Source organism: Peromyscus maniculatus, chromosome 13, assembly GCF_049852395.1.
Source record: "Peromyscus maniculatus bairdii isolate BWxNUB_F1_BW_parent chromosome 13, HU_Pman_BW_mat_3.1, whole genome shotgun sequence".
Classification (NCBI taxonomy): Eukaryota; Metazoa; Chordata; class Mammalia; order Rodentia; family Cricetidae; genus Peromyscus; species Peromyscus maniculatus.
Window position 1 is genome coordinate 3,510,027 of NC_134864.1, and position 121,896 is coordinate 3,631,922.

General features: G+C 43.5%; 1 protein-coding gene and 1 long non-coding RNA gene across 8 annotated transcripts; one reads left to right on the top strand and one right to left on the bottom strand.

Moving 5' to 3' along the window:
* Positions 1–28,322: 28,322 nt before the first annotated feature.
* On the bottom strand, positions 28,323–29,501 carry LOC143268343 (uncharacterized). Its single transcript, XR_013044197.1, has 2 exons — positions 28,656–29,501; positions 28,323–28,577 (listed from the first exon to the last, which is right to left on the bottom strand). It is a non-coding gene; the product is annotated as an uncharacterized LOC143268343 (long non-coding RNA).
* A 2,457-nt stretch (positions 29,502–31,958) lies between these two features.
* On the top strand, positions 31,959–113,090 carry Cab39 (calcium binding protein 39). Of its 7 annotated transcripts, XM_076549483.1 has the most exons (12): positions 32,505–32,521; positions 37,590–37,683; positions 38,329–38,374; positions 38,655–38,708; positions 72,623–72,779; positions 93,833–93,997; positions 95,776–95,894; positions 101,413–101,581; positions 105,325–105,384; positions 107,761–107,826; positions 111,632–111,775; positions 112,390–113,090. In XM_076549483.1, exons 5-12 carry the CDS (start codon positions 72,666–72,668, stop codon positions 112,576–112,578), a joined length of 1,026 nt encoding a protein of 341 aa, XP_076405598.1. In that variant the 5' UTR covers positions 32,505–32,521; positions 37,590–37,683; positions 38,329–38,374; positions 38,655–38,708; positions 72,623–72,665; the 3' UTR covers positions 112,579–113,090. The 7 variants fall into 7 exon arrangements, with proteins under 7 accessions (XP_076405597.1, XP_076405601.1, XP_076405600.1 ...); XM_076549481.1 differs by lacking the exon at positions 38,655–38,708 and having other exon boundaries at positions 32,468–32,521; XM_076549486.1 differs by lacking the exons at positions 32,505–32,521; positions 37,590–37,683; positions 38,329–38,374; positions 38,655–38,708 and adding exons at positions 31,984–32,090; positions 77,671–77,763.
* The last annotated feature ends 8,806 nt before the right edge of the window (positions 113,091–121,896 follow it).

Consider the following 121,896-nt stretch of genomic DNA (forward strand, 5'->3'; position numbering starts at 1 on the left):
TTCTTACCAGACACTGCAGGACTGGGGATCCCCCCACCCCCGATGGGAGCCCACATCCCTGCTGGGATCTGCATGCCCTGCCAGCCAGTCCCGGGTAGTCTGCTCTGCCTGGGCAAAGCATACCATGCCTGCATGAACTTGCTATTTCTGAAACCAGAGAAGGCAAAAGGAGTGAGGGGGAGTCCCACCCAGCCTGGGCCAGCTGGTTGGGCTAATTATAAATTTTTCCCAGTCCAAACAAAGCCCATTAAGCTCCTCTGTCCCAGAAAATGAGTGTGTGTTTGGATCAGTGGGTGCCTCGTTCATGGTGTTCTCCACTTCAGTCCCCTCGAAGTGCCCCCTCTGTCTAATTTCTGTCTCCCTTTCACCTCCCTCTCTCCCCTAGCTGCTACCTCACAAAGATCCTGGGTTTGGAAGTCACAGTGAAGCCCTGTGTCCCCAGCCCTGGCACAGTGCTAGGACCAAAAATAAGTACGCAGTGAGCCTGGGTGGAATTAATGAATGGGCACTTTAATACATACTGCCATGAAATACTACTGCAGGGTAAGGCTAAAGTTAGCAAGTACTGTAAGGTTAAAAGAGCCCAGGCTTTAAATCACCCTAGAACTCCGTCAGGAAGACAGCTCACTGGCCCCCAGCCCTGCTCTCTCACTCCCAGCAGCCCTCTGCCTCAGATTCAGCACTGCAATCGCTTGCTCAAGTAGTCTTGATGTTCATGCCTTGTGTCCCCTAAAGAACCCACATCGAGAACTTTTTTTAATTGAATTTTTCTTTTATTTATTTTCCTTTTATTGAAAATAGATTCTTTTCTTACAGAATATATTCTGATTGTGATTTTTCCCTCCCTCTACTCCCAGTTCCTCCCCCCCACCACCTCCCATCTGAATCTGCTCCTTTTATGTCTCTCATTAGAAAAGAACAGACTTCTAAGAGAGAATATTAAAATATAAGATAAAATTTAAAAAAATCACACTCAACTTGGGCAGGACAAGACAAAGAAGAAAAGAATCAGAGACCCACTTGTTTCCACACTCGGCTGTCCCATAAAAACACTAAACTGGAAGCCATACTACAAACTCAGAGAACCTAGTGCAGATCTGCACAGACATATCCATGCTGCTTCAGTCTCTGTGAGTTCTCATGAGCTTCTCTTTTAGAGGGCTGCCGGTGGCCATGTCAGAGGGGCAGCAGGTGGCACTTGAATTCAGGAGTTGCGTCCACCAGAACGCAAGGCACTGATGGGTGAATCTCAGACAGGCAAGGCCCCGAGGGCTTCGGCTCCAGAATGCCTCTTGATGCTGCTGTGCCTTTTTTTTTTAATTTATGTATTTATTTGCATATATATAAAACAATAACAATTAAAAATAAGAGACTAGCCAGGCGGTGGTGGCGCACGCCTTTAATCCCAGCACTTGGGAGGCAGAGGCAGGTGGATCTCTGTGAGTTCGAGGCCAGCCTGGGCTACCAAGTGAGTCCCAGGAAAGGCGCAAAGCTACACAGAGAAACCCTGTCTCAAAAACCCCCCCCCAAAAAAAAAAAAAATAAAAGACTACATTTTTGAACCTGATGGAGAAGGGAAGGAAAGTGAGGGATTGGTGTGAAGAGAATTTATGTAATTTTATTTAAAAAAAAATTATTTCTGATCCCCCAAGAGCCTCCATTATGTACAGTAGTTTATTCCATGTGTGTTTAAATTCCAAGACTTCCCATATTGTAATTTTTTTCCATGAAAAAATATTCACCTTTATGGTTTGTTTGCTTGTGGGTTTTGTTTTTGTTTTTATATTTTTATTTTATAATTTAATTTTACGTATCAGCCACAGATTCCCCTGTCCTCCCTCCTCCCAGTCCCCAGCCTCTCCCCCAATTCACCCCCCATTCTCACCTCCTCCAAGACAAGGTCTCCCCTGGGGATTCGCTGCTGAGCCTTTGCATGTTTGCTGCTGCCATTTTTCTCTGGTATCTGGCATGGTGTGAATGGGTGTGGGGGATCCCCACTGCAGTGTGATTTAATGTAGTGTGATTATCTCATGGAAATACCCTGTTCTACTGGGCATTTTTACCTGTGGATTATTGTGAAGCTGATTTCCTTTTAAGCTGTAGTGTTTAAAGTGTTGTTTCTGCCCCTGATAATGCAAGGGCTACAGAGGATAGAAAATAAGAACAAGGAAGTGTTACACAGCTAAGACTTAGGAGTTTCTCTTGAGGAGCCATATAGACTATGGTTTAGGTTAATGACTAAGGAGAACAGTTGAGTCTCAGGAGTTAGTTCAAGTTCTTTCTGATATTGGGAAATGTGTTCACAGGTTTCTGTGTGCATCATAGCTAAAACAAAGCTTTAAACAATTGACTTCATGTAACTAGAAAACAAATGTGATGGTTAGTTAAGATAATTGGACAAGACTGAAATATGAAAAGTGAAACTAGTGACCTGTTTTTCTGGTGATTATAAAAACCACTGCCTGTGTAGACGGTTATGGCTGAAAGGCTCCTGGTCCATGAGAGAAGTCCTGTTTTCACCTGTAATATGTAAAATGTCCAGTCCTGTAAGGGATGAAAGGCGTGTTGTTTTTCACTTGTATTCATTGTAATCATTCACTAAACAAAATGTAGCCGGGTGGCGGTGCTGCACGTCTTTCATCCCAGCACTCGAGAGGCAGAGGCAGGCGGATCTCTGTGAGTTCGAGGCCAGCCTGGTCTACAGAGGGAGACCCAGACAGCCAGGAATGTTACACAGAGAAATCCTGTCTCGAAAAAACAAAACAAAAACAAAAAAAATGTAACCACATTGTAACTTTTACATTGCTTGAAAGATTCTGCTGTAAGGGAAGAAATAAAAGAGAAGGAAATGCCAGGGAAGATGTAGAAGGATGTGAAAGGAAGACATCAGGAAGCCATGCAGAAGGACGTCATGGGGAGAGCAGAGGAAGGGAAACCTCAGGGCAGAACAAGAAGAGAGTAGAACAGGGACAAGCAGAGCACCTTCCTGTACCAAAGACTCTAGGAGGCAGGGTGAAGGCTCTGTGTAGACGCCAGCACGACTTCTCCATGTTCAACGAGTTATGTAGGTGCTGTCTTCAGCAATGGGGCCTTGCTGTCACTTTGTGCAGAGCAACTTCTAGTCTCGGCAATAGCCTGGGTTGTTTGGGAGTTCCCATGGAACCCCTTTGGCCAACAACTGAAATAGATTTAACCAGATCCTGGGACTTGAGGCTTCATTTGTTGACAAGAGATGGCCAGTTGGGATTCTGCCCATCCCCCATTATTTGGTGATTTCATTGAGAGCATCTCATAAACGTATATATTTCAGGAAGTTTCTACTGCACTAGGTGTCCATACTACCCCTCCAATGACCCTTAGTTTTAGCTGACTCTCCCCATATCCTCCCGTTCCAGCCCCATCTATCCATCCACAACTATCCTATTTTTCTTTCCTAACAAGATCTGTTCCCTCACATTACAGTTTGGTTATCATTGATTTAACAGTTAATATCCACATGTACTCTAATATATACCGTATTTTTCTTTCTCGGTCTAGGATACCTCACACGGGATGGGTTTTCTGTTGTTGTTGGTTTGTTTTTGTTTTTTCTAGTTCCATCCATTTACTTGCAATTTAATAATGCCATTTTTAACAGCTGAGTTATAAATGTATAACTATACATCTATAAATGTACCACATTTTCTTTATTCATTCTTCTATTGAGCTACATCTAGGTTGTTTTCAATTTCTGGCTGTTCTGAATAGAGCAGCAATGAACATAATTGAACAAACAAGTGTTTTTGTGATAGGATGAAGTGTCTTTTGGGTATATGCCCAAGAGTGGTATAGCTGGATCTTCCTGAGGAAATGCCACACTGATTTTCGTAGTGGCTGTACAAGTTTGCACTCATCAGCAATGAATGAGTGTTCCTCTTGCTCCACATCCTCACCAGCATACACTGTCGCTTGTTTTGTTCATCTTAACCATTCTGACACACACCTGGAGACCAGATGAGGCTTTGCACTGCCATCCTCCTTCAGGGGCCGTCCCTCTGCTTCCATAGCAGCTAGGGCAGGGTTAAGCAGAGCCTCAGATAATCTAAAGAATGAAATCAGCCGGGCAGTGGTGGTATACGCCTTTAATCCCAGCATTTGGGAGGCAGAGGCAGGTGGATCTTTGTGAGTTCGAGGCCAGCCTGTTCTACAGAGCGAGATCCAGGAAAGGCACAAAGCTATGTAGAGAAACCCTGTCTCAAAACAAACAAACAAACAAACAAACAAACAAACAAAAAGAATGAAACCAGGCCAGATGCTGGTGCACGCCTTTAGTCCCAGCACTCCGGAAGCAGAGGTAGGCATTCTGTGAGTTTGAGGCCAGCCTGGTCTACAAATCGAGTTCCAGGACAGCCAGGGCTACACAGAAAAACCTATCACACACACACACACACACACACACACAGAGAGAGAGAGAGAGAGAGAGAGAGAGAGAGAGAGAGAGAGAGAGAGAGAGAGAATGAAACCAGAGGCAGAGAGGGGGAACCCCCAAGACAGAGAATAGAAACGGAGCCTTGAGGATGTGGCTGTAACGCTTCAGTGTTGAAGAGCATGAAAGTGTGAAGAGCCATGAAAGCATACAGTGAAAAGAACCTCTCGGGGTCCCGGCAAGAGAGGGGGTACCCAAAGCTAAAGCCATAAAGGACCAACCAGAGTCAAGCGAGGTGGCACAGGCCTGTGAGCCAGCAGCTTGGGAAGCAGAGGCAGGAGATCAGCGGCTGACGTCGTTCTGTTGGCCGTGAGGAGTCTCTTTTCCTCATTTTCCCTCTCCAGCTCAGTCAGTTTCCCTGCCTCTTATTTACCAATTTCCAAACAGAAGAAGGAAGTGGACACTAAGGGACCCCAGATGCTCATGAGCCCCCCATCTCTGCTCAGCAACCATCTGTCTTGGCTACCTTCCCTCTTGAGCTGTGTTTGAGGATTTGGAGGGTGAGCTGGAGACACTGGGACATGTCAGCCCCAAACTTTTCAGCTGCCTCTTCGAAGAATCGTGCGCTCCTACATAACCACAGAGTCACAGATTCAGTCGTGGATATTTGAATAAAAAAAAAAACCTTCTAAGTAGTATTTCTTCTAAATAAAGAAGCTTTGCATGACTAGAAAAATAAAGGAGGGTCAGGGATGAGAGCTAACCCAGACCAACCCAAACCCAGATCTTCTCTGAAAAATGTCTAAATTGGGTTCTCATCAGAAGAAAACAAGTGAGCTTTCAGCTCTGCCGAGCATCTCCCCAGGAAGCTTCTAGAATGATACATATTAAACGGCAAGGCTCCCAGGCACATATTTATGTTTCCCACAGTGGCACCTTGTGTTACTAGATCTTTTCCATAGTAGGTGCTTACCAAACCCAAATATGAACCTAGCCTTTGTGGCAGCAGGAAGTCCCAAAGCCCACACTATCCTGTAGCAGGAATCTTAAAAGTACTTATTGATTAATCAAACCCGAGGCCGTTTATTGGGGTGAGTACTGGAAGGTCAGAGAGACAGAACAAGCCACAGCTATCTCACCTCGCCGGATCCTCAGTTGGTCTTGTCTCCTCAAACTGGAAGCCTCTGAGTCCTCATCCAGAATGAATCTCAGCTGAACTGTGTTGCTCCAAAGCCTGAAAGCTTATCCAGCCAAAATCTTCTAGTTTCTGGTCCTCAGCCTTATATATCTTTCTGCTTTCTACCACCACTCCCTGAGATTAAAGGCTGGCTTTCTGGGATTAAAGGTGTGTGTCACCATGCTTGGCTATTTCCAATGTGGCCTTGAACTCACAGAGATCCAGAGGGATTTCTATCTCTGGAATGCCAGGATTAAAGGTGTGAGTGCCACCATTTTCTAGCCTTTGTATTTAGTGGCTGTCTGTTCTCTGACCCCAGATAAATTTATTAGAGTACACAATATTTTGGGGAACACAATACCACCACACTATGCTATCTGGGCCTGCTCAAGGCTAGCTCATTCTGAATAAACCCAAACTGAGCCTCCAAAAGATGGCTTTACTTACCCACAAGACATGTCCTCTAGTCCATCAGGACCCTAGCTCTACAGCAGGATGGTGGTGGCAGAGGCGGCACATGCCTTTAAGCCCAGCACTCAGAAGGCAGAGGCAGGTGGATCTCTGTGAGTTTGAGGCGGGCCTGGTCTACAGAGTGAGTTCTAGGGCTACACAGAGAAACCCTGTTTTAAAAAAAAAAAAAAAAAAAAAAAAAAAAAAAATCCTTAATTTAGCTGCTCTGAGAAGAATTTCCTGGCCAATCTTCCCTTCTTATATCCACCCCTAATTTATTTGTCCCTTGTACATTAGTCCTTTTTCTGTTACAAAAACAAAATACCAGAGGCTGGGTGTTGTCTAAACAAAAGAAGTTCATGTAGCATTGGAGTCTGAGAGCTTGCCTCTCATGAGTGTCTTCTGGCTCCATCATGGCGCTGTAGGCGGCATCAGGGTGGGAGTACATGCTGGGGCCGGAAGCCGTGGAAGGCAGGGAGCAAGAGGGCCTGAGCGGCTGGACTTGCGTCTTCTATAACAACCCCCTCCCACAAGAACTTACCCGAGTTCCATGAGAACAACATCAATCCACACAAGAGTGACCTAAACACCTCTCCTGGGCTTCCAACCAACTCCAGCATTATTGCCAAACCCAGGACAGCAAGGCTAGCCCATATCCAAACCACAGCAACGGTATCACAGCTCAGCCCCAGCTTGGCCCACATTTTCTCTGTGGGCTCCTCTTACCTCCCCAAACACAGCCTAAGTGCTCTTCTTCCCTCCCTGCCACAGAGCGTACAGGCAGAATCTGCTGGTGGGCTCCAGGCTTCGAAAGGTCAGAATTATCCTAGAAGCCCGATTTCTTGGAGTGGTGGGTATTCATGAAACCTCGAAATTCATACAAATTTGATTCCTAGTTTACAGATGGGGGTACTGGGACTCCTAGAGATGACCAGAGATGACCAGAGATGAGCTTGGAAGTAGCGGGGACGTTCAGCAGTTCCCGGTTGTGTCCCCTTTAGAGATGGGCAGCAGGGGAAAAGGACCTGCGCAGGTTACTAAGCAAATGAGGGCATATGGAGGTCAGGGAGACTATGGTGCAGGGTGGAGTGCACAGAGCCAGCTGTGGTGGCACTGAACTCTACCCCCACCCCACCCCCCACCTCCCACAGACAGTCCCTCAGAGCAGAGGACTGGATTTTCTCTCCAGCCTTCTCCTCGGATTTCACATAGCAGGTGCCCCCTAAGCACTCGGGGACCCGGGCAGGTAGACACAAGTGTGATTTACATCCCCACTGTGCAGATGTCCAGATGGTGGAGCCCAGGAATGTGCAGCCCAGCCGTTGGCATCCTGTTGACCTTTCTGCGGCCCTCTGAGAACAACTGTGAGGAAGGAGTCTTGCTCTGGGCTGCCCAGGTTGTGTCCTGAGACCCTGGCATTGTCTCCAGGGGGATATCTTTTCTTTTTTTCCACAACAGATGACCAGAGGAAGATACTTCACATTCTTCCATAATATGTAAGACAGCTGTGTGGGTTCCAGAGGGGAGCCAGAAATGGTATGCATGGGGTTGCTGGAGCTTCAGAAAAGAGGGGAAACGAAGGCCTGACTTCTCTGAAGTGTTTGTGATTCAGGAAATAGGAAGAAGAAACAAAGAAAGCTTGGTTCTTCTTCTCAAAGGGTCAGAGAAAAGTTTTTGTTTTCTTGCAAAAACTCTGTGTGTGTTTGGGAAGGATGAATAAGTAGGAAAATTTACTTGTTTTGAGACAAGATCTCATGTAGTCCAGGCTGGCCCTTAACTTGCTATGTAGCCAGGGTTGATCTTCCTTAGATCCCCCCTCCACCTTAGAAGTGATAGGGTTACAGGCATGCATTTGATGCATGCATTTGATGCATGCATTGCTGGGGCTCAAACGCAGGGTGTTATGATTGCTAGGCATGTACTCTGTCAACAAAGCAACATTCCCAGCCCCATGGGTTTGAAAAATATTAATGAAACCTTGTTGCTCTGCCTTGAGCCTCTGTTCCATTTGCTTGGAGACACTTTTAAGATGTGTTTAAAAAGTTGAATTAAGAAACAAAAATTAGTGGGGCACAGGGGCACAAGCCCTTAGTCCCAGTATTTGGGAGGCAGGGACAGATGGATCTCTGTGAGATCTAAGCCAGCCTGGTCTACATAGCAAGTTCAAGGACAACCAGACCTACATAGTGAGACCCTGCCTTGAAAACAAATAAACAAAAGAAACAAACAAAAATTCAGCTTCTGTCTTGGAAAGGAAAAGGCTTATTTCACTCACAGTTCCACATAATCATCAAAAGCAGTGAGGGCAGGAACTCAAGCAGGGCAGGAACCTGGAGGCAGGAGCTGATGTAGAGGCCACAGAGGGGTGCTGCTTACTGGCTTGCGCCTCATGGCTTACTCAGCCTGCTTTCTTATAGAACCCAGGACCACCAGCCCAGGTTTGGGCCCTCGCCTATCAATCACTAATTAAGAAAATGCCTTACAGCTGGATCCTACAGAGGTATTTTCTCAATTGAAGTTAGCCTCCATTCAGATAACTCTAGCTTGTGTCAAGTTCACTAACCAGCCAGCATGGGCCTCTGAAGGCAACTTACCTCCCTGCCACGGCAGGATCCCTGAGGACAGGCTCCCAGGCTTGGGTGGAGGTCCAACACTAGGGCTTGGAATTCAGGGCTTAGTTTGTGGGCAGACACAGTTCTCTGGGAATGGCCTCCAGAGCCCACAGCAGCTGGGGGTGAGGTGGGGGTGGAGGTTGTAAACTGAGCGCTCACACCTCAACAGGCCAAGGGTGGGGTGCCTGGGCTAAAAGCAGAACAGGCAGGCAGCGTCCCAGCAGGGAACAAGCGGCCCTTCTTCCACTCAGAACCCCTTCTAAGCAGCAGCTCCCAGCAGCAGCAGGGGCCAGAGTGCAGGAAAACAGACTGGAGTGAGTCCACCTGAAGGCCCCATTCACTCACTGACCTGCCAAGACGTGGACCATGTCTCATCTTCTGGAGCGCTTCTCACCAGGTCCTAGCCCTGGCAGTCCCTAGGCTGACCCCACTCCTAAGCCTCTCTCCTATTACAGAACAAGTCCCCAAATGCCAGCTAGGCTCTGTGGCCAGTCTGATGGGCTACAGAGTGATTCAGCCTCCCAATTTAAAAAGACCAGCACCATAAGCCACCATCTCCGTCTCACTTCTTCACTAAGACCTCCTCGTACCCTCCCCTGCCCTAGTCCCTGTCCATTCCAGCTCCATCCACATTCCCAAGCCTTTCTACACTGAGGGTACCCCTCCAGCACCAGCAGCCTGGTCCTGTCTTCTAAGCACATACCTACATTGCCTTCTCTCTTCTGCATCTCCTGACCAATGCTTGCTTCCTGAACGCGGGCATCCCAGCTTCAGAAAAACTATCTGAATCTCTAGTGAGGACCAAACTCCAACGCCCTGCACTGACCTTGATCCTGGTGTTTCATTCGTTCATTCAGTCAGTCAATGAACACTTAGTGCCTGCTAGGTACCAAGAGTACAGCAGGGAACAAGAGACAAACAACATCCCTGTCCCCGGGGAGTTTCCATTCTAGAGCACACGGGAGGGACAGTGATAGTAATACAAGGTCAGCCTCAAGTTCACTGAAGACAGAGGAGACAGAAGAATGGATGGGGAACCGGGTACCTGATAGCTACAGGTGCCAGGAGACAACACGTTCTGAATGTTTCTCTTTGGGCCTCCTGACCAGGGCAGGTTCCCCACTGTAGGCTCCCCAGAGGGGGGGACATGTGTGACCACTTGCCCCACAAGAGCCCAGGGATTCCTTGGGTGTCTGCACCATCTCTCCAGAGAGCTCCCTACCAGTCACCCAGAAGTGAGGGTTCAATAGGTCAAACCTTAAAGACAGGTCTGAGGGACAAGCCAATGACATGCATACAGTTTTGAGCCCCCAAAAAGGGTCCTGAAGACAAAGGAGCAATGGACACAGAAACGCAACACTAATGACAGGTGGCTGGAGACGCCCCTTCCTGGGTAGCTATATAGGCATGTACCACTATACCTGCAAACCTTCTCTGCTCTACTTATTACTTAATCTATTCAGGGATCTGTCTCTTAAATTCAAGGTACAGGGTCAGCTTTAATGCTACTTTCAGAGGAGTTATTTTCATATCCCTCCTCTTTTTTGAGACAGAGTGTCATGTATCCCAGACTGGCCTTGAACTTCCTATGCAACTGAGAATGGCCTTGAACTTCTGACCTTCCTACCTCCATTGCCCAAGTTTGTGCAGTGCTGGGAACTGAACCCAGGAAACTCCACCAACTGGAATACAGCTGCAGCCCCCATTTTCCATATTCATTCATTCGTTTGTTTGTTTGTTGGGATTGTTTTGTTGTTGTTGTTGTTGTTTTGAGGTAGGACATTGTGTAGTACAAGCTGCCTCAAGCCTGTATGTAGCCAAAGATGACTTCAAATTTCTGATCTCCCTGCTTCTATCTCTCAAGTACTGGGAGTGTGCCAGCCTTTTCATATTCCTCTGTGTGTGTGTGTGTGTGTGTGTGTGTGTGTGTGTGTGTGTGTGTGTGTGTGTGTACTCGAGTAGGCCAGATAAGGACCTCAAGTGTCATTTCCTCTTCGGTGCCATCCACCTTGTTTTCTGAGACAGATCTGTCACAATCTAGGGTCCTTGGCTCCATGGTCTCTCACTCGGTTAAATTCAAGCTGGGACCAGGGTCTCACCTAAAGGCTCCACTGGGAAGGGTCCACTCCCAGGCTCATACGCTCACTTCCAGACTAGCAAGCGGACCTGAGGTTTCCATTCCTCATCATGTGGACCTCTATCATCTACTTCACAACAAATGAATGAAAAGAGCCATGAGGGGGTGCAAAAAAGATGGCAGACAGCCTTTCCTAGTATATCTTGGTCTGTGTTCTGATGCTATGACAAGAAGGTCTGAGGAAATATAAAAACACTCTGTTGGGATTCTGCTGCACTCCAGCTGCATGACTGCACATGTGCAGTTCAGGAGCTAGGCAAGGGGTCTTGCATCATAAGCAATCTGCGCATGGGTGGCATAGCTCCATAAGCCCACCTGTGCCTTAAAGAGCCGGACACAGACCCCACCCTCTCTCTCTGTTCTGTTCTTTCTGCCCCCAATCTCTATCTCTCTCCCTCTCTCTGCTCTCTGCATGTGCTTTCCCCCCCAGGCTTGGTTCTTTGTCCCTCCCTCTTCCTCCTAATAAAGCTCTGATACTGATACTGGGTTCTGTGTTGGCTCGTGACCTTTCCTCGTGGTAACCAGTGCCAGTAACCAGCACTGTGTATCATTTTTAAAACCATCTCACACACACACACACACACACACACACACACACACACCCTAAAGCCACCATTCCTTATCTAGATGCAACCCCCAGTTGACTTGGAGCCCAAATATCAAGAGAAAGCACTCATTCTAGTCTGGGTGGTGGTGGTGCACACCTTTAATCCCAGCACTCAGGAGGCAGAGGCAGGTGGATCTCTATGAGTTCGAGGCCAGCCTGGTCTACAGAGCGAGATCCAGGACAGGCACCAAAACTATATAGAGGAACCCTGTCTCAAAAAAAAAACAAAAAAAGAGCTCAGTTTATTGTAGCAAGCACAGTATCAGCTTGGGTATAGAGTGTTGGGAGAATAACGAGGTGTGCTTGCCCAGTGAGTATCTGTTCAACAAAGTTTTGTTTTTAAATCACCTATACGTGTATGGAATTGATCTAAGTGCTGAGAATGCACAGTGAGGATTTAATGTACTTGACAAATGGTTGTTTTTCACCTGTTCTGTCCTAAGAGCACTTCAGGGCTCTCAAACTTACTCACTACTTGACTGAAACAGACCAAATTGGCATTGGATATTGTCCTGGCTAGTTTTATGTCAATTTGGCACAAACTAAAGTTATCTGAAGGGAGGGAATCTCAGCTGAGAAAAATGTCTCCATAAAGTCCAGCTGTAGGGCATTTTCTTAATTAGTGATTGATGGGGGAGGGCCCAGCCCATTGTGGGTGGTGCCATCCCTGGGCTAGTGGTCCTGGGTTCTATAGGAAGGCAGGCTGAGCAAGCCATGGAGAGCAAGTCAGTAAGCAGCACCCCTCCTTGGCCTTTGCAGCAGCTCCTGCCTCCAGGATCCTGCTGTTTGAGTTCCTGTCCTGACTTCCTTTGATGAAGAACAGTGATGTGGAAGTGTAAGCCAAATAAACCCTTTCCTCCCCAAGTTGATTTGGTCATGGTATTTTATCGCAGCAATAATAACCCTAACTAAGACAGAAATGTAGGTCTATTAATGGGGTTGGAGATGTAGATTTATGGTAGAATGCTTGCCGAGCATGTCCAAGACCCTGGGTTAAATCTCTACAGAAGACAAACAGACAGACAGACACACACACACACACACACACACACAGAGAGAGAGAGAGAGAGAGAGAGAGAGAGAGAGAGAGAGAGAGAGAGAGAGAGCATGTAACGTACACTTATAATGTCAGCACTTGAAAACTTGAGAGACTGATATAGAAGGATTGTCCTGAGTTCAAGGCCATCTTGGCCTTCCTAAGTTCCAGGCCAGCACGCAACTTAAAAAAAAAAAAAAAAATGTGCCAAAATAAATAGTACTAACAAAACGCATACATGAATTATTTGATATTCTGTAAATTGACACAGTAGTTATCCCACTTAGATCTCAAAAGACAGAAGATACCAGTAGCACGATAACTGGGGAGCTGAAAACCAGGACGCAGCTTTCGCCCAGGCCCTAGAGGCCACAGTGAGTCAGAGGCATGGGAACATGGTCTTCTCTTCCTTCCCCAAGTGGTCCTGGCTTTGAGTGTTCACTAGAGCCGCCCAAGGCTCTTAGGAAAATGCTCAGTGCAGGGCCTGGATATCGGGGCTTCTAACAAAAAGACTCCTGGGAACCTGAACTTCTAGAAAGCACCAGCTGATGCTGCAGAAGGTCCCCAGAACTCTATTTGGAGTGCTTCACAAGCCCTTGTACCAGCCCAGAGAACTTGGTCCAGGCTTCCAAGCCTCTCACCTGAGACCTACAGACTCAACACAACCCGACAACATTCATTTATTCAGATAAAGCTTTATTTTAAAAGCTGGGGACAGAAAGACAGGATGCCAACATGGAGGAGGAGAACCCAAATCATATTATAATAATGACCAGCTCTGTTTTGTTCAAGCACACAAGTTAAATGGACTAGTTAGTTGTGAAGTAGTCTACCCATAACTGGCTAGACAGAGATGCACCATGCCACAGGGACAGTTGTTGTCCTCTCTGAATTCACAGAGGTAGTTCTTGTCCTCTCTGCTTCAGGCACTGTGCTGGGGATGCAAGATATCCAGACAGGGTCCCAGGGTCCTTAACCTCAAGGACAGTCCCAAAGAGAGAGAAATGTGACAGATGCCCTTGAGATCTGTGTTGTGATAAATACCGAGCCTGAGCTCACACTCTGCCTGAGGCCACCAAACAGGGAGAGCTCCTGTGAGGAGCAATGCCTGAGGTGGCATCTGAGCATGAGTGAGAGAGATTGCAGAGGGAAAAGGAGTGGGGGGACATTCCACTGCTTGCATCAGAACTCAGAGGGGTGAGACCTTGGGTCCTAAGTGACTAGACTGGGAGTGGACATGGAGAAAAGGCAGGATCCAGCCCTGAGGTGCACACATCCTCTTGAGGAGCTTGGTGGTCTGCCACAGGACACACTGTTCACGGGACAGCTGGAGATGGAGTGCATGGGTTTCAGGGTTGTTGCGTTTTGTTTTTTCATTGTGTGTGTGTGTGTGTGTGTGTGTGTGTGTGTGTGTGTGTGTATGTGCGCTAATTGAGATTGAATCTAGGGCTTCACACACGCTAGGCAAGCACTGTACTCCTGAGCTTTATCTCTAATCCCTTCTTTACCAATTCGGAAATGGACTTTGTTTCTCATGCTAACGTTGCGTAGATGGGGGAGGGGGAAGCAATGCAAGCAGTAGCCAGACAGTGGTGGTGCACGCCTTTAATCCTAGCACTCGGGAGGCAAAGGCAGAAGGATCTTTGTGAGTTTGAGCTAGCTTGGTCTACAGAATGAGTTCCAAGACAGCCAGAGCTACAGAGAGAAACCCTGTCTCAAAAAACTTAAAAAAAAAAAAAATGCAAGTAGTGGCAGGTTACAGTATCATCCACAGGGCTTTCCCCCTTTAAGGTTAAGCAATAAAGAATCTTACAGCCAAGTGTCTGGATTCCATTAAATACAGCATTTCCTTTTGTTTTAGGACCAGAAATAATACAAACAAAGGCGCGCTTCGCATCAGACGTGCACACTGTGGCTTATCAAGATCTATATCTTGAATTCCTAATCTTTGAATCTAGAAATTAAAGATTTAAAAGCACAATCCTCAGGGAGAGCAAATGGCTCAACTATTAGGAACACTTCCTGCTCTTGCAGAGGACCTGGGTTTCATTCCCAGGACCCATATTGGGCATCTCACAACCACCTGTCACTCTAGCTCCAGGGTACCCAATGACTTCTTCTGATCTACTCAGGCACCCTCATACAGGGTCACAAACCCACATATAAACCCAGACACATGCACTTAAATAAATAATAAAGTAAATAAATATAATTCTTTAAAGAAATTTTGAGTTGTTAGATGTCTACTCTCAGAGTGTACAATTGTCCTTCTAGGCCTCAGAGGTATCCTTGTAATAGCTATTATGAATTATTACATGTGGTAGGGAGGGGGGCACCCTCAAGGGTATCCCGCATGTGCAGGAAAACACGCTGGGGCAGATGCACACCATTAGAGCATGGTGGTGGTGGTGGTGGCCAGTAATTCACAGCTCAGACACTGCACCCACATGGAGAGTTTAATAGACAGGTGAAGAGAAAGATAGGAAAGAAAGAGAGAGAAAGAGAGAAGAGAGAGAGAGGTCAAGGGTGCACACCTGGTGGGAAGAAAGGCAGAAGAAAGAGGGAGAGGAAGGGGAGTTTTTCCTTAGAATAAGGCTTCTACATCAGGATGCAGGGCAGGTCAGAATATTAACAGTAGCTAAGTGTGCTGGCTTGGTAGGTGGGGTTGGAAAACAGGCTACAAAATATGAGCCTGGAGACAGAAAAACAGAGAGGGGGAACTTGATAAGACAGAGACTCATAGAAGACACCCAGAAACAGAAGACAGTAAAGGTGGGCGTTAACCTGTCTCCTTGTTGGAACTTTGATTGAGAGGAGAGGTCAGAGATGCTAGTTCCAAGTCTGGGGAAGCATAGGTGAGTCTGAATGAGGCTCATGGATGCCTCCACCCCCCAAGAGTGAAGGAGAGCATCCAGAAGAAGTATCCTTAGCCACAGAGGGTTGGGGATATGAAAGAATTGTTAAACCATGAATTCTCATCATTGTAGAGTTGAAAGCCAGGTGTCAAAGTCCCTTTCTTTATGTTTTAATTTGGAAAGCTGGAGGCTATTGCTTAGTTCAAAACTAAAAGAGAAAAGAAATATTATCGTTAAGATTCAAACTACAGCTGTGGTGGTGCAGGCCTTTAATCCCAGCACTCGGGAGGCAGAGCCAGGCAGATCTCTGTAAGTTCGAGGCCAGCCTGGGCTACAGAGTGAGATCATGACACAGAGACTTATTATTAATTATGAAAGTTTGGCCTTAGTTTAGGCTTGTTTCTAACTAGCTCTTAAAACTTAAATTAGCCCATTTCTATTCATCTATGTGCTGCCACATGGCTTGTGGCTTTTCCCTCTCTTCCTGCATGTCTTGTTTCCCCTGCATTCGGCTGGTGACTCCTCCTTTCTTCTTCTTTGAGACCTCTCTGTCCCCAGAAGTCCCGCCTAACCTCTTCCTGTCTAGCTATTGGCCGTTCAGCTCTTTATTAAACCAATCACAGTGACACATCTTCACACAGTGTAAAAGGATATTCCGCAACATATGTGTTACCTTTATGACAGGGTAAATCAAATGTGAAATTGCTTGGTTTTTTATACAGTTCCACATATGATTCTATGAATTAGTGAATGAAGGTAACCATAGGGAGATAGAGGCAGGAGGATCAGGAATTCAGTCATCCTCATCAACAAAGCAAGTTCAAGGCCAGCTTGAGCTACATAAGATCTCATTTCAAAGAACAAAGCAAAAGATAGCTCTGCAATTACTCACAGGTTTATAAATATCTATGATGTAATTTGTCCTTTAATTCAATCAAGATTCCTGTAGAGAAGAATTTTGTTGAAGCAATCGGTAATGGAACTTAATTTGAAATGCTGCGTTCAAAACTGAGTTCTTTTAGTGTACTGTTAATTGGAAACATTCCATGCTATTAGGGTTAATTTGGTTGGTAGTTTTAAATGGGACACACAATGCTTATTGGTGAATTCATTGGGATTTTATGTTTTTTTTTTTTTTTTGGTTTTTCGAGACAGGGTTTCTTTGTGCAGCTTTGCGCCTTTCCTGGGACTCACTTGGTAGTCCAGGCTGGCCTCGAACTCACATAGATCCGCCTGCCTCTGCCTCCCGAGTGCTGGGATTAAAGGCGTGCGCCACCACCGCCCGGCGATTTTATGTTTTTTTTTAAGTGTGTCATCTATTTACAATTTTGCTTTGCATTCTGGGGTTATTTGTGGTATAATCATCATAAAATAAGCCTGGGTCAATGCACACCAGTGATCAACTCAGATATAAAAACAGACTATAACTTTAATGAAGATGTTACATTGTTAGTATTTTATATCTCATGAAAGTAATTTTTACCTCTTTTAATCTGTAGCTCATTTATTGAATAGTCACTCTGTCTCTAGGCTGACTTCAGAAATGGCTGGGGATTTATTGTAACGATCCCAGGGATTGTGTAATACGTGTCGTAGGTGTAGGGCTCCCCAGCCTGAATGAATCAAGCTTTATTTTCAAGGGTTTGTTCTGGGCCACCTCCAGCATACTTCATGTACCTTGCATACTGTAACGTACTGTCCCCTCAGACACCATGACAATACAAATAACATCTTCCACATCAAGCCTAAAATAGCTGGAGACATCGCTGTTCCTTCTTATCCCCTGCTGGCAAGGAGAGGTTAATGCCATGTCCATCAGCTGCGTCCTCACTGCACTGGTCCAGGCCTGAGTCATTACATGCTGTCTGCCCAGACCATGCCTGGACTAGACAGAGCCTTGCCTGCACCTCCAGGTAGGTCTGAACAATCTTTTCTGGAAGTATCAGGGCTAAATCACAGTAGCTGGCAGCTTCCCCGGGCTCTTTTCCACTGTAGCTTAATCATGAGATGGCTGAACGCCAAGCCGCAGCTGCTGTTTGAGCATCATGGCATGACATCTCCATCCCATTCTCTGCAGGGCTCTGATCCCTGGGCTACCTTCTTCTAGAAGGTGAGTCACTACACATGCTGGCAGAGGCCCCTGGTCACCAGGTGAGCCTGCACTGGGACTTATCCCACCTGGAAGACTCAACTCAATGCCTCTCATGTTTTTTCTCAGTGGGGAATAAACTGAATGGAAGATGCAGGCTAATGAGGTTTTACCTCCCTTTCCTTTCCTGACTAGCCCAGCAGGCACTGTTTGGCATAGGCTAGTGAGCTTTCTGTCTACATGCTGTGGGCTTCATCTTGCTGCACCTCTGTCATACGTCATCCTGCTCTCTGTCACATACTCACCTGTATGCGTTCCCCCAGAACACATCCTCACCAAATGGGCAAACTACCTGTATCACCAAGGTTCTCCAGTGGAACAGAACTAATAGAGTTATTATGTACTATAAAAGGGTATGTGTGTCTGTCTGTGTCTGTAGTGTACATGAACAGAAGAAGCTAGAGGTTGATGGTGGGTGTCCTCCTCTATCCCTCTCTATCTTGATGTTTTTTTGAGACAGGCTCTCTCACCAGATCTGGAGCTCACTGATGATGTTAAATTGGGCAGTCAGCAAGACCCTGGCACCCTCCTGTTTCTGCTTTGCAGCACTAGAATTACAGGCATGCACCACTGTGTCCAACTTAAGAGCAGGTTTAAGAGATCGGCTTACACAATGGGAACTAGGAAGACAACAGTAGCTGTCTGTACACTGGAGAGACAGAGAACCCAGCAGCTTCTCACACTATGAGGCTAGATGCCTCAGCAGCCCGAATCCTGCCTGATGCCCCCTGAAGAGCAGCTGGCAATGAATCCGCACAGGAAGGCTGAAGAAGCTGGCATCTGATAGCAGCCGAGGAGAGCAGCAGCAGCAGCAGCCGGGATAAGCGCATGCGCTCCAGAAGCTGTAAAGACGGATGCTTGCTGCTTTTTCCTTGGGTCTCTTTAGCTTCCTACTTTGAGAGCTGATCTCCCCTTCAGCCAAGCCCAGAGATGTGTGTTCTGGTAATTCTAAATTCCTTCAAGTTGACAATCTAGACCAACCACTGCTGTGACGAAATACTTGAGAAAAATCAATGTAAAAAGAGGAAAGAGCCTGTCGGCAGTGGCGCACACCTTTAATCCCAGCACACGGAAGGCAGAGGCAGGCGGATCTCTGTGAGTTCGAGGCTACAGTGAGTTCCAGGAAAAGCACAAAACTACACAGAGAAACTGTCTCAGAAAAAAAAAAGGTAAAAAGAGGAAAAGACATCAGTACCTGCTGGGCATGGCCTTTTGGGGTCCTGATCTCAATGACCTAATTTTCTTCCACTAGGCCCCCTTTCTAAAGGTTCCACCACCTTCTAATAGCATCACAGGCTGATGACCAAGCCTTTCAAATATGGACCTCTGAGAGACATTTAAGATCAAAGCCATAACATTGGGAAAACTATCCAAATGGGCCAGCATCTAAGAGGACCGTGATATATTGTTCTGCTTAATAGTAATCAAAACTCACCCCTGATACCCAGAGCAGAGCAGAAAAGACCCAGTTATCTGTGGAGCTATAATCTTTGTGTTGGGGGATTTCTGAGCACTGTGTCCCACTAGATAGCCAATAGATAGCACAGTTGAATCCCCGTGATTCCTGTGTGACACTGAGATGCCTCACTGCCACCAAGAGGGTACCACGGATTTCCAGACTGCCACCTGTATCTCCTGATGAACATCTCACCGCTGCTGGTGTTGCCTAAGCTTCAGACGCTCTTGGTAGCACCCTTACTTATGGATATGAAGCATCATCTGACTTCTTGCAGTCTACATCATCTGAGGAGGTGTGCTCTATCCTGATCATACCAGGATAGATAAAACAGCCATATATTGGTGAAATTATTAAGGCAACTCCATGTAGTTAAAAGGGAGGTTTATTTTGTGGGGTCACTCGCAAGTGAAGGGATAGGTTACAGGGTCTGGGAAAGGTGTAGCACAGTCGGGCTGTGTTCTCTGGAGAACTCTGCTCGGTCTACCTCAGCGTCCAGGATCCAGGAACCAAGAGAGCTGGAGCATCCGGATCTCGGGTCTTCAGGGTCCTCTCTCGGCCCCGCCTTGTAGGCGTGACAGTTACCGAAGTCTCACTGGGGCTTGGAACTTCCAGATCAAAGCTGGAATGGTTACCCACTACAGTCGTATCCATCTTTTGAAGTTCAGATCTTCCATCCAAGGCAATTGGGAAAAAACTTACTAGAGGAATTAGCTAGCATGTGACCATGCCCAGCAGGTACTGATGTCTTTGTAAAGAAAGAAAACAGAAAACTTCATCTAAATCTTAACTGCCTAGAATCAGAGAAGGGGCACTCCAAGATAAGAGAAGTCCATTTGGAAGGGAAATTGGGGGCCTGATATATTGCACACTCATCAAACCCCAGGTAGATACTTAGATCCAGCACTCAGGAGGCAGATGTAGGGGAATCTGTATGAGTTCAAAGCCAGCTTGATCTACATAGTGAGTTCCAGGCCAGCTGGCTGTTTTAAAACAGCTTATTGTCTCAAGAACAACAAAAACAACAACAACAACAACAACAGGGGGCTGGAGAGATGGCTCAGTGGTTAAAGCACTGGCTGTTCTTCCAGAGGACTTGGGTTCAATTCCCAGCACCTACATGGCAGCTCACAACTGTCTGTAACTCCAGTTCCAGGGAATCCGACACCCTCACACAGACATATATACAGGCAAAACACTAGTGCACATGAAATAAATAAACAAGTAAATAATAATAATAATAATAATAGTAATAATAATAACAACAACAACTCAGAACCATCATCTTTCTCCCCATTCCCCAAACCTTGTCTGCTGCCCTAATCATGCCCATCACAGTAAGAGACTGTCACTCACTGGTGAAATTTTTCAATTCGTAGCATCAGCACAGACGATGCGGTCCATTAATAAAACTGAACTTCTGAGGGCAGATAGCTCAGGTGAGGGCCTGTCGGCCAGTGAAGAAAACCTTCCAGACACACTTGGGCCAAACATTTTGAAATGCTGTGGGACACCTCCTGTAGCTCATTTTCGGCCACTGTGTCCTCATCTGTCAAGGGGGTGTTCTAAGTCATCAACTCTCCAGTGGCCTTGGTTAGCACTCCAATTCTAGAGTCGTGGACCATGTGTACTAATCTGTATACTAGTGATGTGTGCTAATCTGCCTCTTTTTTTTGGCGGTGGCGGGGGGGGGGGGGGGGGGGGGGGGAATAAGGGGGGGGGGTAGGTGGGCTTCCGAGACAGGGTTTCTCTGTGTAGTTTTGGTGCCTGTCCTGGATCTCGCTCTTTAGACCAGGCTGGCCTCGAACTCACAGAGATCCTCCTGGCTCTGCCTCCCAAGTGCTGGGATTAAAGCCGTGTGCTGCCGCCACCACCACCACCCAGCTAATCTGCCTTTTTAATCTCTGTTTTGTCAAAATATTAAGTGACCCAGGTTCCTAAGAGTGTCCACCATTGCCAGATACTGCTCCTCTTCAGCCAGAATTCACTCTGCTCGGCTGTTGTCTGCATCACCCTAGTTATTAACTTTTGAAAAAATATTTTCAATATCACCCCTGGCAACACACAATCAGCATGACCCATTTCCCTGGCCGCCTCTGTCCAGTCTTCCTGCTTTGTCATTCTTTTAAGGTTCAGAAAACACTTTCCACAGTGAGCTCAGATTCTCTATCGCCATGAAATCCTTGCTACCAGCACTGGTCTAGGCCTGAGAAGACACGGCATAGGCTCCCCAAGGATACTCACGGTTCTCAAGGGTTCTCTGGTGATCAGCTGGTCCTGGGGACCCAGCTCCAGATATTCTAATTTGACCACGAGGAGACAGATCCCAGTACAGTTGAGGTGGTGCACCCTCCACTCACCACCTCCCAACATTCCTGACTGCACACATTCTGTCCCACAGGGCCTTCTTTGCCAACTCTTACTACCCTGCCAAGAAAAACAAGGAGGTGGAGTCAGGTTAAAGTCATACATGTCTTTTTATTTATATTATTTGGCCCTTTATGGCCTCTCCACCTCCAGTTTTTAGAGCCTGCTCAAGGCTCACCCTTGTTCTTCATGATGGTCACTAAGCCACCCTACTCTTGCATAGCTCACGTCAGCCTGCCTTCTGCCCAGTGCCTGACAGGCCAGACTTCAGAGGCCTGGATATTACTTCCTCCTTCTTTTTTTTTTTTTTTTTTTTTTTTTTTGGTTTTTCGAGACAGGGTTTCTCTGTGTAGCTTTGCGCCTTTCCTGGGACTCACTTGGTAGTCCAGGCTGGCCTCGAACTCACAGAGATCCACCTGGCTCTGCCTCCCGAGTGCTGGGATTAAAGGCGTGCGCCACCACCACCCGGCTACTTCCTCCTTCTAATAGAAGTATTGCTACATGTTCTAACATCATTTCAGGTCAGAGGCATCTCAGACCCCAACAGAATATAGAGATTCCTTTTTCTCTTTTTTTGTATGGTGTTTGTATACATACAGATTCTTTTGTGTGGACATGTATGAGATGTACAGTCACATGTGTGCACAATTGTGTTAAGGCCAGACATCAACATAGTCTTCCTCTGCTTTGTTTTGGAAAGGTATGGTGGTTTGAATAAAAAAATGGCCCACATAGGCTCATAAGGAGTGGCACTATCAGGAGGTGTGGCCTTGTTGGAGGAAGTGTTTGTGTGTGTGTGTGTGTGTGTGTGTGTGTGTGTGTGTGTGTGTGTGTGTGGTCAGGCCCAGTGTCCCTTTCTGTTGCCCGTATCTCCCAAGTGCTTGGATGTAGAACTCTCAGCTTCTTCTCCAGCACCAAGTCCGTCTGCATACCATCATGTTGCACCATGACAATAATGAACTAAACCTCTGAAGTATAAGCCAGAACCCAGTTAAATGCTTTCCTTTATAAGAGTTGCCGTGGTCATGGTGTCTCTTCAGTAATAGAACACTGACTGAGACACAGGGTCTCATGTAGCTACAACTAAACTCAAACTTGCTCTATAGTCAAGGGTAACCTTGAGCTGCTGATCCTCTCGCCTCCACCTCCCAGATTACAGACTGCACCTATACATAAAGTATTATGTAGTATTAGGTCTCAAACCCAGTGTTTCATATATGCCAAGCAAGCATTCTAACAACTGAGCTGCATTTCCAGAACTCTTCCGCTTTATTTTTTTGTTACAGGGTCTCTCACTGAACCTGGACCTCATCAGTTTAGCATGACTGACTTGGCCAGCAAGCTTCAGGAATCCTCCTGTCTCAGCCTCTCCTGCACTAGCACTATGATTACAGGTGTGCATCAACATGCTCAGCTTTTTATGTGGATGCCGAGGATCCAAAGCCAGCTCCTCAAACTTGAACAGCCAGAGCTTTGCCCGCTGAGCCATATCTGTAGTGCCAGCACCAACTTTCTGTAATCTGTTTGACCCTGGTATGGTGAAGGGACTGTAGTCCCCAGGGTTAAACCACAGGGTGATTGAAAAAGAGCTTCAGGGCACAGAAGGTCGTCACTCCAGCAAGGCAGCCGGGATGACTATTGGCTGCCGTTAAAAGCAGTCCTCCACGGTGCTGTAATAGACAAAATCCAGCTGATAATTAAGGAGGTGATTTTATTCAGGCTAGGATGATCAGATACCATTCTTTATTGAGGAGTACCTCAAAGAGAGCCCAGGGTTTGTAGAGGCATCATCCCTCAGGCTATAGAAGTCACGAGGAAGGATGGGAATGGGCTTTCTGACTAGAATTGTGGGTTCTATTCAGTCCTTGTAGTCGGATAGTTCATCATTTCTGAAATATACAAGTGCAGAGGCATTTCTTAACCATGACGGCTGAAATTGCTTAAGACTCCTATAACGTACAACACTGACAGGCAAAACCACTGTTCAAGGTGAGAGTCTTCCATCAGTGAACACCTCCAGTGGACATAAACCTCCTGAGTGTGTTCAAGGACTGAGTAGGCCTAAGAAACAATCTCTCTGTGAGTTTGCGTGTCTAACTTCGGTTCTGAAGCCTGAGTTCAGGATTTCATACATGCTCAGAAAGCACTCTACCTCTGAACTACATCCCTGGTCCTTGGAACTTGCAATCCTCCTGCCTCATCCTCCCCAGTCCTGACATTGCAAGAATGTACCCCCATACCCAGCGCTCTTTCTTGTTGGTATGTCTCCTTTAAAGACCAGTTGAACCATCTATTGAGAAGTGACTTGTTTTAAGGTTTTAGAGGTGGGTGCCTGTCTGGGAGTGAGGACTCTTACTATAATCCCAGTATTTGGGACACTGAGGCAGGAGAATCATTATGAGTTTAACACCAGCCTGGGCAAGACACAGTCTCAAAATAAACACATAATAAAATAAATGAAAGAGAGATGCCTGAGATAGAGAAATAATAATGCAAAAGGTCGCTTACCAAGCTGGAAAGATGGCTCTGAGGATAAAAGTACTTGCTATGCACTCCTGACTGCCTGGGTTCAATTCCTGGGACCCACAGTAGGAAAAGAGAACTGACACCCAAAAATTGTCCTCTAACCTTCCCACATGCACTGTGGCGTATAAGCACAGGCAGACAGACAGACAGACAGACAGACAGACAGACAGACACACACACACACACACACATACACACACACACACACACGTACACAATTACAGTAATAAATAATTTTTTTTCTCTTTTGGTTTTTCGAGACAGGGTTTCTCTGTATAGTTTTGTGCCTTTCCTGGAACTCACTCTGTAGCCCAGGCTGGCCTTGAAACTCACAGAGATCTGACTGGCTCTGCCTCCCAAGTGCTGGAATTAAAGGCGTGTGCCACCGCCGCCTGGCATAAATAATTTTAAAAGAGGTACTTTATAACAAAACCCAGTAGTTGGACCCTGGGAATTAGTAGTAATTAGAGAATCAGCAGAAGAAAAAATATCCCAATAGCATTCCTTGAGTTTGAGATGTGCCGTCCTTGACAATGTCCCTGGTCATGCTTCTTCTCATTTGAGGCATTCCTGACCTGAGATTTTGGTTGGACTCCTTAGCGGTCCAGACAGTGACTTGTTCAGGGAGAATTCTTGCCTGCCATTCATGGTCTGCTGAGGTGTTTCCTCTGTTAAGGTTAACACCAGGCCAGTTTCCATTGGCACGACCTCCATAGGTTCTGGGAGACGTGCCAGCTGCAAGGCAACCTAACTCCGGCTAGGGGTCTGGGTTTGAATCCTGATGAGGCCAGGCCAGGCCAGTGAGAGGAAAAGTAAAACACTGGGTTAGGGGATGGGAGTGAAATATGAAAGAAAACCGGAGAAATAGGAAATTTGGTGCAGGTGGACAATTTGAGCAAGGAAACTGGATACAGTCCAGTTTCAAGAGAAAAAAACAAACAGGTTTTTCCTTGAGGAGTGGGGGAAGGGTTCAATTAAATCTCATCAGGCAAGACAGTCCATCATCAACTACTGTAGTGTGTGAAGAGAAAGAGGAGACTCCGAGATGCATAAGCAGCACCGGTGTCCATGACTGTGCATTGAAACACAGATTCTCTTTGCTTTTGATAAAGGCCATCTGAAAGATTCTTCTCCATCACAAACTAAGGCCTTTCTCCTTAGTTTGGGTCACTGTTTCCCAGAAACAGGAAGCACAGAGATTTATCATATAGTCTTAAGCCTGGCAACCTCAATAAACAGTCTCAAACTATACTTTCTTATTTGGGTTTTTTAAGTCTCATGAGGCCTAGGCTGGCCTCAAGCTCTTTATGTAGTAGTTGAGGATGAAGTCAAACTCCTAATCTTCCTGTCTCTGAAGAAGCCTGCCACGGCCATACAGTTTGTAAGCAATATAAGTCTCTGTGTGTTTACTCGGTTGGGTCTAAGTGGCTGCAGGACTGGCGGGTGAGAGAGATTTGTCCTGACCATGGGCCAGGCAGGACTAGAGAAAAACTCTAGCTACAGGTCTACATAGTGAGTTACAGTCAGAGCTACATAGTGAGACCTTGTCTCAAAAAAAAAAAAAAAAAAAAAAACCAGTTTGGAAAATGTAAAGCACCAGAAATTACCAGGTGACATGGACTCTTGAGCCATCACCATCACCAGTTACTGTAAACCAATACTTGACTATTTCAAGTCAGGATACAATATTTTTAAATAAATGTGGGGGATAACATGATGAAGAGTCCCAATTTTTCCTGAGATGATTTTTGGTTACTCTTTTTTTTTTTTTTTTTTTTTTTTTTAATTCTTAGGCTGGCCTCGAACTCGTGATCCTCCTGCCTCCGCCTCCTTCAGCAAATCCTACTGGCATGCACCACCACAACCAGCTTGGTTACTCTTAAGCAACCAAGAAAACCACAAAGTTAGTCAAAACCAACAAATATCATTTGGATAAAACATAGGATTTTTGTCTTTTAGGCAAACTGCACAGAAAAAAAAAAGCCTTTCAGAAACTCACTCCTGTTCATTTCCTTTTGCTCATGTACCAAATCACTAGGTATCTCCAGGCTTCAACAACACACACTCACTACATGAGTGATTGGACCAGATGAGCAACTGAGCCAACATGGAGCAAGCCTCAGGACACACTCCTGCAGGCTTGAGAAGAGAACCCTACCTCAAGGTCCTTAACATCTCCAGAGTTTCTTTTTACTATATAAGGTATCTTCAGATTCCAGAGTTGAGGGCTTGGACATCTGTGGGTGTACGACCACAGTTAAGCAGAACCAATATGTTCTCATTTTAACAGACATCCAAATTCTAGCTTTGCATCAGCAGATGTGAGACTAAAGTTCATTTTACGTTTTTATTTTATTTTATGTGTATGTATTTTATGTGTATGTGTATGAATGTTTTGCCTGCACGTATGTATGTGAACCATGTGTGTGCCTGGTGCCACACACGGAGGTCAGAAGAGGGCAATTGGATCCCTTGGAACTGGAGTTGTGATGGTTATGAGCCACCTTGGGAATTAAACCCAGGTCCTCTGTGAATGGAAAAAAAGAAATAAAAACGGAGGACATGATTGCTCCTAGGTATAGTGGAGGAACATGACCCTGAGTTGGACCATGTGAGGAGAGCAGGGAAGGGACAGGGAAGAGACAGGAGACCAGAAGACCAAGAAGCCAGGAGGGTAAAGGGTAGAGAAAAGGGTCTGGTGTCCAAAATGTCTAGATTATATAGAGAAGTGCCAGCCACGCCCTATAACAGGTAGGGACTGGGATCGGGAGGGCGGGGAAAGCTGGGAGAACCAGGAGGCCAGATCCTTTTTGATATGTTAAATGGCAACTCAGCGATTAGTTCCAGGTTTAAGACCTAACACTCTGAAAGAGCAGCAAGTGCTGAGCCATCTATCCAACCCCTCCAGCTCCTTTTAAGTCTCATAAATAAAGCCAGAGAGAGGGCTCAGCACCTGCCACCAAGCCTGAGGATCTAAGCTGCACCAGGACTGTCACGATGGAAGGAGAGAACTGACCAATGCACACTGTCTCCACATGTGCATCATAGAGAGCGTATACATATGTGCACTCATGCGTGGGCGCGCGCACGCGCACACGCGCACACACACACACACACACACACACACAAGCATACTGAATAAAAATAAATAAAACATTTTGTGTCTCTAAAAAATAAGCATATTAAAACCTTAGCCAGAACTGACCATGACAAAAATTTCCTTTCCCAGAATCTTCTACACGTTATGTCCTATGTCCTCTGGAAGAACTAGTCATCCACATCAGGACAACAGTACCGCTCTTTCCCCCAGGTCCCAGGCCCTTCCCTTTGCTCCACACAGCCCCCTCGTGTTGAACTTCATTCTCTTTATCTCTGCTATTGCAGCCCCCTCCTTCCTTGGAGAATCTGTGAGCCTCCGCCATTCCGAGGGCTCCTCTGTCTTCCAAAACATTCTTAGCAAACGTCCTCTCCATCTGTGCTCCACAACTTTTCTGCCATGGACATCCTCTGTTGTTTCTGTCACATCTCCCGTCACATCAGTTGTTCTTCACTCAGGACTCTACCCTGAAGCTGCGGCTGCCCCAGCAGGTTCTCCTCAGGCCTTCGAGCTCTTCCCCTTCTAGAAGCTTTAGATTGCTTTGCATGAGTCACGCCTGAGTGACACAATGCTTTCCTGGTTTTCGTCCTGGCTTCTGATTGCTCCCAGATAAAGCCCGTTTAAGTAAATAGCCGAATTATCCAAACAGTCTTCCAGAGCAAAACCCATTTTCTTCCCGGAGTCTCGGTCCTTCTTATCTTCATCGAACCATCATCTACTACCCTTTAAAAATAGCCGGCCTAGCTCAGACCTCCACTACCTCTTGCCCGAATGAGAGAGAGTAGCTGCCTCCTGGCCTCACCATCTGTAATCTGGCCCTCCTGTCCTTCTGTGTATGTCTGATTAGAGAGGCGTTTGGAATTCCAAAGTGCACGTCTGAAAGAGGTTTGGGGATATAGCTCAGTGGTGCTGTATACACTGCTTGCTCAGCATGAACAATGCCTTGGACTTCACCCCAAATACTGCACTGAGGGCAAAAACGAACAAACAAACCCCAAACAAACAATCCCCCCCAAAACCCCACATCTGAACATGGCATTCAATGGCATAAAGTTTCAGTGTATACCTCCCCACCCTCCCAGTACATCTACACTAAAGTCCAGGTCCCTTAGCATGGGGGACATGGCTCTTCATGACACAATTGCTTCTTTCCAATCTTATCCATTCCTATCCTTCCCCGTCCCCAACTCCAAGCTCTGTGTACACAACTAGCTGTACGCCAGCAGTCCTCAAACTTGCTGTGCGTTTAGAGCTACTTCCATGTTTTGCCTTGAACATAACATTAACCCCATCATTCACCTTACTAGATCCCTTACAGACTTTGTGTCTCCCTCCCCTATAATTGCCATTTGCCCCAAGTGTCTTTGCTGGACGCTGAGTGGAACTATGTATCAGATGCCAATGCTTCGTTCCCGTCATTGGAGGTTATTATTTACTCTCAAGAACCATTATGTCAAATAAACAAATTCTAATGAGATTTAGAGCAGGTTTGGTGAGTCTGAGGGTGTGGACAGGTGGGCGGATGAGAAGGGAAGCAAACAGGAGTGCTGTAGAGTTCAAACTTCAAGAGCAGAGCCATTCTGGAAACTGCAGTGTCAGGGCGGGGCTGCTGAAGTGGAGTGGAAGTGAAGGTCATCCGGACTGCATGTGAGGGACCGTGTCCAATAAGATGAGTCGCGGTGACAGCCAGGTGAGTGAAGGCCCTGGGTGGGGTGGGAGGGAAGCTATGAGTCAGGCTCCAAAGTCCTTTCCTAGATGGTCTAATTAAGGCAGGGAAGTACCTCCATCCTGTAGCCCAGCCTCAGAGAGGAAGAGGAAGAGATGGGGCGATGGAAGGTTTGCACAGGATCATCGTTGACTCTGGGGAGACAACGGCAACAACTCAGCCTTCTGACCCTGGTGCTCTGTGGACCCAGCACAGGAAAGTGAAGGGCCTGAGAGAGTGAGCATGTACAGAGAAATAGTCTAGTAAAAGCTTTCCAGAGACCCCCACAACGGAATACGGAAATTATCTTTCCAGTGTAAATTCAAGTGGCCAGAATTTTTTAACAATGCCTGTTCTGGAAAGTTCTGCTGTCTTGATGGTATAATTCTCAGCTGTTGTAGGTTTCTCCGAGCTAAGAAGTTAATAAAGAATGCTAGTCTGACCTGCCAAGCAAAGGACTCACAACTCTGCACACGGAATTACCCACCCTATGCATTCTTTTGTTCTGTGGGAATTGGGTCTTGGCATGTTTTTATGGAGACAACTGAGATGAAAAATGACTCTTATCTTAAAGAGAGTCGGGCCAGGCAGTGGTGGCGCATGCCTATAATCCCAGCACTTAGGAGGCAGAGGCAGGCAGATCTCTGTGAGTTTGAGTCCAGCCTAGGCTACAGGGTGACCAGGGTAGTCAGGGCTACATAGAGAAACCTTGTCTCAAACAAAACAAAACAACAACAACAAACCAACCAACCAAAACAGAAGAGAGTTGAGTAGGATGGTGCACTTTGTGATTCCCAGCACTGTGAGTTCAAGGCCAGCCTAGTCTATATAGTAAATTTCAGACCAGCTAGGGCTATGAAATAAGACCTTGTCTCAACAAACAAACAAAACCAACCAAACACTATTGACAAAAGCCTTATAAACAAACACCAGCAACGACAAACCCAGAACCATGTGGGAGGCAAAGTCTTTGGTGAACTGAGTTTCAGACTTAGGTAATTTGCTCTCCCTTGGATTTCACTTGCAAAGGGTCAGAGGCTGTACCCAATTCCACCCCTCAACAGTTACAGAGAGGAGGCTGGTCAGCTGCCTCCCTGAAACTTGGAGGCCTCTGGGAGAATCTAGCTAATTTTCCCAGGAAGCTTTCAGGGTGTTTGAGATGAACTATGCTTGGTTGAATGGATTTTAAGTGTTAACATGCTGATTTTTGTTTGTTTGTTTTTTGAGACATGGCCACCCTGCAACACCAAGAATAACCTCAATTCTTCATCCCTCCCGCCACTGTTAAGTGCTGGGATTATAGGTGTGCATACTATACCTTGCTTACACATACACACACACACACACACAAAATTGGGGGGTGATGTGAGACAAGATCTTGCTATGTGGTCTTGGAACCCTGGAACTCACTATGTAGATCATGCTGGCCTCAGATTTGCAGCCTCTGCCTCCTTAGAACTGGGATTATAGTAAAACAGGTCCCCAGACCTAGCATAACTGACACCATGATGGAAGTAGTATTCAGGCCTGAAACCCAGGACATAGGCAGCAACATCTGCCGAAATAAGAACCAAGACCTAATCCATCAAAGTCCATAGTTGTGGGAGAGTCCATAAATGCACTAGATGGTTTCTGTAGTTCTACTTCTAGCTTGTTAACCTAGGTGTGTCAATCCAGGAGAGGATTTCTGTTCTTAAAAGCTGATCCTGAGAAAGGCTTGGGACTGCACTTGGGTCCTGGACACCCAATGTTGCCACCAGCTCCTTATAAAGACTTTCTACTGGCTTGAACCCAGGTCCAGGTGGTGATCTCTGGTGGATGCATCACAGCAGGCATGTGTCACCCCCTTAGCCTCCCGCGTGGCGGTCTCAGCTCTCTGAACCTACCACATATTAGATGAGACAAGCACTCAACACTTGAGCTACACCCCAGCCCTACTAGAGGGCTTCCACGGCTTCTAACTACTGTCCCTGTGGAATTCCTCAGGCTCTTCCCTCTGGTCTTCATACCACAGTCACAGTGATCAAAAAACCCTTTAAAGATGTCAAAGCCCTCACAGGAGGCTCATATCACCTTCCTTTCTTTGGGGAGCCACTGGAAATAGCAACATCCACCACTTTTCCTCCTCATCCTGTGCTTTAAACTGTTCATTAAGCTAGGCAGTGGTGGTGAACGCCTTTAATCCCAGCACTCGGGAGGCAGAGCCAGGTGGATCTCTGTGAGTTTCTAGGCCAGCCTGGGCTACCAAGTGAGTTCCAGGAAAGGCACAAAGCTACACAGAGAAGCCCTGTCTTGAAAAACCAAAATAAACAAACAAACTGTTCATTAGTACATATTATTGCTTTGTTTATTTTTACTTTCTCACAGGAGCAAGGACTGCTTAAGGTCCAACCCTCCTCCGCCACCTAGATTAGTCCCTAGCACACTGTGGCTGTTCAACCATCCTGTTAAATTACAAATCTACAGCAAAGACGCACGTGTGGCACTTTGTATACCAGACTCTGACATCAGACCTTGGTAAAGTATTATTTCATTCCTGGGTATACTCACGGCAGTTACTACTGTATTATTGCATCTGTATTTTTATTTAGTTGTATTTTTGAGACAGGATTTCACACAGCCCAGGCTGGCCTGGACCTTTGTAGCATAGGATGACCTTGAACTCCTAGTCCTTCTGAATTCACTTCCAAGTGCTGGGATTACCACCATGCACCTCTGCACTCCTCTCTGGAAGCAGGATTTGTGCTCTGGTTGAATCCTGTTTCTTTGGAATATTCTATCACTTTTTTTTCCTGTCAGGAGATGCAAACATGAAGTTGCAGGCTCTTCCCAAGCATGAAAGAATCCGTTTGAACACTTTTGAGCCCTCCACTGAAATAAAGTTTTAAGACTTGAGGAGTCGGGCGTGTGTTCCTCCAGGAAAAGGGCTCAGCCGCCCAGGAGGGACTGCGTACCAACCAGCAAGCGGGAGCAGCTTGGCTTCTGCCTCTTTCTGCGCCGCCAGCTCCCCTCCAGCCTGAGATTCAGGCGCCCCGAGTCCTCCCGGCCGCCCGGGGGCGCCTGAGGCTGCAGAGGGCGTTGCGGCGCCGCCCGACGTCGCACCTTCGGCGGCTGCGCAGTGCGCACGTCAAAGCCGGGCTCGAGCCGGAGCTGGGCGCGGGGCGCCAGGAGCCGCGCGGCCTGAGAGAGTCCGGGGCTTCGGTAGCCGCGCGAAGGCTGAGGGGACCTCCGAGGCGAAGGCGGTGCCGGGCCTCAAAGCCACAGCCGCAGCCGGATCGAGCGCAGCAGCGCGGCGGCCACCGCGGGAACCCCCTGGGCCACCGTCCGCCCGCGCAGCCGCCGCCGCCGCCGCGGGAGCCCGTCGCCCGGAGCAGCTGCGGGCGGAGGACAACGGAGGGCCGGAGCGCCCGAGCCGCGCCGCGGGGACCGAGCGAGCAGCCCGAGGCGGCGGCGGCCGAGGAAGGGGACGGCGACGACGCGGAGAGGGAGCTCCCTGGCCCGGCCCAGCCCCGTGAGTGACCCCCCGGCCCGGCCCTGCTCGCGACGCGGACGCCCGCCGGCTTCCGCCCGGCCCGCCTCCATTTTCCCGGGTGGCGGCGGCGGCAGCGGCGGGAGCGGCCCGGGTCAGCCGGAGTCCTGGGCACCGCCCCTGTCCCCGCCGGGACTCGGCTCCCGGGGCCTGCCGGCGGGGGCTGCAGCTGACCGGGGGAGAGCCCGTCCGGCCAGCTGTCACTCCCGCCGCGCCGCGGACTTGGAGCACCCAGCTCCCGAGCCCCGCGCAGCCTCCCTGTGAGCAGGACGCAGACACTGTCTTTTAAAGGGAACCTTTCAGGAAAATGCCTAACTGATTTCTGGCTAGGAATTGTGCGGTCGGCGCGTTCCCGGCTTCGGTTGGAGCAATCCAAAGCGCCGACTGCGTACTGGTGCCGTAGCGACTCCGAGGTGAACCTGGCCGGGAGGTGGCCTCCCCCGGGGAGCTTTAACGTTGTGATGTGAGAGATAAGACGAGTACACAAATAACCACGATACCAGGCAGGAGGGGATAGATAAGTCCTGTTTAGGAACTACCAATTGCTGGAAAGGTGCTCGGGAAAGACCAGACCTGTCGATCGTTTGTTTCCGCCTTCCCACGAATCTGGGAGGTTTCCTGGGCGAGGCGGTGCTAAACTGGGTCTAGAAGGCTCGATTGGATTTGGGAGGAGAAGGAGGTTGCAGAGAAGGGCGTGGAGGGGCAACCAAGCTGTAGAGGACAAAGGTACAAAGAGCATGGGAATGTTGCTAGTTCCATCATCGAGTGCCGCGGTCGGTGAGGTAGTCAAAAGAGGCAGTTGGGGGTCAGATCTTTGAATGGTGTAGAGGAGGTGTTTGAGCGACCTTCCACGGAAAACTTAGAACTCATTTTTCAGTGACTCATGAAGCCGGAAATGTATGCTAGGGCATATTAAAGACGCTCTTGTGAAAGACAGGAGAGCAAAGAAAGCCACCGTCAGGAGTTGACATTGTTCCTTAAGTATAATGCAGTTTGAGATCGATTTTGACAGCTACCAGGATATTTAAGCAAATCTATGTCCAAGCCAAGGAAAATACCTTTTGCCAAAAGTGTCACTAGATACGTGATTGTTAGAAGTTATGCAAAGAGGTGCCTAAGTTAACCTCCTCTTCGCACACAAGGTGTTCGTGTTGGTGAGTTTTTTAAAATTGCATCAGAACTTCTGGACCTGTGTGTTGGAATTGAAATTTAAACTGTCAGTTTATAAAAGTTAAAAAAAAAACAAAACACCTTAGCAATTAGTTGAACATACACTCTCTGCTTAAAAGGGTAAAATTTTTGTTAGTTTTTAGTTATGAAAATATTGGAGAGCCAGAAGTGAAAGTTTTTAAGCTCTATTTCATAGGATAATAATAATAATAATAACAACAATAATAATAATCCTAGCAAGTAATTAGTAGCTGCTAGAAGCCTACAATATATGACTTGTGAAACTGACTCAGAACCTAGTATTGGTTTTGTAAACTCTTGTATGAACAAGGAAATACAATTTTTTCAGTTTTACACTTTTCTTTATTAAAGTAAGACATGATCTAGCTGGTGGTGGTGGTGGTGGTGTACACTTTTAGTTCAGCACTTGGGAGGCAGAGACTGGATGTCTGTAAGCATAAGGAACATAGTCTGCATAAGGAACTCCAGACCAGCCAGATAGATTTACAGTGAGACCCTGTCTTTTTTCCTTTCTTTTAAATTAAGTTATGCTCTTTGAAATGTGGACGTAGGAGTCCATCTCTCCTTTCTCCACTTCCCTCATCTCCCCACCTTACCCCCATCTTTTTTTGTTTTGTTTGTTTTGTTGTTTTGAGAGGGTTTCTCTGTGTAGTTTTGGTTCCTGTCCTGGATCTTGCTCTGTAGCCCACGCTGGCCTCGAATTCACAGAGATCCGCCTGTCTCTGCCTCCCAAGTGCTGGAATTAAAGGTGTGCACCTCTGCGGTCTGGCTCCCTCATCTTTTGAAACAGGGTCTCACTGGGTAGCTCAGGTCCTTCTCCAGTTTGCCATCCTCCTGTTTTGGGCTTTTTTTTTTTTTTTGGTTTTTCGAGACAGGGTTTCTCTGTGTAGCTTTGCGCCTCTCCTGGAACTCACTTGGTAGCCCAGGCTGGCCTGGAACTCACAGAGATCTGCTTGGCTCTGCCTCCCAGGTGCTGGGATTAAAGGCGTGCGCCACCACCGCCCGGCCTGTTTTGGGCTTCTAAGTGCTAGGATTACAAAAACAACTGGATTTTTTAAAAGTTATTTTCTTATTCTTACCTCTTAGATTTTGTTGCTGTCAGCATTTTTGTATAGTTCCTTTTTGGTCTTTTTCTGTGTATATTTACTTTACCTAAAGAGATATACTATGTACATTATTTATTGGCATTTTGAGACAGCATCTTACTCTGGCTCAAGCTGTCCTGGAACTTGCTGTGGAGACCACACTAGTTTCAAAACTCCAGATAGTCTTCCTGACTTAGCCTCCTAAATGCTGGGGTTTCAGGCATGAACCAATAGCACCAGTCTGGAAGTTTTCCTTAAGTGTTTTGTTTGCCTTTTACTTACAAGGTTGCGTTGTTATTTACTGTTTCTTGTTTGAAGTATATTTATTAGCTTCTTCCAATTGTGAACCCCATTGCTGCTTATTGAGTATGGTTTTATTCGGCAGAACGCATATATGTGATCATGAGGAATGGAGGAGAGCACACAGCAGAGGTGCTTTTAGAAGGGCACTGAGGGCCTGGAGAGGTGGCTCAGTGGTTAAGAGTGTATACTGTTCTTGCAGAGGACCTGAGTTCTGTTCCTGTTGGGTTTCCAGAATCCAGGTTGGTTCACAACTGCCTGTGTAGCTCTAGCAGCTAGCTCCACACATTCCTGTCTTCCACTGACACCAGAACTCATGTTCACATACCTACGTGTGTACGCAGTTTTTAAAAAAATTTTAAGAGGAAGGGCACTGTGAAAGATTATATTCATGGCTGATACACTGTCTCAAGAACATTATAATGTTTTGGCCCTTCCTACCCTCTACCTACTACTAAAAAAATAGTCTCTGTGTTAGGGCTGTCCACACAGGTAACTGCTTTTTGAGCATGCCATTAGAAAGCTTCAGGCTGAATATAGTGCCTGTTGGCATACAAAATATCTTAGTGAATGATATGCTATCATTAATGGGGGGTATTTTTTTTTAATTTCAAGATAGTTTAGTTTATTGGCATTTTAGACTAGGTCCTTGTATTAAATCGGTTATTCCTTTTGTGTTTTACATTCTAAAATGTATTTATACAGTCCCTGTTTCTTTTTCTAACATCATAGAAAATGAGATGATAAAGTAGACTGGATTTGTTGTTTCTTTCTTTTTCTTTCTTTCTTTTTCTTTTTAAAAGACCAGCCTGGCCTTGAACTCAGATCTGCCTACCTCTGCCTCCTAAGTGCTGGGATTAAAGGCATGCATCACCACCACCTGGCTTTGTTCCTGTTTTTTTTTTGAGATCGAGTCTCATTTGTACTGAGGGGCCTGAACTTTGTAGCCTAGGCTGGCCTAGAACTTGTGGTAATCTTTCGGCCTTAGATGGATGTTGGGATTACATATGTGTGCCACCACTGCAGGATCTGAGTTTTCATAAGATTAATATGAAATGGTTTGAAAATTCCAGTTACTTATTGGGTTTGGTTTTATAATTTGTCTTATGTGAATCTTTATTCTGTATTGCAAATGTATATACTATATAGCATATTTGTTATTTTCTAATACTCAAAGATTTTCTTTTGGTCAGTTTTTGTTAAGTATAGATTTTTGTAGCAATTACTATATTTTACCAAGGGCATAATTTTCCTGAGAAGTTCATCACTGACTGATGATACTTGTCCTGCTGGCTGTATAAATATTTAAGTATAGATGCAGACACGAAATCACATTCTCCTTCCCACAAGCATAAAAGATAAAATCCAGTAGTAGACCAGAATTTCAGGTGGTGTCTTTTGGTTACTATTATTGAAATTTGAAAGCTTACCTTTTTTTTTAATTATTTTTTAATGATTTATTTATTGATTGACTTGAGTTCAAGTCCTGGAACCCACACAATGGAAGGAGAGGACCTAGGACCAATTCCCAAAGGCTGTTCTCTGACCTCCACACATGCCTTCTTCCTCTTCCTCTCTTATGTACACATAAGAAATAAATAAAAATTTATTATCACTATTATTATTATTTTTTAAATGTCGAATGCCGTTTATTGAAGGAGAGAGGAGGTCTTAAATACAGGCTTACAGCACAATGGGAGAACCCCGGAGGGCAGAAGTTCGCTACCGATGTTTTACAATCTCGCATCTAGAAAGCTTACCTTTTAAAAAAATCCATTTGCTTCTTTTTCATTGGTCATTTTAATAAGGTGTTTGCTTTATGAGTACTCTTATGTGTTATATAAATAGGAATGTCATAGATAATTGGATAGTAGCAAAATTTTTATTTTTGTAGACAAAATTTTGTCATATGTTTGGGAAAATGAAATCTCCATGGATCCTTGGACTAGATCCCTTCTGACTTTGGATGTTTCATTCCAGAGGTGTGAAAATACTGTGTGTGTGTGTGTGTGCGCGCGCGTGCGCGCGCGCGTGCGCAGAGCAATTCAAGTAGCTGAATTGTCACAAGGGTATATAGTCATTCTGGTTTTTTTTTTTTTTTTTTTTTTTTTTTTTTTGTCAGAAAGACTGATTCTGAACCTCTAGTAAAAGAGAGCCAGGCGGTGGTGGCAGCAGCACTGAACGCCTTTAATCCTCCCAGCACTTGGGAGGCAGAGGCAGGCGGATCCCTGTGAGACCAGGCCAGCCTGGTCAACAGAGCGAGTTCCAGGACAGCCAGAGCTGTTACACAGAGAAACCCCGTGATAAACTTGGTGTGGTTTTATTTTTGTGCTTTTTGTTTGTTTTATCTAGGGTCCAGGTATGTGGCCTCACATGGTCCTTGTGTTTCATCCTCCTTGGAGTGCTTGGGTGCTTAGACATGCCGTGTGCTATCGTGCCTGAGGAGTCTTGACTTTGAACTGGCTGTTTGTTTTTGCTTTTGTTGTTTCGTGATTGGGTTTTTGTGTGTAGCACTGGCAGTCTTGTAACCTAGGCCAGGCTGCCCTCAAACTAAACAGAGATGTGCCTGCCTCTGCCTCTCTAGGGCTGAGATTAAAGGCAGGAGCCACCATACATAGTTTAATCACCGGATCAATCCAGGGGACGTGGTGGAGGGAGCCGATGGAGGCAGTGTTTTCACTACCATTACTTGTAGACTAGTCTGGGAATAAAATGGGAAGCGTTTTGCTTCTACTTCTCAGACCATCCAAGGATTAAGAGAAGAGTTATTGAGGTTCTTGGTAACAGTTTAGGTTGAAGGCTCATTGCCGCCGTCAGCATCATGTGTACAGGCGTGTGTTGGTGTGTAGTCCTCTGCCATGTGTGTCTTACAGAACTTACTTTTGCTGTCACTTTAACTCCCCAGGAAGGCAGAGAGAGAAGACAGACTCGTGATCTATAGCAGCTGTGCATTTAAACTGGCAGAGGAAGGGGGAATGGCATGCAGAGAATTGCAAGAGGTCAGTCAGGTGTGAAGTAGCCCGGAAGGAGAGTGGTCAAGCCTGCCCAGGCCGTTTATGTAGACTGTGTTCATCGAATACCTATTCCTTGATTATTTCTTCTAACTTGAGACCTTGTTACTCTTGGTACTCAGAGCCAGTGGATTGTTTTAAGCTGTAGGTTTATGTTTGCTTGTTTATAGGTATATGTTTTGCGGGGGAGTGGGGACAGGGTCTCATTGTGGCCTAGGCTGGCCTCCAGTTCACTGTTAGACCAGTCTAGCTTCCTCCCTCAGTTTTCTAGGTACTGGCTTACAGGCATGTACCACCACACTCAAGTGTGTGTGTGTGTGTGTGTGTGTGTGTGTGTGAGAGAGAGAGAGAGGGGGGGGGGAGTTCGTGAGCATTTTCAGTGCATATTACAAAGAAAGGAAGCCTAGTTAACGAATTCACCAATGTTTAGTAGCAGCCTGATTTTATTGAGCAATCATTCTTTGTGGGTATATTGTTGACCAAGGAAGTACAATTCATTGATTAATTTTGATAAAATATTTGCCTGAGAAACAAAACATAGTTTTTGTGGCTTGGTGTTAAGTCGCCGCTTTTATAGTCTTGTCTAATGGCCAATAGCTTGCCTTCTAACAAGGTCCTGTTCTTCCTCCACAGATTGTGAACCTGCTGTATTAAGCGCAGGGGAAGACAGCCTCAACAGGTTGTGGTTTATAAGTCTGTGTGGGCCATTCTTGGGTTTATGGGATTTGGAGGGCAGGGCTAATCTTGGGGTTAAAAGCAAGTTCCTGAACTCCTTTTTAGTTTAGATTCCTTAGATAGGAATGGTAGGACTACATCTGAAAGGCTTGTAGGGGTGGTGGGCCTGGCACATACTAACTGTCCAGACATCTTAAGTTTTGTGATGCTAATAATACACTGTTCTGGGTGGAAGAAACCTTATGACTTTAGAAACAGTCTAGTCAGAATGGTTCTTTCTGCAGATGGAAACACTGAAACTCACCGAAACTGGAGGCAATGTTTGGTTAACTTTGCAGGTAGGATTTTCTGGGAAGTGCAGCCATTTGCCCAGGGTTGTACAGCTTATGAGCTGTGGGACTGGAACTGGTGTTGTATGACGGGTGTGTGGGTAGGTTCACAAAGGTTCATGGACTCAAGAGACAGGCACCTCAAGGATGATTCTAGTCCTTTCCAGCTGCAGGTCTCTCTTTGGACTGAACCACTGCAGTCTAGCAAAGGACTCTTTAATTGTTCTCCAATTTGCACCCCAACACTTCTCATCTAAGCTTCCCAAAGGGACAATGCCAAATGCAAATTCCTTGTCCAAAGAATGCCTGCAGTGTTGCTGGTTCTTCTTCAGCCAAATTTACATAGGCTTTACATCTTCAGAAGACTCTCAGACCAGACTCAATAGAGGATACCAAGAAACAAAAGGTAGCAATCACAACAGGCAGATTAAGGCTAGGTGCTAACACTCTGGAGTCAAATCAGGTGTAGCTCTGTGGGAATTCTCCCCACAACTGGAGCTGAGTCTCTTTGTTCTTCATGGAGATTGCTTGAGTGAAATTTTGGTACTTTATGCAGTAATGTCTTTTTTGAACCTATTTTTTTTTAAATGTTCTTTAGCATATAGTATGCATTTTTTTGGTTTTAGCATACAAAGGTTCATAATTATGTTTGGGGTGGCCCTGTGAAGATTGAAGGTGAATTAGAGACTCAAGGGAGATGAATAAAAATTACTAGATAAACTGTACATGTACCTGCTGACATGTTAGACAAGCCTCCATAGTGTTTATTGTCTCCATCATTACAGATGGGAAACCAAATGGGAGATTTTCTAAGCATACAAATACTGCAGTTGAGCTGGGATTGGGAACCAGGCCCGCCCCACTTCAAAACAGGAACTCTCTGGGCTAAATTACTTCATCATCTGAAATTGTTTTTCTCAGTAAGGATTTGGTTTCTTGTTGAGCATTTTTGAGTTAGTGTTTTTAAATGAAGGTTTATTATTAATAAAGGCAGTTGAGGATTTTTGATACATTTCTAAACAATAGCCACACGTTATAATCCCAAAAAAGATGGTTGGACTTAAATGGTTTAGTTGTATAGTTATAATTGCTTAGTAGTTTATAGTTTAGTTAGTCCAGTGGGTAGCATTTATTTTTATGTTACTCCTACTGTGAGGATGAGAGGCGTGTGGGCAGTAGGCAGGACCGGGTTCTGATGGGATGACGAATAATGTCACTCTGGGCTTCAGTCATCCTTGATTCTACCCAGAGGCCAGGGTTGGAAGCCCCTCACGTCTATATTGCCTGTATTTTTTTGTGATGGTGTTGTGGGGGTGTGCCTTACCTTTTTTCCCTCTGGGGATTTGTTTGTGGTCTTGAAGGCCACATTCTCTATGAGAATGGTAAAGATGTGTGACTGACTGCACCGGCACATAGTTTCTCCCAGTGAGTCAGGTGCCTAGAGTTATCTCACACTAAGTCCTCAGCATAGGGTGAAGGTGAAGAACAAGAAGTCTGTTTTCTATTTCTCTACCTTAGTTACAAAATGGGTAGTAAAGTACAAGTTCAGTCAGTCAGATAATGATTAACAAGTTAGTTCTCAAGGCCTCCCATGAGTTGCATTGTCATAATTGTGAAGACCTATGAGCTGTTGCTCCCAACACTGGGGGGGGGGGGGGGGCGGGACCACGACGACGGATGGATGGACGGACGGACGGACGGACGGACGGACGGACGGACGGACGGACGGACCTGAACCAGAGGCAGTGAATGGAAGGAAGGATCAGACCTGGAGGGTCAGGTTGGAGATAGCAAGGTCAGTCCTGAGGCAGTTCCTGGCAGATGTGTGCTGATGTTCTACCTGCATAAAGCTTCTCCACCAGCTGAGCTACCACTCCTTGCCAAACTAGAATTATAACGGTGGCCAAAGACAAGGTGACCCAAACGAGGAACAACTCCCTGGTGACTTTTGTTTGATTCACATGCTATAAACTTTCTGCTGTTTTTAAGTGCCTGGCCTCAGGAAATTGTTAATCTAGCTAAACAACTCTTTTCTGCTTTAATGGCAAACTGTTTTCTAGATACTTCTGGCAGGCAGGCAGGAACTTGACTCACTGGTACAATCTATGCAAATCTGGTTCTCAACCCCTTTACAAGATGGCTTTATCCTTTGTTCAGCCTTTATAAATTATATTAGGTATAGGGTAGGGAAAAAATAAATAAATAAATTATATTAGATATATTGGTTGTAAGTTGGAATTGAAAATTTTGGTGTTTGTTCTCACTTTTGAAAACCTTTTTTGGTGTTTTGAGACAGGGTTTCTCTGTATAACAGCTTTAGTTGTCCTGGAATTCACTAGGTAGACCATGCTGGCCTCAGACACAGGGACCCTCCTGCCTCTGCCTCCCAAGTTCTGGGATGTGTCACCACTTCCAGCTTGAAAAACTTTTTAAGGTCTCTTCTTGCTTTACTTTGTATTTTTAGGGAATAAAATGTTTCTGTAAATAATCAATGATACAAGTATATGATAGTATGATAAAATTTGTAGTCAGCTGAGATGAACTGCTTAAACAAAGTACATTTTCCTGCTCACTTATCTATCCCTGCTGTATTTGCACTTGTAAGTTATTTACATAATAGAAGAGATTGTAATAGAAAGTTCAAGGATTCTCCTTTCCCGCTAACTTGTGTTTTGTGGAGTATTATTAGTCTTTGGTAGCTCAGTAGCTGTTATTGTGGGTCTTTGTGGGGCGGGGCAGGGTCTCATGTCCAGGCTGGCCTTGAATTTTCTGTATAACTGAGGATGACCTTATATTCCTGATTTTTCTGCTGCTGCTGCTTCCCAGGTGTTGCTTACAGGCATAGTTTATTTTGTTTTGTTTTAATGATTGATATCAGGGCTTCATGCATTCTAGATGGATGCTCTACCATCAGGCTTTAGCCTTATCCTCAGATTTTTTGTTGTTGTTGTTGCTGTTGTTTTTCCAAGACAAGGTTTCTCTGTAGTTTTGGAGCCTGTCCTGGAACTCGCTTTGTAGACTAGGCTGGCCTTGAACTCACAGAGATCCGCCTGCCTCTGGCTCTTGAGTGCTGGGGTTAAAGGCGTGCACCACCACCGTCTAGCCCAAATTTTTATTTTTAAAGGTGATTATTTTTTTCTGTAGAGCTTGTCAGAGAAAAACAGTGTACATTATGACCCTTTCCAAAGGCACCACAATTGGCAACACTTCCCAACATGCTGAGGTTATTTGGTCATAAAGTCCCTTTCCCATTGGAATAGTTTGAGAAATGGTCTCTTTGCTTAGTTACTGGTATGATCATAGCAATACTTTCTGATAAAGATGTTAATTTTTTTTTAATAGCAATTTTGCTTTGTAGCTTTGGCTGGCCTGGAACTTGCTAGGTAGGTAGACTAGGCTGGCCTAGAACTTTTGGCAGTTTTTGTTTCTTTCTTTTTTCTTTTTTCTTTTCTTTTTTTTTTTTTTTTTGAGACAGGATTTCTCTGTGTAGCTTTGGTGTCTGTCCTGGGTCTCGCTCTGTAGACCCAGCTGGCCTCGAGCTCACAGGCCTGGCTGTGCCTCCCAGTGCTGGGACTAAAGGCGTGCGCCACCAACGACGCCTGGCTGGCAGTTTTTGTTTCTTGCTTCCTGAGTTGTCACAGGTTTACAGGTGCGTGTACTACCACGCCCAGCTGGGAGATAACTTTTTATCAGAATTAATATTTTTGTTTTGAAATGAGTATTTTGCTTACATGTATGTGTACCACATGGATGCCTAGTATCCATGGAGTTCAGAAGGAGGTGTCAGAATCCCTAGAACCAAAGATACATGTAGATGCTGGAAATCAAACCCTGGTCCTTTGGAAGAACACTGTGCCATATCTGCAGCCCGTGAAGCAGTTTTTAAACCTTATCGTGCATGATGCTTTCCAGTATTCTAGATTTATTAATGCTTGTTATAAGCTATTAGAAACAATTCACCATGCAATTTCAGATACTACATTTTTAAGTTATGTGGATTATAAACGTAGGAGATATAATAGTGAGGCTGTACTATAGAGATAGTTCTGTAGTGGAACAGCTCAAAAGCTCAGTGTTTAAAGGCTGTAAGAAAGGACTTAAATCCTAGTGTATGCTGCTGGGGATCATATTGTAGGCCCATTCTTCCCTGCTTTCCTGTTCATGAAATAGTAAGAGTAGACTGCTGTCTGTAGAGAAGCTGTGAAGGTTCAATAAGAAAACATGGTGCACAGTATGTGGCGTGTTCCAAGTACATAGTAGCTGTTACAGTGACTGACGCTCTCAGAGCTCCTTTTCTGTGCCATATATGTGTTCAGGGTATTTTATGACTCTGGAAATTCTTTAAGTAGCCTACTCTTTGATCTGTAGTTGAATGTGTTATTTGTTGTGACGTCAGCAGAAAGGACACGCTTAAAAGTTTTACCTCCTAGTTATATAAGCTTTATGGTACAGTATTGCACAATTAAAAAGTTTCTTTTACACAATTCCTTAAATAAGCATGTAATTAAATACAAACGTATCCATACTAGCCCAGCATTATGGTGCATGCCTGTAATCCTGGCTCTCAGGATGTTGAGGCAGGAGGCAGGTTTACACATTTGAATTTAGCCTGGGCTACAATAGTGAGACCCTGTCTAAACAGTGTGTGTGCTTGCTACAATGATTAGTTTCTTGTAGTTTTTTTTTTATGATTTATTTATTTTTATTTTATGTGCATTGATGTTTTGCCTGGATATATGTCTGTGTGAGGGTATCTGGCCATCTCTCTTTCTCCAGCTTAACTGACAGGATTTCATGGAGGTGCGATTGTTGCAGCCATGTGGCAGGTAATAGTTGAATGGTTTTTGTGTATGTGTCTACAGGTACCAGGGAGGCCAGAAGAGGGTGTCAGATCTCCTGGAACTGGAGTTACAGTTGTGAGCTGCCATGTTGGTGTTGGGAATTGAACCCAGGTCCTCTGGAAGAGCAGCCAGTACTCTTAACCACCAAGTTATCCCCAACCCTGTTTCTTGTAGTTCTAATTCACTAAAATAAAAATAAAAGTTGATGTTTCTTGTTTTATTCCCATTTCTACAGGTTATTTTTAGTTCTCCTATTCTTAATATTTCTACTGTCACTGGGGCCTTAAGACAAGAAAAGAGACAGAGGAGATCAGTAATGGTGGACACCAGATCAACTACCGTCTTAAACACAGCTGACTACTTCATGCATTATGTGACCCACAACACATTTGAGTGGTCTAGCCCAGAGTAAATTCCTCCTCACTTGACTTTTTTTCCCTGGACTTTAAAAAAATTAAGTTCCATTCCCCCCCCCCCCCCAAAAAAAAAAAAAAAAAAAAGAAAGGTCCCAGCACTTGGGAAGCAGGTGGATCTCTGTGAGTTTGGGGCCAGCCTGGTCTACATAGAGTGCCGGGACAACCAGAGTTGCATAGTGAGACCCTGTCTCGGGGAAGAAAAATATGTTTCAACTGTAGTGTATTTGAATGTTGGAGTGTGCACGTACATTCAAGTGCCTTCCTGGGGCAGAGGTAAAGAAACACTTGGAGCTAGAGTTACAAGAGGTTGTGAGCCACCTAACATGGTGCTGGGAACTGAATTCAGGTCCTCTTCAAGAGCAGCAGACAATCTTAACTGCTAGCTATCTCTCTAGACCCCTGGTGAACATTTTTTATGGAGTTCTGGTGCACCTGAGAAGGGCTTCTCTGTTAAATACAGCGGGTAGTCAGTGGAGTCACTAGTCTAGGGTATGCAAGAGGTGCTAAACTAAGAGCAGCAGACATATCCTTGTCACATGCCAGTTCAGTATGAAAATAGCACCTGGATTCTGTGCTGGTGCAAGCACGAAAATCGAGGTACAAAGTACTTGCCAACCTACACATGTATACCAGTTGCTGGTACATTGTAAGACCTATGTAAGTATTCAGCCCATTTATAAGAACCCAGTGTTTTCATGTGTTTAATAAATGAAACAATAGCCTCAGTTGTAAATCTAAAAAGGGTCCTACATTCAGAACTGTAGTGCAGAGCTTAACCTTGTGTACATGGTATAGTTTTGTCTTGATGGGTTGTAGACCCATCCTGGAACATAGCCAAGCCAAGCCTTCTGGTCAGGCAGTGTGTTACTGAGTTACCATCAGTGCTGATTAAGGAGCGGAGAAGAAATGGAGTTTTACAGGAAGACTAGAGAAGTTCAAGTGCTATTCTTCCATTGAATGGAAAGGTGAAGTCTACAAACCATAGAGCTGGAACTTGGTACATTTGCCATACGCCACAGCCAGGTGTTGATTTCTAGAAGCTCCAGGTCATTAGCTATTTTCCTTCTTTCAGAATTCTAAGTAAGGAAAACATTCAGATGGTTTTAAGTTGGAATATTTTTGATGTTTTAACGAAGTAATTCTATTATACTAGTTAGGTCTTTAGGTTGTTTTTGTTTGTTTTTGTTTGTTTGTTTGTTTTGTCAACTTGAGACAAGCTAGGGTCATCTGGAAAGGAGAAACCTCAATTGAGAAAATGCCCTCAAATCAGATTAGCCTTTAGTCAAATCTGTGAGGCATTTTCCCAGCACTTGGGAGACTGAGGCAGGAGGATCAATGGATTGAGTTCAGCCTGGGTTGCAGTGAGATTTTACCTTTAAAAGGAAACTCTTTCAGTATTGCCGTTTCCTCCCTAACTTAGCATGTTCTTATTCTGGCCAGGACAGCAGGACAGCAGTAGGCACCGGCTGTGTGTGTCCTTGTATCCTGCTTGTTTTCCAGGAGCTGTGGGCAGGAAGAACGGTCTAGTTAGCACTCTCTTGTTGGAGAATGCCAGCCTGAGAAACCCTGAGGCTAAATGTCCACTAGTGCCAGACCCAGGCTAGGTGGCTTGCAGCCTAAAGCTCTTACTCAGAATTTCTCTATTTGTGTGACTAGAAGAATAATGTTCTCGGGCTTGCTGTGAGGTAGTACATGTGAAATGAGTAGACCAGAACCAAGCACACAGTAAATACCAGTTGTCACCCTCTTAACAGTTCCTGTTTAACTAAACTTGATGGTATTTTATAGTTTCTAGAGCCGTTTTGAAAAGTGCTGGGATTATCAGCATGTTTCAGTGCACTCAGCTAGTTATAATCCTAAACTTAGTAAATGAATACAGTCAGTTAAAGAGCTAAAGAGTTCAGCCCAGTAGCCATATTTTATACAAGACACTGATTTCTTGTTAGCAGTATCATAAATGTCAGAACAGAAATACTCTGCTATGAAAAAAATGAAATGTCTAAATATGAAATATTTGGAATTGCTGGAAAAAATAAACTTTTAAGAAACTGTACAATCCTAAGAAAAAGTGGGAAGACTAAGCAAGAAAACTTTTCATATTTGTGCATTAAGTTGTATTTATTTAGTGTACACGCATTCAATTTATGTGTGTAAGCGCTTGGACACACACATCCATGGTGTGCCTGTGGAGATAGAAGGCACAGTGGAGGAGTTGGTTCTCCCCTTCCATGTGTGCGTCCTAGGGATCAGACTGGACAGCTGCTCTCTGGGAACTACCACAGCCTAGTGTGTGTGCAGGTTGTTAAGATGTTCATGTAGCTCAAGTTTTTCTCTCTGGGTCCCGCCAAGCCCCGGCTTATATTATTTAAACTGCTCAGCCATTAGCTCAGGCCTACCATTGTCTAGCTCTTACTCTTATACTCAGCCCATTTTTGTTAATCTGTATGTCTCCACGTGTTCTGTTTTTACCTGCTGCCTCTACATGATGCTCCCTGAACGGCAGGCTGGTGTCTCCTCCTCTCCGCCTTCCTGTTCTCTCAATTCTCTTCTCTGCTAGTCCCGCCTATACTTCCTGCCTGGCTACTGGCCAATCCGTGTTTTATTTATCAGTCAATCATCCACAGCATGTTCATTTCATGTAAACCAGTAAAATACATTTTATTTTTCATACTTACTATAAATGACTGCCAATTAAAAGTCCCCTTATAAAAATTCTTACTGGTTGTGGGGTTGTAGTTTAACTCTGAATGTGTTGAAAATTACTAAATTGTATGCTTTAAATGGGTAACTTGTGATTATATCTCAGTAAAACTGTTATTTCAAAATATGTAGTTACTTTAACTGCTAAGTGGAAGAAGGTGTTTTGACTTTTTAAATATTTCCATTGTTAAAGATATTTGAGAAGTAGTTTTCCAACTTGTGTCACCCTGGCTTTGTTGGTGTATTGTATTTGGTGCAATGTCATAAACGTGGAAGGTGAAGTTTGTGTTACTACCTTAGTGATAAAGGAGAGAGAGCTGATTAAGCAGCCTCGTGAAATCATCTCTTGAATTGTGAATTCCAGAACATTGGGTTCAAGACACTTGGTATCATCAGATGCTGTACACAGAAACACCATATCTCATTGTTAGCTTTCATGTAGTCTTCTATGTTGTGAAAAGCCTTTGCACTCCAGGCAGATTTATGGAAATGTATTTACATTTTTTCCCCAAGCAAACACAGAGGTTCATAAGCCAGAGTAGAATATAGAATAGCTCAGTTTGGAGTTGAAAAGAGATCGTGTGAAGACACTGGGCTTTGAGGAAAGTGCAGTTCAGTCAGTGTAGACCTGAGGGCTCACAAGAAGAGTGCGTGCTTAGCATGCATGAGACCTGGATTCACTTGCCAGCATCACCAGAAAAGAGTGCAGGTAGCGCGAGGAAAATGCAAAGGACGGAGTGTGCCGAAGGGGAAATGGCATTCAGTCCACTGTCTGGAGTGGATGGTTGCTGATGGGAGACTGAAGCATTAGGACTTGTTCCTCAAGAGGAAAATGTCATCCAGTCTACCACCAGGATGGGTGGATGGGAGGAGATTAAAGAGTTGGAACCTGGGCATATGCTCCTGGAAATGTAAAGAATTGTCGTGTTTGCCAAGAGAGACTTGTTGTCATCACTAAGAAATACTTAGGCACAGGTGACCCTGTGGAGGGCCCTTTGCTCTTGCTAGATCAGAATGTGAACAGTAACAGAACAGGAAAGTTGGCTAGATCAAGGTAGTTGGTAGGAGATAAACAAATGCCATAATTTCTCAGGGAAAGTATGCCTTTGTGTTTGTCCTCAAACAGTTGCTCAGTTATCTCTCTCGATTCACCAGATTGCCCTGGTGTAGAAAGAAGAGAGTGATGCAAGAGTATGCTGTCTCCACCTAGTTTCACTCTAAGGCATTAATTCTGGAGTCAGTCTACTCACAAGTCCTTTTTTTTTTGTTTTGTTTTGTTTTGTTTTGGTTTTTTTTTGTGGTTTTTCGAGACAGGGTTTCTCTGTGTAGCCTTGTGTTTTTCCTGGAACTCACCCTGTAGCCCAGGCTGGCCTCGAACTCACAGAGATCCACCTGCCATCTGCCTCCCGAGTGCTGGATTAAAGGTGTGCGCCACCACCACCCGGCTTGTTTTTTTTTTTTTTTTTTTTTAAAGGTAGGGTCTCACTATGTAGTCCTGACGGGCCTCACTATTTAGACCAGACTGGCTTCATTCCACTTAGTTTTGAGAAAAAGACTGCACTGAGCCTCAGGCACTCATTGACTTGGTAGTAGCTGGCCAGTGAGCTCCAGGTATCTGCCTGTCTCCCTCCACCCCCCTCAGCCTTGAGTTACAGACTTTTCACCACCAGCTCAATGTTTTAATACGGTGCTGGCTGTGAACTCGGCTCTCATGTTTGCACTTGACTGAGAGCCGTCTCCCCAGTTGATGGTGTGTTGTATTGGGCCTTGAGTTTAGATTTTAGAGGCAGACTTTTCCTATGGAGCCTAAGCTAGTCTCAAACTCAGGATGCTTCCTTCTACAGCTTCCCAAGTGGCAAGTGTAATAATGCCAGTTTTCAAGTGGTTCATATTGATACCTTGTAACTCTTAAAATAATTGCTTGTGCCTGTATTCACCTACCTACATATTTATATAATTTTTAGTTGATTAGTCTATATATTATCTGAATCTGTAAGCAAATATATCCAAAGGGTATGTATTTACAAGGTCATTTTCAGAGTTAAGTTTAGGATGATCATGAGGGAAAATTGCATTTCTTTATATCTTGAACAGTATTCTTTTACTTTGTGAAAATAAGCAGACAATAGTAGTTTTTTGTTTATTTTTATTGGTTCAGCACTGGAGCTTGAACCTAGGACCTTGAACATTCCAGACAAACACTACCTCTGAGCGCCAATCCTGGCCTGTTTGGTTTTTCATAACTTTAATGACACATCTTTAGCCCCCAAAGTGGGTTTACAGATTATATGGGGGAGCCAGAGATGATGTCACGTTCACCACCAGGCTGGGTGTATCTCTGTGAGGTTCAGAGGAGAAATGCCAACCCTGTGCTTAGAGCTGCACTTCTGTGGAAAGCTATCCATAACAGTGAAACCTAGGGGTGTGTGTGTGTGTGTGTGTGTGTGTGTGTGTGTGTGTGTGTGTGTGTGTGTACTCCCGTGCTCCCCACCCCCCACAAATTGGAACAAAGCAGGGATTTTAGTAAGATTGTATCTTGGAAAATGAAACTCAGATACTTCGGGCATGGAAAAAACAGATGTATCTGGATCCACAGACAGCTGAAGCAGGCCATAAACATTCAGGTAGTCTGTTTTTACTATATTACTCTGCTTTTTCCATCTTGTACAGAGTTTTCACCTGGTCACCTGCGTTTTATAAGTGGTTTCTGGGTAGGGGCTGGTCTCCCAGGTTAAACATCCAGTTTGCCTCCTCCAGTTACCTTGCAGGGCAGCAGGGAATTGATTCCTATAGACTGTCAAACGTACCACTGGAGCTGTGACAGGAGAGGGATTGGTAGAAGGACATAAGTGGATGATACAGAGTGACCATGAATCAGGATTAGTGGTGCACACCTTTAACCTCAGCACTAAAGGCAGATGGATCTCTGAGTTGTAGCCAGCCTGGTCTACAGAATGAATTCCAGAACAGCCAGTTCTCTGCACAGAGAAACCTTGTCTTAGAAAAAACAAATAAACAAACAAAATAATAATAAAATTTAAAATAGTGATCTATGACCTTTCTAGCTGAGGATTGTTGATGTGTTAATCTGACTTGTTTAGGTGTCTAGGATGATAGTGTAATAGATTTCTTGGTTATTTATCTGCCTCAGACTAGTTATTTGTTCCTATTTGCTTCTTGTCCTTTATCTCAGATTTTAACCTTAAAAGCAGGCTTTGTTTTATAAGTGCCTATATCTTCAAGGTCCCTGGGGAGTATACAAAGAATGGACCATATGTAATCACGGGCACTCAGTCCCCTTCTCTACTACCATCACTAAAAAGTCACAGGATTTACATTTTTACTCAGTGTTCCTGGTAGTGTAGCAGGAGGGACTGGGAGGTGAACTCTTTGTCTTTGGTTGAAACCAGTATTTGTTGATTGGGCAGCATTTTTGTTTACCTCATCATTTGCCTATTGTTTCCCATTTACATTGTGTTCTTTGCCTATTGCTTGCCACCTCATCTTCATTTATATTCTTGGTACTTCCTTAATGCCCTTGATGAGATGAGAAAAGACTATGAAAATGATATGCAAGTACAGCTTAGCTGTTATTTTAATTTAAGAATGGAAATTTTTATACTGCTTGAATAGAATATATTTTGTATACCTGATAAAAATAATTTTCTATGAAAGCAGACATTTAAAACTCAGTTTCTTCAGTGCCTTCCATGTAACAGCAGCTTGAACAATATGTTGCATAAGCTTGGAAATACTTGTGTTTTTTCTTGGAGATTGATGGGAACTGAACAGATACATAAATGAGTAGACAGTGTACACAGTGAAGGTGCTGGGTCTGCCCTTTTACACTACTGAGGAGGCTGGACCACTCTCAGAGCCAGAATTTGACTCTTAAGAAAACACAGTCCCTTATTTTGATTTTGCGTAAACCATACATATTGATTGCCTTAATGTGCTTTCTCTTTTTTGACATAGGATCTTCTTAGCATTGTTTCTAAATCTTACCTCACTGGATTATGTAGTATTAAGCAAATTTGTAATGGTGCTGAGATTAACAGCTTATGTTTGCACCCATATGCTAAGCTTAGATTCTTTTGTCCCTCACTGCTATGGTTTGAATTTGATTTAGTCCTCAAGTATCCAAATGGAAGACTTGTGGAAGATGTGATCCTCAATGGATCACAAGTCAGGCCACCAAGAAGTGGGCCTAGTGCTCCTAGTGAAGGGAGTGAAGTTCTTGTTAGAGGGACCCATTTCCTTTTTTTTTTTTTGCTGCTGTTTGAAATGACACCAGTAACTGCTGCTGTTCCTGCCATTGTCACCTAATACAGTTGGTGTGTCACCATTGAAGAGGCCCTCACTAAAACTGCACTGATGCCGGTGCCATGCCCTTGAACCTCCAACACTGTGAGCTAAATAAACATATTTCTCAAGTTAGCCTGACCCAGGCAGTTTTGTTACAGTGATGAAAAGCTGACCAGGCACCTATTACCATTTTAGGAAATGGAAAAAATTAGTATTTTTCCTTCTCTCTTTCTTTACTGACTACTACCCATAGAAAACAAGATAAGGAATGTAGAAGAACAGGACAAATGACTCGAGTAAGGGTTAATACACAAATAAACACGTTTGTGTACTGTTGGGTGAAATCCCACATTCAGCTTTGAGTTGGGTAGCTAGAATAAAGAGTCAGTTCCAAGCCAGACTGTATGTAAGACACAAAACAAACTGGTCATTTAAGAGAAGCATGACTTCCAGGAATTAAGGATGTCATTATAGTGTCTATTTAGCTATTCAGGCTTAAGTGTAAGATACTTTAGTTTAAAACCTAAAAGATACTATTGGCCTGGAGTGCAGTATTATTAAATCAGTATTTTTTCTGACTGACCTAGTTGTGATTCATCCACCTTAGCCTCTGGAGTTCTGGGATTGTAGACTTACACCACTATACACGTTAAAGTCACTGGCTTTATGATGCTCTGGAACTGTCATAGTGGCCTTGCAATCATGCCTCTGAATGTCTTAGTAAAGTTAGATACCAGAAAGGTTCAAGGTTATACTCTTAGGTTCTGGCTTTAACAATTGGCTAGTCCTAGTGGACAGTACTAATAGCTGCCTCTGAAAAGAAAAGAGCTTGCCCAGAGCTTGATTTCAAACTAGGTGCCTACATTGATTTGAAGGGCTAGGTCTTGGCATCTGCCTGTAATTCCAGTACTTGGGAGGCAGAGTGAGAGGATAATGAGTTTGAGAAGTTAGATACTTAAGGCTTTGGTTTAAAAACAGATTATGTTCTAGTCACAACATAGAAGTCCACTATGTTAAAACCATAGGAATAAAATGTTTTAGGCTGGAGTAAATTGACCTCTCACTCCAGAACTCAGCTAGTACAGGTTTGAAAGCTGCGGTCTGAAGACATCTCTGTCTTGCTTGCACCATTTATCTCCCATTGTTTTGAAACAAGCTCACCCTATTTGCTTCACCCCTAGAACACCTGTGGGAATCCAGTTTTCATCATTGTAACTTCCTGTTCAAACCACTATGATTCAGACACTTTAGTTAACAATAGTCTCAATATTTGGAAGAGTTAAAAAATAATCGGGCTGCAGAGATGGCTCAGTGGTTAAGAGCACCTCTTCTGGAGGACCCGGGTTCAGTTCCCAACACCCATATAGCAGCTAACAACTGTCTGTAACTCCAAGATCTGACACCCTCACACAGACAGACATGCATGCAGGCAAAACAAACAAATAAATAAAAACAAAAAGAAAGAAAAGGCTAGGCATGATGGTACATGCCTTTTATCACAACATTCAGGAGGCAGAGGCAAGCAGATATCTGAGTTCCGGGGCTAAATTGTGAGACTGATTTTGAAAAACTAAAAAATAAAGTTAGAAATTTAAAACATCAAGATGAAAGATGTGGGGTATTTGCATATGAGAATGATCATCTGTATGCTTGAATTGTTCCTTTGTGTGCAATAGCACTCAGATATTTAGTCATTGTAGATACTTGGGTTAGTAGCATTCCACTTATAAAATAGGGAAGGAAAAATAAAATTCTATGTTGAAAATTTACAGAGGGAAGAAAGTTTTCAATGTAAGAAGCTTTTCCTGGTTGGAGTGTCTCTCAGCTTAACATCTTATGGTCCCTTGGCTGTAAGAAGCTGTTTCTTACATTTGAGATAGAGATTCCAGATGAAAAGACATATTTTCCAGTTTGACTGTATTGTGCTATCAACACATCAGGAGTGAAATGTTCTTTGAGCAATAAAAGAAGGCATGTGGCCATTTTGTAAACAGCACTGAGCTTTTCAACTTTTGCCTTCCTTTCCACTACATGCTTTATTACCCACAAAGCTTGACAAAATTACAAAATAGTTTTGTTTCCATATCAGACTTTAGACTGTGGCATACAGCTCTCTAGCCAACTTCTGGCTTTCACCCAAAAGTATCAGAGTCTAAGAGCCGGTTCAGGGAGCATCTTCACCTTGATATCTGCCTTTAGTGTGCAGTATGCCTTGCTTGTCCTCTGAACTTGGTACTGGTAAGGTTTTTTTTTATTTAGGATATAGTAATGGGGTGTTTGTTGGTGTTCTGTAGATTTGAAGTCTGCTCTGTGTGTACCTCTCTTCTTATTCTACTTCGTACCATGACCTCATCTTTCTAGATCCATGAGCTGAGTTGTTGGTATGTGGTAGAACATTTTATTTCCTCCAAAAAAGCACAAGTAACCGCCAGCTTCTGTGTGATCCTGCCAGCTAGTGACAGCTGCAAGATCTAGTTGCTTCCTCTGATGTTAAACACTGTTTAGCCTCATTGTTTCATTGAGAACTCTTCTCTCAACCTAGGATCAAGCCTTCATATGCCAGTTAATGTGTTGACATGGAGGGTAGAAAGGATGTGGTGTCTGGGTAGGAGAAAGGTCGTCTTAGGTAGGATGTGGTTCTACCTAAATAGTTCTCGGTCTTTGGGTTGCGATCCCTTTGGGGACGCATATCAGATTATGATTTGTAATGAAATTACAGTTGTGAAGTAGCAATGAAAATAATGGTATGGTTGGGGTCACCACAACATGAGGAACTGTATTAAAGGGTCAGAGCATTAGGAAGGTAGAGAACCACTGCTTTATATGATCTTACGTCTAAAGTATCATGCAGTTGTACATTCTTTCTCCAAAAATATTTGCTAAAAAAAGTTTATTTACACTAAATACCACTATTTGACAGCCTTCAGGTAGTTAAAAAGAAAACAAATCTGTAAATCTCCAGCTATGGTGGTGCAGCTTGGGCAGGTTTTGCAGTATGTTTGTGCTTTTGTGGGCATTTGGCCAGAACAAAAATAGTAAGGCCAGACCTTGAAGGAGAGCGATTCCCCACGTTTATATCTGATTCTGTAGACGTTTAAAGCTGTGAGTTTAAGGTTTTTTAAAAATAGTTTTTCATCAGAATGACTAAAGGCAAATTTAGAAATTGCCTTTGCAAGTATGACTTTTTGTTGTTGTTGTTGTTGTTTTTTTTTTTTTTTTTTTTTTTTTTTTTGGTTTTTCGAGACAGGCTTTCTCTGTGTAGCTTTGTGCCTTTCCTGGAACTTGCTTTGTAGACCAGGCTGGCCTCGAACTCACAGAGATCCGCCTGGCTCTGCCTCCCGAGTGCTGGGATTAAAGGCGTGTGCCACCACCGCCCGGCTTCAAGTATGACTTTTTAAATCACAATTTCTTTTTTTTTTTTTTTGGTTTTTTTCGAGACAGGGTTTCTCTGCGTAGTTTTGCGCCTTTCCTGGAGCTCACTTGGTAGCCCAGGCTGGCCTCGAACTCACAGCGATCCGCCTGCCTCTGCCTCCCAAGTGCTGGGATTAAAGGCGTGCGCCACCACCGCCCGGCTTAAATCACAATTTCTAATACACTATTACTTCAACATAAAAAAAAAAAAAATCTTCCAAAAGGTAGTTTTGTCTGACCATACTTGAAATTTGTTTCAGGTTTTTCTCATCTGTTACAGGTCAAGTTTGATTGTTGCATCCTTCTTCAGGAATTCGCTTTCTAAAGGGCAGGGTTGGCTATTTGCTTTTCTTATTTACAAAAATGTGGGCGAGACCATGATGTTTGCCCATGATCATATGGACTGTGTTTGCACAGCCTTGCAGCAGAGCAAGTAAGAAGTTTACCTTGAGAAAAGGTAGATTGCAGTTTCTTGAAGATTGATACTTTCTCGTTCTTTTAAAATAAATTTCTTCACTACTTTATGTGTATTACATGGATCTCATTTTGTATATGCAGAAGTCAAAGGACAGCTTGCAGAAGCTTCTACCACGTGGGTTCCATGGATTAAACTCAGGCTTGTCAGGATTGGTGGCAAGTGCCTTTACCCACAGAGTCATCTCATTGGCCCAGTTTCTCATTCTTTTTTATTTCATGTGTATGAGTATTTTGCCTACATGTGTATGTATGTACTATGTGGGTGCCTGGTGGCTCTTGACACCTAAAGAAGGTGTTAGAGTCCCTGGAGCTGAAGTTGCAGATGCTTGTGAGCTACACTGTGGTGCTGGGAACTTAACCTGAATCTTCTGCAAGAGCAGCAAGTGCTCTTAACTGCTGGGCCGTCTCTCCAGCCCCAGGTTTCTTTGTTTGTTTCTCTGTGTAGTTCTGGCTGTCCTGGAACTCACGCTGTAGAGATTCACAGAGATCCTCCTTAGTGCTGGGATTAAAGGCATGTACCACCCTTTGCCCAGCTTTTCATTTTTTCTCTTTTCTTTCCTTTCTTCTCTCTCTCTTTTTGGTTTTCCTTTCTTAAATGTGGGAGTTGGTTTACCTACTAAAAGTATGCTACTGATTTGTTTAGAAATAGTTGAAATTCACATTTTTGAAATTAGTTCTAAAATAACAATACTGTACCTTTAATTCCTTAATATATGTATGAATCATTTTTATTGATTTAAAAAAATCAAAGAAAGCAGTCATATATTACAGATGTTTATAAATAATATTTTTAATATATAATTTCCAGGCTCATTATATGAAATCTTTGTGGTTTTTTGAGAAGTCCAGCATATGAATAAGAAAGCTGTCAAAGCTTTTTCAGATTGACTTTTAAAGAATTGTTTTTATTTTTATTTCTGTTTACTTGGTGTGTGTATACATGCATGCACACATGTATAGTATGCATGTGTGTGCACACCATATATGTGTCAGTGTCTGCTGAGGCCAGAAGATGTGGTCATATTCTCCCGGCTCCTGACATGAGTGTTAGGAGCTGAGCTTGGGTTCTCTGCGGGAGCAGTGTGGGTTCTTAACTTCTGAACCATCTTTCTAGACCCTTCAGATGGATTTCCACTCTTTGTTTTGCTTATTTCAGGTCTCTCGGTAGGTTGAGAAATCATCTTAATGTGAGTTACCACCAGCCTTTAGAAGAAGGAGCAGGCTGGAACAGAATACAGAGCGAAAGTATAAAAGTACAATAAAATAACAAAATTAGACAGTAGTTTTACCTGTTAACAGTAAGTAAGTACTCTTTGGTGACATTTGTCGGTTGGGTCAGTTGATTGGTTGGCTGGTTCGTTGGTTTTTTTCAGACAGTTTTTCCGAAGCTGACCTGGAACTCAGTGGCTGGGAAAGATCTTGAATTTCTGGTCCCCTTGCTTCTACCTCTCAAGTGCTGGGGTTACAGATTCATGTCACTCACTATACTTGATTCTTATTAACAAATGTGTGTTGTGGGGTTCTGTAAGCCTCCATTGATAACAGGAATAAAGTTAGGTATCTTGGTGGTATTGTTTCAGTAACTACACAAAAGAAGCTGATAGCAGGTTTTTATTGGAAAGTTCCAGTACTGTGCCTTGCCTGGCCTGTTTGTACTTTTAACAGGAAGTAAAGGAAGACCTATGTGATTTACTCATCAAAGTTATAGTTGACAGAAATTTGATAGAGAAGCTAGTAATATCATAGATGACAGAATCAAGATTCAAGAGAAAACAAATTTTTATTTTATGTCAGGGGTGGTTGGGTCTCTGTGTGTATGCATGGAGGACAAAGGACAGCTTTGGAAGTCAGTTCTGTCCTTTCACCAACTCAGTTTATCACATTTGGCAACATATGCCTTTACCTGCTGAGCCACCTCATTGCTCCCCTCCCACCCTTCAATTTAAAATATACTGTATATTGGATCTAAATCAGAAGACGTTTAGTAGAAATAAATGTTCATTCCTACGGGCTCGTTCCAAAATGTAGTAGTAAACAAGTGAAGATGTAGCTTGCTATAAGAATACACATGAGCCGGGTGGTGGTGGTGCTTGGGAGGCAGAGGCAGGCGGATCTCAGTGAGTTTGAGGCCAGCCTGGTTTACAGAGCGAGTTCCAGGACAGCCAGGACTGTCACACAGAGAAACCTTGTCTCTGAAAAACAAACAACAGCAACAACAAACCATGAAAGACTGCAGTTGACGGAGTTGCTCAGAAAGTTTGTGAGCTGTATCCTTTCAGACAGCAGTGGGGTTCAAGACTAAGTTTAAGAGTTGTGTTGATCAGGTCTTGGCTGGTCAGATCACATGTGGACCACCACACTCGGAGAAAAATAGTTGAAGTCATGGAATATCTGGAGAATAATCAAGGGAATCCCTGCTTGCACCAGCTCCCCCAGTGCTCATCATTTTTATCTGTAACCAGACTTCAGCTGGATGAACCATACAAGAATGGTTCTTGTATGCTGTTGCTTTTTTTGTTTTGTTTTGTTTTTTTGAGACAGGGTTTCTCTGTGTAGCTTTGCGCCTTTCCTGGAGCTCACTTGGTAGCCCAGGCTGGCCTCGAACTCACAGAGATCCGCCTGGCTCTGCCTCCCGAGTGCTGGGATTAAAGGTGTGCGCCACCACCGCCCGTTGTATGCTGTTGCTAACTTGGCTAAATCTTGTGCAGACAGCTCATAGGCTAGCGTGGAGATGCTAATGTGTGTATTAACACATCTGATTTGACTGTTCAAAATGCTGTCTTCATGACATCTTTCATCTTGTTTCCTGTAATCCTGCATTTCTACATCCTAGGATGCATGTCTTCTCTATCCCATGTCTCATTGTTGTCTACTACCCACTGAAATGGCTGCCCTGGAACTCACTCTGTAGACCAGACTGGCCTTAAACTCAGAAATCTCCCTCCCGAGTGCTGCGATTAAAGGCATGTGCCACCAGGCCAGCAGCTGCCCTAACTTTTAATGATGTATTTTGATGACTTGTAGGATTTACCTCTTGTCCTAGACTGGAATGAAGCCTAGAAATGGGAGGGTTTTGTTTGTTTGTTTGTTATCATTAGAATTCATTTACAATATAAAATTTTAAATAGCCTCAATTCAGAGGCTTCTAATTGTGAAAAATGCTTCAAATGTAAATGACTTTGCTTAACATCATACTTATTTATTTAATATGTATTTAAGTATAGTTAGTGCGTGTAGAAATATACTATACACCCCAGAGAAACTTAATTAGGTGGTTAACTGCATAAAATCCCAGAATTCATGTGACATAGTGGATTCCTTAGTTGATTATTCTCCCTTACAACCAAGCAGTGCTTTAATGAAAGAAATCAAACTGGACAATAAAATGAGATTTAAATGGGAGTCCATTAGAGTGGCATATTTGTTAAAAAAGATACCATTAATTATAAATGTTTGATAACTGTAGACATAAAAAATCTTTCATATTCAGCATGCTGTTGTAAGTTTAGTAGGAAATCCAAACTTACTTATTCTAAAGATTTATAGGTAAGGCTATAAAAAATGAAAACCAAGTCTGGAGAAATGGCTCAGCAGGTAAGAGTGCTTGCTGCTTTGCAGAGAGCCTGAGTTTGGTTCTCAGTACCAACACTGAGGGCTTTTAATCACCTGTAACTCCATGTTCAGGGATCTGGCCTCTTCTGGCTTCCATGAGCACTGCCCAAACTCACCCACATTCACACATAGATGAAATTTTAAAGAAAATGAAAACTTTGTACATTAGGTGACATTAAGTTGATGTACAAATGACAGACGAGGAGAGCATATTTGTAAAAATAATAGGGGGAGTGCACAATATTTCACAGATCCATAAAAAAAAGACAATGGGTAATAGGGCTATGCAAAAAAACCACAAAAACAAAACTAGTCAAAGGAATTGGTTAGAGGGGTGGAAACACGAGGGAGCTCAAGGCTTTTGTTGAGTCAGGGTCTCATGCTTTAGGTCTGTAGACCTGGGAATTTACTCTAGGCCAGACTGGCTTGAACTTGTGATCTCCTGCCTCAGCCCACCAAGTGCTGGGGTTATAGTCATAACCTTCTTATTTTGATAGTCTCAAACTGCTGCTTATCTGAATTCCTTTCACACTTGCCCATGGCTTCAGTTGGTAATACAGAACTTTCTCTGGCCAGAATGGCCCTTTGTTTAGTCATTTCTTAGGAACCGATTTCTAGGAGGGCAGGTCAGGAATCATTTCCTCAATTTTTATAAAGGCCAGGAAGCTGACATCAACTCAGTGACTCAGACAGGACTGGCTGTGAAGAGGATGAGAGTTCAGATTCTTGTCTTCACTCACTCAGGAACTCCAGGGAGGCTGTACTGTACCTAAGACACAAAACAGTTGGCTAGGCCTTAATGACCCTGGTAAGTGTTGTTAGATCCCTTGTGTTAATGTAACCCAGCAAATATTACAGTAGTTTATTAGCTATATGGATTGTCTTTAAAGAACTTCGTCAGCCCTGAAATAATGGGCTGTACAAAAAAGGAAGAATAAATGTGATATTGCTTCCTTTTTATTTATCTCCCCCTTCCCCTTTTGGTTTTTCAAGACAGGGTTTCTCTGTGTAGCTCTGGCTGTCCTGGAATTCACTCTGTAGACCAGGCTGGCCTCAAACTCAGAGATTTCACCTGCCTCTGCCTCTGAGTGCTGGGATTGAAGGCGTGCGCCACTACTGCCCAGCAAACATTTTTGTTTAAGAGAAATTGCAGGTAGTTTTCATATCAGTTTTCACAGTAAATTTTAGATTTCCCAGCATTTGGCTCTAGTTCTGAGAATTCTACTCTGACTGATTTAAAGAAATGTCAGTTTCTTTGTACATAAATTGTAGAGAAGCCATTATTAGGATACCTTGGTAAAGGGAGTTTTTAGATTTAAGAATAGGCTATTCCGAAGATTACTCATAAATAATGAATAGATGTTTATAACATGAAAGATACTGGATAGGCTGATAAATACTGTGTAAAAAGTTGGTTAGGACCTAATTCTTAATGCCCAGGTCTTCTCCTTTTCTGACTTCATGATATTTGGAAAGCCAGTCAGTCTTTGGTTTTTTTCTTTTTTTTCTCTGTCTTTTCGTTGGGGTGAGAGCAGAGTCTTGCCATATTATCCTGGCTGGCCTGGAACTCCATATGCACAGCAACTAGCCGTGAATTGGTAGCAGTCCCCCTGATTCTGCTTCCAAATGCTAGGATTACAGGTATGTACCCTGAGTCTCAGCTTCAGCTAGTACTTTTTGAGCCCTCTTAGTCATATATAGAATAGACTAGAAATCAAATAGGATCTGTCTTAGGAAGGAAGTATCAGAGCACCACTCTGATTTTTCCGAGAATTATACGTATAATACAAGGCCTGGGGAGACGGCTCCGTGGTGAAAGTGCTGCTGTGTAATCACAGTGTGAGGACTGGCCTTCAGGTCTAAATCCCTGAGACAGGAAGATTTCCAGAGCAAGCTAGTAAGACTAGCCTTATCAGTGAGCTCTGGGCCTCTATGAATAAGGTCGAAGAGTGTCAAGTACGAGTCCCTGCATCATCAACTTCAGGCCTTTGTTTTTTTTTTTTTTTCTTTCGAGACAGGGTTTCTCTGTGTAGCTTTGCGCCTTTCCTGGAGCTCACTTGGTAGCCCAGGCTGGCCTCGAACTCACAGAGATCCGCCTGGCTCTGCCTCCCGAGTGCTGGGATTAAAGGCGTGTGCCACCACGCCCGGCAACTTCAGGCCTTTGTGAATGCACACACATGTGCTCACCACACATTCAAACATGCATACATACATGTTACAACACATATACACAAAAAATGGAAAAAAGAAATAACTAAATAGCCTGTAAGTATCAGATCATAGGTAAAAACGTGTAACGAAGCAATGAAATCAACAAAGCCCTTGCTTTCGTGGGACCTATAATAATAGAGAAGAGAGATGGATAAATTGATGTCAGGTTATATAAGATCTGGAAAGATAAGGAGAGAAGGCTTTTTTGGGAAACAGCAAAAAGTGTGTGTGTGTGTGTGTGTGTGTGTGTGTGTGCGCGCGCGCGCGCACGCGCGCGCACATTCTTGCATTTATTTATTTGCTTGTTTGTTTATCATTTTAGCCCTGGGATTTGAACCCAGGGCTTCATTGCAAACTGAACAAGCACTGTGTCAGTGTGCCATACTGCCAGCACCATGTTTGTTTTTTCAGACAAGGCTGACTTCAAACTCATGGTCCTGCTGCCTCCTCCTGACTGTTGGGATTGTAGGTGTGGACAGCCATACACCTTGATAAAAGAAAAGAAAGCCATAGTGTTTGGGTTATTTCTGTGCAAAATGTGGGAAATATGTCTGGGTCCAGTCTAGAAATGTCAAAATGAGTGTAACTAAAGCCTAGAGTTAGGGAGATGAGCCTAGAGAGGAGTTTTGTAATCATGGTGAAGAGTCAGCTTTATCGAATGAAATGCTAAGTCATTGGGTAGAATTAGAGATTGAACAGAGAAGCAACAATGCTTTTAAACTGTTTAGGAGAGACCATTCCTACCACAGTCCTGTTCTTATTTAGGCTGTAAAATTTCACTGTCAAGTGTTTAATTAGCATTGGCCAGGAAAGAACCCCACCATCCCCCATGTGTGTGTGTGTGTGTGTGTGTGTGTGTGTGTGTGTGTGTGTGTGTGTGTGTAAGAGAGAGAGAGAGAGAGAGATTGAGATTGAGATTTTGCAGTCTGATCTCAAAGTTACTACATCTACCTCTCAAGTGCTAGGATTAAATGTGTGGGCTACCATGGCTAGGCCTGAAAAGTCTCTATTAATTGCCAAACCCACTCTCTCCAGTGTCCTCTGAGCTTTGGTTTAGTTTTGGTATAGTTAGTTTAGAGTTATGTTTCTGGTGGCTTTGGTAATTAACCAAGGCTTCAGCTGGCTTCTTAAAGATCTTCCTGGTTTAATTTTAATTTTATTTGAGAAAGGCAGACCTCCCTTCCTTCCAAAAGCTGAATGGAGTTTTTTTTTTAGTTACAAGCACAAAAGGGAAGGATATACACTCTCACTTTGTTACACTATAGTAGATAATAACCTGTTTGTTTTTATTCTGAAATTAGTAGTCATGAATCAGAGTTTAGAGGCAAGGGTGGGTAGCTAGCCCCTTCTATTCAAAATTTTTTATGTTTCAAACAACAGCTGCTTTACAGTGTGATGTACAGATTAAATTTTTTTTGTTATTTTTTGAATTATATGTGTGCCTCTGTTGTGTGTTTGCACATGCACACATGAGTGCACATGCCGACAGAGGCCAGGGGTTCAGATGCCCCTGGAGATGGAGTTGTGGGTACTTGTGAACCACCTGGTATGGTGATGAGAATTGAACTCCAGTCCTGGAGGAGCAGCACATGCTCTTAACCACTGACCCATCTCTCCAGCCCGTCATGGAAATACTTGTGTTTGAAGTTTTTTTTTTTTTTTTTTCTTTCGAGACAGGGTTTCTCTGCGTAGCTTTGTGCCTTTCCTGGAGCTTACTTGGTAGCCCAGGCTGGCCTCGAACTCACAGAGATCCGCCTGGCTCTGCCTCCCGAGTGCTGGGATTAAAGGCGTGTGCCACCACCGCCCGGCTTGAAGTATATTTTTAAAAAGATTTATTTATTTATTATGTATACAGTATTCTGTCTGCATGTATGCCTGCAGGCCAGAAGAGGGCACCAGATCTCTTTACAAATAGTTGTAAGCCACCATGTGGTTGCTGGGAATTGAATTCAGGACTTCTGGAAGAGCAGCCAGTGCTAACCTCTGAGCCATCTCTCCAGTCCATGTTTGAAGTATTTTTATTTGTACATCACATTAGTGGCTGCTGTTTTTCACATTTCATATGTAAGGAAAGGGTCTTAGTCTTAAGTTGAGGTCTGGTAAAATCAAGATTTGAATCTAGTCTCAGACCATCTTTAAAATCCATGTAATTAATCACTATGCCTTCCATAATTACCCTGTATTATTAAATAGCTTAATATTTAGAAAGAGTATCTGCTTATTTGGTAATTGTATGGATTAAGTAGCATTAACCATGGTAGTATAACATTGGGTCATAGAGTTTGTACTGCATTCACACTTTCTATGACTGCACACTTAATCGGTGACCCTAATGGCCCTCAGATGCAATCACCTTACAGTGTGTGGGCTTTTTTTTTTCCCCATTTTTACTGTTTGCATTTGACCACCAGGTTGATGAGTCAGATCTAACACATATGTTAATATAGAGTTTTATGAAGTCAGCTATCTAGGAATGTGTTGTCATTTAGCAGTTTTCATTATTGTCTTCAAACACACACCCACATCCGTGCACACCAGAATTTTGTCTATAAAGCAAGCACTAGATGAGGTGCCTTACTGAATGAATGACTGTGTCCTGATACTGACTTATGGGTCATCTGATTTTTTTTCAGTATTTATTAGCATGTGGGTAAATAGGAGTGTGGTGCATAAACCAGAGCAATCCAGTTGCCAAAGTGGTAGTACCTAACAGTCTTAACTTGAATGACTTGGATATTTTGTTGGTAAAGTTTCAAGCAGAAGTGACCATTTCTAGTATCCTGGTTGCCCATCTATTTTGGGGAAGAGGGTGGATACTAGTGTAAACAAGTACAAGAAGTTAAGAGAACACATTTTGGCCCACTAATAGTATCTCATTGTTCCTTAGGTAAACCTTAATGGTAGAGTTTCTCAGAATGAACAGTAGAACTTTTTCTTTAAAAGCTATGTGTTTATTTCTCAGTGATGGACTTATATACAACAACAGATAGGAAATATTCATTATTCTCACTTATACCTTATCTGAGAATATGCAAACTCACAGGATTAGGCTTATGTGAACACCAACCAAAAAGCAATGGTTCCTTTTCAATGATGGCAGTAAGTACTCTTTCCATAGGTCGGGTAATACCTCAGTCATCATGACAACCAATATTCTTATCATCCTTGTCTTACTCTGTCGTGTACTGCTGTGACAGTTCCGGAGGCTAAATCTCATAAGAGGTTTCTCGGTTGAACAAGTGGTGAGGTCTGTATCCTCACATACAAAAGAAAGTGCAAGCTCTTATAAAAAGGCACATGAGGTTCCATCCTTATGACATGAAAACCTCCCATTTAAGTTTCAGCCTCTTGCCGGGCAGTGGTAGCGCACACCTGTAATCCCAGCACTTGGGAGGCAGAGCCAGGCGCATCTCTGTGAGTTCAAGGCCAGCCTGGTCTACAGAGTGAGATCCAGGACAGGCACCAAAACTACACAGAGAAACCCTGTCTCAAAAAATGAATAATGATGATGATGATGATGATGATGATGATGATGATGATGATGATGATGTTTCAGCCTCTCATTGTGTGCATGGAGGATTAAGTTTGCAGCATATGAATTCTCATCAGGTCCTGGAGAACTGGATTCCATTGCAACCTCTGGCCTATATGGAGAATGCCAAATGTCCTAAAAAATAGAGATTTACAAAATAGAATTGACTCAAAATTATGATCTGATCATATGGGAGAGTTAAGCAAGTGGCATCTGCTATCATGGCCAAGTGTTGTGATGGAATGGGGCGGGATGCTGTGACACAAGAATCAAGAAGCAGGCCTTGGATAAGAGTTGGGTGTTAGGATGACATCAGTTGTTGAAACTATAGATGAGGCTGACAGAGCAAATAGAGGGCAAGGGAGACAGCCAGAACCTTGAAGGACATTAACATCAGAGCAAAGATGAGTCATTGAATTAATTTCAGAAAAGTAATAAATGCAGAGGAAGGCCACTGGTGGGGAACAAGCAGGCAAAACAGGAAATAGCAGATGCAGTCCCAAGTTGAGCCTCCAGTGCTCTACGTGTTCTCTGTGGCAAGAAGTGATGTGTTAAATTATACCGCCCTTTTCAAATCACCCTTGACCTCCAGATCCTTAGGATTCAAGCACACATCACTGATTACTGTCACAATAGACACGTATACTTTTACTCTAGTTTGAGTTTTAAAAACTTAATGATAATATATAAAGGAGTTTTTGTCCATCGTGAGTAAGCTTCCTGATGTGATTGGGTCCTTCGTGAAATATCTGTTTCTTGTCTTGAGTACATGTTAGTACACTGGATTTGTTTTTATGTTCTTGTTTGGTGGATCAATTAAGAAGAATAATTATTTCATAACCTTTCCTGAACAGAGGAATTTTATATGCATGATCTCCCTGGCAGCTGTGTTTTGTGTTGTGCCAACACCCTGTAGGACTCTTTAAACCTCCTTTAACCTGATCACCTCTTCCATGGTCTAGCCAGAGCTGAAAACAGCTGCATAGCTCCATAGCACTTTCTGCACAATTCCAGATACAGAATGCAGGTACAGAAAGATAATCTTTTCAGAGACTGTATTATGTGACCTTCTGTGTATGCAGAGATACCCTTTTTGCTCCTACCCCCCAAAAAAGGGTTTAAGGGAACAGTAATAGAAGAAAATGATCCGGAATCAGAGACAGCATAGCAGTCACCCAAACTTCTTATTTAAAAAAGATGCTTAGAAGTGGATTTGAGTTGTGAGAACCCATGATGAAGGACATGTGTTAAACTGTTCTTTGGTTAATGAAGATATCATTTTAATTTAATCAAAATAGGATTTGAGTTTTTTTTGGGTGGGGGGTTGATTGTGTTTTGTTTTGTTCTCCCCCCCTCCCCCACAGGGTTTCTCTGTATAAACCCTGGCTGTCCTGTAACTCACTCTGTAGACCAGGCTGGCTTCAAACTTGGAGATCCACCTGCTTCTGCCTCTGGAGTGCTGGGATTAAAGGTGTACTACACCACCACCACCACCACCACCACCACCACCACCACCACCACCACCACCACCACCACCACCAGGCTTAGAATAGGATTTGTAAGATAATAGAAACTGAGACAGGAAGTGGATTGATCACATTAAAACTTGCTGAGAGCCGTCGGTGGTGGCGCACGCCTTTAATCCCAGCACTGGGAGGCAGAGCCAGGCCGATCTCTGAGTTTGAGGCCAGCCTGGGCTACCAAGTAAGTTCCAGGAAAGGCGCAAAGCTACACAGAGAAACCCTGTCTCGAAAAACAAACAAACAAACAAACAAACAAAAAACACTTGTTGAGAAATAATATATTTATGATTTAATTGTAGGCTTAATATTAGCAGCAAATCTACATGTTCTTTCCCCTATTTGTTCTTTTTTTTCCTTTTTTTTTTTTTAAATGCCCAATGCTGCTTATTGAAGGAGGGAAGAAGTCTTAAATACAGGCTTACAACACAATGGGAGAACCCCAGAGGGCAGAAGCTTGCTACCGATGTTTTACAATCTTGCATCTAATCTGTTAATGCCCATTATGCAGGATACATAGACAAGGAACTTCCCTTAAGCATTCAGGAGGGTGGAATCTGGCAGAGAATTAGCATAGGGAGGATATCAAGGTCAAGGTCAGCAAGCAAGGCAACAGTTACCCAAAACGGGGGCCAGGGCCCTACAGGTCCCCCTTTTACTAAAAAATGAGCTTCTGACTTAGGTTGCATGGGATGTCAGCAAGTCACCTTACCCGTCATGGAGACACCTGCCCAGACCACACAGGCACTCTGTCTTAGGTTGATGAGTGCCCCCCAGGCATTACCCGTCTCTGAAAACTCATTATCATACCGGCTCAATCGTGTGTGAGCTGCATGGTTAGTTGCTGCCAAAGATCTCAAAGTGGCACTGGGCTTGCAATCTGTGTGTTCGACACAGAAAAGACTAACAGAGGTCCTATCTCACCCATAGCCAGTAGGCTAAAGGCAACTGAGCCATTCCCTTCCTTAACGAGCCTTACTGCAAATTGGAGTCCTTGTAAGATGGTATCCCAAAAGCAAATGGAACTTGAGTTTATAGATTTATAATTTTCAAAGCCAATCAAAATGTATATAACTATTGAATTAAATTTATCATGCCCAATAGAATGAAAGACTAATTAACTGTTGTAGCTACTTTTGTTGCCAGGGTCTCCACTGTGCTAGCTGTAGTAAGCAATTATGAAACGGTAATCCCAGAAATAGTAGCAGCAGTGGCCGCCACTTCTATAACAGTAACAACAGCAGCAGCAATGTCAAATTCTCTTCTGGAGCATGTGGACATCCACTGGCATGGATACAACTCCAGGAACACGAACCTCCAAGGCCCATTTTTCTTGATCCCAGCACGACTTAGGCTGGCAGCTCTTCTGGAGAATCCAAAAACATGGCTACAGTTCCTAGGCTTATGTTAATGCTTGCCAATGTTGACCATATTGGGCTCTCAATCCCCATTGGCATCAGAAGTGGAGAGTTTTTTTTATTAAAGCCCAATAGGTCTCTGTCATGTTGGGTTTCAGCAGCAGTCACAGGGCGAACACAGCGCTCAGGAATCCAAGAGGAACCTCATTGTCCTAAGGAAAGACATAAACAGAACCCCGGGCCTACACGAACACCAGATTGGGTCTCCTTCAAGTGCTAGTAGAAAGATTCTTCCATCATTCTAGAGAGTGATTGCAACAGGAAACCTCCAGTGCTTATCTGCAGTGGATACTCCAGCAGAAACTACCGATAAAAAGTGTTAAATATATAAAACAAGGGAAAGAATAGAATGTGGAGAGGGATGATGAGTACCCAGTCCCCCCCCCCTTTTTTTACTCCAGCTAAGTATGTTTGTTTGGCTCCTTTTTAAACAGTTCAAATTTTTCTTTTTCTTTTTTTCATTTTTCACTTTTTCAAATTAATCAATTTATCCACCTTTCTGTTATCAGCTTGATATAGTATGTATTCCCATCTTAATTGTGAAATGTTTCATTGAGGCTTGCTCAGTAATTGAGTAAAACCAAAACTTATTATAAGCCACAGTCGTCCTAGGGTCCCCCATGGTTCTGTGGGTTGTAGTCTATTGTTCTTTATTTTATATCTAGAATCCACTTATGAATGAGTACATACCATGTTTGTCCTTCTGGGTTTGGATTACCTCACTCAGGATGATTTTTTCTAGTTCCATCCATTTGCCTGCAAATTTCATGCTTTCATTGTTTTTCTCTGCTGAGTAGTACTCCATTGTGTGTATGTACCACATTTTCTTAATCCATTCTTCAGTTGACGGGCGTCTAGGTTGTTTCCAGGTTCTGGCTATTACAAATAGTACTGCTATGAACATAGCTGAGCATATATCTTTGTGGTATGAATCAGCGTTCCTTGGGTCTATGCCCAAGAGTGGTATGGCTGGTTCTTGAGGTAGTTCGGTCCCTAATTTTCTGAGAAACCGCCATACTGATTTCCACAGTGGTTGTACAAGCTTGCATTCCCACCAACAGTGGAGGAGTGTTCCCTTTGCTCCACATCCTCTCCAACATTGACTGTCATTGGTGTTTTTGATCGTAGCCATTCTAACAGATGTTAGAATATAATTTTTGTTGTTGTTGAGGTCTAACTTTAAGGCATGGTGGTTCGATAAGATACAGGGGATTTTTCCAATTTTTTTGTGTCTGTTGAGATTTGATTTTTGGCCAAGCATGTGGTCAATTTTTGAGAAGGTTCCATGGGGTGCTGAGAAGAAGGTATATTCTTTTGTGTTAGGATGGAATATTCTGTAGATATCTATTAAGTCCATTTGAGTCATAACACCTGTTAGGTCCTTTATTTCTTTGTTGAGTTTCAGTGTGGTAGATCTGTCTTTGGTGAGAGTGGTGTGTTAAAATCTCCCACTACTAATGTGTGGGGTTTGATGTGCGCTTTAAGTTTTAGTAATGTTTCTTTTATGAATGTGGGTGCTTTTATATTTGGGGCATAAATGTTCAGAATTGAGACTTCATCTTGGTGGATTTTTCCTGTGATAAATATGTAATGTCCATCCTGATCTCTTTTGATTGATTTTAGTTTGAAGTCTATTTTATTAGATATTAGGATAGCTACACCAGCTTGTTTCTTAGGTCCATTTGCTTGGAAAGCCTTTTCCCAGCCCTTTACTCTGAGGTAGTGTCTGTCTTTGAAGTTAAGGTGTGTTTCTTGTATGCAGCAGATGGATGGATCCTGTTTTCTTATCCATTCTGTTAGTCTGTGTCTTTTTATAGGTGAGTTGAGACCATTGATATGATGAATATTAATGACCAGTGATTGTTAATTCCTGTTATTTTTTGTGGTTGTGTTGTGTTGTCCTTCTTTGCTGTTTGTTGGTGTGGGATTATCTATTGCCTGAGTTTTCATGGGTGTATTTAGCTTCTTTGGGTTGGATTTTCCCTTTTAGTGCTTTCTGTAGGGCTGGGTTTGTGGACAGGTATTGATTAAATCTGGTTTTATCATGGAATATTTTGTTTACTCCGCCAATGGTGATTGAGAGTTTTACTGGGTATAATAGTCTGGGTTGGTATCCATGGTCTCTTAGTGTCTGCATAAGATTTGTCCATGACCTTCTAGCTTTCATAGTCTCTATTGAGAAGTCTGGTGTTATTCTGATGGGTTTGCCTTTATATGTTACTTGGTTTTTTTCCTTTGCGGCTCTTAATATTTTTTCTTTGTTCTGTGTGTTTAGTGTTTTGATGATTATGTGGCGAGGGGACTTTTTTTTGGATCCAGCCTATTTGGTGTTCTGTAAGCTTCTTGTATCTTCATAGGTATTTCTTTCTTTAGGTTAGGAAAGTTTTCTTCTATGATTTTGTTGAATATATTTTTTGTGCCATTGAGTTGGTATTCTTCTCCTTCTTCTATCCCTATTATTCTTAGGTTTGGTCTTTTCATGGTATCCCAAATTTCTTGGAGGTTTTTTGTTACGACTTTTTTGTTTTTAGTGTTTTCTTTGACTGATGAATCTATTTTCTCTATTGTGTCTTCAGTGTCAGAGATTCTCAGTTCCATCTCTTGCATCCAGTTGGTTATGCTTGTTTCTGTAGTTCCTGTTTGTTTAGTCAGGATTTCTATTTCCAGCATTCCTTCAGTTTGTGTTTTCTTTATTGTCTCAATTTCAACTTTCAGATGTTGAATTGTTTCCTTCATCTGTTTAATTACTTTTTCTTGGCTTTCTTTGATTTCTTCCAATTTTTTGTTTGTTTTTTCTTCCATTTCTTTAAGGGAATTTTTTATTTCCTATTTAAGGGAGTTTTTCATTTCCTCTTTAAGGGAATTTTTTATTTCTTCTTTTTACAGAGATCGGCCTGGCTCTGCCTCCCGAGTGCTGGGATTTAAGGCGTGCGCCGCCGCTGCCGCCGCCGCCGCCGCCGCCGCCCGGCTTTATTTCTTCTTTAAGGGCCTCTATCATCTTCTTAAAGTCATTTTTAGGATTGATTTCTTCTGTTTCTTCTGCCTTGGTATGTTCAGGTCTTGCAGGTGTAGAATCACTAGGTTCTGATATTGCCATATAGATCTTTATGTTGTTGCCTGTATTTTTGCATTGGTGTCTACTCATCTCTTCCTCTGCTTGGTGCAGGCAGTGTCTGTGTCTGAAGGTGCCTCTCTTGTTCTAATTTTTAAGTCTTGGTTCACTAGGAGTTCTTGGTTAAATTGGTGCTATTGGGCTCTGTTTCTTCAGGAGCAGCTTAGTCAAATCAGTATTAGTGGGTTCTGTCTCAGGGAGCAGTTGTTCTCAGTTGGTGCAGGGTGTGCATATGGTTTCAGTGGTTGTTAGGTTCGTAGGGGTTAGGTTTTTTCTTTTTTTAGTTTTTTTTTTTTTTTTGTGGGGGAGCAGGGAAAGGTAGCTGTCTGGTCTTTGGGACTCGGATGGGTAGGGCCTAGGGGTTGGAGACCTGATCTGTCGGTCAGGAGATGGGAGCTTACCAGTTCTCAGTCGGTGAAGTATATACTTACGATTCTGGTGATCTGGTTCGGTGGCTGGGTGGCGCCTTCTTCTGTGTTCTCAGGTCACGTTTTGTTCATTCGTCAACTCCTCAGCTGAACTTGTTTCTGCAGACTTCAAACTGTAGGGTTCTGAATCCTCCCAGATGGGTTTCAGCTGAGCAGGGTAGTCTCACCAACACCTTCAAGTTGTTGGGTTTCCCAGGATCAGCAGCCGGGCCCTGGGTTGGCCTCAGACAGAGTGTTCAGATCCATTTTGGTTCCGTCCCACAGAGATGGCTCCTTCCCCGGGTGTTGGGATTAAAGGTGTCCCTGTTCCAAGCTCTTGATTAAGAGCTTGTTTTCACTAACTCTTCAGCGGGTAACAGCTCAGGTTCTGGTCTTTATTGCAACTGTGTTTCAGCCGCTGCAGCATCTGCCTGCCCGCCCGCCCCTATTTGTTCTTTATAAACAGACATGCATTTTTCTGTGTCATATTGGGGGAAAAGTTCAAAATTTTCAAATGAAACATCAAAAATCAAAGGAGGTGTTAAGACGCTGTGCAGTGGAGGTATTAATGTAATATGCATGTTTCCAAAGGAAAACACAAAACTGGGCTGCAGTATTATATTTGATATGAAGTTATTTAATGTCCATTAATGCCTTTGGTTCAACTTTGAAATTTTTATTTATTTTTCCTGTTACTGGGGATTGAACCCAGGGTTTTGCAAATATTTGCAAATAATAGGCCCGTTCTCTACCACTGAGCCATACTCACTCCCAGCTCTTCTTTTCAGTCCTTTTAATGAAAAAGCAAACAAAAAAACCTGGTGACTTCCAGCATGTTACCATGCTTCCATTGTTCTGTTAAGTTTGTTTTGACAGCAGCTCACTCTGTAGCCCTGGCTGCCTGGAGCTTCTATGAGAATCCATCTAGCTTCTGCCTTGCCTCCCAGGTGTTGAAATTACAAGTGGGCTTGGCTGTCCTCTTGAGTTTCTTTGTGGTAGCTTTTAGATAGCTGTAGCCCTTCTTCAGATAAAGTAACATTGTGATTTGTATAGTTGAAATGTTGGTTTCCACTACTACAAACCCCCATCACAAACCTTTGATCAAGGATGGTCACATCTGCACTAGAAGAGTAGAAAGTCCATGATGTAACAGCCTTAAAGATCTGATGGGAGATTGATCCAAGGTGTTGTCAGGGTTCCCTCCAGCTCTGAAATACTCAGATGCCAAAGAAGTACATGCACATAAGACAAGTCTACTGGGCTGTTTTTGGGGAGCAACATAACCTCTGGGATAAGAATGTGTTTGCTGCTGCTGCTGCTGCTGCTGCTGCTGCTGTTTAGTTGAGCGCTCCATCTCTTGATTTTTGTCTTGCTTTCCTCAGCTGTAGAATAGACACTGTCAGTTGGAGGCATAGTATTACAATTAAGGACAAGGTCAGTAGGAACTGGAGCTTGTTTTTACCTTGAGCCAGATTGTCAACCTTACTAACCTCATCTGTAAGGAAGAAGTAATGACTGCCGGGGTTGTTTGAATGAGTAAAGTACTTAGCATTGGATCCGATAGTAATAGTTGCCCTGTCAGATGTACATTCTGCTGCTGTACATGTCAGAAGCATCCACAGGCACCTGTTTGGGTGGTTAGACAAACAGAAGATTGGGGGGAAAATAAAATGATGCTTAAAAAGCTAAGAGTGTTAAGTTTTCAAAACATTTATTTTATGGCGGGGGGGGGGGGTTGCTTGCATGTATGTCTATACACCATGTGTCTGAGGAGGCCAGAACAGGGTGTCAGATAGTTGTGAGTGCTGGGAACCAAAAGCCCTGTCCTCTGGAAGAGCAGCAAATGCTCTTAGGTGCTGAGCTGTCTCTGGCCCCACAATGGCTTTATTTACTGATTAGAATGTGAAGTGTGTCTTCTGTTGGCCCTACTTCTTTCTTATGATCTTTGTGCTGTGTTGCAGGTCTAGCAGGCAGAGTGCAGTGGAAGCCTCTGGTGCTGCCGTCATGCCGTTCCCGTTTGGCAAGTCTCACAAATCTCCAGCAGATATTGTGAAGAACTTGAAGGAGAGCATGGCTGTTTTGGAAAAGCAGGACATTTCTGACAAAAAAGCAGAAAAGGTATGCATCTGGCTTAACTCCTTCATTAAGGAACAAATATAAGGTAGACTATGAGATAACTTGAAAACCAATAAATTCCCATTTGGATGTAGTTGGGTTTATTTTTTAAATAGGGTTTCACTCTGTAGCTCAAGCTGGTCTGGAATGTGGGGCAGTCTTCTGAGTGCCAGAATGTGATTGCCAGTGTGAGCCACGCACCCAGTATTCATTTACTCTACTCTTGAAGTATTAGTGATCGGATTCTGGAAAGCAGTGTTTGCACCAGACGGGACTGGGCATTAAACTCACAGCTACATATAGGCGTCCTGGGCAAGTGCTCTACTACTGAGTCACATTTTCTGCTCCTGGTTTTCTAGGTTTTTTGTTTTGTTTTGTTTTCCTCTCAACCCGTAGCATCTCCATCTACCTAATCACTACAATCTAAAGCCTGGCTTTGATCCCAGTCAGGCCTTACTTACTCTTCTCAGAAGAATCCTGTGTGTTCTGCTCCCTAAAGGGCCTGGACTAGAGCCTGTGAGTTCTACTTTTTCTTGAAGACAATCCTTATAATCTATCTTACAGACCTTAGCAGTTGTTCCAGCCTCCACGAGATCAGAAAATCAAGTAGACTGTTTGTAGTGCCTTTGTCTTGTTGTTTTTTCCCTCCTCCATTTACACCAAAGCCCCATTCATCTCTGAGAACTCTGAGATGCATTTCCTTTTCTCAGAATAGTCTCAGACTCTTCCTTCACCCCACTCCTGCCCACTAAAACAAATCTCCACCATTTGGGCACCTGTCTGAAATGTCAGAACTGCCACCGTCTTCACCTTGTTAACGTGTATTTTGTCCCACACTGGTCTGAGAGCTCTGAGCACTGTCTTTACTGTCCCCTTATGCTCCATAGGATGTCTTACTCTAATGGCCTCAATACCCATCATTTATGAGTGAGTGGTGAGATGGAATCTTTCACCTTAACTTTATTTAAGAAATTATTTCCTGTCTAGGGATGAAAGTTAGGTTACTTAGCTACTACTTTTTTGTTTGTTTGTTTGTTTTCTTAAAGCAGTAAGGCTTTAGAGTTTACCTTTGTTTTTAGATAGAATAATGTAATCATTTTTTGATTTGAGATTCTTACTCTCAAATATTATGTCACAGTATATTATGGATGTTTTTAGGTCAATCTGTAGAACATATGGCTGGTTCTTCCTATTCTGACTGGTTCTAGAGAGGCTGAGATGGCCCAGTGTTTAAGAGCACTTACTGCATCTGAATCTGACCACTCACAATTGCCTGTGACTCTAGCTCTAGGGGTTTTGGTGCCAGGAGTCCCTGTTCTGGACTCTGGCCACCTACACTCAAACATGCTCATACTTATTCACATAAACACACAAGTAAAAATAACATAAATCTGAAATAACCCCAGAGTCTTTGGCTGTGAACCGTCATTTCTGCTCTGTTTTCTTCTGTGGCTTTACCGGTGTCTTCTGGTTTATGGCTGACTGATCTTAGCCTTATCCCATCTTCTTTTGTTTTCTCATTCTATTTAATATTTCCATTGCCCTTTGGACCAAGAAACCAAACTGATTTAAAGTTGTAAGGAGTGTCTGTCTGTCTGTCTAAAAGAACTGCTGGATAAGGTAAGTGCTGGCGTGTACACAGTACAGAGCTGTCCCATCTTACTATAGTGTCTCATAAGATGTAAAGTAGAAGTCTAGTTCCAGACCATGGGGACGGGTATCCTCAGGAAATTAGAAGGGGCAGTTAGCAGAACCACAGCAACACTCGCAATGCAGAAAGTAAGCTTGCATACTCTGGCCTCTCTCTCACTGTTGTACAAAACTGCCAGCAGTACTGATAGTCCACAGGGTCTAACATGAGGTAGAAGTAGCTACAGCTAGCAAGAAGCAGGCCTGACACCTGTGGCTGGCACATGAGTTGGTCAGCTTGTCTTAGAAGGCAATGTGTAGGAGAACAGACCCCATCGAAGAGTGATTCATACCTGTATCATCATCCTCAGTGGCTGTTCCTTCATCCTTAAATTGTTCGTCATTGAAAGTATGTGTGTGTTCCATAAAATGATTCTTCTTTTGTTGTTCCTTAAAGATACAGTCCATTCCTTAAATTCATTCTGTTCATCAAATTGAGCGTGTGCATGCGTGCGTGCGTGCGATGCTGGAGATTAAGTCAGGGCTTTGCAAATGTTGCATAAGTAACTGCCACTGAGCTACACCACAGCCTCGCATCAAACTTACTCCATTTCTGCACTAGGAATATATAGAAGATAGACAAGGTCTCTGCTTTGTAGAGCTTCCATTCTAGTTGAGAAGAATGGATGATGGACACATACTGAAACCAGAATTTCAGGAGTAGTAAGAAATACGTTTCACAAAAGCAATAAAATGGACTGACAGACTAATAGTTCTTAAACTTTTTGTTCTTTTTTATACTCTCAACTTAAGACCTTAAAAAACTTCATGTAAGTGGGATATTGATATTACCCCACTAGAAATTAAAATCAAGAAAGTTTTTTAAGATTTATTTATTATGTACACAGAAGAGGGCACCAGATCTCATTACAGATGGTTGTGAGCCACCATGTGGTTGCTGGGAATTGAACTCAGGATCTCTGGAAGAGCAGTCAATGCTCTTAACCTCTGAGCCATCTCTCCAGCCCCTTGTTTTGTTTTCTTGGTTTTTTTTTTTTTTAAACAGGGTTTCAAAAACCCTGTCTGTAGCCTGGGACTCGCTTTGTAGACCAGACTGGCATTGAACTCAGAGATCCACCTTTCTCTGCCTTCTGAGTGCTGGGATTAGAGGCATGCACCACCACACCAGGCTAAGAAAGTTTTAAATACTCATTCAAAAGTAATATACACATTCCAGTTTAACAAATAATATTTTATGGAAAATAAACCGTATCATCTGAAATGAAAAATTCAGGGAGAAGAGCAGCATTGTTTTGAAGCAGTATTTTAAATCTCTTGTACTGTGCTGTTAGAAAGCCATTGGATCCTCATGCTTGGGCTGGCATCGCTCTCTTACACATTGTGTTGGTTTAAGTATATAAAGGAAAAAATCTATCCCCTCATAGACTTACATGGGTATCAAACCTCTTATGAAAAAGAGAAGCCTAGGGCTAGCTTAGCACTTGATACACTTGCAGAGGAACCAGGGTCCATTCCCAGCACTCACCTGGCATCTCAGAACCATCTGTAATTCCAGTTCCAGGCGACCTGACACCCCTTCCAGATCTCTGTTGTGGGCCCCTGCATACATATGGTAAACTCATGCACATACACATTTTTTAAAAGAAAATTTTTAAGAGACAAAGCTGTTTTAATAGCATTTCAGATAATTTTGAATGTTTGATACCACATGAGAATTTGATAATTGCCGCTTACTTTTCCTTATTACTCTGTCACATTTATAAAGAACCAAACATATTTCACATCTTTCATACCAAATTATGTACTCTAAGGACGAAATTTAATAACATTAATGACTTTCTAATACTTGATTGATATTCCTTTCTTCCTTCTCTCCTTCCTCCTTAGCCTAGACTTTCCTCACACTTGTGATCCTCCACCACCAAACTTCATAGGACTGAGATTACAAGTGTGTGCCCTGTGCACAGGTCTCCTCAGCATTCTTGAGTGAAACCAGCAGTCTTTTGACTAAGTATGTAGTCATGCAGGTTTAAGTAACTGTTACTGTATTTTGTTAGCACCTCCTTGCTGTGTGCCTTTAATGTCAATAGCAGTGCAGCGGGGACAAGGCAAATGATGTCTTATCATTGATGTGAAAACCTCAGACCTTGTGGGATGGTCTCATGGAGTCCAAGAGTCACAACGTACTGTGATAGTTAATGGGAATTATGGCAGGGAGGGGACTGGCTACAGAGATGGGGGACTATCCTAATTTAGATAAGGTTCCAGAGAAAAATGTTAACTAAGAGTGGTTTGATGGAAGAAGGAGAAGAAAGTGATAGAATCCATATCTTCTGCTTGACTGAATCAATGACTGTTTTGATCCACGAGCTGTTTTGTTCTCTTAGAGGATAGTTGGAATACCCGGATCATTTTTGGTGATAGCACTAGGGGAAGGCTGTTACTGGCATTCAGTTAGTAAAGCCAGGGATGCTAAAATTAGAACAGCAACAAAGAATTACCCAGCGAAATGTCATTAGTGTGGAGGTTGAGCACTCCCACTATAAGCCAGCATTACACAAGAATAGACCTGCTATGAGTATAAAACAAACATAGGGATTTCTGAAGAATAACTCCATGTAAATTACTTATTCTGAAACAGATTAAGAGGAGAAAACATGTGAGATTTCTGACTGATTTGTCAGTGTCTAAAAGAAAATGGCAACTAGTGCACATGGTGAAGGAGAGAACTGGGACATGAAAGTAGAGGCAAGATAAGTTCTGAGTATTAAAAGTGTGAGCTCAACACACTGTTAGGACAATGCTGAGGCATTAAACTAGGGAACTGGATGTAACCTTTTAACATTGTACTAGAGATTCTGGGCAACACAAAAAATGGTGTACCAATTTAAAATATAACTATTGCAGATAAAGATGGGGGATTAACAATAGTAAGCTATTAATAAATATTGACAAAATGCAAGAAGAGCTAGGCCAGAAGTTCAGGCATGGTAACAGACACTTTTTTATACTAGCACTTGGGGGAGGCTCTGTGTTTGAGGCCAGCCTGGTCTACCTAGTGAGTTCCAGGCTATATAGAGAGACTCTGTCTCAAACAAATAAACAAACAAAATGCAAGAGATGATACGAAAAGTCAGGACTGCTAAGTGAGTAGACTATCCAGCCTTCTTTAAATGTTAGCTGCAGAAAAGAGTGTGTCTATGTCCATATCAGTGTCATCTGTCTGTCTCATTCACTATAACAGAAAGTACAGACTGTCCAGGAATACATTAATCAGGAAGTATGCTGAACCCTATTCAGAAGCACAGAATGCTGGAGCCATGTTACGGATAAGGAGGTGAGATGTACTTCAGATGCCATTTCTTCCCTGTGCCATTTTTGAGTCTAAAACAGTTTTATTCAGATCATAACAGAATCTTTTGGAGACTTGACAAATAGAGACTTCACTCTGAAAGAAAGCATGCTCCCAACCCTCTTCTCTTTAGTCTTCACACAGTCCTTGTGCATGACTCCATTTTTGTAGGCACAGGTCAAAAAGTACCTGTTATTCTTCCCAAATCAGTTGTTTGAAGAAAATAATTTTTAAAGAGTTGTTTTTTAAATTTGCTTTTAATTTTTTAATGATTCGTTGATTTTTTTTATTTTATGTCCATTGATGTTTTGCCTGCATGTCTATCTGTGTGAGGGTGTCATATCCCCTGGAATTGTAGTTACAGACAGATGGGTGCTGGGATTTGAACCCTGGTCCTTTGGAAGAGCAGCCAATGTTCTTAACCACTGAGCCATCTCTCCAGCCCCAATGAAAATAATTTTTAAACCCAGAATCTAATCCTATCTCTGGTATGAGCCATCCTTCACTTTGCTTAGGATTTCTACAGTGTTTATAACCATTGTGATCTTTTCAAAAGTAAGTCAAATAATATTTATTTTAAATTAAGTCCTTACATGGGCCTAAATTATTTTCTGCAGTCATATCTTGTCTAAGTCTATTTTTCTAAGATTTTTGAACGAAGGATAGTTTTTACATTTTTAAGAATTGGTAATCCAGCCTGTTTTCCCAGCACTCTGGAGGCAGGCAGATTTTTGTGAGTTTGAAGCCAGCCTAGAGTTACAGGACAGCCAGGATTGTGTGAGAATCGGTCTTGAATGAACAAACAAAACCAAGTACATGACATAGAACTTGTATGTGTCCTGTAAACCTGAAGGTTAACACCTTCACATTTACAAAAAATAATGCTGCCCCTGACCTATTACACTGAGGTCTGAGCTTAGTGCCCTAAGACGCACGCACGCACGCACGTTAGCCATTTTCCTTCTTGATCCCCTCACAGTCCTGCCTTAAGCCTTTGACTCTTCCCTTTCTTAAGGATCTTCTTCCTAGCTCGCTCTGTGGTTTACATAGGATCTTTTTTCAAGTCTTTGCTCACCCTTTCACCCAGTTTACTGTTTGAAATGAAACCCTGCCCTCTTACTTTGCTCTCTCTTTCTTGTGTAATATATGTAATTATGTTTCTTCCTCAGTAGAATGTAAACCTTCCAAAGATAGACCTCAGTAAATACTTGTATTTATTGAAGATTGAATAGAAAGCAGAGTTAAAGCAAACTGCTGCCACCTTCCTCTCATCTAGCCCTTAATGATTGCTGAATGTGATAAAATGCCCATATTTAGTGTGTAACTAACAATAAGGAGCTGTAACCAAGCGATTCCTTGGATCGATTAAAGATGACCAAGAGCCATATTTTTCTTAAAAGAAATCTGCCACCTAGAGCACTGTCTTATGCTAGTATCTCTACTGAGTTATATCTCTGTCTTGATTGCTTCACTGTTGCTGTGACAAAACACCACAGTCAAGTCAACTTACAAAAGAAAGTCTTTAATTGAGCTCATGATACTAGAGAGTTAGAGTCTATAATGGTGGAATGAAAGCATGGTGACAGGTGGCTGGTGCCGCAGCTAAGAGCTTACATCTTGATCCCCAAGCAGGAGCAGAGAAGAACACTAGGAGTTTTTTGAAGGCTTAAAGACCACCCCCAGTGAAACACTTCTTCCAACAAGGTCATACATTCTAATCCTTACCAAACAGTTCTACTGACTAGATACCAGGCATGCAAATATATGAGTCTTGGGGAGGGGGAGCGTTCTCTTTCAGACCACCACAGTTTCCATTTCTCTCCCTGTAGTTAAGGATGGTCAGAAAATATTTTTCATGATTAGATAAATATAATAATATGCCTAATAACTCTGAATCAGGGTTTAATCTCAAGGTTCCTGTGAGCTTCTGCAAGATACAGTCCTCAACCCTGAACTTAAATTGTGATTAATTTATCTGAGGGGAATCAAAACTGTAACTAGTTGTTTGATTGACAAGGAGAATAGAAAACTATGGATGAATGAAATCCGGCACCAAAGAAAAATTAGTTACCAGAGAGCTTTAGAATGTTTAACATGGGACATATTTACTATGGCAAATGTTTAATACAGAGCAAATGGAGCTGCTGGAAGTATGAGATGGTACAGCCACTTTAGTAAATAGTGTTCTGCCAGAAGAGGGCACCAGATCTCATTATAGGTGGTTGTGAGATACTATGGGAATTAAACTCAGGACCTTTGGAAGAACAGGCAGTGCTCTTAACCCCTGAGCTATCTTTCCAGCCCCGACAGGCAGGTTCTTAAGGATCTGAATTTATGTCAACCATATGATCTAACCATGCTACTCCTAAGAATATACCCAAGAAAACATGAAATATATATCTGTACAATGACTTGTGAATATTTATAGAAGTTTTATGTGTAATAACCATCAGGAAATAACCAGAAGCATGAATAAACCACTCGTAACTATACCAATTTCGTGTGTGTGTGTGTGTGTGTGTGTGTGTGTGTGTGTGTGTGTGTGAGAGAGAGAGAGAGAGAGAGAGAGAGAGAGAGAGAGAGAGAGAGAGAGAGAGAGAGAAGGCACATGCCATGAAGATCAGAGGACAAGCCTCAGAAGTTGGTTCTTCTGCCACATTGTGGGATTCAGAGCTCCAACTCAGGTTTTCAGGCCTGCTCACAAGCTTCTCTACCTGATAAGCCATCTTGCTGATCTTAATTTACGTTTAGATCCCATTTTACATCTTTGTCTTATCTTTATATCTTTCTATATAAGAACTTTGATCACCCCACCCCTTCTGTTTTTAGACAGGGTCTTACTGTATGGGTCTAACTGTCCTGGAACTTGCCGTGTAGACAAGACTGGTTTTGAACATACAAAGTTCTGCCTGCCTCTACCTCCCAAGGGCTGGGACTAAAGGCACTTACCCCCACCCCCTACTGCATTTTATTTTAAATATTTATTTTGAAATTGCTAGTTCATGCAAATGAGGTGCATCTCTTCCTGCTTTTGTCCAGTGGGCAGTGAGTGGCCTTATTCCATCTTCCCTCTGCTTGGTACTGGTGTAGCGATATCTCTCTGCACATTGGCCACAGTATGGCCTGTGCGGCAGCAGCACAAAGAGGAGTGTTACAAGGATGTCAGGTTTAAGGCAGAGGCTTTCTGGTTTGAGGAGGTCCTGAGATAGGTAGGTGCACAAGAGTTTAGTTTCCTGAGGACTTGCTTTCCACTTCATGTACCCATTCACCCTCAGGCATCACTCTGTTACCAGGCTGGCCTTGAATTCTTCCTCTGCCTTTTGCCTTGACCTCCCAACTTCATTTTAAGGGGAAAGTCTCATAGCCTGGGTGCCACCATGAGAGGTTATACTGGACACTACCTTAAGGTTGAAGAACATCCCTACCTTCCTACCTTCCTACCCTGAGTAGGAAGGAAGTCTTGTTCTAATACTGTTACCCATGATACAAACATTAGCAGTGACGCAAGCATTAGGTATGAATTTTGAGATACTGGTTCTGTTTACATTGATCAAATAACTTAAATAATTTAAAAATAATTCCTAAAGCTAAATAAAGTTCTTATTTGATTGTTTGTGGATGTTAGGGCACCTTCCTACTTCAGGAGTCACTTGCCTACCTCCCAAGGGACTTAAGTTCTGCTTTTCTACCTCAGAGCCTGAGTTCCAAGAAGCTACCATGCCCAGACTCTGTTCACTCCACCTCCAGCCCCTGCTATCTGCAGCTGTTTCGTAGGTCATTTCTCAAAAGTCCCAAGGAAACAACTAAGACCTTTCCCTCTCACCCCACAGAGTAAGCGGTGTGAAGGACGTGTGACTTCATTTTCCAGTCAAATGAGTAGCTTGTCACAAGGGATATTCTTGACTAAGTATTAACAGTTGGCTACGGTTAATAAAGCAGTCTGCCTGTGAAACCTAATATGAGGCTCCCTGGTCATGCAGGAGTAGCATCTATGCCTTGGAACACCATGTCCAACTGATGAACACTTGAAGAGTGTTCTGACAGCTAACAAAATCATGAGGTCATTCCATGTGTAAATTGCTGTTGGACACGAATGCAGGCAGAGCTAGGACTGAGTGAGCCCTTCCAGAACCCTCGAGTATGTTAAGGAAGCGAGAGGCGATAGTATAGTACAGCCCTGCAAGACTGGCAACTGAAGGAAGACACAGCTGCTGGTAGATATCAGGGGAGAATGAGGCTCTGGAGAGAGGGAGGGCGAGAGGCGATAGTATAGTACAGCCCTGCAAGACTGGCAACTGAAGGAAGACACAGCTGCTGGTAGATATCAGGGGAGAATGAGGCTCTGGAGAGAGGGAGGGCAGGCGAGCAGGGCAGGGTTGGAACATATCTAGAAGAGAAAGGGAGGAGTGAACCTGGAGAAGAGCTTAAGATGTCCAAGGTGAGAATGAAAGTAGATGACAGCACAAAAGAATTGAAGACCTAGGGGACTGGAGAGAGCATCGGCTGCTCTTCCAGGTGACCAGGGTTCAATTTCCAGCACCCACATGACAGCTCATCCCTGTGTGTAACTCCCGTTCCAGGGCTTCTGACATCCTCACACAGACACACATCAGGCAAAACACCAGTGAACATAAAATAAAAATAAATTATATCTTTAAAAAAGAATTGAAGGCCTTTACTTGCGTTCTGAAGTCAGTTGGATCAAATGACCCTCTAAGACACAAAGGATATCCTTGAGGCCCCTTGTTTAAAAGCCATTTCTGCAGCACACAGAGATAGCGCCGTAGATTTTGGTATTGAAATGAGATGCCCCCTACCTGAGAAGAAAATGCAAATAAGAGGGGTAGTAAACCTGTTAGACTCTTCCCCACTTCCACAGAGGTTACATTTAACATCCCCACAGAAGGAGCTAGAAATCCAGAGTCATGTGATGCAGGAATGGTAATGGATGCAGTCTTCAGATAACCTTCTGGACCACAATCCAGCTCAGGGTCACATGTTGCATTTAGTTGTATCTCCCCAGCTGCCTCAATCTGTAACAGCTTCTCAGTCTTTCTTTAATCTTTGTGACTTAAATATTTGAATGTTTATAGAAGGATCACTGATTTTGGTCTTGCTGGTGTTTCCTCACCATCTAGTGTGGGTTGGGCAGTTAGCAAGAGCTCCACAGAAGTAATGTGCCCTGTGAAGGGCGTCCTGTCAGGAGGTAGTCGACTCAGGATCTTTCATAACTGGTAATGTTCATAGCAGCACTTGGTCAAAGTGGTATACAGTGTAAAACTGCTGTTTTGTTTTTGTAGTTAGTAAGTACGCTGGGGTTAAGTTCAGTGGTAGAGTACTTAACTGGGTTCAGTCGCTCGTACTGGAGGTGGGGTTGTGTTTTAGGCCAAACATGATGGTATATGCCTATGATCCCAGGAGAGTGAGGCAGGAGATTGCTGTCAGTTTTAAGTTAATTCAGACTATATATTCTAGGTCAGCCAGCGCTACAGAGTGAGGCCATGTCTCAAAACAAGAAAGAGTATTGAGGGGACAGCATGTGTTCCAGGACTGAATAAAAAGGAATGTATCAATATGGAACAGAATTTAGAAAGTTTCCATGGGAAGGTCTCATCAGAGAGGAGTAAAGCCAGGTGCGAGAGTGACAGCTCTGGAGGGACAGTGGTCCTTGCTTTCGGGAGGCCAGGCTCTACCTAGAGCCTGGAGCTGCAGTAGGGCCGCTCAGTCCCGGAGGGAGAAGTACCCTGTCTCAGAAGTCAGGCAGTATCTGAAGCTGGTGTGCGGTGCAGTGGGGGACGGTCTCCCTGCAGGATATAGCAAATCCTGCTTCTCGCCTAGAGAGCTTTGCCTCCCCCCCCCCCCAAGGGGGCTTCCCAGCAGATTTCCGCTTCTCTCTGGCTCAAGATGTTGCTTCAAGATGTGCTTCTTCCCGGCTCCAGCAAAAAGTTATTTCTTTCTGCTCCACCTTGCTCAGCCCCCTAAGGGGACATCTCAGCGAGGTTCTTTTCTTTTCTGTGCTGGTGAATGAAGATCTTCACCCAAGACTCTTTTGAGAAAGAGATTTATTTGGGAAGGAGGAGTCCAGGAGAGTAGTTCTCCCTGCCAGGGTGGGAAAGCACAGCCCACAACTGAACAGGCCGAGGGGCTTATATAGGGCTTCTTAGGGGTGGAGTGTCTCCAGAGAGAAGACTTCCTGCTCAAGGATTGGTTAGTTTTCCTGCTCAGAGATTGGTTGGTTTTGTTGGTCAGTTGGTCAGGTGCAGAGGTGGCCTTGATTTCAGGGCCAAACTGTGTTTCTTTCACTGGTTATTTTTTTTTTTTAAGTAAATAAGTGGACAGTTTATTAATTTGTTGAACTTTTTGTTTGAAAATCTACTAATGGGGCTAGAGTGATGTTTCCCCAGTTAAAAGTACTGGCTGCTCTTCCAGAGGACCTGAGTTTGATTCCCAGAGCCCACGTAGCAGATCAAAACCATCTGTAACTCCAGTCCTAGGGGGTCCATGCCCTGTTCTTTTTTTATTCACTCCAGTTGCACACCACAGCACAGACCCCATGGACATGCCAGCTCACACGCTGCACACAAGAGGGTGGCATACTCGCTGGTTCTGTTTATACTCTTTGGCTCTCATTTTAGGGCCAGGGTGCATTCTTTCACTGGCTCTAATTCTAGGGACAAAGTGTGTTTCTTTGGCACTGGTTCAGGGTCAGGGTGTTTCTTAGGTTCTGGGTTCAGGACTAAAGTGTTTCATTCACTGGCTCAGGTCTCAGATCTAGGGTGGGTTTCTTTGACTCACTCTGGTTTCAGGGCTAGGGTGAGTTTCTTTGGCTGGCCCCTTTTCACTACATTAGGTGTGTATATCCAGAGTAGGACACTAAATAAAACTGGAGCAAAGTGCAGCTGTTTGAAATGTCTATCCTAGGAGTTAAGTACTTGGGAAATCAGTCCAGCTGACAGGAATGCTTGAGCGGGATTGAAGTCAGACAAGCAGCACAGATCACTAGTAAACCACATATGCACGAGTTCCATCAGCTTTACAGTCACAACTCCGGGACCTGGGGCAGGAAAGTGTGTAAGTTGTCCTGGGTGTACTGAATCCAGAGGCATCGCTCTCGGGGGGGGGGGGGGGGGGGGCAGTATTGACACAGCCTTAGCACACAGGTGACGTGGTCAGCAAGGGGCCAGTGGGTTAGGTGACACGGGGATTTGGGTGCTTGAAGCAGGGAGTGTTGAGAGGTGCTGCAAGTGTGAATAGCTGCTCCGTAAGTGTGAGGACACAAGCAAGAGAGATGTGGTGAGAAAAGCAGACTACATACTGACTAGTGGGTCCAGAGAGTTGGGTGTGGCCACAATAAGGACACCAGTCAGATCAAACATGACCAACCAGTTCTCTCTGTGGCATCCCCCTACCCCCCACGGTTTCTCTATGTAGCCCTGGCTGTTCTGAAACTCACTCTGTAAATCAGCCTCCTGAGTGCTGGGATTAAAGGCACATACCACCACTGCCCAGCTTTCTCTGTGGCGTCTTAAGACAAGTAAATGCTTGCTGAATTACTAGCCTCGTAAACACCACCACCACCATGGAGTGGGGAAGGGGGTTGCTTGCTTTTGTTTAATCAGTTGGAAATTGTTCAAGAAACCAAACATAGTTGAAATAATTAAGACCCTGGCTTTGATCCCCACCTGTATCAATGAATACTCAAACAATAAATAGATAAAATAAACAAGTGATAAATTGGCAGAACATTCAAAGAAGTCTGAAAGAGTGAGTGAATGAGTGAAAAGTAAGAGGAGGCGGCAGATGGTACTCAACTTGATGTGTGTTCCTTTAGACTAGTAGCTCTCAATCTTCCTGTTGCCATGACCCTTTATGGTGAGCCCCAACCATAAAATTAATTTCATTTTTACTTCATAACTGTACTTTTGCTACTGTTATAAATCATAATGTAAATATTTGATATGCAGAGTATCTAATACTCGACCCCCAAGGAATCATGACCCAAAGGTAAAGAACCATTGTTTTAGACTGCAGTTATAGGAACTAGGTTGTAAATTGAGCAAAAGGCACACTTACCTTTGAACTTACTGGTTTCCCATAGAGAGTAATACACAGTGTGGGTGTGCTGTGACTCAAGATTTCCAAAACAGCCAGCATGGAAACAAACTGTTCTCGTGAAAACAAACAGGTACTCAACTTCAGTTAGTTGAGTACCAGATGCAGAAATTGGCTTTTCTTGGGGTTAGCTTGGGGAGGTGTCCACACTGACTATATGCACACCAGGAGCCAAGTTTAGAGTACTTAGTCCTTAAGCGAAATGGCAGCCTTATTGTCAGCCAGTCTGTTCCTTGCTCACACTGTAACTTGGTCAGGCAGATACTGCTCTAATTAATTTGTTGACTCCCTTCCATTGATTACAATTCTTTTTTCCCCATCACAGATAATTTGTTTCTTTGTTCATCATTAAAGTCAAGTCTGTTCTTATCCAGTACCAGACAGCATTTGATTCCTAATTTTAGTACCACCTTCCTTTCTTTCTTAAAGATTAGCTTAGTTGTTAATTTGCTTTGCCTATTTGTTGAAACGGTAGTGCTGGGGAAGTTAAGTGGGGGCGTCTGAATTTAGTGGATTCTTTCAAGAAGTAAACCAAACAAGCTGCCCCCCCCCCCCAGCTAAATAGTTTTTCACAATCTAGGCTGCTACTTGTAAGCACTCTTGCTTATGCCTTCTCAGTGGGGTTTTACAGGGTTGCTCTGCCCTTGAGATCCTGTGTCTGCTGCACATATGGAGCACCTACAAGCTCTCAGTGTAGCAAAAGAGAACAGTAACTGGGAAATTACAAGGAACAGAAGAATCACGCAGCTGTGAGAAAGAATGTGTGGCAAAACTTGATAGTCAGTGAGTATGTGACAGAATGAATATACCTGGGAAAACTTGTGAAAAAGTGATCCTGTACCATACTGAGCTAAGCACTGCAGGAGAAAGGGAGTTGGCCAAGAGGTGGGTGCAAAGGACACATGAGCATAGATGAAACCACACACACAAGGACTCTGAGGGAAGACATCTATGTCCAGAACATTGTGGGTAGAGGGGGGAGAAATTAGAGTGCAGGTCTAGGTTAGACAGGAGGGCCAGACTTTGTAGGGGTTATAAGTCATTTTAGAAAGAGTTTGTACTATTCTAAGAGGAGTAGTCATTGCAGCATTTTAAATAGAATACCTTTGTCTTTTGTTAGGGTGTGGAAAAGCATGTAGAGTCTAACAGGAATGCAAGGAAGTCAGTAGGCTGTGGAGTAGTTTCGGCAGGAGTCACAGGACTTTGATGATGATGACAGGAAACAACAGATGGCTGGATCTGGGAGAGTTGGAGACTTAGCCATTGGATTAGTTCAGAGGAAGGAAGGGTTGATGATGAACCTTGAGTTTCTGACATGTGCAGAAACACCTGTATTGCTACCTGAACTAAGTGGACAGCAGCGTGAGTTGTTTCAGGTACATTGGGTTTGAGGTAGGTAGTGTACCATAAGACATCTAAATAGAGACATTTTCTATTGACTGCTAAGTGGGAAAACCTGGGAGAACTGGAGATAGGAATCTGTGAGGCATCTGCCTTTAGGAATTAATTAAAGCAGTGGGTGTGGATGAGATCATTTAGAGAGAGACTGCAGAATGACAAAAGGAAGGAAGACCTCATACCTGGCCTTGTGAAATGTTTGATAATTAAAGGTTTTGTTAAGGAGGACAACCGGAAAAGGAGACCAAGAAGCCACCAGAGAGGTGGGAAAGGTAACAATTAGGATAGGAAGGGTGGAGTAAGCAGCAAGTCCAGCCTCTGCAGGACCCAGGCACAGTGAAGGTGGGGGATTGCTCTTAGTGGGGTGCAAGTCACTGTCCGGTTAGCCAGAAGCAATCAGGTGTAGGGTAGGTGCCATGAACAAGGAAAGAGATGTGGATTGTGGCAAACATGGGCAGATATTTGAGAGACTTACTTATGGGTGAGGTGTAGCTGGGAGGAGTTGTGGTGTCCAGGAAGAGCTTACTTGGTTCTGTTAAGGGAAATCTTGACCATGTGTAAAAACTGAACCGTGGATGAATTGGGAATTGGCTGTATAAGAAGAAGAGATAAAACAGGGGTTCCCAAGAGGGCAGGAGGGCATCAGAATCCAAAAGCAAGTGAGCATTGAGAGGTGGACGGGTGTAATTCCATTGTCATTGGCTCCCCACCCATCATGTGGCAGGTAGTACGTCTTCTGAAAAGGAAGGGGCTTTCGGCTCACAAGCTCCTATTTTGTTCCTTCCTCTCTTGTGTAAAGACAGCCTTATTGTGATAGAATTTGCCGTGCAGTTCACCCTTTTAAGGTATATAATTCCTTGTCCTTCTAGTTTGTTTATGGATAGAGTGACCCTAACTGCAGTCAGTTCCAGAGCATTTCGTCACCTCACAGTGAGACTGTTGTCCTTTAGCTGTTGCCATCAGAAGAAAGCATGGGATTTGACCTGAATTCAAACTTTAAAATCATAATGATTTCAAAAGGGATGAACTAAGAGTTTCTAAGAGCATTAAAACTTGAGTCTAACCAGAAAGCAAAGGAGGCTACAGGAGACCTGCCATTTAGGATCATGGGTATAAAACTACCAAGGAATACACTCAGAAACCCTAGTAAGTGCAGATTTTTTTCCTTGTCATTGAGAATCACTTGGAATAAAGGTTAATGAGATGAAACTGAAAAGGCAGTGCATATAAACATTATAATAGAGTCAGTCCTGCGGTTAAACGGTTTCCTCTTGGTCCAGAAAAATTACATTTGGGGTTCTGTGGTCAGAAATTTCTCAATCCCACCTGGCTCTGCGGTCCCACAGCCACTTATAAAATAATCACTCAGAGGCTTATTAATTACAAACAATATGGTGGATGGCCTCAGCTTCTTGCTAGCTAACTCTTGCACCTTAAATAACCCACTCCTATTAATCTATATGTTGCCACGTGGCCGTGGCGTTCCTAGTCTACTGGCATCTTGTTGCTCCTTCTGCTGTGGCCGGCATCTCTCTCGATTCCACCCTTCTTCTCTCTGTATCTCTGCTTGGATTCCCCACCTGGCTGTAAGCTTTCTTGCCATAGGCCAAAACAGCTTTATTATCCAGTGGGAGCCACACATATTCACAGCATACAGAAAGACATCCCACAGCAGGGTTCCTTATTGCATGTGAGGTGTTGAACTATTCAGAAATCTAAGTACTGTAGATAATAAAGTAGATACTAGACCAGAAAAGGTCAGCTTTGCTGAACATAGATACTTAAGATTTCATAGTAGGATTGATGAAGGGCAATTTGTAAGCATTTAGAAGGGAAAGCCTTAGTAATCAGAATAGGTTTGATAGTTACTTTTTAAGTCAGAGTCACACTATACAACCCTAGCTGGCCTGGGACTCAAAAAAGATCTGCCTCCCTCTGCCAGGATTAAAGGCACGGACCACTGCACCTGGTCAAAATGGTTTAGTGCAAAGATTTTATTAAATTAGCTTCATTTTATTTTCTTACAGTCAGAATATGAAAGAAATGCCATTTTATCAAGATAGTTAACAAAAATCTTGATAAATACAATTTGCAAATAGTGCTGAGTAGCAATACCCCAAAATTATTAAATCATTACTGAAAAGAGTGGGTAGTTCAAAGATATGATATAAGCCCAATTGTGGTTCTTTCCTTCTAGATGTTTTGGCTAGCAATTTAGGCAGGCCACAGGGGCATAACTAGACAGATGATTCAACTGTAAGAATAGTGTAATAGGCAATTTACTGAGTGTCCTTCAGAACACCGAGATGTCAATGCAGCCGGGGGTTGGGCTGATGATAATGCAGTTGAGTGGTGACGTGGGGAAAGTGAAAGCCTTACAGTGCAGTCTCATGCACTCCAATTGGCCTTAACTTGTAGCAGCCATGGAAGGCAGAGGTTCACTCCATGCTAAGTTCTTCCCTGCATTTATGATTGCCCAAATTTTTAAAGATTCCCTTAAGCTGTGTCAGCATCTCTCAGGGAAGCAGTGCTGTGCCATGTGCAAGATCTTCTGTATCATTTCATCGGGGGCAGGGGTGGGACATTCATTACCCTCCCTTTCTTAGAAGAGTAATTTACAAAGTTGAGAAGAGGTTTTCTGGAGATGATAATTTAAAGGAAGATGGGCATACTACTGCAAATAGACCTTTGAGTGGAAGAGAGGTTACTGCTTGGGACATCAGACAATATTGAGGCCATGTTTGTCTGATTCTGAGATCTGCTAATACAGCATTACTGGAGGCACGGTGAAGTTGTGTGATCATTTGGTAAGAAGTTTCCATGGTTGGTTGTAAAGGGATTCTTGGGGGCTGGTGTCCTATAAATCTGAATTAACTTGACCTTTGAGGTTTATTTCTAGGTTCTTTTTATGTAGGTTTTTACAGCCTTTATGTTTTACTATTCAATCCATTTAAGGGGCCTTTGTTGATTTATAGCAAGCCTTCTATATTTTGATGGATTTAGTTTTTGTTTGCTTGCTTGCTTGCTTGCTTGCTTGTTTTTATGAGGCAGCTTCATACCATGTAATAATATAAGCTGGCCCTGAATTCATTGTAGCTCAGGCTGGTCTTGAACCCTCAATCCTCCTGCCTTGGATTCCCAAGTAGTGGATCATAAGCATTTGCTACCACCTTTATCTGTGTGGGGTTTTCTTTAAGTGTTTGCTTTAAGGCATATGTTCACACCATCTCTAACTTCTAACAACCCGTCTTTAAGAAATACGGTTCTGTGTTGGCTACACCTCTCGAGGTATTGCTGTCGTGCATTTTTGTTCTACATGCAGTAACCTTAGAATATACTATTTTTGCTTTCAACAACCAAATTTTCTTTAATAGTGAAGGAAAATTTCATATTTACCCACATTTTCTTTTTTCCTTTTTTTTTTTTTTTTTTTAAAGATTTATTTATTATGTATACAGTGAGTGTTCTGCCTGCAGGCCAGAAGATGGCACCAGATCTCATTATAAATGGCTGTGAGCCACATTGTGGTTGCTGGGAATTGAACTCAGGACCTCTGGTAGAGCATCCAGTGCTCTTAACCTCTGAGCCATCTCTCCAGCCCTTACTCACATTTTCTTCTCCTCATTTGTATCTTTTAACTTTAATACATCTCAAACTCATTTTTCTTGTTGTTATTTTATTTTGAAATGGGCTCTCTAGGTAGTTCTGTCTATCCTAGAACTCACTATGTAGAATTATCTTTATTTTTGAAACATTTTCTTTGGAGTACAAAATTCTAGGATGATAGAGCTTGGTTATATTTTTTCTCCATAGTTCAAGCAATTCTCCTGTCTTTTAACTACGTGTTTCTGCCAAGAAGTCTGTCGACATTCTTTGCTTTTCTTTGTCTGTGGTCTTCCCCACACCCCACTCCCTTCACCCCCCACTCCCCCGCAGCTACTTTTAAGATTTTCTCTATCACCACATTAAAACATTTCATTGTTCTGAATATCTGTGCACACCTCTCCTCTGGGTCTGTATCTGTGTCTCAGTACATGTGTATACACAGATTTTTCTTTGGGCCGTCAGCTCACAAATAACAACACAGAGACTTATTATTAATTATGAAAGCTTGGCCTTAGCCTAGGCTTGGTTTTTTAACTAGCTCTTATAACTTAAATTAATCCATTTCTACTAATCTGCATCCTGCTTCTTTCTTGTTTCCTGGTGTCTCAAATGCCTAGATTCATCTCTTCTTTTCTCTCCCTGGAAATCCCACCTATACCTCCTGCCTAGTTATTGGCCATTCAGATTTTTATTACACCAGTCATAGCAAATACACCTTCACACAGTGTACAAATACCCTACAATACATGTACACGTGTACATGTGGAGGCCTGAAGAATGTGTTGGAGCCCTCTGAGTTGGAGCTAGAGGCATAATGTGGGTGGTAGGATCTGAGTTCCAGTCCTCATTATTGCAAAACAAATGCTCTTAACCACAGCCATCTCTTTAGCCCGTAATCTTGAATATAATCTTATTTCTTTTTACTTTTTTAAATATGTAAGGGTGTTTTGCCTTCATGTATGTCTGTGTACCACATGCATGCTTGGTGCCCAAGAGGCCAGAAGAGGGCATCATATCACCTATAACTGGAGTTACCAGACTGGGGCTAGAACTCAAACCTGGGTCCTCTGGAAGAGTAGCCAATGCTCTTAACTAGTGAGCCATCTCTCCAGCCACCTTATTCCTATTTCTTACACTTGATATTTATTTACCTTTTATCAATATTTATTTTGACAATATTTATTTTGATTTATTTTTAATCAAATTTATATTTTTTGTTTGTTTAGTGTTTTTTTTAGATAGGATCCCTCTATATAGTCCTCACTATCCTGGAGCTGTGTAGAGACAGCTGGTCTTGAACTCACAGACATCTGCCTGGCTCTGCCTCCCAAGTGCTAAGATAAAAGGTGTGCACCTGGCAAATTCCAAATTGTTTTCATTCATCACATTTTCAAATATTTTGTCTGCCTTTTGCCCTGCTTTGGGGACTATAGTTATATATATTACTTAAAGTTACCCTACCCCTCATAAATGTGATGTCCCCCTGTCCTTCACTCCCATGATTCATTTTTGGATAGTTATTACTACTCACCTTTGCAACGTTTTCTTCTTCAGTGTCTTATCTGCTGTTAATATCCACTGTAGTTTTAACCTCAAATATTACAGTTTCTATTTCTAAGTCTTTATGTCTTCAAATTCTCTATTTAATACCCTTGTTTTTTTTCGTGAATGTGTGGCTATAGTTAATAGTGATTTTTTTCCCCCAGTCTATTACCTGTTTTTTTTTTTGTTTTTTTTTTTTTGTTTTTTGTTTTTTTTTGATTGCTTGTATTTCTAATTTCTCTCCGAACTGGATGTTAAGCTTTGTTGGGTGAGATGAAAGCAGAATGTAGGCTAGGCTCCTTTTGTGTAACTACTGAAGTAAGCCATCTTACTTGGTGCCCTGTGACTTGGAAAGGAAAGACTTCATTTCATCTTACAGCTCACGGTCCATCATGAAGGGAAATCAGCAGAACCTCAAGCAGAGGCCATGGAGTAATGCTGCATTTTAATGGCTTACTCTCACAGTTTGCTCAGTTTACTTTCTTACACCACACAAAGGTACACACCCAGAAGAGGCACCACCCTCTGTGGGCTGGGCCTTCCCACATGGATCATTAATCAAGAAAATGTCCCCAAGGGCTCGTTTAATGAAGACATTTTCTCAATTAAGATTCCTTCTTCCCAGATGACTCTAGCTTGTATAAGGTTGACAAAAACTAACCAGTCCAGGTTTACAGTTTCAGAGGTTCATTGCTTTTAGACTTGAGGCAAGCCAAAAACATGATCCTGATAGAAAGCTGCCTACCTTGTGGCAGTCAGGAATCATAAATAGTAAGAAAAGAGGGGTCTAGGGACAAGGCACATTCCCAGTAACCTTCCCCCAACTAGGCCTTAGTTTCTCAGAAATGCCATCAAATTATTAATCTATCGGTGGATTGATCTACATATGGGATTAGAGCCCTTTTGATCCAATCATTACCCGAAAGCTTACCAGCTACAACCAAGCTTTTCACCCATGAGTCTTTTGGGGGATACTTGAGATCCAAACTATAATACAGACCCTGTACTTTTTCTTCTTCCTCCTCATCTCTGCTTTGTACTGCTCATGCCCCCTGACACTCAGTTGTTAGTCACACACACACCCCATCCCCTATCAGCTCACATGCCTCTTCCGCAGTAGTTTTCTGAGTGTGAGGAGGAACCCAGCCTTGTCATTCCTGTTTCTACTATACATTAGTTGGCTTTCCATTTTATACTCAGTACACATTATCTTTCCTGGGGGAGTGCATGCTGTTCTCTTTCGTGTACACTAACCAGCTCCTGAGGTCAGAGATGGAGCTTGCACATAGGTCTGAGGGTACATAATATAGAAAATGGATTTTTAGCTAACACAGATATGTCTATCTGTTTGTTAAATGAATTGTTTTTCTCTCTGTACCTTCCTCCCAAAAATCAGGCTACAGAAGAAGTTTCCAAAAATTTGGTTGCCATGAAAGAAATTCTGTATGGCACAAATGAAAAAGAACCTCAGACAGAAGCGGTAGCTCAGCTGGCTCAAGAGCTGTACAATAGTGGACTCCTTAGCACTCTGGTAGCTGATTTACAGCTCATTGACTTTGAGGTAAGAAACCCGCTTCTCAGCTTTCAAAAACATGCTTTGTGGTCCCCTTCCATACATTCTATCCTTTGGGACATTTTAAGATCCCTGTTAACCATTTCACCACAGTGTATGTGAAGTTTCTTGGGTGTTTGTGATACCCTTTCATTTAGGTTGTATTTTATAAACAGCTGCTTTCTGGGTCAAGGAATGAACAGTCTAAAGAAAGTTGTAGAATGTTAGAAGAGCCTAAAAAATGTCTATTAGAGCAGAGATCATGTATTTTGTGTTTTGTGCTTGCTTGGCACTGTTTTTAAATTTTTTATTTAGTGTAGTGTTGAAATAGCAGATTGTATTGACAATTCTGCATTTCTGACTTCTGTAAAATTGTCTCTGGTAATATTGGGTCTGTACTCATTAGCCCTCGGCTGGAGCAGAACAGCCACAAGCCATTCACTCTTGGTCTAGCTGCAGACAGCACAGCTTGCTTTTTCTCTAGGGGCCTGCTTTACCCCCCACCCTCAGTTTGTTGCAGTCGGATCATGGCGTGTTAGGTGTATAGTGAGTTGATGAAGATGATAGCCCTTGATTCCAGCCTGAAAAACTCTGCATGGTCACAAAGCAGCCTCTTTGGCTATCATGAGTGTGCTTTAAGTCTCAGTGTCTATCAGCCCAAGTGATTAGATGTCTGTGCAGGTTTTGTCGGGGAGGGGGATGATATGATATAGTTTGAAGAAGGGAAGGGTGGATACTTCAGTAATCTTTAAAATAAAGAAAAACATTTTTTGTCCTACTATAGAAGATAGAACTGATATTTCCATTTATTTATACGTCTGATTTTATGTATTTTTAATAGTTCATCGAATTCTAACAGTTTATTTTCTCTGCTAACTTGAGGGGTGCACTTGGGATATCTGATCCTTCTCCTTTGTCTCTACCCATTTTGTTCCCCATTTGAGACTTTAGAGACACCAGGGTTTTTTTGTTTTAAGTGTGTGCCATGGGACTGATTTAGAAAAATTACCATTACTGCACCAGAGCCAACACAGGCCCCAAGTCCATGGACTTCCGTGCTCTCTGGACTTTCTCAGCCTTGTGACAGTGGCTGTTCTGAAACATCTCTTGAAGACCGGTTGTCCATGATTGATTTCTTAGGCAGCTTTCTGATTGTTAAGGTTCAGTAGGTGATCTGTTTTGTGCAGTGGTGTTGGAAAGTTCTCATCTCTGAACTACTGCATTGTGATACTTAATGCTTTCCTTATTAATATAGTTTTATCTATATATATATATATAGTTATATATGAAGTGTTTGCTAAGTGACTGAACTTAATAGAGATTATCTACTTGCTATTAAAGCTCAGCTTTTTACAGAATTCTCTGAAGTCATTCCATTGAGTACAAGAGAGAGTCTCTTCCCTTTCCATTTCTGTAGAAGAAAATGTACACTTTGTATTATTCACAACAGAAGTATCCACTTGTGTAAGGTTGTAAGTGTACTATCAACATCTGCTCTCCATAGTGAGTCAGTGTGCTTTTGAGCCTTAGTGGTGGTGGAAATCACGTATGGATTGTCATGAGATTTCACATTGTCGATAAAATTTTGTTTAAAAATTGTACACTATTAAAACCAAAAATTTGGGATTATAACTAGATAAAATAAGAATTTTAATGTCTACAAATGTTGTAAAGTCAGATACTCAGTCATACCTAATACACAGTGGCTCTTTGACTTTATATTGAAGGGTGGATGGGCATTTTAATATTTAGACAGGTAAATATTTTAATGATTGTATTCCTAATAGGGCAAAAAAGACGTGGCTCAAATTTTCAACAATATTCTCAGAAGACAAATTGGTACAAGAACTCCTACTGTTGAATACATCTGCACCCAACAGAATATTTTGTTCATGTTATTGAAAGGGTATGTACAATGTGATAAAGTTTATATTCTTAGTTGAAAATGAAAAGGAAAAATTGTTTGGGTGGGGATAGATAACCAGGCTGGTGAATATGGGAAGATTTTTCTGTATAGTTTTAGCTCACCTTTCTGTAGCTCTTGAACATACTACCCTTTTAAATTTTTGACCTGTAAACTAACACAAACATGCCCTGTAGATGTAAGCTTAAAATTGGGTGAATTGTGAACCCTTAGAAAAGACATAGAGCCTTATTTCTGTCTGTAATGTTGAAATGGTTGAAGTCCATTGAAATCCCAGCCAAGTTGAGTCCAAAGACGCCTCCTCTGCACTTGGCAGCAGCAAAAGAATTGTAGTGGGGTATGCTTGCTCCTCACCCTCACTCCACAGAGCATGCACTATGGGGTCATCACTGTGCATCTTCCAGGAGTTATCCTGAACTAAGCATGCGGGCATTTATGATTTGGGTAGTTGTGCATTTTAGAAAAAAGTAAAAAGTTCTTCTTTCTCAGTACTGAGTCCACCTGGCTAGCAAGGTAGTCAGTCTCCTGCTCCATGCCAGCAGTGCTTGCCAGCTCTCAGGACCATCCCAGCACTGTCAGTGTTCTGCTAAACTAGTGGGCAAGCATGTTCCTGGCATGACTGCTGGCGTGAGTCAGCTTGCTCCCCTCCCTCTAGCTTTACAGCTTACCTCATGAGGATTTGTATCTACGTGGTTAACACTTCTCCCAAGTTCAGACTTGCTTAGACAAAGCATGAGTCAGTGGCATGTCACATGCCAGCATCCTGCTTCCTCCTTTCTATTTCTACCCATCCATGTTGCCTCTTCAGTGTGTTGCTGTACAGAACTTTTGTTGTATGAGTCCAGTGTCCCTGTGGAAATGTGCTGTGTGAGTAGCCTGAAATTTGAGTGTTCTTAAAAATGTGTTATTGAAGCCAGAATTTCCTTTGCCATAAAAGCCAGAGGTTTATTAAAAATCTATAAATTAGTTAACACTTCCTATTATTTCATGACAACTTTGATGTAAATATTTTTTAGACAGTATATAAAATTTAAAACACACACACACAACTTATGTCTCACTGTGTAACTTTTGCTGGCCTTGAACTTAAAAGATTCACCTACCTCTACTTTCTAAATGTTAAGATTAAAAGTGTGAGCTGTTAACTCTAGGCTAAAATAAGATTTTTGAAGGACAGTTTAAAGTTTAAAGCTCTCACCTGAGCTGGTCAGAGCAGAATCCTCAGCAAGAAGGAAAAGCCTGAGAGTGGAGCTCGGCTTGGGACCCACACCCACATTCCTTCCACTGCACTTTATTAGGGAACTGAGCATACAACCATAAAGAAAAGACAGCAGACCTTCCCACCCAGAACACCTCACCAGAGCCATTAACCTTATGCCATCCCTGCTTGCTATGGTCCTCACTCTTTCTTCCTTACACACAATGATGGCCTTGTTCATCCATGGCCATCACGCACATACAGTGTGTGTACCATGCAGGCTGGAACAACCACAGTACCTTCTACATACCTGCTACAACCCAGGGCCCAGCTTCTGTATTTGCTTGATTTTAACAAAATGAGTTTGTTTAAATTGGTTTTCTTTTTTAACAAGGTTTACAAACTGAATTTTATAGATAAAACTCTTAGTTAATCTGTAATAGTTAATCCCCTCATTTAAAAAAATATATGCCATTTATTAAGCAACTGGGTCATTTGTTCTGTAGAAAGCTACTTATTTTACTAGAGTGTGATGGCACATGTCTATCCCATCACTTAGGAAGCAAAAGCAGGAGGCTCCCCCAGGGTCACAGTCATTTTGTTGTGCTGCATTGAAAGTTTAATAGGCCAGCCTGAGCTCCATAATGAGACTGTCTCTGAAAAAATATTTTTGTTTTATATTTTAAATTTACATTCCTATGATATTATTTAGCATAATTCACCATCTCTTATCCCTTGGAACTGATGGGTAAGATTTAGATTCACGTTGAGCAAAGCATCATGGGTGATGCCATGTACTGCCTGTCACATGTTATAAGCACCATTGTGTCACTGAAAATGAAGTTGAGAGTAATCATTGGTTGGATACAGATCTTGTCTGTTCATTTTGAAGTTTGCTATCAAACTTTCACCATGGACTTTTATATGAATTTAGATGATTTTTATACCTACCAAGGATATTATCCTGATTTAAAACACCAGTTTACTATGCCAGATGTGGTGTCACAGGCCTTTAATCATAGTACTTGAGAGGCAGAGGCAGGTAGATCTCCATGAGTTTGATGCCAGCCAGGGCTACATAGCAAGTCCTTGCCTCCAATCAATCAAACAATCAGTAAGTAAATAAAGAAATGAGAGTTCACTGTAGATTCTGGTATTGCTTCTTCTAATTAAAAGTTTTTGTGTGTGTCGTCCCCCCCCCCCATAAAGTAGAACCTCTCGACAGTGATGACTTGGCTAGCTCCTGATACAGTCTGTCTGGGGAAAGCCAGTGCCATTCTTTGAATTCATTGGTGCTCTAGCTACTAACTTGGATACACATTGAATAGATATTGGATGTTGTATCAGGCACTTTCCTGTTGCTATACTAAAATAATCCTAACAAAAGCAACTTAAGGAAGGAAGGGTTTGACTTTGTGATCACAGTTGAAGGATGTAGTGGGAAGCCATGGTGAAGGAGCTTGAAGCCGCTGGTCACATTGCACCACAGCCAGGAAGTGACGAGCGCTGGCGCTTGGCTCACTTTCACCTTTTCATTTAGTCCAAGACTGCAGACCGAGCTCCTGGAGTGGTGTTGACCATAGCTGAGGCGGTCTTCCCACTTCACACATCAAGATCCTCCTTCACAAGCATGTCCAGAAACTAACCTGGTCTAGATCATTCCTCACAGGTGTGCTGAGAGGCTTGCCTCTTGTCAAGTCGACTGTCAGTATATTAACCATCACAAACATGTGGTCCTTTGTGAACATTACTTTTTTAAATTTAAGTTGTCTCATCTTAGGCCACTGTATGCTCATTTGGTTGGCCCCTTTGTTCTTTTGGTAGAGTCCAGTTGCCCTGTGATGGCTTCTTTGCTTTCTGCTCCCTTACTCATTTTATATGATTCCTGCCTGACCTGGGAGGTAGCATTCTTTAAGAAGCCACTGTAAGCCATCTTTTAAGATACCTGTCATTGGCTGGTTGTGCTGCTAGTTCTAGTGTGCATATGGGAAGTACCAGCATTGGCCTGGGTTTGGAAACAGTAGAATTTTACTGGCTATTTAATCTACTGTGATCTCTAGTCTAGTGTTAACAGGTTGTACAGAGTAACTGTTTGTCTTGTACTCACTGGCTTATGGTTTAATCATTGAGACAAGCTTGACAAACTCCCATCAAAACCTGTCAAACTTGTACCAGACTGCATTACTTGTCCTGCTAGTCTCCTGTTTATTAGAGATAAGCAAGATTAATGGTGTGATCAGCTATTTTGTGAACAGAAATTTTAATCAAATAAGAGCCAGTCAGCATGCTGAGTGCCGTGCCCTAAGTGAGGCAGAGGAAGGCAGGCCTGCTCTGGTTGAGGATCCATGAGCATATGTACAGTGAGAGGACAAAGATAGGGCTGCTAGGCAACAAGTTAAGACTGCAGGATCTCAGGGTCCGTGGGTTTGCAAGGGTCAGTAAAAGCAAAGGATCCTGGTGGCATATCTCTGGTGTAAAGGTCCAGGGCAGGAATGAATACCATGTGATCAGCAGCATTTTATGCCAGGCTAGGAGATGGCCTGTCCCAGAGCAATGGATCCAGTGAGGGGAAGACTGGACCGTGAGCCCAGCAGTTGCTTTGGCTGTAGTTTTGAACTGCTAAACTAGAAATACTGGTGGTGAGCTTGTTTGTTGGGTGGGTGACTTAAGGCCGCGCTTGAGCAGACGTGCTGCTGGTTAGAACGTTCACGAGTGAAGGCAGCAGTGGAAATAGACAGAGGAAGCAAAGCTAAGAGACTCTAAAAGAAGTATGAAAGAGTCCAGATGATTCCAAAACAGGAAGTTCTTGAAAGTTGGAGATTTGGAGCTGGGATAGGAAGAAGGGAAGTTTTTGAACTGCACTGTCTAATGGAGTAGTTATTAACCATATGTAATGACTTCATTTTAAATTGTGGCAATTTCATCCCTCTTTTGCACTAGCCACATTTCAAATGCTCATGGCTTAGTAGCCAACATGACGGCCATCGCACCACCATGGACTGTTAGACTAGGTGTTGGTGACAAAGCAGTCCTGCCAGGATGAGAGCTGAGGGGCAGGGGTTGGGTCCTGGTGTGGAACGGAGGGATGAGATTTCACGTTAGATGCACTTAGCTTATGTCGACCTTTACTTGAGACTGTCAGAGACACTGGGAAAGGAAACTCATTATGGTGGTGGGGGCCGTGACATTGTGGGCGCTCCTTAGCAGGTGAAGACCTCAGCAGAAAGAAAGGGGAACCATCAGGGAGAGAAAAAGGAGAACTGGGAGGAGTTTTTTCTATCCTATTTTTTTCAGAGATGGGATAGTGCTGGGTGGGGGTGGATTAGCCCCGTGATAGAATACTTACCCAGCATTCACGGGTCTTTGGGTTTGACCAACCAAAACCAAAAAGAGAAAGCCAAGCAAAGATGAATACTATCAGGACATTACACAGATGGAGCTTGGTTAGTTCTGTTTTGGCCAAAGGGAAGTCTCTGCTGGCCAAGTAATTATTTCACTAGAGTATTGGGAAATGCTGACTACCAAAAACCAACCAAACAAAAAACCTACGGGAGATTGTCAGTGGGAAAGAGCTAGAGCCAGTGAGTGTAGCATGGAAGATGAGAGCAGCCTGTATGAGCAGGTGTCAGCCTGTGAAAGGCGGCGGTGTGCTTGAGAAGGGAAGAAGAAATGCCGAGACGGAGCTGAGAAGAAAGGGAAAGGCTGTGTTTGGAGAGGTGTTGAGGAGGCTCCAGGGTCTTGGGGTCCCCTGTGTACTCTTAGGGTCCCCAGGTTCTTTGTGGTAGAGATGCTCTGTAAACTCCTTGGAATGAGGCTTGCAGTTTTATAGGATTTACATGTATCTAAGGGTCTGAAAGAACTGTGTTGAAACAGTGATTATTAATACAGTATTAATGCTGTATATTTGATGGACCTATGTTTATACCATGTTTATACCGAATTCCTGAAGTTGGAAAGAGTATTCTGTATTACTCTTCTATTCAATTTTTTGGTTCTTCTGGTTGTTGTGAGCACAGTAGGTAAAAGCTAAGCGCATGGATCGAATGGTCCGGGCACTTCTTTCTAGATGTTTTCAGACACGGAACTTCTGCTCTTGTGGTTTCTGCCGTAGCTGATTTTTCTTCATTGAAGGCAGCTATCCATCTCTGCACACAGCTGTAGGGTCCAGATTAAGTGACCCTGCTGTGGTCACTTAGTTAGGAGTGTCTGAAACTTCTGTTGAGAAAGTTTGAAATGCTCACTTTTGCTGTTTTGAAAGAGCAATCATATATGGCTTTTATTTGCTTTGTTTTGTTTTTACAGGTATGAATCTCCAGAAATAGCCCTTAATTGTGGAATAATGTTAAGAGAATGCATCAGACATGAACCACTTGCAAAAATCATTTTGTGGTCGGAACAGTTTTATGATTTCTTCAGATATGTTGAAATGTCAACGTTTGACATAGCTTCAGATGCATTTGCCACGTTCAAGGTAACATGGAATTCTAAACACACTTGCAAGTCAGATCAGCTTTGCAGTTTCCCAGTCTTTGTGTCTCCCCTACTCTATACACGACTGCCCTCTAGTGGAAATAAAAAAAGATGTATTTTATATGAATTGGTATGTTTTAGGTATTTGTAGTAAACCCCCGCCACACACACACACACACACACACACACACACACACACACACACACACACACACACACACACACAAACCAGAACAGCATAAAAAGGTGGGAAAATTAAATTCTCCTATCTCATTGGAAAGGCAAAAGTCTTGTAAGGTCAAAATTGCACTTTTCCTGTTAAATCATCCACTAAACGTGGCGTGGATAATATACAGAATACCCACCAACCAGGCTTTCTCTTGTGATGGGGGAATTCTCTGCAGTACTTCCTTTGGTTAGCACTAGATGAGGTGATGTGATTGCCTCTGCTTAGAGACCATATTTTTTGGAATATATGTTATTAATATAAGAACCACATTCAGTATGGAGAAACCCACTATTGTTGACAGGCCCAAGGCAGGGTTCACTTCCTCACACCAGAGCATAATTGAGTCACAGCAAAGTGGCAGGATCATCTCTACTGTTCCCTCCATCCCCATCTGCCTAACTTACCTCCCTGTGCCTTTTCATATACTGAATGCATGTGTGTGACCCCACCAGTTTCTTTAGTTGCAAGCTTCTGTTTATGGTATATAAATGAAGCAGCAATCTTATATTTTCTTTTTTCCCCCATGAGGATAAATCTTGATGTATTATATCCCCTTAAATGACCTTATAAGTTGTTGGATTCGTGTTTCGTATACTTACATGTAGCTCACTCACACTCAGACGCCATGAACACACGGTGAGAAAAGCTCACTTTCCTAGTAAGAGCTCAGCTTTTTAATAAAGAGCACCTGCGGTAAGGACATATGTGAGGGTGATGACTACATTGGGACAGGATGAAGGCCTGGGAACTGGCCAGTAGGGTTTCACCCTGGCTGAGAATAGTGCCATGGTGTGAGTGGTGCCCAGGATTCATCTCCCAGAATCAGTACAACTTCTGCAGAAGCTTTAGGGAAGACCTCAAATACATATATGTAATTGTCCTGTACAAAGCAAACTGCAGTGAATTTGAGCTCATAACATGGAGTGGTCACTATGGCTGCTCTCTCTTCTCTGCTAGACGTCAGACACAATCCACACACCCCTTTCCCCAAGTTGTATTGGGGACGGATCCTTTTTTGGGGGTTGGGTTTGGGTTTTTTGTTTTGTTTTGTTTTGTTTTTTAAAGATTTATTTATTTATTATGTGTACAGAAGAGGGCGCCAGATCGCATTGCAGATGGTAGTGAGCCACCATGTGGTTGCTGGGAATTGAACTCAGGACCTCTGGAAGAACAGTCGGTGCTCTTAACCTCTGAGCCATCTCTCCAGCCCTTGTTTTGTTTTGTTTGTTTGTTTGTTTTGTTTTGTTTTGTTTGTTTTGTTTTGTTTTGTTTTTCGAGACAGGGTTTCTCTGTGTAGCTTTGCGCCTTTCCTGGAACTCGCTTTGGAGACCAGGCTGGCCTCGAACTCACAGAGATCTGCCTGCCTCTGCCTCCCGAGTGCTGGGATTAAAGGCGTGCGCCGCCACCCTCTGTCTACCTCAGATTAGACCAGGTTTTCTAAGTCGCTGACTACAAGTCCTTTTCCCTTCACTTTTGCTACCACCTAATCTAACCCCAGTTTAAGGTTCCTTCCTTGTTCCAGGAGATGAAGGTACTTCCAGCGACCCTGTCTCTTCCTTTCCCTCTGTAATATTAGCCAGCTCTTAGCAAGTACTCATTTCCAACAAATCCTCTGCCATCCCAGGCCCTGGACGTCTTCACAGAAGGCTTTCATGCTGTTATATATAAGGTCCAACTCCTGCGTTAGCTGCCTAAAGTACCCCCTTCGGTCCCATCTACCCTGACACCATAGAAATTTGTTTCCCATATTGACCACAGTCTGAGTTCCCAGATGATAACACGTGGGTAGAGAGATGTTGGGGATCTCCCTTTCTGCCATGTGGCCCTTTTGTCGATCTCTTGCTCCTCTTTATATCATAGACCTTTGCATCTTAGAGCAAATGCTTTGTACTTACCTGTTCTGAAACTCCAGGCTGGGTTGAGCGTCAGCACCTCTTAGATGCCCTCTCTATTAGTCTTCTGTAGACTGTGACCAGAGAGCAGCAGGCTCTGGCTGCACTTACTCAAATTGTCCACAAGAATTATTCAGCCACAAAAAAGAAATGGCACTGACTGTGTACAGACACATCTCTTACTAAACCCACCCACTCGTCCATCCGTCCATCCATCCATCCATCCATCCATCCAGTTTCTGAGTACTGCCTTGTTTTAGGTGTTGTTTTGAGGTCTGGGGATTCAGCAGTGGCTCATATATTGAAGCCCTGTCCTTGTGGTACCTAACCGATACCTTGTGGTCCTAAGCATGGTAGCAGGCTAAGGGGTGGAGAGTGCTCTCTTTGACAGGCAGGCTTGGGTGTTTTCTCCGTTAATACCTCCCTTTGGCATCATTGTGTTCCTCTCTGGGTTGCAGCCATCAGTACTTGCTAAAGTACTGGCCACACCACCACTTTCCTCTTTGCCTATGACAGCAGAGTTGGGGGTATCTGCCAAGTGGAGGTCCTGTATGTAAAGTCAGGCTAGGCAGCAGATGTGTGCTGAAGGTTTCTACAGAGTGACTACTGCATCTCCAAAAATGCTGGAACTGAATTCTTTTTTATTTTACCTGTTTAATTCTCATGGGAGACTTGGAGAAAATGACCAGTTTCCTGAACATCCTTATTTAAGTGAGGGAATTCAGCACAAACCCTATCCAGCAGTTTGAGTAGCTGTAAATCTTGGAGGTGGGGTTAGAAGCCTTCTTAAAAAGCATACTGTGAAGAACATTTAATGTCATGCTTTCCCAGACATGTCTTCTGATTTTCTTGGTTCGTTCGTTCGTTGATTTACTTAGTAATACTAAGCCCTTGCTATTACTGGGTAGTGTTTAGGTGCCAGAAACTCAAAGCTTGTAAAAATCAGTGTGATCCGTGTGTTTATGGAAGTGACAGTCTAATGAAGGGGGGTGGGCTTTACTAAATAACCCCACAAACAAATGTAGAGTCACAGCCGGGCGGTGGTGGTGCACGCCTTTAATCCCAGCACTCGGGAGGCAGAGGCAGGCGGATCTCTATGAGTTCGAGGCCAGCCTAGGCTACCAAGTGGGTTCCAGGAAAAGGCGCAAAGCTACACAGAGAAACCCTGTCTCGAAAAACCAAAAAAACAAACGTAGAGTCACATCTATGACCAGTCAGCAAAGGTTTCCTGAGGAAGTGATGTCAAGTCAGAGTTGGGGGTCAGGAGCAGACAATTGGACGGACGCGTAGAAAGCCTCTGTGAAGGGAGGTTATCAGGAGGTGAGCGACAGATCAGGAGTCCCAGTATATCTCCACAAAGGAACTCGAGCTGAAGTGCTGCTGTCCATGTGCTCGAGCCAGCTCCAGAGAGCCGAAATGAGGTATCTGACCGAGGGATACCAAGGTTGTATCATGGCTAACTTTATGGTCCTGAGTAAAATTCATAATGAAATATTAAATACTGTCTGCTAACATTTAACATCCGTTTATCAGTCAATTTGGCACAGAATATTTTAGAATTCTCTTTCCTAGGAAAACATTAATGGAGAACAACTATAAAAATACATATTTTTCTTTTTCTAGGATTTACTCACAAGACATAAATTGCTGAGTGCAGAATTTTTGGAACAGCATTATGATAGAGTAAGTATGTGACATATTTTAAATAACATTTCTAACTTTTTTTTAACAGAAATTAACTGAAGATTTAAGGTAGGTTTTGTATCAGAGTATTTGACTCTACGGTGTTTGTAAGTGGTAATTACTGCTTTACTGAAACAATGTGGAGTACTGCTAAGTCTTGATTCATACACTGCCCCTTGCGTCTTTTCTTATTTTAGAAGAGGAAATGGTCATTTTTGCTCCTGGATGATAATCTAGCTAAGATGCAAAGAGAATTTAGTGTGGCTTTTTTTACTTTTTCTTCCTTTTCCATCAGTTGCTCCCTACAAACAGAAAGAGGCAGCAGCTGATGGGTTGGAGCAGCGCTGGCCTGAGTTGGCAGGACGGCAGCTTTGCTCCTGCCTCCCTGCATAATCCTTGTGGCCATGGCCAAGGCACTTACTGCTGGGTGGCTTAGAGATCCTCCTCGTTCATAAAATGGGGACATTGCTTCCAGCTCTGTCAGTGACCCCCAGAGAGCTGTCGTGATCCCAGGTGCTTGGACGACTTACTGTCCTTCAGTCACACAGCTGCCCCAGGGCTACAGTGCCTTCCTCTGGAGGGCGTCTCGCTGTGTGTGCCACAGTAGTTCCCAGAGCTGATGGGACATTTAGAGACTTAGAATACCTGTCCTCTTAAACCTCTTGTCTGTCCCACAAGACTCACCTTAGTTTTTTAATTCTCCTAGTAGTTTAAATTTTTGCTGTTTTAAATGTTGCTGATGGTTCATCATTTGCTTTCCTAGTCCACTCCATCATAAGGTCTTTAGAGACAGAACCTGTGCTTCCTCGTATGTTCCTTCTGCTTCTCTCCCCTCTCCAGCAGCATCATGGCATGTCGCTAAGCAAGCAGCCTCATAAATGGCTGAAACATTGACAGCACTGTATTTCTGCCATGAGTGTTTGGACATGGATGTTTCCTTTTGTGTGTGTCTGGTTTGAGGCGGCAGCCTTCATTGCCTTGGGGCTTATAGGCTTTAACACAGTGGTTCTCAACCTGTGAGCTGCCACATGTCCTGCATATCAGATATTTACATTATGATTCCTAACAGTGGGAAAATTACAGTTATGAAATAACAACAAAATAATTTTATGGTTGGGGGTCACTACAACATGAGGAACTGTATTAAAGGGTCACAGCATTAGGAAGGTGGAGAACACTGCTCTACCATCAAACTGCCTGAGTCTGGTTTCAAGTGCTAGTAAGACCAAAGGTCACTCTCTGTGACCTCTTTAACCTCAGAATAGCACCTGCCTACTAATAGTGTGTGGCCTTCTGATGCTAAAACTCACAGAGATAATGCTAGAACATTATAAGCAGTTAGTAATCGGGACCTCTGTTACTACATGTTACTATCTTAATTTAAAACCTCCTACACATAGACCACCTTATTTAAAGAAACTTCCTATACACGATGAAGTCTGTTTTAATGTTGAAGTAAAATAGTTTCCTATGTATTATTAGTGGATGAGACATCAGCTAGTAAGATTTTAGAAAGAGACAACTAGCAGAAATGTGTGAACTACAGTCAGATCTGAGGGAGAAGGGATTGAAGTCCTAACAAATAAAGTACATGCTCCTAAAATCCTGAGCACTTAGGTTGTTTTTGTTTTTAAATGACTAAAGCATGGGGAGAGCAATTAATTAAAAGACCAAAAGATGTGTACTGGTTGCTCTGAATTTTCTGTTGACATTCTTGAAGGGGACTCAGATTGCCTGGCATGGGTTGGCTTTAATGGCTCCTACCCTGGTGACATGTTCTTGTTAGTGTTGCCACTTTGAAGACCTGGTGGGCTCTTGTCAGCTCTGGTTTACAGCTTTGTACTCTCCAGTTTCTCAAGCAATGATTTTTTTTGTGTTTCTTCCAGGAATATCTTTTCCTCTGCCCATTTCTAAGCAGTGCTGCTCCGTTCACATTGGAACCCAGTTCTCACCTTCCCAGACCTCTGCTTAACACACTGCTGGGTTTCTCCTCAACTTTATACCTTGAAAGAACAGCATCATTTTTCTCTTTGTTGTTGAGATGAATTGAGTCCCTGTATATAAAATAAATAGGAATTTTCTAGTCTAACACCAAGCAATGAGTGTGGAAACTGTGAGAAGGAGTTAGTGCTTTATGCAGATGATTTAGGGTGCAGAGGAGGACTTTGTCAGAGCAGTCTCTGGATCTTGCTAGACCCTGGAGGGACCAGTCCCGGGAGCTCCCTGCATAGAGGAGCAGCACAGAGAGGAAGGTTTGACACCACTGTCAGTATCTAGAGAGCATGGGCCTTTGCTGATGTTCAGAGTCGGCCCTGAACTTTATAATGCTATCTCTCCTCCTTTTCCTTAACCTTGATGTATGTTTTCTGGTCTCAGTTTTTCAGTGAATATGAGAAGCTACTTCATTCAGAAAATTATGTGACAAAGAGACAGTCACTGAAGGTATGTCTGATTCTCTTTCTTGTGTCATTTGTTCCTCTTCATTGTGTATTTGCAACTTGAATTTGGAGAATGTTGGGTGTAGAATTTAGGAGAAAATACATTTGTGATTTGGGAGTAATCAGGACTTTTGCAGAGTTTGGGGTTTATTAGTAGTCTTTATGGGGTAAATACCCACATGTAAGGTAGAGACATCAAAAGGGAATATAACAGGAGATGGAGGAGGATTTTATCTCCTAACAGTGCAGTATTTTAGATTCTGAAATATTTTTATAGGGATTGAAGTTTTTATTGGGCTGGGCAGTGGTGGCATGTACCTTTAATCCCAGCACTCTGGAGTCAAGAGGCAGGTGGATCTCTCTGAGTTCCAGGATGGCCAGAGCTACACAGTGAAACCCTGTCTCGAAAAACCCCCAAGAAAAGAAATTTTTGTTGATTTTGGTTTCATTTTGGTTTTGAGACAGGGTCTTGCTATATAGCTAAAATTGAGCTTGAATCCTTCTGTGAAATGCCTCTGTGAAAAGCCTCCCAGTGAAATGACAAGCGTGGACCTGTAGCTGAAGTTTTCCTGGTCCTGCCTGGCCCGCGGTCAGGACAAATCTCTCTCACCCGCCAGTCCCGCAGCCGCTCAGACCCTACCGAGAAAACACACAGACTTAATATTGCTTACAAACTGTATGGCTGTGGCAGGCTTCTTGTTATCTAGTTCTTATATCTTAAATTAACCCATATCTATTAATCTATGCCTTGCCACGTGGCTCATGGCTTACCGGTACTTTACATCCTGCTCCTCTACATGGCGGCTGGCAGTACCTCCTCCTCTTCCGCCTTCCTGTTCCCTCAATTCTCCTCTCTGCTTGTCCCGCCTATACTTCCTGCCTGGCTACTAGCCAGTCAGTGTTTTATTTATCAGTCAATCATAGCAGTACATTCACAGCATCATGCCTTGCAGAAACATACTTTTAAATGGATTCGTGCCAACTAGATAAAGCGTACACCACATGTGGTATAGACTTGGCAGTAAGGGTTGGGGGCCAGCATGTGAATAGTGAAACTGAAATGCATAGCTTTGCTTGCTTTTATCAACACAGGATATGGACAGTTCCATTTGAACCTTAATCCTGCTAGATGTAAGAGTGAACCATTGGCAGACTAAGGAGTTGGGATACAGCTCAGTGGGCCGAGTACTTGCATGCAAGCATGAGGACTAGCGTCAGATGCCAGCACCCACCTGAATGCTGGGCAGCCACAGCAGTCAGCCTGTGCTTGGGTTGTGGAGACGGGAGCCTGGGGTCAAGCCGGCATGCTAAACCAAATCAACAAACTCTAGGTTCGAGTAAGACATTCTGCCTCAATATGGCAAGTGGAAAAGTGGCTAAGACAGACACAGGTATTGGTCTTTGGCCTACACACACACACACACACACACACACACACACACACACACACACACACACACACACACACACACACCCATATACCCATCTATCCATATACAGCACACATGTGTGCCTACACACACATCAGCATGTTTGTAAACCACACACATGCAGCTGGCAAACTACAGCCTAGAGTCCAAACTCAGCCAACTGATTGATTTTTGTAAATAAAGTTTTATAGGAACACAGACATTTATTTATATATCGTCTTTGGCTGTTTGAAACTGTATCAACAGATTCAAGTGGTTGTCACAGAGATCATATGGCCTACCAAGTTTAAAATGTGTGTTGTCTGACTTTACAAGACAGATGCAGGCCCCTGTATGTCTTATGGTGGTTATTAACTATGAGGCAACACATCCAGGTGTCAGGAAGTTATTTCTACAGGACCTGGAGGTGGAATTCCAAGGATTTAGAATCTCATTTAAAAGTTTACTGGATGTATTTTAATTTCCACTTTGCTCAGAATTCCTCAAAAGTACCTGATTTTGTATTGATGAGACACTATTCCTTCCCTGCTGGCAGCAACTTTATATCCCTGGGTAAAACTTCATTTTCAGTGTCCAAAGCCTTCAAGTTCTCAGTCATCTTGTTTGAGATAACTAAACTGCAGCTAGTCTTGATTCAGAATGCCTGTAGCTTCTGTGATAGATGGTGAACGCAATGAAAGCCACATCCGGAACACCCATTGTGAGTCTTCATAGAATGCAGGCAGGCCGCTAACTACCTTGAAAATTAGTGATTATAGGACTCAATAATATGAAGCCTGAAGTTGTTAATTATAGAAATTATTATATTGCTGGCACAAGCCTTGATCCCAGCACTCAGGATACAGAGGCAGGTGAATCTCTTGAGTTCAAGGCCAGCCTGGTCTACAGAGTGAGTTCTTGGACAAGAATTATCACACTGCACTTCCGTTATGTGGGGAATGGGGCACGTGCAGAGGTCAGAGGACAAGTTAGGGAGTCAGTGCTCTCCTTCCACCGCATGGGTCCTGGGGATCGAACTCAGGCTGTCAGCCTTGATATGCAAGCACCTTCACCCACTGAGCCATCTTGCCAGCCTGAAACCTAAGTTTTATCAATTCTTTATGAATCTTAGGTAGCATAGATTAGTTTTCCTGACCAACAGATTTGGGGGTGGGGATATGAATACAGGTGCTGGAGGGGAGGCCAAGAGAACATGTGAAATCCTCCTGGAGCTTTGGTTACAGAACAGCCATGAGCAGCCCACGTGGGTGATAGGAACCTCTGCAAGAACAGCACGTATTCTTAACCACTGAGCCATGTCTCCAGCCAGCACCACAGTTTTTGAGTCTTGGTTTTTGGTGTTTGTTTTTTGTATAATGAGAAGCTGTTTACCTAGAGGTCAGTTGTTAGGAAATGTCAAATATCTAGAGCTCATCTGGGAACCAGGTTGGTTGCTAAAAAAGCAGCTGCCATCAGGCACAATTCTGTGCTTATGTCCCCATATGATCACACTTGAGTCTCCAGAGGTCAGTCCCATCCCGACCTCATTGGATACACCGTGAAGATAACACACAAAGAAGGCGAGTCACACTCCAGGTTACATGTCTAAACCCAGGCAGGCTGGCACAGGACACAAAGACGGTGCTGATGCCTGCTCCTGGCAGGGTTCACAGCTGACACACTGGGCACACTGGGCTGTAGCTTGAGCTTAGCACAAGCACACACGGAGGAAGAGCTCAACTGAGCAGTAACCGTTCGCATGCTGTGAGTTTATATGGTCTGCCGAGGACGCACTGGAACAGGCAGAGATGGTCTCAGCTCACTGCTGGAGTCCTTAACAGTCAGGATTGTTGGGGAGCCTCCGCTGGACATACAGCTCTGTGGGGCAGGTGTGAGAAAAGGAAAACTTTTTTTTTTTTTTTTTGGTTTTTCGAGACAGGGTTTCTCTGTGTAGCTTTGTGCCTTTCCTGGAACTCACTTGGTAGCCCAGGCTGGCCTCGAACTCACAGAGATCCACCTGACTCTGCCTCCCGAGTGCTGGGATTAAAGGCGTGCGCCACCACGCCCGGCGAAAAGGAAAACTTTAGCATGTGTTTAGGCAGACATCACCCTTCATCTTGGAAAGCCCTGCTAAATATAATTTAAAACGTGTAGGGGAGAGGGGCTTAGTTAAGATTAATGAACAGAAATTCCTAGTATCCTTTGTTCTGACCACTTTCTTGGGTAGTGGTTATTTATTGTGTTGTTCATTTTTATTTTTTATTTTTGCTGTTTCTTGAAACCTGTCTCTAGTCTCCTGATTACTATAAAGTGGGGTTGTTGTTTTTTTGTTTTGTTTTGTTTTGTTTTGTTTTGTTTTGTTTGCTTTAAGGCTTACTAATTTAATAAATGTGTTCTCAGCTTCTTGGTGAACTGCTGTTAGATAGACACAACTTCACGATTATGACGAAATACATCAGTAAACCTGAGAACCTCAAATTAATGATGAACCTCCTCCGAGACAAGAGCCGAAACATCCAGTTTGAGGCCTTTCACGTGTTCAAGGTGGGCTACACTGCCAAACAGTGCTCTCCTTCAGAGCTGTTCATTACAGTTCCTAAAGACTGCCTGATTACCGTGACCAGTGTGGTACTCAGTTCAGTGTCTAGACAGACGCTGGGACCTGGAAATGGGCGGGCCGTTTGGACTGGAGACTAGGAACGTAGAGTAGAGGGGGCAGGAAACAGCTTGCACAGAAGGTTGTTGAGAGAAGTGTTTCCCTTGCTGCCCTCCTCCCCCATCCACCCCATCTGAGGCTGGCCTCCCATTCACAGGCTATCTGCAGTGGATTGAGGGCAAATGCAAAGCCAAAAGTATTGTGTAATGCTTTGGGGATGGAAGGGGTATCCTCTTAAGATCTAATCTAACTTGTGCCCAGAAATAATTTATTTGATTTTAAAATCAAAGCCAGTATTTAGTCCTGACTACGTTTCAAAGTTGGCAGAATGAGCTTGGCAATCTTTGCGCTAAAACATGTAATCATTAATATTTCTCTGTATCATGTAAAAATAAGCTCTTCTAAAGCAAAAACCAATTACCTGCCCAGGTAAAGTTTCTATCTGCCCAGGAGTTTGGTTCTCTGAATGCTTCTCTGACAGACATGGTTTTCTCTTACACAGGTGTTTGTGGCCAACCCCAACAAGACACAGCCCATCCTAGACATCCTCCTCAAGAACCAGACCAAACTCATTGAGTTCCTCAGCAAGTTTCAGAACGACAGGACGGAGGATGAGCAGTTCAATGATGAGAAGACCTATTTAGTCAAACAGATCAGGGATTTGAAGAGACCAGCTCAGCAAGAAGCCTAATTTCAATAAACACCTTCAGTATCCCATCCAACTTGAGCACTTGCTGTTAGCTACTCAGCATCAGGCACTCTTATCGATTCATGAGGAACATTACTGCTAATCTGCTGTTAAGTGAACGGTTTTCATTTTACCTTTTTGTTTTTCAGTCCAGGTTGGAGAGCGTAGCTGCTGCTGCTGCTTGCACATTAGAGCGCACGTGGCCTTTCCCTGATCTCTGTGTCATTTCAGAACTCACAGACTCCATTTGCTCCAGGAGTTCTGAACGTGGCTGGGTTCATGAAGGCAAATGTATGATGAAAGCGCCATCAGCTGACACCTGTACATCGTCACTGCTCTTTGCAGATCTCTGCAGTATGGCATGGGTACACCCAGCATCCCAGAACCAGATCATCCACTGTCGCCGAAGGAACATGGCGTGTACAGAGATTTTTGGAGATCAGAGGGGAACTGTATCCAGTGTGAGCTTTGGGGAACATAAAGTTGACATGCAAATAAATTGATACTGAAACTTAGCAACTTCTCAAGTGTGGAGCTTCATAAGGTCATAAGGAAAGTGTATATATGCTTTTCACAGCTTTCTAGAACTTTTTGACATTTGATTTTCTTGAGACTCGTGAACCTGGATGTGTTGAAAGGAATTTTAAACAGTAGAGCTAGCAGCGGCACCTACGTTTCATTTCAACACTGCTTACAGGTTTCTTTTGTATATAATTCTTAGAATGCTCATTTCTTTTAAATCGTTTAATTTGTACAGCAGAGGAATGTTATTGTAGTAGTATGTAACTATTACCTGAGTTTTGCAAAAAAAAAAAAAAATGCTCATATGTAATTGAATACTTGAGATCACATGGAAATGCTGATTTTACCATTTGAGGATCACAGCACTAAAAGAAGAAGAACAGTGGGGCGCTGTTGGCAGGCGGAACTACAGTCCTGGAACTCGGTCCACTACATGGACTTGCAGAATATTGGCCTTATTCATTAAAAATGAGTCCTAAGATTGCCATATCTATGAATGATACAGATTATGCTAATAATGCTGATTCTTTGTGGGGTTGGGGGGCCTCTGTAGAGCACCCTTTCTTTCTTAGAGTAAGTAATATCCAGTACAGTAGTCGTGAAACTGAATAATTAAAACTTTGGCTTTTCTTAGGAAAAGAAGAGCCCTAGTCCTAGGTGTCCTCTGGGGAGATTGATTGTTTTTAATGTCCTTTTCCTTAATGCTGCAAATTATCAGTATTTATAAAGCAACTGATTTTGCACCACTTTTTGTGACTGTGACCACAGCAGAACAATATCTCCTAGACTCTATCTACATAAAGTGACTAGAATGGTGTCTCAGTGACACACAGATCACAACTAACAACTTAAAATCAGAGTTTGCCCGATCCAGTGCATCATGGCTGTAGCTGACTAAACCATTGACATCATTATTCTTTGCTAGCCTCTCTTACTAACTGATTCATTGACCAGTAAAAGGAGCCTCCCAGCTGGGGTCTTAGCAGGTTTTAAGGTTTCCTTCAAGGAACACAAGTCAGAAAAACCACTCTAGAAGGTACCGGTGTGTTCTATTTCATTTAGATGGCAGTCTACAATGAAGAGTTTCCAAGGCTCTCTCCACCAGGGTGTGTGTGTGAGAGGGAGAGGAGAGGGAGAATTCATGTTCGCTAGTAGAAATAGGGAAAGCATTCAGTCTCCTGGACAAAGAAATCCTCAGCAGGAGGCAGAGCCAGCCGAGCTGACCCAGTCCTTGCCCTCCAGTGCTGTGAATTAGGATTTAGTGTGACAGCAGTCCTTACACCAAGTGGAAGGGGTGTCTCCTTGCCATCTAGCTCTTAGAACTTCAGACAGAAAAGAGTGTCCACTTGGGCAAACATGAAGTAGTGCTAGAATCCTGGTGTGCAAGATGAAGTGTGGTGTGTCAAAGAAATGTGTGTTACTAATGCATTGGAAGCTGGAGGCAGAGAAGACTTCTGGATTGTTTTTAAAACAGAACAATGTGAAAACATTCAAAATTGAAAAGTTGCATTTGATGTGTGATCATTTACTAGGTTCCTATTACCAAAACGATTCTCCTGGGTGTGGTTTCTTTGGTGTTATAAAGGGTTAATTTTACTTAAGGCAGTTACTTAATGTAATTTTTTTTAAACCCTTTAAAAAAAAGTGGGAGATGTATACAATTGTTAATGACATGGAAGTGTTTCCTTTCTCCTGAGGAAAAGTGAATTTCTTATCAGAATATCTGGCTGGCCCTGTAATTTAAATTAAAATAAAATTTTGGAGAAACTGCCTTGTGATGTCCTTTAGACAGTCAAATTATGTCACTGTGGAGAGTCCCATCAAGAGACACAAGCACACATTTTGTTAAAGACTGGACAGGAAACAGTTACATCACACTCTTTGCCTACTCAAGAGCTAATGCACCCAGCATGAGGTTTCCCAGCTTGCCCCTCTGTACAGCATGATGTTCATGTCACACCACCCTTCCTTGTCTGTCTGTCTGTCTGTCTGTCTGTCTGTCTGTCTGTCTGTCTGTCTGTCTCTCTCTCTCTCTCTCTCTCTCTCTCTCTCTCTCTCTCTCTCTCTCTCTCTCTCTCTCTCTCTCTCTCCCTCTCTCCTCTCTCCTCTCTCTCACACACACACCAGGTTCCTAGACAAGAGATTATATCCTCTGCAGTTAATTTTCTTTCTGCAGTGGAAGTGCTTTTCTTGTCGGTGTCTACAGACTCCACACATGCTTCCATGTTTCCACACAGGTGGCAGGTTGTATAATTTTGGCTGATCAGAATTAAAACTTAGCAATAGCTTGTTAGCAATAGCTTGTTACCACCTATATCTTGTGGGTCCTGGAGCTGACACATGGGGTAGGAGTGGGAATGGATACACTGTGTAGTGGCTGGGACTTCCTTTCAGTTGAGATGCCAAGATGAAGTGACCAATGAGTGGCAAGCCTTGGAAACTCCTGGGTGCCGTTCTCCAGCAGTCCCTTGGCTGGGTTTAGTCAGTGTCCAGGACCATCAGTACCTTGTACTTTCCCCGTGTTGTGATGGCCACAGGGCCCTCCTCTGGACCCAAGTATAGGATGACTGTACCCAGCAGCTGCCCTAGCGATGGTGACAGCTGTGGCTGGTGGGAAAAGAGACCCAGTGCTTTCAACCTCAGAAGTGCTTGCCTGCCTCTGGAGTTTGAAGCCCCAACATCCACCATGCTAACCAGCTTTGATTCATTCTGAACCAAGCAGAGCTGCTTTCACGCCTGAAACCCACTGGAGGTTTAGTGTAGTGCAGTGTAGCTCCTTGGTTTAGTGCTGCAGCTTTACCTAGGCATTGACTGAAAAGACCCAGAAGCCTGGGGGTGTCCTGTGCTGGGCAGCCTGGAGCTTCCTGGTTGAACAGCATTTTCAATCAGGAGAGAGTAGACAGGATTATAGAAACGTGGGTGTGGAGGAAGCAAGCCCTGAGTGAATGTGTGTTGTTGACATGGGCTTCGCAGCGGTTCCAGCCTCCACATGGTTCTTTGGTTTTTAGAGGCTGAGTGGCAAACCCTGAAAGCCCTCCTCATTTTCCAAGTGTGTTGGGGCGGTGCAGAGGGAACCAACAGCCGGCGTTCCTGTGGGCTACATGTGGGCATACTCCTGTAGAGTACACTGGTGGCTGAGAACAAGGCAACAACATCCGAGACTGGACATGCTCTCCTCTGAATGTCTCATGGCACCCGTACTAAGAGGTTAGCCTGGGCTGCTATGATTCTGGGATTGGTCCCCACAGACCAGGACCTGCTGGTTGTGGAGACAAGATACCCCCCTATGCCCTACTCCCCACACCTAGAAGACAAAGTTCCAGAACAGCAGGGCAAACATCCCAGGCCTTGATACCCTAAGAGGCTTATGAAAAGCCATGGTTTCTCTTATGTGCACCTAAATAGCCCCCAGAGTCCCTGGGGTCCTTGTAGAGGAGGCGACCATAGGTGTGAGAGCGGGCTATCTGGGTGGCAGTTCGCTCTTCATGGCCCCATGGGCACAAAAGGGTGTATCTGCAGAGCTCCTCCAACTGCCTCTGTTCCCCATGGAAGATGTGGAATTTTGACCCAGACTTACGGTTGTGAGTGTTTTAAGCTGTCTCACTGTCAGGATCTGTCAGTTTAAATCTGGCTGTGGTTATGAAAACATGAGACAAGATGTCAAGTTCACCTGGGAGCAACAGTGAAGAGCCATGACAGAACAGGTTTTCCTCTCTAACCAGTGTGCCTGGCTTCGTTTCTGCTCCTGCTGCTGGCCTTCCTTGCCACATGACTGTTCAAGATGGGGAGAAGGCTAAGAGCCAACTCTTGGGCTTTCTAGAGGGGCTGAGGAGAGTGCCATGCAATAGGAAAACCCAGTGGTGGTGGTGGGGGGTCTATGTTTCTCAGTGTCCTTGAATATTCCCCAACTTGGATTATTCCTCTGGTTACAGAGATAAAAACGAATCCCTCTGGGTCTGGTGACACTGGCTTTTAATCATAGCACTTGGGAGGCAGAGGCAGGTGGATCTCTGTGAGTTCAAGGCTAGCCTGGTCTACAGAGTGAGTTCCTGGCAAGCCAAGACTACATTATGAGTTCCCATCTCAAACAAAACAAAAAAGCCAGTCCCTTTACTGGCCATTTGTGATGGCTTTGTTATCACTGCGACATGTACTGTTGACTGAACACTGACACCTGCCACTCATGACGTCAATGCACTAAGACAGCGTGTTCAGTGGCTTATTGCGTCTCACCGGGACCCAGAGTCAGATGTCCCCAGGTAAGTGGGCACAGCACCATGCCGGAATGACTGCACCCAAGAAGCTCCGGATTCTGCCTCTCTTCCAAGCACTGTTCAGAAGGTTTGAGGCTCTGATCTTGAGCTAACAAGAGGAACCCAAGCAACATCTGTCTGTTCACCCACTGAAAGTGGAGGCAAAGGGAGCCAAATGAATTCCCATGATGGCAGAGGCTTTCACCCGAATGCCTCACCCGGTGAAGAAATGCTTTATCTGAGCATAGAGAAGTTGAGGAAGACAGGGAAAATCAGCTGGGCTCTGGGGAGCAGAGTGGGTTTATATGACAGGTTAGAGTCTGGAAGAGCTCTGAATATATGGCCCAGAAACAGCCTCCTCCACATTTTACCAAGAAAGTAGGGGTCAGGCTGTAGAAGGAAGTGCAGATCTGGACATTCTTGGCTGCTCGTTTTGTTTGTTGGGGGTCTTGCTGTGTCATCCAGGCTGGCTGCAACTCTTATCCTCCAGCCTCCGCCTCCCAGATACTGGGATTACAAATGTCTGCCACTACGTCCATTGTAGAATCCAGAACTTTCCTGAGGTGAGTAGATCCTACCATGCTGCCAGAATCAGATCCAAAGGTGAACCAAGAAGAGGTATAATAGCAACCGGTCAACTCCAGGTTCAACCAGAATACAAGGTTGGAACTCTGCAGACTGCCTGTCAGGCACTGGGCACAGTTACAGCTATGGACAAGTCGAGATGATCGCATTCTAACCTGAAGGTCGGTTCCCAGTTACCCATATATAACAACACTGTTATTCAGCGCATCCAAGACACTCAGTGGACTCTCAGATCAGTGCGGAGGTCCCCAGAGCAGGCCGGCAACTGTGACAGAGCTGCAAATAGGAGAAACAAGAGCCAGAGGCACCTGCCTGTGATCTCAACATTCGGGAGTCTGAGGCAGGAGAATGGAGAGAGACTTCCAGATCTGACTGCTGGGCTAAATAGTGAGATACTGTCTCAAAACAAAAATTAAAAACAAAAAACAAAAAAGTTTCAGGGTAACAAGGATACAACTGTTTCTCAATTAGAGGGATAGGAGCCAGAGGAGGTAAAATAACAACAGCAACAACAACAATAATAATAATGTGCCTAGAGTGCTAAAGCTCAAAGCAAAGAGAGCAATCAACCAGGAGTTCTATGCCCAGGAACCAGTGAGATGGCTCAGCCAGTGAAGTCAGCTGAGTTTAATCCTTGGTACACACAGGGTGGAAGGCACGTGTGCACAGGCAAATAATGGAATTGAAAACGATTAAAGTAAAGGTGAAATGACATTTTCAAATCAATAGAGACTACTGCTCAGAAGAAATAAATACTAGAGAGAAATTTTAGGCTGAAGAAAGAGAAGCAGATGTTAATGAAATGACTGGAAGGAGAGCCCCAGCCAAGGTGAATATGTGGGGTTTTCTAGCTTTTGTTGTTTTTGTTTTTCAAGACAGGGTTTCTCTGTGTAGCCCTGGCTGTCCTGGAGCTCAGTCTGTAGACCAGGATGACCTTGAACTCACAGAGATCTGCCTGCCTCTGCCTCCCAAGTGCTGGGATTAAAGGTGTGGGCCACCACAGCCCGGCGAATATGTAGGTTTTGAAATAGATAAATATGCTTTTCCTCTAACTTCCAAAAGAAACAAGTGGAGTGCTGCAGTGTTTTGTTAACACACAGGTTTAGTGTCTATGGCATCACAGCACACAGGAAACAGGCAGAACTCACTTATGGTGCAGCTAAGGTTCATATTTCGACACAATAGAGTTAGCATCCAACTTCAGTACATTGTAAAAGGCGTACTGATATCTAGAGTAACCACTTTTTTAAAAAAGCTGTTTAAAAATCAAGAGTTAAAATGACACTAAAAACATTGAAAACAGATGGGTGGCGGCGGCAGCGGCGGCAGCGGCGGCGGCGGCCTTTAATCCCAGCACTCTGGGAGGCAGAGCCAGGCAGATCTCTGTGAGTTTGAGGCCAGCCTGGTCTACAGAGTGAGATCCAGGACAGGCTCCAAAGCTACACAGAGAAACCCTGTCTCAAACAAACAAACAAACATTGAAAACAGAAGATGCTTCTAATGAGGTTGCAGGAGAGACAAGAACTATGTGGTCTCTCAACACAAATATCAATAACAGTATTAAAGTGTGCCCCAGCTGCAAGGCATGACCAATAAGCCAGATGTGGTGATGATATTCTGCCCATAAGAGTCATTCCTCGGGCTGGAGAGATGGCTCAGAGGTTAAAAGTACTGGCTGCTTTTCCAGAGGTCCTGAGTTCAATTCCCAGCAACCACATGGTGGCTCACAACCATCTGTAATGGGATCTGGTGCCCTCTTCTGGCCTGCAGACATACATGCAGGCAGAACACTGTATACATAATAAATAAATAAATCTTAAAAAAAAAAAAAAAGAGTCATTCCTCAGATCCAAAGACACAAATGATGGAGTTTAAGGCCAGTCTGGTCTATGTAACAGTCTCAGACCAGCCTGGGCTTTAGAATGAGACCTTATCTAAAAAAAAAAAAAAAAAAAAATAACAAAATTTAAAAAGACAAGCAGGTGATCAAAGGGCAGAGGAAGGGAGACATGGAAAGAGTAAAGCAGGAACTCACCGTGGCCTGCAACAGACAAGCACCCAATACACACCTGGGGGAGGGCTCTCTGGGGAGGAAGGGCCTCTGTCAGACTGGCTTGTGACAACGTCCGTCTGCAGGGGCATTTCCTTCCTTGATAGTTGATTAGGAGGGCCAGATTCCAAGAGATCTGCTGAAGAAAACAAAAGCATGAGTCCCCAGATGCCATGTCGCGAGTGTCTGCAGCAGCCTTCTGCGGAAGCACAGGCTTGAGCAGTCTACTTGTCCAACAGCTAACGGACACGTGACTGGAATGTGCCCAGTCCCTACAGGGAACACTGTGACTGCTGCCTGCTGCCACATGGAGGGGCCTGGAAAGCATTGCACGAAGGGAGAATCTTGGTGCTGGAGACCGAGTGTCTCAGCCACCCGTTTATGTGACAGAGCCTGCATCTGGAGGGCAGAACCAGGAATTGGCTACAAACAATGGGAGAAGACGTTTTGGAGCAAGTAAGACGTTCTGACCCTGAATTTTTAAAATAGTTTCTCAATTCTACAAATTTACTAAAAACATCAAGTTGAAACTTTTTAAAAGATTTGACAGACTCATCTGCTTTTATCCATCTGTCTCAGTCTGGTAACACTTTTGCATAAAAAGGAAGTTTGTACTTTTTTTCTATTGACTAAATATAATTCATTGAGAAATTAATAATGATAACATATTTCCTTAGCATAGTGCTGGTAAATTATATTTGGCCAGGTGTGGTCGCCATGGGCCCTGGCCCCCGACTGGGAGTGGCTGCGGCCTTGCTTGCTGACCTCGATCAGATGTCCTCCCTATTCAGATTCCCTGCCGGTATCCACCCTTCTGAATGCTTAAGGGACGTTCCTTGTTCGTGTATCCTGCATTTTGGGCGTTAACAACTTAGATACAAGAATGTAGAACATTGGGTCTGGAATGTAGACCATTGGTAGCGAACTTCTGCCCTCCGGGGGTTCCTCCATTTGTGCTGTAAGCCTGTATGTATTTAAGGTTTTTTCCCTCTTTCAATAAACGGCATTCGACATCCAACTGTACGAATGACCCGCTGTCTCTTGTCTCTATTTTTTAATCCGCAGCCCTTCGCTCAGACATGGTAAACGGGTATTGGTAATGCGGGCGTTACCGCTACAGCCAGGGCCAAAGATGGATGTCGAATTAGCCAGCAAGATGATAGCTGAACACTCCACCATAGCTACTTACTCAGATGAAAGCTGCTTAAGACTCCATGTCAAGGGCAGCGAAGCGGGACCCAGCTCTATTCTGTGTACACCAGTTGCCCTTTCAATATAAAGACACAGACAAGGGTGGAGACGGAGACTCAGCAGTTAGGAGCATTCGCTGCTCTTGCAGAGGACTCTGGTCCAGTCCCCAGCACCACACACAGCTGTAGCTCTAGTTCCAAAAGGTCTGACGTTGTTTTTGGGCACACATAATGCATATGCATACATGTAGGCATTCTCATGTGCACATACAATACTATACAGACAGATATGTGTAGAAATTAAAGCAAAGGGCTTAAATAGAATATGCAAACACTAATTACATCTGGTATGCCCAGATGAGCACCCATTAAAACAGACTTAGAACTGTCACCAGAGTTGAATTTCATTTCTTCCTTGTTCGTTATTGAAAGAGAAAAATGAAGCATTTCACTTACTTCTTCCTTAGTGTTTAATGGGAAGTTGGTGATGTGAAACAAAACCCACTATAAGGCCCCCACCCAACTCCTCCTGCATCCCTCCCGACATATTCAAGACTTGCTGCCTCAGACCAAGGTGGAACTGAGCTTCAGGAGTGCTACATGATCTGTGGTGGGCAAGATGAGGTCTCCAGAGGCTCCTCTGGAGCATCAGTCACACCCATTCTATTCATCCCTTGTCTCTCCTCCATTGGAGTCAGCCACTATCACATCACCTGGTGTG

Coding starts and splice junctions, on each gene's coding strand:
- Cab39 (XM_076549481.1), top strand. Junction 101,582..105,324: donor ATGCATTTGCCACGTTCAAG/GTAACATGGAAT, acceptor TTCTTTTTCTAG/GATTTACTCACAAGACATAA. Junction 107,827..111,631: donor CAAAGAGACAGTCACTGAAG/GTATGTCTGATT, acceptor ATGTGTTCTCAG/CTTCTTGGTGAACTGCTGTT.